Source organism: Aythya marila (assembly GCF_965140915.1).
Source record: "Aythya marila genome assembly, chromosome: 14".
NCBI classification, from domain to species: Eukaryota; Metazoa; Chordata; class Aves; order Anseriformes; family Anatidae; genus Aythya; species Aythya marila.
The window spans coordinates 6,776,722-6,920,129 of NC_139055.1; the positions used below are offsets into that span (position 1 = coordinate 6,776,722).

Here is a 143,408-nt window from a genome sequence, read left to right on the forward strand (position 1 = left end):
AGAAAGACAACCCCAGTTGGACTGGCACCAAAAATACGCGAGGAGAACAACCTACTTAATCAACAGTTGAGCCAGGTGGCTGAATATATGTGAGAGAAATGATTTCCAAATTGTGTGCCAAGCTCATGTTCTCTGCAGTGGGGCCCCATTTTATGCTGGGAAAGAGTTAGGACTCTGAACCGCAGTGTCATGGGATGCTTTGGGCAGAGAATCGACTGCTGTTGGCTGGAGGTGCTGAGAGACAGTGCTGATCTTGCTGTAGCTCTGAAAATAGATCTGCACCTGTTATTAGCGTCAGCATTGCCATCAAAATCCCATCCAAGGGTGTAAATAACTTACAAATAAGAGAGATTTTGAAAATAGACTCCACTCTTCTTCCCTATCAAGGAAACAACCCAGACAAGCAGTTCAAATCTTTCTGACTACTTAAAAGTCAAGACAGAGCCTTACAAGCGCTAGAAAGAAGGAAGCCTAAAACAAACCCCCGCACAATTAAGAACTGTGCAATGAAAGTGTGCAACAAAATACCCCAGATTTGATTTAAAATGTGATCAAAAGTCAAAGTATTGACTTGAACATACCTGAAGAAATACCAGGCCAACTAAATGAACTTGCATGTGCCGGCTTCTCTGCTCCTCTATTTCCTCGCTCTACCTTGCACGTTGGTTCCAGGCTTGCCAAAGCAAAGTGTCTCTTACTGTCTTCCTATTGTACCTGCTGCCGAGGACCACTGTTGCAGTTGCATGGGGCTTTTATTCTGTGAATGACCACGTAAGATGGTAATAGAAAATACCATAACTAAAAATTTCAACACTAACTAATCATTTTTAAGATATGTATTCCGGGGTATGACTTGAATGCTTGAAACTCGGTAGCTGGATTGCAAAGTGGTTCTGCAACACCTCCAAATTCATCTTCACACAGTTTCAAAACCTCATACCACGTTTTTCCAAAATCTTTTCCTATTAGTTTAAAATGGGGACAAAAAAATGTCTACTACAGGAGGCAGAGGATCTTTACCCTCAGAGAAAGTTGGAGGATATACATTTGGAAGAGGTTCTTTTTGGAGGTGCTCACAAACTAGTTATAAGCAATAGATTCAGTGATGCAGGTTAGAGAGCTGTGTAATGAACAGGTATGCACATAAGCAATAAAAATTGATTATACAGGGAATATAAACCCAAAGAGAGCAATAGCAACTTCAGTTGTCAATGTCTTTCCTAGTTTTACTTAGCCATAGGCTTGAGGTCACTGCACCACATGCTTTAAATCTTTTTTCATATTGTATGTACAAGAACCACTTCAGTTCACACTAATCTCCACCTTGTACCCAAATTTTCCTGCTTGACAAGCCAGTTTGCTTTCTCCAAGCTCATCCAAAGTAGAGCATGCACCAGCCTGCAAGTGACCTGGACAAGCAGAGGGTCTCAGCTGAGAAGAGTTCTCATGCTGTCACCCCAGGTAACAACACACATTTCCTAATGGTAGGGGTTTATTTTTGGGAATCTGGCTGAATTTGTGCTGACCTCTCCTCAAACTGGAAAATTAAGGCCGCTGATTTGGCACAGGTGACAGTGATGGAGATTACCTCAGAATAAGCTAAAATAAGGCTGAGGGCCGTGTCCCCAGTTACCTTCAACTGATGGCCTTGCTGGTCATATGAATGCTGACGCTCTTCTCATACCACACCGCAGTGCTGGCTGAGCAAAAAGGACACACGTCCAGTCCACTAAGTTCTTCCACACACAAAAAAATTGATTTTCCTTAAAAAGGAATATCATCTGGAAGACTGCTCTATCACTGCAGTAACTGAGAAGGAGCATGGCCCAGCATATTTGGATTGTGTCACATGGGACAAGTTTAAAAACTCAGCAATGGGCTCTGGAATTGCCAAAATGTCACAGAGGTAGTGGAAGAAGTAAAAGTCTCGCCAGCTCTTGCATGAATGTGTGTTGGCTCTAGCATTCATGCTGGACGTCTTTATGTGGCAACTTGAATTTCCTTATTTCATTGCTCTTGTTTCAGTTATCCGGTCATGGAGTGAAAAAGCAAAACAAAACAAAAGCACCCAATGCACATGATTAATCACTCACTCTGCATAACTCACAGTAAATAGCCAAAGGCTAGTCACGGCAAATAATTCACCAGCACTCTGCAAGCTGAAATACATTTGTATGGAGCGTTCAGCCAGTTCTGACTAGCAGCCTCTTAGAAATGGGCGCTTGCAGGAAACTCACCAACAGAAAATATATATATATATTATTTATTACTGGCATCTTTGTCTGTTCTCTTATTTGCCTAATACAGCAGAAGGTGGCGAGGGTGAAGCAGAATGTACAAATAAATCATGATATGCTCACCAGAAAACCAGTTGGGTACAAGGGACACATTCAACCTGCAAAGATGCTCAAGTTTATTGACTTGTGGGGTTCAGACCTCTGAGCAACTACAAGTGGGGCACAATTTTCAAAAGCTTTCCTTAAAGCCAGCCCTTGTACACTGCTCAGATTTTGAAAAGCATGTGAGAGCAAACACAGAACCGTTTTGAAATTCCAGCTATCCAACTTGGTCCCTAAATGAGGGCTGAACTGTTGGAAATCACCATTCAAAGCTAAAATCCTGGCTTCGGCCTTGCTATTGTCTCATAGTGGTCATCAGACGCAGGAGAAAAATGAAACCTTGAGGGTGAAAGATCTTATCCAAGATCATCAGTAGAAAGGTCCTGTTTTCTAAATGGGCTTCCCTCCCAGTATACCCCAAGTGGCACATGGCCTGAAACACAGATGGATCAGCACCAGCACATATACAGCTGTAAATAGATCATACATAATGGTGTTTCATTTTGTATTCCCAGCTTGCCAACAGATATTAGGCCATGTGTCTGGTCGTGAGAGAGAGAACTTAAGCCCTGCAATAATAGCTACAAAATTTTCCTTTGTATACACGGCTGTGGAAGAAGGGCCCCTAAGCAAGATCAAGGACCTGTTGTGGCTGAATGAAATGATTCATGTAAAGTCGTGAACAAGCAGATGAGTATCTGAGCTGAACCAGAACCAACATCTCCAAGAGAGGGGAGGCTACCCACAGCCCATACTCACTCTTGCTGCTCAGAAACTCTGCCCCTGCTCCAGCTCTTCCTCATGATTGGCAAGCTTACCTCACCCTCCAATTGCCATCTGAATTTCTGTTATGACAGAGTTTACAGCTAACAAAGCCAGGCTTTCTCCTGTGAAAAGTTACCAGTGAACACACAGAACCCCAAAACACTATTGCTGACACAAGTCAGATTTCAGGTTAACAGCAGAGAATAAACAAAAAGACGCAGAAAAGATAAAAGGATAAGGACACTCTGCTCCAAGTCTGCTCTGCTGCCTCAAGCACTCTTCAAGAAAATGAGCTGTTTTAAGGTTTATTACCAAATACAACCTCTGTATTTTCTTTGCCTCTTGCATCCATGCAAAGAAACTACGCACCCCAAAAGAACCACAACAAACAAGCAAACCAAACAGTTCAGGCAAGTTTTTGTTGTACTTGCTCGATGGTGTTTGCCATGGTGACAAAACGTCACTGAGCAGCCCAGTGCACTTCATTCACATGTTTACGTCCTGAGGTTGTGTTGAATGGGACCCCATCACATCTAAAGCACAACACCTCTAGTGCAAAATGCTTGGAGGCTTTCTATTTTTCCCAGGAATTACACGAAGTATGAATAAGCAGGAGAAGCAGTATAGAAGAGGCAAGCCCAGTACAAGAAAGAAGTTCGTATTTAAGGACTCAAAACTGCAAATAGCCATATTTTGGGACTGCATCCATCCTAGCAAATACACTGAGAGCAACATTCAAATGGGCATCTAGTCTATTTTTTTGCCCAGTAATGGGACCCAGAGATTTTCTGCTACAGAAATAATTCCCCTGCTCCCTCTGTCCTGGAACACCTGTCTGCTCACCAACATCTTCCAAAGTAAGCTCATGCAAAAACATGGAAAAACTGATCAAGCACATTATGAGGAGGGAATGTGAGCAAGCACATGCTCACACATAACATAACATTAGCTCAGGTACCTGGTAACCCCGTGCCTATGACAGTCCATTGCAGCAAACCAGACCCTGCAAATATGGCTTTGAAGGAAAGGTGAATTCATTCTCCAGTGCCGCTATTTGCCTTGCTGGTCATGCAGGGCTAATTTTGGTATTCTTTCATTGCTGCTCTTGCCCTGAATATATGATTTTTTTCTCAACTCTGTTCCAATTTTCTTTCCTAACCCTGTCAAGACAACCAGCGCAGGCATTTATGGCCTTTCCGTTCTCTGAAATGTGATCTTTAGCAAAGCAAAGTTTGACCTCTCTTGCCTTTCAGGCCAGTGTAGCTCTCTCTTAAGACATCACTAGCAGTGGGCACACAGTAGCTTTTTCACAGAGCAGTAAGGATGCTGCTGAATGAAAAGAAAACATTTTTGCAAGGCGAACAATGCAGCCCTCACCCCCCAAACCTGAGCCTTTACCACATTTCCAGATGGATTGCTAGGTGTGACCCAAAATGAGAGCTGGGAGGAAGTGAGGACCAGCGCATCCCCAGCAAGCAAGGGACTCAAACTGCAGCTCAGGGTCTCTCACACAGCCTTCTTTTTTTTTTCTCCTCCCCCAAAAGAAATAAATACACGGGTACCTCAGTACCAGCATTTGCCCTGGCACTCTGCTTAACCACATGCTTGCCTAGAAAATCCCACAGGAACACAACTACTTCCATACTGATCCTTTTCCAAGCCCTGCTCATAATTGAACTCTCTAGCATAAGATCATCATCTCCTAAGGTCCTTTCCCAGTCTTTCCTACTCCAGAAACAATCCCCACAGCTTTGGTAAATATGAAATAGCACAGCTAAACTAGCTACTTGGCAGCTGCATGCTGCTGTCCCTTGCTCCTTGAGCTGGTTCGTATTTCCACCAAGTCTTTCCCATACTTGGGAAGATGCTGAGCAGCACACTGCCCTGTCTTCTCCAGTTCTCTCCCAGACCCAGACAATTTGTTCTTCCTCAGCTTTACTAGAAAATTTAAAAGATTTTGTTGTGTGTTGAGGATGGGATCAGGAAGCACATCTGTGTGTCAGCATCTCCTTCCTCACAGTGCCTGCCTAGACTCTCCTGACCACTTCTAATTTGTGCTTGGGCATTTCATTGGTGAATTTGTGAAGTTTTGTTGGGTTTTGACACCAGCAGTATGAAGAAACAAACCTAAATGAATACAACATGGGGGTATACAGAGAGTGCATCAGCTTTGTTGTAAATGCAGAACTGAAATAGCCAATAACTCCAATAACTCTAAGATGGCCATGTCCAAAGGAAAGCCTTGCTGTACACAAGGCTTGCACAGAGGTAAAAGCAGTACACTGATCTGGCCATGGACTTCCAACAAGATGTAAACTGCCTTTTCTCCTCCAGGCTACAGCTCCTTAGCAATGGACAGGTACAGTACCTCCTCTCTTGCATCCTTTTTTGGCCTCACCTGTTTAGAAAAATGTGGTCTTTCAGGTGAGCATATACAACATTTGTTCCATTTTTCTAGATACCACAAATCAATTCTTCCTCGGGTAAAAGATTTGAGTCCACAGCTTTGCTCAGACAGATCAGAAAACTCAAGCTAAAAGGCTGGAATGAACTCACCAACTGAAGCTGTGTAAACCAGCATGTCAAGACAGCAGGAAGTCTTGGGAGGGTGGTAAAATTATTTTTTCCCCAAGCAAAACATTTTTATTAATTTGATAACCACCAGCATTTCATTTTGACATCAACTAGGATTCCAATCTAGATAATGGGAAATGGCAGCTTTCTGTTAAAAGCCGAGGGATCTTTTTTTATTATTATTTTTTACATATAACAACGTTCAAATAGTTTGGAAGTATTTGCTCCATCTCTGATGGAGAGTTTCACCTATAAGCAGCATACACTGGTATGTGTTTTTAAAAATATTTCCATATGCTAAAGGAATGCAAATGGTTGCCAAAGAAAGTGGCTGTTACAGCAGCAGGCTAGAGCTGTTTTTAAAGGAAAAACTGCTGCAGAAACGAGGTATCCACAGAGGTGCACTAAAGCAACACTAACTGCAGTGACCTTGAGATGACCTAGACCTCCTCATATTACAAAAATGAAAAGGGAGTTAGAAAATCTGAGGCCAATTAGACGCTTTTTTTTCCTGGAGACATGATGAAATTTCCTGAAACAAAAACTTTAGCAAATTCTATAAAATACTTCTAGCTTTGGTGGAAAAATAAATTATTGCCTTTTTATCTCCTCATTCCTGAGGCACAGAACTGGCCCACTTCTGTTTGTGCAGATGGATTGGAGGGAAAACACCCAGAGAAGGGCCAAGTGGTGAGATTCTTGGCACGAGCAACTAAGTGTGAAGTTATTCTCAGGGCTGCCTATTTGTTATTGCAGCAGGAATCATTAAGATTATATGGAAAGATATTGTCTGGGAAAAAGTGTGAAGTAAGGATTATGTGTCCTGAAACGCAATTAGCGAGCAAAGCATTGTCTGTCCTGGACAGGACCTCTCTGGAGCAGCAACAGGGAGTCAGCAGCACGCAGGTGGCTCCCAGGACACGCAGATTTACTCCTCAAGCACATCCACGGAGCAGGCCTAGAAGCAGGAGCCATTGCTGCTCTGAAGAAGGTTGTCTCTTCACTGCCCTCCAGTGCTTCATATTCGTTTGTACCCATCTCAGTGGATGCTCACTGATACAATGCTGTTTCCAGGGAGTTCAAGGCCCGGTGTTTTGTGGGAAGAAACTACTATTAGATGTTCTCAGGGAAAGGCACAACTCTGCCTGGCCTGCGCAGGCTGCTGCCTGCAGTGCCTGGACACCAAGGCAATGGCCACATGGCTGGGAAGAGACCTCCCTTCGAGCAGAGGCATGCTTTGGGCTCACAGCTGAAGTCAGTTCAACTGCTCAGAGGGCATCTCCTCCCCAGGGAGGCGGATTGGCAGGGCCAGGAGTGCTGGTTCAACTCCACGCAGCCCAGAGCACAAGCTCTGATGCAGAGTTCAAGGACAACACTGTCAGATCTGTCACCACGCCCCAGCACCAGCATCCCTGCTAACACCACCAAGGCTGGAGCAGCTTTCTCCACCCTTCCCTTTCTAAGCACAACAGCTCATTCGCTGAGGAAAAAGTAGCCCTCAACAGCACAGTGTGGGTCTTGCACCTTGCTGACCAGAGGGGCCACAAAAAGGGACAGGAACACTCCTTGCATGGTTTTCATGCCAAGAAGCACCAGTTTGGGAATTAGTGAGTACAAATGGGCCTTGGCAGATCTCATCTAGACCACACAGCAAGGCCATGCCCATCTACACCTGCACCACACTGCACAACTGAGGGTCCACATGCAAAAACAGTCATTTTGTGTCCCACCCAAATGGGAAGTAGAGGTTTGGGGTAACAGCACCCTGGCCACTTCCCGACATCTCTCTTCCTCAGTCAGTGCAATCTCGTTCAAGAGGGAAATGTTTGTGTTTCAGTCCAAATGCTGGTGGTTTGGACTTTTCCTTTCACAGCTTGAGTCTCGTGGCATTTGCTGTAAACTGTGACAGGGGGTTGCATGCTAGCCAGGAGCATGTGTGGAAATAAACGGATGCCTACGAGCACTGGGACAGGACCAGCAGAATGTCTTTGCGTATCACTTGCCAAACCAGTTTGGGGGATTTTGAGTCAATGGTGCGTAGGGCTAATACTCCAAATGTCTTTTCTCAATCAACTCCCCCATGCCACCTCTAAGGAGCCACTGAACCACAAGCATACTGCAGAGGGAACGGTGCAGACATGCAAAACTAATTAGAGACATCATGTTTGGACCTGCAAGATCATTGGGTTCATCTGCTGGTGAGAAGCTTCATCGTGCTGATACCAGAAACCCCACAAACAGGAACATGCATTCCTCTGACGCGAGAGGACTTCCTTGCCAGAAGGGCTGCTTCAGGGTCAGAGCAGCAACTATTGGTAGGAAAAATGATGCAGGTATAGAGGGTGGTCAAACTCCAAACCTTTCCAGATGCAGCTGCAACTAAATACTATTCCCACAGTGATGGAGGTGCTCAGATGAAGCAGTATTAGCTAATTATTAAAGACGACAAAAAGCAGCCCTTTTTAATGCCTAATCAGGTCCATCCAAATACGTTCTGCAGAGATGCATAAAATCCATCGAAAGTTCTGTGGGATCTCTCTTTGGCTCAATTGTAATTTTGACTTGTTAAATTACTATTTAGAATATTATTATTTTTTTTTTAAATGGAAACGTTCTACGGACTAAATAGCAGTAGGACTTCCATAGCAGTGCTCTTTCCTGGTTTGTATGCCATTAACAACTAACTTGCATCCAGTTTCAGTAACAAAGAGCATAGCACAAACAGTTGTAAAGGATCCAGGGAAAAGCTGGAGCTTGGAAAAATCAATGAATGCTCCAAGGCCACCCCACTGCAAAGCAGTGGCTGTAGGAACACGAGGTCCAATGCTACCCAGGGCCGCAATAAAACCTGCCACTGACACAAAGCACAGCAGTTCCCTCAGCAGCCCGGGCCTGGATCACAAGAAAACCCCATCAGGCTGCAACAGAGTAACCAAAATGCACCTTTAGCCTTCCCAAGGGATGAGTCAGTGGGGTTTTAAACTTCACTGATGATTGAAGCCTGTTTCAACAGCGCTCGGACCCACACAGCTTGCGTCTGGCACGTGGAGGGCTGAGCTCCTGCAGGCTAGGCCTAGCCCAGCCCTTTTAGAGGAAGCACTGTTGGAGGTGGGGAGAAGAGGATCTTCACCAGACTTATTTTTTGCGTTACACCTGGAGTAGTGACCGCAACACCCCCCTGCTCCTGGTGCTGGGCATCCCGCGGCTCTTGGGGCAGTGCAGGGGAGACCCGCGGCCTGCACGGCCGTGCCCTACCCACCCCACCACCAGTGACGCCGTGTGGCTTCACTCAGGCTGGAAGCTTTCGGCTGTCAGAAATCCATAGTCCAGACCGCTACAGACCTTAAAAATAAGGACGAGCGCCTTGATCTTGATCCAATGGGATGTTGTGGTTGGTGCTGTAAAAATACAGATGCTGAGGGCATGAATCTGGACTCACTCTCCTGGAGAAGTGCTGAGAACTCAATCCCGTAACGTGCTTTCCGCATCAAACAGAGCTCCCATGGGAAACGCAGCCTCTCTCAGGACTAGGCTGGAAGGTGCACGAAGGCACTGGCTCCACTGATTCCAGGATTTCCTTCCAGATAAAGGATTTAAATTCCGAAATCTCTTTTCAGCTTTTTTTTTTTTTTTTTTAAATACACGATGATTTCACCAACTGTATTAGAGAAACATTTCCCAGAAGTGCCTGCATAACCTTAGCAACTGATTAATTACAAAGATATTAAAAAACAATTAGAGGGAAAAAAAAAAAAAAAGATTATTTTGAATTCTTATTATTTTGTGGCCTTTTTCCCCCTATTACTCTTCACCTGCAGGAAACAAGTGAGCATGGCTGGTGGTACAGGAAAGCCCAGGCAGTGACCACTGGAGCATCTTCCAGTGGATGCAGGTAAAATGAGACCCAGACCAACATCATGTGGCACACACGAAGCCTTACCTGAAGAAGGCAAAAAAACATCCCAGAAAATCACAGGGGCAGCTTGATAGGGAGTAACTGCTGCAAGGGTTCACTCTGCTAAGAGCTAGAGACAGAGAACAAGCCGTGTGGCTGCTTGCCACAACACTCCCCAAAGAAATTGCGTAACAACACTAACAGCCATGTGGGACTTCTAAAACAGTCTGTTCTGTCATTTAAAAAAGCACAAGTGTTCACAGCAGCTTCTTTCCCACTTCTTTTGAGCATCAGCTTGCTTATTTGAAAGACAAACAAGTACACATGCCCGTGAAACCCTAAGGAAACTCAATTAGTCTAGCCCCCTTTTTTTTTTTCCTTCTTTTTTAAGTCATGAACACATCCTTCAAAAACATTCCCGTTTGCAAGTTTTAATACACTGGCACAAAGGACTGTTCAGATTCCCAAACTGCAGCAGCCACATCTTCTTACCACTGCAAGCCCAGGGAAGGCAGCTGTCAGTCACGGCTGGGACCTGCAAATCTCCTGCTACTGTTCAAAATAGAACTGCTCAGAGCCCACCAAAACCTTCAGGCTGAGTAGTCCCCACTGGAGACCTCGGTCTTGGACTGACCACCATATTACAACCATAACTGAAAAAAATCCAGGGCACTTGGTTGAGAGCATTATTATAGCAGCACCTCAAGTGCCACAGCTAAATGCTTGCTTTCCAGAGACGCCCTAGAGAAGTTTATCAAATTAAAACAAAGAATCTAAGGCAAAAGAGCACAAATAACTGAACAGAAAGAAGGTAAATCTCATGTCAGGAGGAGAGAGAACCCTGAAAAACAAGTGACGTAGAATGTCAGAGTGGTAAACAAACCAATGCAGCCCTGCAAAGACAAAGACAATACTTCACGGGCTTGAACTTCTTCTAGTCTCTCTCCTCCAAAGCACTTGTGTTACTGCCCCCAGCACAGGTTAAAGCACCAGGAGCCACGTCTGTTCCTGCTGACAGCTCCCACAGGGATGCTACCCACCACACCGTGTGCTCGGGGCAGCCCCAGCAGCCGGCCTGGCTGCCCAGGGCTTTGTCCACAGTAGATCAGCAGCACACAGCACAGGGCTGGGACATGCTGCGGCCAGGCACAACGCTCCTCCTCCTTGTTCAGCAAATTTGGTTCTAAGCAAGACTTCAGCATTATCCCCAGCTCAGGGATAATCCCGTATCCCCAGCACTGAATTCCCACCCTGCTGCACCCCCAGCTGTGCAAAGCAGAGGTATGGGATAACCGTGCTGCTGCTCAGCCTCTCCTGCTGGGATGTGCCACTGGCTCCATCTGATGCTCTGCATCAGGTCGGAGGATTTGCTGGAGGGATGCATCAGCTCCCGAGCAGCCTTTGCTACCAGCACGGCTCTGTGGGCACCCTGTGATCTCCTCCAACCAAAACTGCAAGCACCACCTCTACACCCATTGCCCTCCCAACCCATCTGGCAAAGCTAAACCCCCAGGTCTCCAGCCCGGCTGCTCCCCAATGTGGAAGTCTGTCTCAGTGGAAGACATACAGGAAAAAAAAGTGAACTTCTTTTCTGAGTATGTGTTTGGAAATTAAAAAATAAAACCTTCAAAGGATTGCTTCAAAGGAAAAAAGGAGGAAAAGAAAATAGAAGATTTTAGACTGTGGAAAAAAAGTAGTCAAGAGATACAAACGCATCTCACTTTATTTGCATTGGGCCGTGCCAAGGAAAAGATGAAAATGCAATTCTTTAAATTGTTCAGACGAGGAAAGCTGTTTCTACTTCAGACTGAGACCTGTCTGCAAAATTAAAAAAAAAAAAAAAAAAAAAAAAAAAAAAAAAAAAAAAGGGCCACCCAGTCAGGGCTGATTTACCACACTGGCTAGCAGGAGGCTTGGGTGCAGCTTTTGGCACTTGGCAGCAGGGCGGCCTCGTGTGCACTCCCAGAGGAAGGGGAGCCGCTCACTTCAGTCATCCCTGCACCGACACGTTTTGCACGAGCGTGCTGGAGCTGAGCAGCGTCCGCCTGTGCGGCAGATCCATAAACACATGGTGGGAACATTTCGCAGCTTGTTCTCCGCGTCCAGAGGTGAAACATCTCCCAGGAGCAGGAGCTCGCTCCCATCCATCTTCTTCCTCCTGCTGGCACACGCACTCACTGCTATTTGTGGAGCCTTTCCAGCAAGTACCTAGAATAAACCTCCAAAAATATACATCCCTCGCGCTTCTCCAGAAGGGAAGATTGCTGTTTCCTATCCTCCTGGAGGCTTTTGCCTTATGGAAGTAGCTGTTGGCATTGCAGCTGCTTCCTGTGGACAGGGTAAAGGCAGAGCCACCAGCACCCACCTCTTCTGCCCAGGTGAGGTGGTGGGTGCCACGCACGGGGATCCACCACTCCGTACTGTGGCCACTATAGCGGCAGAGCCACGCTGCTGTCCCCAGCAGGCCATGGAAGAGTTTGGCCAGGTAATTTTGCTGTTTGAAGGGGTGAGAGGGATGTGGTAAGGAGGTAGCACTTGGCTGGTAGCAAAGGCATGGCGTAGGCACAGGCAGCGACAAAAGGGACAGGCGCTTGGAAAAGAGGCAGGAAACATCCCACTTGCTGTGCAGACAGGAAAAAGGGCAGGGTAAGGGGCTCCTGGATGCAATTAACAGCCCCGTGCAGCTGTTGGAAGCACCCACATTTGGGAACCAGCTAAAATCATCACCAGACACAGATCTGGATTGCAGGTCCCAGTCCACTGTAGCCTCCCAAGCCCTCAGTGCACATCATTTCACACAGACACAGAATTTCTAGGTTGGAAGAGACCTCAAGATCATCGAGTCCAACCTCTGACCTAACGCTAGCAGTCCCCACTAAACCATATCCCTAAGCTCTACATCTAAACGTCTTTTAAAGACTTCCAGGGATGGTGACTCCACCACTTCCCTGGGCAGCCTGTTCCAGTGTCTAACAACCCTTTCAGTGAAGAAGTTCTTCCTAACATCTAACCTAAAACTCCCCTGGCGCAACTTAAACCCATTCCCCCTCGTCCTGTCACCAGGCACGTGGGAGAACAGGCCAACCCCCACCTCGCTACAGCCTCCTTGAGGTACCTAAAAAGAGCGATAAGGTCACCCCTGAGCCTCCTCTTCCCCAGGCTGAACAAGCCCAGCTCCCTCAGCCGCTCCTCGTAGGACTTGTTCTCCAGGCCCCTCACCAGCTTCGTCGCCCTTCTCTGGACTTGCTCGAGCACCTCGATGTCCTTCTTGTAGCGAGGGGCCCAAAACTGGACACAGTACTCGAGGTGCGGCCTCACCAGAGCTGAGTACAGGGGGACGATCACCTCCCTAGCCCTGCTGGCCACACTGTTTCTGATACAAGCCAGGATGCCGTTGGCCTTCTTGGCCACCTGAGCACACTGCTGGCTCATATTCAGCCGACTATCCACCATCACTCCCAGGTCCTTCTCTGCCTGGCAGCTCTCCAACCATTCCTCTCCCAGCCTGTAGCTCTGCTTGGGGTTATTGCGCCCCAGGTGCAGGACCCGGCACTTGGCCTTGTTGAACTTCATGCAGTTGACCTCAGCCCATCGGTGCAGCCTATCCAGATCCTCCTGCAGAGCTTTCCTACCCTCAAGCAGATTGACACACGCACCTAATTTGTGCCAGTGCTCAGCTCCAGCCTTCCCCTTGCCACCCCAAAGCTGCTTCAGGTCCACCTTAGCGGTCACATCCACGTCCTGCCTGTTGTGAAGGGGTTGGGGTGAAACAAAGCCTCACCCCCAGCAGCTCCGGGCTGTGGGCCTCTCCCTCCCCAGCACCACCCCTTGCCATAGCACCTCAGCAATGGTTTCCGTCTGATGCCCAGAACAATTCTGAAAGCTTCCCTCAAATAACACACAAGGAACAGATCTAAGATTCCCCTCTAGGAGCTGGGCCACGTTGAACCGCAGTTTTTGGAGGTCAAACACCGCCAGCCCTCGCTGCGCTCCCTGCTGGGATTTCAGCACCGCAGCCTCCTGCTCTTCGCAAGGTTTGGCATTACTCATTTTAATCTCTCATCTGCCGCTTGCTGTTCTCTGCGAAGAAGAATGGCACGTCCAACCCTTCTCACGGGGGTGTAAGCTCATTTCCGAGCTTGCAGCCAGAAGAGCCTCCTGCACGAACCCAGCAGCTCCCCAGGAGGGAGTTTCCCAGCCCCTTCCCTCAGACAAACTTACCTGTGTCCCTCCCGGGCCCCGAGCTGCCGGTGGACATTTGCACAGGAGACCAAGAGGTGCTGTGAAACCTGAAAAGCCTTCAGGTCAGCCTCCAGCTTGGAACCTGCCTCACCCGAGCAGCAAGGAGGACGCGAGCACCCAACGCTCAGCTCCTGCTCTCCCTTCCCTAAACCCAGAGCCAGTCGGGGTGACCCCCTGCATCCCCCTGACACCTCTCCTGGGCTCTGCCTGCGCACCCGAGCGACTGCCTGGACACATGCAAACCCCTGGGCTCTGAAAGCTGCAGCTCCTCAACCCAGAGGGCTTAAAGCAGTGAAACTCTGAATGTGAGAACTCAAAAATAGGAACAAGTGAGAAAAGTTCCCCTCTGCACACTAAAGGAAATCTGCTCTAAGCTGACCAGGATCATTTTGCTCTTACTTCCAGTCCAGGGAGCAAGCAGTCTCATCCCTGCTGTCATCCCTGCTCCCCAAAACTGCAGAGGGATAAGATCTGGTAATTCTTTTGACCTAGGAAGGTTTTGTAATGCTTCCCGCACACGTCTGCATGCTTAGCTGTACAACTTTGGGAAGAAATGCCAAAAAAAAAAAAACATTCCAGGTGCTTCCTTAATTCAGTCCATGAGATGATAGATCCTTCCAAAAGGGTTATTTGTAAGAGGGCAAGCACTTCCAGGGTCACCTTGCTGCTGATAATTGGCACTGAGACGATGTGAAATATCTTGAGAAGGGAGAAGAGACACCCCCCAGAGATGGTGGGCCACGCTGAACACCACCTGGTCCCATCGCTCAGCCAGGCTGTGAGCAGGGCTCCAGGCAGCTTGTGGGACAGCAAGGTGCAGAGCTTGGCAGTTAACCTGAAGGCAATCCTTAGCTTTAACAGGATTTTTAAGAAAACCTTTGGTTAGCAGAACTTCCTTACGACAGCTGAGGACAAGGTCATACCTGTGGTAAGCAGGCAGCGTAAGGAGCTGTTCATCCATGCACATCCCATAGGATCCTTTCCGGAGGCACGTGCTGTTTACCCTCCAGCTTACACGCCAGGAACTGGAGGGGCTTCAGGACAGGCTTGTTACAGCCACCCCCAGCCCCTTTTCCTTCCCTGAGCCTGGCCAAAAGCTCCCAGCTCCAGGCTAGCAGAGGTTTGGTGCCTGCCCAGTATTTGCTGTGGGACGGTGCAGGGCAGCCTCCACCCCTGAGCCAGCAAAGAGCAAGCACCTGAAACTCGTTAGCTGTAATTGCTGCCATCCCGCATAGGGGATGACCCACGGCAGGAGAGCTGGCACAATCAGGCTGTGCAGAAATATGACCACAGTCATGCAGGACAGGAAAGCAAGGTGTTCCTTTGCATCCAAGTGCTCTCCGCACACGCTGTTCCCTTCCAGTTATTCTATCTGTGCAAGTTTTCCCCCTGGGTAACCACCACCCTCCTTCCCCAAGTCCAGGCAGCGCTGCTCACGCTCCCCACTTGGATCTTCTGCATCTCACAGCTGCTCAGAAAAAAAAAAAAGAAAAGAAAAAAAAAAAAAAGCTTCTGGAAATGGTGAGAAGCAGAGGTAAATGAAGAGCAGACATCTGTGAAGGAAAAAAAAAAAAAAAAAAAAAAAAAACACACTGCAGCAGAGAGTCAGCAAAGTCAAGCAGAAAACTCAGGCCTGGAGTGCTCAGCTCTGTACCTGCCAAGGAGAAGGCTCTGGGCTGGCCAGTTTATAGTATCAGGCCCAAACATCTCCTGCTCAGCCCCAAAACACATCTCGCTGCTCGCTCTCCCACCACGTTCTTGAAGCAGGCTTTCCACTGATTAATTTGACTGAAGTGCATTTGTACCCAATGGAGCACATCAACGTGGCTCTGACCTTGAAAGCCAGCCCAGGCTGAGCTGGATCTCTACAGGAGCCTTTTCTGCAGGCAGTGAGTTTGTTGTGGAGCTGCTATCTCACAGTGACAACGAAGGAAAAGCCCAGGGCGACCTTCCTGCAGGCACCGACGTGCAACAGCAGCCACAAGCGGCCACCTCATGGCAGTGGGGGGTTACCAGAACAGGGGATCCGCTGACAACTCTTGCCATAAAGCCACAACAGCACAGCCTGTTGAAGCCTTTCTTCAGATGGCACTTTTAAAAGACTCACACAAGTTATTTGTCGTTACCTGTCAGGCACTTGCCTCTCCAATCCTCTTCACAAAAGCTCACGGTTTGCTGAATCAAGCAAACCCACTGCTGCTCAGAAGAAACTAAGCACAAATTAGGACACAGCTGGCTCACTTACAGGGTAAGTACACAGCTGCCCCCACAAACACAGGGCACTGAAGGACGTTACACACACACCCCCATTGACTCACTTCTGAGCACAAACCTCTCCATCACCTGGTTGCAGCCAGCAGCAGCCCGGGGTCCCTCATCCCCTGGGAGCATCGGGTCACAAACCATCTGCTGGTGTAACGCGATCAGACAACGAGCAGGGTAAAACCCAATTCTCCTGCATATTTAACAGCCATGGCTCCCTCAGACCTTGAAATCTGAGAGCACTCAACAGCCTCTTCTTAACCGTGCCCAGATGGCCCCCGGTTCGCCCCACTCACCTGGTGCTCGCGGGCTGGTTGGCAGCAGCACAGCTGCATCATGCCCAGCTTTGGGCAAGAGGGAAAAGTCAAAAGGGGGCCCCAAAAACTCTGGGAGGATGTGTGAGCACCCAGCAGAGGAGCCTCAACTTCTCTACAAAGCTCTCCAGTGGGAATTAATGGAGACTGTTAAGAATATTAAGAATACAACTTGAAGGAAAAATAAAAATCTGAAGCCCACCCAGGTGAGATGGATTTTAAGTTTGATCTCAAAGTTTCTACTCCAGATTTTCACATGGCTCTTATGGATAACGATATTCAGAAAGACATTCACAAGGGCTTTAAATAGTTCAATGAGGCTTCACTTTTTACAATGCCCTTCTAGCAGAAAAATACATGAAGATTTCTCTTGCTTTCCTCTCAAGGAAGTGCAGCTAATCTGAACAAAAGTGAAGTTTCTTTGAAATTATCCAGTGTCAGATTAGGCCAAGGAGAATAAAAGTAATCTACAGAGAGGAATTTTGAGTACTGAATTTGCTAATGCTTAGCTAGAACTTGCTTCATATTCTTAGCAGTGTTTATAATACCTTTAAAAACATTTCAGGTGAGCACATCCAACCTACACCTTAACAAAAACACTTCCCACAGCAGATCACTGGTGAGCCCCATGGGAGGCACACGAAGTCAACCCAGTTGCCAAAGATGCCCAAAGGAAGATCCCAGCCAGAGCCCTCATGCTAACGGGACGAGGCAGCACCACAAGATCTGCACAAATCATTCTGGTCGGCCTGCTCGGAACTGAACTGTCAGCACTCATTAACCAAGCAGCAGCAGCAGTGATGATTTCTCAAATTCTTTAAAAGCAAAGCTTGCTCACAAATAAAACTGACAGAACATCAGGGGACAGAAGTAATACCAAAAATGTGTCACCTTTTTGTTACTGATGTGATGCCACAGAACACATCCAACGATTTTTGTATTGTGGTTGTCTAACAGAAGACCTTTGAAGGACTTATGCACCCTAGTCACTGCACATTAGCAAAAGAAAACCCAAGAAAAGCAGTTTTTCTTAAGACACAGCTAGCATCAGAAGACCCTTTATGTGCACAGGGCTCAGGGCACAAATTGCTTTAGAAGCCCAGGAAATGGGTAATACTTTAAAAAGTCTATCTGCATCCTTGATAAAATAATAATTCTTGCAAACATCTCTGCTGATGCATGGACCAAAAGTGCTGCAGAGCACAGCAGAGAAGTTTCTCCGAGATGGGTGAACTAGCTCAGTGCAGTTTTTCACCGCGTCCATGTTAACTAATGCATGATACCAACATTGAGTTAGATGACGTTACTGATCCATTTATTTGACAAATTAAGTTCAAACTTTTTTTTATTAAGCACATTCCACGGTACAAAGCTTTAGATCATGAACGATATCTGTACAATTTAACAGTTTCAATAAGCTGTTCATACACCAACTTTCCAAACAGATAATTGGCAAACATAATTACAAGTTAGAATTAGACTATCCCAGTGCTTTGAAACATTAATATAGCAGTAATGTACAGTTGCTCATTTATGTTAGCAAAACAAAGTCCAGAGTGCAGCCAGGATCACTACCATTAATCCCAGGAGTCAAGTTCCTTGGGTGCCAATCACAAAAGTCCACTGCTATGTTACACAAAGCACAAAGAAGTTTAGACCGCATGTTCAAATACCATTATCTCCCAAGGAAAAACAGGAATTTAAGTCTTACACATGCATTTAAAAAAGGACTCCATTTTTCAGAAACAAATACCTTTTTCTTCAGGGCTGCGACAGATTTTCTTTTTAAACAGTTTAATATTAAAGCTATTAGATGAGAAGGGTAAAGTAAGACACTTTCACAAACTACTGTCAAGCTTACCAAAAAGTGATCTTATGGACGCTTAGGAGCGCGTTTTTAACCTTCTGTACTTCATCACATTCGGTCATCTTGATGAAATAAATATCGTTGTAGTAACACGTAAATGGGAGTTAAGTTTAACTTAAACACTGATCCCAACACCTCTCTCAATGTGAAGGGTGAAGAGGAAAAAACCTTGAGTTGCACTTCTGTAACGTTTCAGTAATGTCTTGATGGATGCTTTCTCTGAACTTGTCTGACACAGAAATGCTACACCTAACCATAGCTGTTCTGCTGGTAAGCTCAGGATCGATCCCTCGGCAATCTGACATCCCTCAGCCTTTCTGATTGTAAAAGGGAAAAATTCAAACCCAAGAAAGTGCTGCCAGAGGACAAAAATACACGACATACAATGATCAAAGGAATGACAATACATTTCTGTGCCAACACACATCTTCCCCAGGAAAACAGGTGTATTTCACACTGAGTTTGACTGAAGCATTAAAGAAAAGCCACCAACAGGCGTAGTCACACATGGCTAATGGAGATAAAATACTCAAATTCGCATTTGTCCATGTCTTACTCTGACATAAGAAAAATGCAGTAGCGTTTATACGACCACATAAATTAAGGGGAGACTATGACAATGTGAGAAACTACCGAGGTTTCCAAATTAAAGCATGCTAACAAAGAGAAACCATGACCAGGACATTGCAATATGGTTACAGCTGATAGCCACAGGTAAGAGAACTAGCATGGTAATCAGAACATTGACCTGAAGGGACCTCCACTCCACCGTAAGGAAGTGTCACAAATCAAACATAAATAAATTTAACTTTGGCCCATGGCACCTTCTCCATTGAGCAGACCAACTAATGCTAAAGAAGGACATCAGCAGGCCGTCGTGAGACCCTACTGGTGTTAAAAGAAAGACATCCGTAAATACTGCGGCACAAAATTAAGATACAGAACATAAATTAAACATTTTTTAATTTTTAAAAAGTTTAGAAATTACATTTTAAAATATGTAGTTCCCATTAAAAAAAAAAATCCTAATGAATACTGAAAACCTCCTTTTGCAGAGAAAATTTCTAGGTAACTCATATTAACCCCTACAGTGCCAGTAGTTAGAACATCCTGCTGCCAAGTGCTACCACATTTTGTATTAGTGTGTAGTGTCAGGAAATCCTGACTCCTAGCACCTGGAGGTTACATGGTTATGTACATTATATCTACATGCTTATACAGTATTTGAAATGAGGCAAGCACACATGGAAAGGTTTTACTATACCAAACATTAGGAAGCATAGGACGGCTGTAGTACAGAGCACAGTTAAAAGGAAACGACAGTGCTATACAACTAGTTTAGATAACCTAGCCTGAATTACAGGTAATTTTTAATTTAAAAGAAATTATTGGTGCAGAAACAAGTAAACTGTAATCCAAAAATATTACTGAGCAATTCAGAAATATTTCTAAGAGTCCAACGTACACTCCTATCAAACAAAACAGGCTCTGAATCTGTCATGAGATTAAAGTCTAAAGGACAATGGTGACTTTGAAAGCAAAGCTCTGTACATTCTGGGTATGTGTTTGGCACCCAAATTTCATTGGAGAATGTTTTTTTCTTTAAAGTCAGACAAAAGTGCAAAGCAATATAAATTAGGCCAAGTCCTTTCTTGACTTCTGATTTATTTCTGAAAAACAAGCCATCTGAGTTCAGGTTCTACGGACAATTTACACGTGAAGCTTTGGATTTCTCATTGCAGGGAAGGATAGGCTTCTGAAATTCATCTACTCCAAGTCAGTGAATTTGTAGTAAATTCAAAGACGACCACTGAGCAGGAAAGATTAAGAAATTTAGATATAGATTTGTGCTGCTTTGCATCTACACAGCATCTAGAACCAATTCTGACTTTAGATGTCGATCAACATCTTCAGGCATGTAGTAGCCAAAATCCAGTAGTTCAAGACTGTGAAACCCTGAAAAAGACAAAAGACAAGCTGAACTGGCAGAACCCAAGTGTCCAAAAGCAACATTTGGAGACATCTGGAGAAGGTTAGGCACATACCACCACTCGTACACTAGGCTGAAACTACAGGAACAAAACACCTGCAGGGAGCACACCACTTACCGTGACACGTTCAGGGGGCCTTTACATAGCTCATTGTGCTACAAATACTTCCCTCAACGACAGACACCTCCTGGGACACTGCCCTCCTAACTGAATTTAGAGCACATTCTGCAAAGAGCAGGATTCTCAACAGCCCACATCCTTGAGTGGGAGGTCCCTTCAGGTTGGCACTGTTCCTACAGGTGAAACAGCGGCCTCCAGCAGCTGGACTGCCTTCTCCTCCATGCTGCAGGGGAGCACGGTTTGCACCGATACAAAGTTCAGCTCTTCCTGTGTACAGGATTTTAAAACAACAAAGTCAAGTAGTTTTACGTTTTGCTTACGTTGTCGAGTCATGTGATTCTTACAAGCCTGGAGACCGAATTCGTAGCTAATTAAATCCGAACTTAATTCTACTTGCTACTTTCCCAAAATCACTTTTGTGGACTACGGCAAGTAACCCTGCTCTGGTACAGAAATTCCCATGAAAAGTTAAAACATCTTTAGGCACTTCCCCCTTGACTTCCCTTCCCCCTAGCCTACAGCCTAGTGCTTAATATAAGAATATTAGACTATCATATGGTAACAATTTTTATCATGTTACAATAAACAACAGGAATTCAACAGAAAGCAATAAAACTCTTGCAGCCAACTGCCAGGACTGTCAAAAATGATCCGCTTTGAAGAGGCATAACATTGCAAGCCTTGTTAAAAAAAAAAAAAAAAAAAAAAAAGCAAGGGCACAGGGCTGTTTCAAAATTCAGAAGACTATAATGTCTGAAAGAGTATAAAACTGTTTCATTAAATGTCATAATGAAATATTAGCTGTTTGACCATAATTGTATGTAGATTTATGTTTTGTGGATTCTGAATTCAGACAAACCTGTCATAAAGTGACATCAGAGCATCTCTCCTGTATAGGAAACAATTATTAAGGGACCATCGTTACCAACACCGACAGTTCCCAGGATATGGAGGCCTGCATGTTTCCAGTTCTGCATCATGGGACAAGTCAGACATAAGCCGTTCAAAACTGTCAAGTGTGCAGAATTTGAAGGGAAGAGCACACTGCCAAGGGTTCTTCATATTTCATCAACAAATCTCCATGACAGTGGATCTTATGGGCCACATATGGCAAGAAAGAAAGAACACCAGCATATTGCTGTTCAAACAAATTGAAATGCATTTTATTCAGCTCCTCATTTCTTTTGAGCTTAAGACACACCATGTATAGCTTTTCCATGAATCAAAGCTAATAAGAGAAACCTGCCAAATGCACTGTGCTTCCTGTACAAAAGAATTCGCCAATCTCCACCTTACAAGCAAACAGAAGAAGGCACTAGAGAATGGACTGGAAGACGGATCAAGTTTGTGCCCAAAACTATTGTCACCTTCTCACACGGACTATTCTGTATGCATGAGAATGCGTGCAAAAATATTCTGAAAGAAAAGGCTTTCCACAGAGAGGGAAAACCAACTTCAACAAGCCCTGGAGTTCGCACACAGAAGTTCATCTAGGTAGTGACCCAGGTGGCACAGAAGGCAATGGCAGCATCCCTGTCTTAGACTAGGACAAAGTCCCTCTGGACATGACCATCAGTGACAGCATCAAGCTTTCCACAAGTGTGCCACCCTGGACTGAACGCAGTTCTGAAGTGGAAGTGACAGATAAGCAGCGCTGGAGGACCTGCCTGTTTGGGTGGTTTCAGGATTTATCTCCCAGGAAAATGCATCTTTTAGCCACTTCCCCACCTGACACAAAAGGTAAGTTTAGCACAGTACCTTATGCAGATTTCTGTTGGCCTTCCACTGCACGCAGAATAAAGAAATTTTTATTCTTTTTATAAAGAATAGTGAGTTTTTATTAGATTACCCTTGCAGCAGTGCTCTTGATGTCAAAATTTCTTTGGAGCTCTTAAATGAACTGTTCGGTATGTTTTATTCAATACTGTAATAACTTCTGATACTAAAAACTATGCTCAGATTTTGAGTGTTTCACTTAGAAAGGGAGCATAAGGACATACGCATGAAACAGTGTAGGGAATACAACTGATTCCCTAACACTCGAACAGGGCAGAATTCAAGTTTGTATGAGCAACAAGAGCTGATTTAACTGTTCTTCACTCAAGATCTAAGAGAGCTGGATATACACATTTCCTTTGGTTTTAAGGAAAATGAAGCAGTCAACACTTTCCTGAGGAATCCTTACAGGTGAAAGGAAAGTAACTTTTAAGAACCTGCATCCCGAAGAAGACTGAAGTCTTCACAAGGCAAGGTACTTCCTAGCCCAAAGATCCTACAGAAGGAATCGAAAAATCTGAGGAACTCATTGCCACAGCAGGAATAAACACAGATAGATAATGAAAATCCACGCTAACACGAAGACAGGGAAAGCTTTTCCCACAATGTTTAAGCCAACTACTAATTACGTACTTCAAATAAAATAAATCCTTCCTGTTGAGGCAACATTACTCCTAATTCCTGTCTCTGCGGTGTATCCACTTCCTTGGAAGCATCCAGGATCAGCACAGGCAAAGACGGGGCACTGGAGAAAGGGGCAACTGCTCTGCTTTAGTAAGGCAATTTGTGTGCTTCCAAGCCCCAGCATTCACAGCTATTTATAGCACAAAGTGCAGTTGTTGGCAGCAATGTAGATGACATAAGGAAAAGAATCCACTGTTCTAACAAACAGATCTACAGCAGAGCTTTTACCCACCGTGCTTGGAGAACTAAAGCATGCTGAATTGCAGAAAAACGGAAACAAAATAGGTTAAGTCCACGGGCATCGTTTTTGACAGCTTTGAGTTGCCACGTTGCCTAGCGCGTCCTTTTTAGTTCCGAAAGCTTTCCCTGTCACGTGTGCATATCACAGAACTGCTTGTATCTGATGAGCACTTGTCCAAAGATCATACACATTTTCAGTTTGCTAGAGACACGTTACAGTGCTTGTTACAAAGATTTCAGCAGGGAAGAGGATGCTTCGAAAACACTAAATGACCCTGATTTCACTGGGTACTCGGAATGCCTGTGCAGTATACCAAGTTTCCCCTCTATCTCCAAGAACACTGTGAATGCATAATAGCTTTCCATGTTTTACCTTAAGCGCACAGCTATCAACAGGAGAGATTATAGAAGGCATGGAGCTAAGATACCATGACGTGACAAGTTCTATAAGCTGAAGCAAGACCACAGGCTAGATAACACAAGTGGCATAAGGGCATAATAAAGGCATAATTTATTTTCTTAAGGAAAACAGCAGCTTGTTGTTTTGAGTAGGCCAACATGCAGATGGTGTGATAATTTTATGAATATGTTACATGTGAAAAGACAAAGACTTACCTTCTGAGGGTAGTAAAGTGCAGACTGTTATCTGGAGATGTAAGTGTATGTTCTAGATGGAGAGCGAGTCTCATTCTGGGCACTGGGTGGCACATTTAAGAAATCCCAAATCAGAATCGTATCGTCATGAGAACTACTAATGATCTGAAATTCATCAAACTGGAGTCTAAAGACACGTCCTGAATGTTCCTGTGAGTAACATGAAATCAGTTAGCAGGCCAAGAAGAGGATAACATTTCATTACACTTGTACTCGCACATGTATCTGGACACAGAATGGGGTATTAAAATTCTTGTGCACTGGTTAAGAAGCCCTTCATTTATAATTGCACTTGAGTTTAGGAAAAGCAGATTTCATACTTAAGCTTTTTTTCAGCAAAACACACAGCTTTCAAATCAAATGCTTGTAAAAACCCTGCATCTCCCCTAGAGGGGCCAGCTGTAGATGCTGAGGTCATTAAAGACAAAAGCAGCCTATCAATCAAGAAGCAGCAATTTACAAGGTTGGCTGGCACTGACACTCTACCAGGGCTCCTTCTCTTACATCAGACCTTGCATTCAACACTGCTGCTAACCCAATTTCTGCATAGCCCTACCACACCACATCACAGCTTCATCTAGGACACGTCGCTGAAAGGATCATTATGGCTCACTTACGAGTAAAGGCAGACTGTGTCCAACTGGTGCCGTATAAAAATGAGGTGGAGGGGTACATGCTCCATCAGCTCTTTCAAAAAAGCTCAAAATGACACTAACAGGCACAGAAAAGGTTCTCCTCTTTGACCTGTGTACCCATTTTTAAATCAATTTAAAAGGATTACATGACCTTTAATAGAGAACTAAGCGGAGCTGTCAAATTCATCTCCAAACTATAATCTGAGCTACAGTATGCTCACTGAAGGGAAAGAACCAACTTGTTACTGAAAAACTAAACATACTGCATTCACAGGGAATACAAGAATGGTTAAATCTCCTCTCCATGCAAAGACTACTGAAATGAGGAAAAACTAGAAGCATTTCTAGCAATGTAAGCTCTTCTGCAGGTGTTGGAAAGGCCAAGCACAAGCTAAATATCCCAGTTACCATCACATACAGACAACTTTGGGTCGCTACTAGCTTGGACAAATGTCAAACTGACTCCTGAAGTAAAATTTCATGCACATTTCAGTGAAAAGAACAATTAAGTCACTACCCCAATATCTATATTTAAGTCTATCATAAATCAAAACCTTTATTAAAAGGAAAAATACAGCTTAAGCAACAGCCTTAACTCTGGTAGTCCCCTGATACGATTACAGTTCCTGTGGCAAGCCTTTCAACTCATCCCCCTTTCTCTTAACACATCTCTTCCTTCCAAGCTGTTTGGGAAAGGCTCACAGAATTCCTCCCCCCACCCTCTCCCTTAATAAGGGGAAATTCAAAGCCACCATTACAATGACATTAGGGAACCATACCAATAACTAGAATGATCCGACACACTGTCAGGATGATTTATTTTTGGAGTATTTGAGAAAGTAAAACTAGAAAACCTTAACTTTTTCATTTAAGCTTTGATCCAAGTAATTCAGAATATCGTGATAAATACATTTTTCTTTATTCTTAGCATAAGAAACAGACTAGGCTTTACAGAGTACATCCTGAGTTTCTCACCTATCCCACTACAAGGGAATAACACACCTCTCACTCTCAAATAAGAGATTTCAGATAACTCCAAATTAATTAATTTTACATACCACTAATGTACGCAAGCATAATGTACTTGCTGGGGCACGAGGGTCAAGAGCAGCTTGCAAGTCCCAAACTTTAATTTTGCTATAAAGTAAAATAAGAAGGTTATAATCATGTTTTCAAGTATAAACATAGAAAAAACATCTAAAAGCAATGATAAGAACTCCAGATTTTCCCTTCAGCTAATTTATCAACATCAAGCAAAATGTTCTCATTTATTAAATACTACTGCTGAATCTCAAAAAACACAAATAAGGTTTGTACTTTTTAGCAGCAAATACAACGATGCCTTTGTGATGGACCAAGTGGGTTGTTTACATTAAAGACAAATTAACTATTTTTATATACACAACCCATTTCAGAACTGCAGAGCAAGTCAAAAGCCCACAGCACTACTGATGAATTGCAAAGATCCAACAGGAATTAGGCTGAGACTGCCAACCCCAGTGGCACAACAAACACAAATAAAAGGCTAGAGACAAACAGTTCAAGAATTGTTTTTAACAGATGTACTGTTCACTTGAAGTACAAATTGGACAGAGAAAGAACTGGAGAATTTGGACACAGATGTAAGTTGGCCTGAATCTAATCAGCAGTGAAAACACTTCTGTCTTGCAAGAAGTGCTCATGGTGGGGACTCCTATCTTCAACTTACCAGAAAGAGCAACTGAAGAGTTCTGAGAGCCCTACAAGGTATGTTTACTCCTTCAATAAAGATTTTGTCTTAAAATAAACTAACAGAAAGAAGAAAAAAAAGAACACCTAAAGTACTCTGAGTGCATGGACCGGGCAAGGAGCAATTCCTGAGAGAAGAGACAAAAGAATGCATACTTTTTTAGACTAGTGGTCACTTCGGCCAAATAAAAGTTTGTTTTCTGTGAAAAGTCAAACTTGAGTGATAAAACAATTTTGGTGTGCACAGAAGAGTGCCAGAAAAGCAGTTTGTCTACTTAAAACTGCAGCCTGCTGTGCTGAAATGCTTGAGGTGAAGCCACTCAGTTAAATATTGATCCATCACTCAAGTCAGAAGAGAACCCTTATTTTGCACACAAGACCCGGAGGCTTTCAGAAGATGCTTTGTTAAAGCAAAACCTTTTGAAATTGCTTTCAAAAACGTACCCATCATAGGCTCCACTAACAATTCTCTTGTTGTCGAACCTGATGCATCGAACCAGTTCTTCGTGGCCTTCTAACACTCTTAAACAGGCACCACATTCAATGTCCCATAGCCTTAAGAAAACAGAAGAAAAAGTGAGTGCTTCGGGTTCAGTATCGCTCCTTAGGACTTACATGCAGCAATTTAAGCATGCTATCAAATGGTTTTCTGGGGAAAATATCATAATTTGCTAAAAAAAGAAAAAAAAAAAAAGGTAGCTGGTAGAACTAGATGTCCCTTTCATGCAATTCAGAGAGAAATTTGTGTTGCAGCTGGAGTGTATCAAAAATAACCTACTCATTCAAAATTACATGCAATTAATTTTTATATTGACATGATTTAGTGGGTGATATTGGCAGGGGAGGGGACAACATGACAGTTGGACCAGATGATCTTGGAGGTCTTCTCCAACCTTAATGGTTCTATTATTCTAAGTGTTGCATACTTGCTAAATAATTTTAGGAAATCATAATACTTTTTTTCTATTCTGCATAAACCACTGGTTACTAGAGGTTCCGAAAGTAACTAAGAGAACCAGTGACCAATATCTTGCTCATCTCTCCAATCAGGAAACAAGATGACGAACTACAGGAATAGACAGTTTTGCTTACCTTTGTCTGAACCTCACAGTCTCACTTTTTCATGAGGATGTGATACGTTTACTCTCTCACTGAATTAAGTATCAGTTACACATCATCTGCCCTAACGGCCAGCCCTACCAAAGATGCTTTTGCACAGGTAGGGCAGCAGCAAAGGTGGTGGTGGTGAGGAATCCTCTTATCACGTACAAACATGCTCTGTTACACATGGAGAACAGCTTGTTGGCACCTACCTAATGGTATTGTCAGAAGATCCACTGACAACTAGTCGATCCCTGTACTGCAGGCATGCAATGCCACGCTTGTGCCCATTTAGAGTACGAACAAACTCACACGTACTTGTGCTCCAGACCTGTGAAATGTGAGACAAACATTCCTCTGAGAATTATGCTCAAAGAAAGGCTTTTTGCTTTCAACAGAAGCCGTTACGAACTCAGAAGTTTGAGGCTGACCTTTGCTGGACAGCAGAATGAAAACTTGCTTATGGGGTGTTAAAGGAAGACTGGCACTATGGGGCCTAGCAATGACAAGAGCCAGCAGCACTGCTGTCCTACTGCACATCGAGTCAATGAGAAAGATTGGGGGGTGTTAGGGGAAACAGAGGGAGGGTGATAAACAAAACATTCTGAAATGGTAGATATTGCTCCAACAATTTTGAGAACTTGACACTTGAATCACTTGGTAAGTTAGCAATCATTTCTACAAGTGGAAGTTACCCCATCCATACACAAAAATAACCCCTATTTTTTACCTAAGAAATTTCTAGCAATCTACTTCTAAGAGAAGACCAAAGCTGTAGCCTGTAAAAGTTTGGTGGCTGCTGCTTCTTTAAGATTAAATTATTTGACCAACTTTGCCCGTTGCTGGTGAAATGTAATTGAAGTTCTAATCTAAAGTATCCATGTAAATAAAGTGGCTCATTTTCCAACAGAGTGCAGCAGGATCTCTGGCAGATATTTGGGCATGAAACTGCCAAGAGCTTTTTGGCACAATCTAGGGTAGCTCTGGTTCTAGAGAGGGAATGGGGAAACGCCTTGATTATATTAATACACTTCGGGTAACTCAAATCTTCTGGTATGTAAGAGTCTTCAAATACAGCACTTTAATTCTTCAAACATGGCAAAATTTGGTTTAGCTGCTGGGAAGGTGTGGTGTGGAAAGGCAACTGCTGATAAATTTCACGTCTGGAACAGGACTGCCAATTGAAATAAAAAATACTGTTTGGAAAAAGGCACAAAATGTGCCACATTTAACAAACAAACCGATCTAAAGACTGGAGTTCAAACAGTGAGCAGGCTTTACTTTCTTGCAATTGTACAACAGAAGCCACAAAAATGTTACGAGCCTAGTTATGTGCATACAGACATTAGCAGCTAGTACAAGGAAGCAGCTAGCTGAACGGTAAAGAAAAAGGCACAGAACTTTATGAAAACCTCAGCTATTCGGGTTTAGATTGCAACACTCAAGCTTTTCTGGCTTGGTAGACATTCAGACCTAGATGAGAGCTCTGCCAACTTACTTTAATGGTCCTGTCACCTGACGCTGACACAATGTACTTGTCGTCAAAGTCTACCACGTTAACAGCAGCACGATGGCCAACTAAGACACGGCGCAGGGTGATGTCAGTAGGCGATGCCATATCCCAGACAGCAATGGATCTGTCCTTCGAGCACGTCACCATTAAGCCGTTACTGAACCTCAAATGAAGCACTGCTTCATTGTGATGAATCAGCGTGTTCAGAACTTCACCTGTATTTACATCCCAAACTCTGTAAAACAAAAGAATTTTATGCCAAATGGAGGAAGGTGACTACGTGCAGTATGTAGTGCAAACACAAAGCTCTGCAACCATCTCTAACATGGAGCTCTCCGGCTACTTAACTCCTCTTTGGAAGGGCAGGAAGACAGGAACTGGGGAAGTATCTGAGTTCACTTCTTAAGAGTCACAAGCGATAATTAACAGCAGTGAGCAGTTAAGCCAGGAAAAGCCTAAGCTGGGACCACCGGTAAGAGGAAGGGCTGCATAACAATAAGGACAACTCTACACCTCCTTCTAGTATGATTAGAACATATATGATCTATAAATTATTAAAAAAAAAAAAAAAAAAAAAAAAAAAACACAGAAGAAATACTACCCAATGTGTTTTTTTCAGTTTTATGCCATTCATCCAGTTAGCACTTACCAGTAGCAACTGGAAGGTAGCACCCTCCAGGGCTACCTACTAGCTTACATCAAGCAAAAATCACTACTGATTTTACAGTAACTGAAGGCTGCTACCATCAGTTCTTAAGTTTTATAGATTGCCACTGGTAACACTGATACAAGACACCAAGAAAGACACAATGTTCTTCCAATGAACTGTACCTGAGCATATGTGTATTGGACATCATCTGACCAGTGAATTCATTGCAAGAATTTAAACCCATCAAAATCACTGTCAGATGAGCACTCCATATACACCAAGTTTCCTTCCATGAAGTCATAACTAAGCTATGTCAGGTGACATGAGAAACCCTAAAGGAGGAATCACCACATAGTTGGCCCATCAGCCATTCCACTTCACATTGAGTCCTACAGGTCACAGTCTTTCAAAATGCATAACACTAAAAAGCACGAGACAAATTTGGAAAAAAAAAGTGCTGAATGTGATGCTTTGCAAAGTGCAAATTACTTATTTTGGGGATAATTGTATCATATTTATATTAGGGATTCTGACATTTGGAGATTATTTCAAGTGTTTCCAGTCCTAATACTCAATTTTTTTTTTTTTTTTTTTTTCAAAAACTTAACACTCACCTGACTGTAGAATCTGAAGATCCAGTTACAATGACTCTTTCATCATACTGCAGACAAAGAACTGAGCCAGTATGTCCTGTTAATACTTTCAAACATTCCAAGCTTGTCTTGTCCCAAATCTGTGGAAGATAAGAAGTATAAATGACTTATCAAGATCCAGAACATGGATTCAGGAAATTTAAGCACTGCTGCTGCTGAAAAGGGAGGAAGAAAACCAGAGAGTGCCTGTCCAAATAGAGGGTCTGTCCTGTCCTCCCTTTTAACTTGAAGTCTCTTTGACGCAAGTTTTTGACAGAACAGTGAGATAAACAATGATAATGAAAAGATAAAAGCCTGGTTTGCAAAAAGAAATGCCATGGCACTCAGGGAATATTAGCATGAAAGCAGCCTATTTGCATGAAAGCTACGTATTAGCAAGGAAGAAAGACACGGCTAAGGACAGTAGGCAGTACACCGCCTTCATTTGTGTACATGAACTCTGATATCACATCCTGAACAAGCGTTTCTCTGCTTGTTCAGAGTCAGTACATGCATTTCTTTGTAGCCACCAGTGTTGATTTCCTGGGTGGCAGTCTGCAAAGTTCCTAGAGCAAAACGCAGGTGAAAACTTTGCAGGGCTACAGAGGACATCCCATCTCATAAACCCTGCACAGATAAACGCTACCCCAAGAAGAGACGAGAGACATCAAGGAAACGCCAACAGCTGTCCCTCCAAAGCAGATTTACCCAGTGTTTACCTTAATGGAGTTATCTCGTAGGCCACTGATTATCTTTTCATCATCGTACTGTAAACAGTAGACACCTTTGCTGTTTTCGGAGCGGCACTGAATCCTTTGCAGATTATGTCGCCCACATCGCCAGTTCGATTCTATAGTCTGACAAGAGGGGAGATGAGCAGGAGTTAGGCACGAGGCTGCGTGCTTGAGCACGATCACTCCAAAACGCCCAGCACTGCTTCCCACTGTTACAAAGCCCACCCTTAAATTTAAAGCCTAAAGACTTAAATGTTTCCTTCCCTCCACCCACAAAAATACACAAAACAATGAATTACAACTTTATTTTCTCATGACAAGAGCTACTTGGAATTCAGTTTCCCCCTGTATTGACACCACCATCTGACAGCAGCAAAGACCAAACTGGGAACGTGTATGACACCATGCTCAGCATCACCAGAGCAACACAGAGGCCCACACGGACATTGTCTGCAGAGTTCTTGTAGTGTCCCATCCCTTCCCCTACCCAGCCATTTCACCTGGTAGCTGTTTTTATGCATCCTAGGGATTTTGAGACACGAAAGCTGCTACTAAGCACCTTAAAGCCTGAAAAAAAATAAAACTAACCGGGGCTATAAAAATTAAACCATCTGAAGAATAACAAAAACAAAACACCTTTAGTTTTTTTTAAATCCCCCCCAACTTAAAATTTAAGTGTAATTCTCAACATTTTTATTCTGAAATACATTTTTAAGGTAAGAGACCTGACACCTTCAGAGGAGACAAACTATTTCATAGCAGAACCAGAATATTTCCACCTTTTCTTCTGCTGTACTACTTGTGTGAAGACCAATGTTGGTTTCAAACAAATGTGAGATTTTAAGAAACATGGGATTTTGGTTAGAAAGCCTGAAACGAGCACTGTAAGAGAATCAATGCACAGAACTCTGGGACAACACCCGCAGTACCCAGCGCGGCTGGGATGCCTCCCACCTTCCAGTACAGGCACCCGAACACACCACGGATTTGACTGTTTCCCTGGCGCCACCCCAGTACTGCACAGAAACCCGGGGTGAAGCTGCTCAACTGTCAGTTTGTTTGGAAAAGCACGTTTACAATCAAATCCTAACTATAAAAGCAATGCCAGGCACCTCTGCTGTTCCATGCAGTTCTCTCTCTCCTCTCCAGGATTGGAAAACAACTAAAAAGATAATTAAAGGCAAAAGTACAGTGCAAGTGTGACCTCCCAGTTCTAGGAAAACATGCCTGTTTGAGGGGAAAACAGCCTATCACTGTTTTCCATGTGTTTGCTCCTTCAATTATCTCCCTTTGTGCAACTTGGAGACAATTATACACAATCATAACACAAACCTGATGTGCCAAGGGAATTTGTCTACATTATAAGAACTAAGAGACTTCTGGAAGAGCACGCTGACAAGTTATTCATCCCTTCTCATTCTTTTCCAATTTGGTGGGGAAACTAATTAAGATAGAAAGTCATCTTTCCGTTTGGGATCAGCTTTTAGTGGCCAGCTGGTCATCAGACTGAACTGGGCTTAAGCTCTTCAGACCTGGCACTGCACTGGCTCAGCCCCGGACTTCTGCTCTGAAGGCAGCAGACTGCCGGTTGTGCTGCTCGCTCGGCGTGGGATGAAGGGTCCAAGGAGGAAGGCCTCAAGTTTTATCTGCAGATTTGTCATCTGTGCTCGGAGGGCAGAGCTGCAGCTCATTAACTCCTTTGCTGTTACAGAGCTGACAGCCTACCCTTGGAAACAGCAGCGAATTTAAGACAGCAACAGCACAAACCAATATAATTAGAGACCTGAAGGCGAGGTATTTACAAATGCAATGCTAACACCGAAGACACCGGAGACAGAGCATCACAGATGCAAGTCAGCCAATTTAAACAGCTTCAGAAACCATCTGTGTTCCGACACTCAGTTCTGAGAAGTCGTCTGAGGGAGAGTTTCCCCAAAGCCCCATTCTTGGAAGGGCTGCAATTCGCACTTTTACATACCAGGCGCTGGATTACTCCAGCTGCCGAGCGCCCAAACACCATCCGAGCACCTTCACGCCTCAGGGTCCTGTGACAGCAATTACCCATAGCTACAGAATACATTAAGAACGCCACAAATCAGTATTCTTTTTTTTTTTTTATTTAGAGGTTTTTAAAGAGAACAGCAGTCAGTAGAAGTATGCTGACCAAACATTTCAGGACACTAGCTGGCTTAGCTCTTAGGAGCGCACTATAGGAAGCTCCATAATCAGCTTACCCTAAGAAAATGCTGGCCTCGAATAAAAGAAACTGAGGTATTATTTACATGTATGTGAAGGCACTGTAAAGCAATAAGTCATATGCAGGTGCACATTTTAATTCTGCGAGTAGATGTCATTTCATTTGGACATTATATAGTGTGGCTACTGTGGGAAAATACTTGATGTTTTTTGAGAACTTGTAAAATCCCCTTACACTGCGTAAATTTTCAATGTGCTGGGAAAGTAGCCACAATACACAGAGAATATACAGCAGCATTTAAATTGGCAATAGAGTGAAAACAGATGTGTACGTATAGAGAAATAACATTATTTTAGATGACTAAATACGGCTGAGTGGGTGGGCAACCTGGAGGACCCTCTAAAAAGGAACATGTTTAATACAATACTGGCAACCACATAAAAGCTGCTCGCTATAGGAAATTTCTGGTTGTTACTGAATAGCACAGTTAGTAAAAGTTTTCATCTGCAACCTCCTTCCAGGAGATATCTTAATACGCTCTGCACACAGCGAGTAGGTACGCGTGCGTGGACAAGGGAGAGGAGGAACGCGCTGCTTTTATGGGCTGCTATAAGCGGCGCGGAGTCGATGGAAGAGGCAGTTTATTTGCGCACTTCGGGTACCAAACCGAGCACTAACAGAAGCTGCATTTCCTACAGATCCTCAAAGCCTCCAAGTTCACAGCCTCTAACCGTGGGTTTCCCAGCTAGGAGGAGGATGGGGCAGAGCACAGCCCCGCAGCTCACAGGCACAGAAGCTGCTCTCGCTTCAGACGCTCAGCGGAGTAGCCAACAGGCGCTGTACACCCACACCAAAATGTGGACATACAAGGGATAAAGAACAAACGTGAAGCCAAAGCATCTGCCCCAGCAGGGGAGCCATTTGGCAGCTGCAAAAATGGGTAGCTGGATAAAAAAAGGCATTTAGAGAAAACCACGCAGAGTAGCCCAAAACGCGGAGGCATCGCCAACTCCGGGCTATGCCAAGGTAAATTCGCTGGTACGAGGATGCACACACAGTAAGAGATGCAATCCATCTGAACTAACAGTTGGAATATTTCCTGTACCCTGGGTGTTAAGAATAATCTAAGAGCAGGTTTTTTTCCCCATTTTACAGCGTACACTGTGTTCAGTTCCTTGGGTTTTTATCCTTGTGAATGTTACTGCAGAGTGGGCTCATCTTTATCCCAAAACACAAGGAGGCTGTTCCCTCAGAACACAGCTTTCAAAATACAAGGGACAGAAAGAGGAACCCACACATTTGTACTATAAACAGATTCTCCTCAGGCATGAGGCATTTACAAGTGCAGTTAGTCCCAAAACTCTTGTTCTTCACAGCATTTAAGGGATGATCTCGTGTCACCAGGGCGAAGAGGCCTTACTATTTCATTCCTTATGAAGTTAAGAGGGTTTGGCAGGCAAAGAAAAGGAAGGATTGGCTGTGGCACCAGGCTCCTTGCATCTTTGAGGTGTTTCCCCTTCTGGATCCTCTGAAGATGCTCCAACCATTAGGAAAGAAAAAGCACAAAATTTCTGAAGAAGAGTACTGATTCCCCAAGATCCCAGGGAGAATCTAGACTTCACTGTTGGGTTTCCAAGCTGCTGTGAGACAGGGAAGGCCAAAGAACTTCTCTGCCTCTGTAACAGCCATAAGAAGAGGGACTACGTGATGCAGACTCCCAAGAAGGCTTAAGCTGGTCTTCCAGAGCAGTCTGCAGGGCAGTGGCTGTCCTGTCCTTACCACAGCAGCCTAAGCACGAGGTTTCTGACCGCAGCGGGATGACTGCCTCACAGTAACAAAGTGTGTCAATAGCAAAGCCTCCTTCCGCAACAGTTTGTGGAGGGATAAAAACCCTGCAAGTAAACACCATCACCATCTTCCTTGTGTGTGTAATCGCTTCCAAAAACCCCTGGTAAGAAGCAGAGTGCCAGTGGTGGGCACGGAGCTGCAGAGACAGATAAAAAAAAAACCTGAAGCAGCCCAGGAGCTGGATCAGCACCAATGACATCCCCCTGCCAAAGCAACAAGGCAGCCAAAGTGCTCGCCCTGTACCCATCCCCTTCAGAGCTCCTCCTGAGAGCTGCACAGAGCCGAGGCGATGAACCAGGTGATGCGGTCAGAGAGCTCCATGGAGCTGCCACCTCAGCAGAGGAGCTGAAGAGCCTGGCTGCAGGCACGGCACAGTTAATTACACAGGCACGAAGACATCAATGCCCACTGGCACCTGAGCCAGTAAACCTTTCTTTGGAAGCAAGCAGCAGGACATAAAACTAACATCTTGAACATGAACTGGCACGGCTGTTAGAAGAGACAAGGCCAAGAGCTGCAAACCCTTCCCTGCTGCATCCTGTGACTTGCTGTCCTACTTCACCATTATGTTTATTGTTGCCCTATTTGTTCTCTTACCCTTTTCAGTAAGAAAGCTGAAATAACGTGACTCACGATGCACTACGGGACTGAGAAGAACAGCACCAGAAGTGACTAATTTGCATTTTATTCTCGTAATGCTTTGAAGTGTCGAAGCCAGCAGCCATAAAACTGGGAGCGGCACGACACTCGGTCTCTCCGATGAGAACCGTTCAGTGCCTAAGTTGAAAATTTATATACTACTGATGCCGAAAATGCAGACACTACTGCTCACTCAAAGAATTTCCTCTATGACCAACAACTCTTCATATTTTAGAGATTATCCCCAATCAAAGCTAAATGTAAGTCTAAAAGAATGCAGAGAATTGCATGGAAGGAACTGTTGCCGTGCTACATGGGAAGATGCAATAAACAGTGACAGAGTAAACAAAGCAAGAAAGCAAACCTGAACAAAGACTCTTTAGGAAACAACGGTAGCCAGGTTTGGGTATTTACCTGAGAAGCCAAGAACAAGCCATCTTCATGAAGAGTCGCAGAAGCAAGACTAACAATTAGAGAAGCGGGGCTTGATTAACACATACCATACTCGAGTATTTGTATTATTGTTAATTAAAGTTTGGGGTACATGTGTTTAGTACAAGCAAAACCCATTTTCACCAAAAAAAAAAAAAAGAAAGAAAAAAAAAAGAAAAACTTCCAGTAACTGAAAAGTGGGTTTCTGGCTTGATTTATAGAAATCACAGGATACTCAGGCTATATTGTTACACTGCGAAGAACAGTCTGAAATTAAAGCAAGGCCAAAAAGCTAGGAGTGTACTACCGAGAGCCAGTCCAAGTCCAATATTACACAGGCTTTCAAATCAGTTTGGGGTAAAACATCACTTTTAGTATGAACTCCAAGACCAGAAGAAGAGCCATAAACAGTGTCGTCCAAAAATCTAAATAACTCTAGAGAAAAAAGGAATGGGAAGCTTTTCCTAGCAAGTCTTACAATTAAAGCATGATTTTCTGGCAGAATTAAAGATCCAAAAATTAAGTTCCCATCATTTACAGCTGCTCAGATAAGATCCAAATGTGAACAATACAAATTGATGAAGTGCTGCCTCTCTCTGCGTGCGACTGATCCAATGTGTATAAAGCTGCCTGTAGGTCCACCAAGTAAAACTACTCCTGAGCCTACTGCAGCTTTGCAGAACCCTTTTTAAAGCCCCATTCAAAAATGAACAGATGAAATTTATGATCCTGAGTGAGAGAAATCTGAACAGTGGATTATGCTAATTTCTTACAGAGGAAGACCCGCAGAAACTGCATAAAGGCCACTCACACAGAAGGGCCACAGGAAATCATCCTGGGAAAAAGCTGACAGCATAATTTAGAGTGTGCTCTGAGAGGCAAAATGGTGCTACACACCAGACAGCTGAGACAGATCAGGTGAAAAAAAAAAAAAAGGCAGACAAACTGAAGTTTCAGACCTAAAGAAGAGTTCAGCGTTGGGACTGTCTTAATGCCCAGGATGGCACCAGTACTGATTTGTTGGGAGCAGCAGGAGGGGCTGTAGAGGCAGCGAACAAGAGGCTGAAGATGTGCAGTTGTGTCCCCTCCCAGCGCTCTGCCCCACGCATCCATTACCGGAGGCTGTCGAGAGATGGGATGCAGAGTGAGAGCACCTCTGATCTGATCAGTACGGATGTTTTGTTCCCCAGGGAGGGAATAAACACCTGACCCTTGTGTTCGGAAACATCTTAAGATGTGACTCTGGAAGTAGCTGTGGAGCAGACTTCAGGGGCTGGCTGAAAAACATCTAGGTGTACATGTATATTACTGACCAGATTCCCCCCACACACTCATGTAAGATTTCTCCAGCACCGTAATTACTGTAATCCTTAACAAACCTCTTTCCTCAGGAGTACACCGGAGCACTGACAGAGACCTCTCGGCATTGGCATCGAGGTGACAGCTTCGTTCCCTTTCCAATTTTTCCCCAAGACTTTAAAGTTTCAGTTCTAGTTCTCAAACCTCAACTTTCTCAAAATGCGGAAGAACACACGCTGTTTATTTCACTGCCTGAAACCAAGCTTCCCTGAAGCCTTCAGCAAAACCCCATTTTAACTTTCTCTTTATTAGGTGGACCTAAGCCCCCATGGAAGCAAGGCGAGGCACTTGCCATGTGCTTGAAGATAAGGGCAACGTTTATGAAATAGTCTCTGCTCATCCCAAGAAACAGATACTTGTGCTCATTCTGCAGGGAAAACTGAGTAGTTGGCCATACTTCACAAATAATATGGAAAAAATCCAGGGACTTGGGGTTCTGGAAGCGGCAGTATTGAGCTTCCCATGCTGGCACGCTGCCGATTAACACAATCCACTTCAAGCTGCTGACCTTCGCCGCCACGCTTTGGGACTGCCCCCAGCCGCAGGACACCCCGCAGCAAAAAATTCTCTCTATAAACAAGTCTCACAAACAGATTTTTTTTTTTTTTTTTTTTTTTTATAAGCCCCAAATCAGGCTTTCCATTAAGAAAAAAGAAGACTCCCAAAGGAGGTTGGCAATTCAACATCTAACTTGGAGACATTTAAAATTACTGGACCACCTCTCGTGAAATGAAACCTAATTAAATATTTGGCTTCGCAGTGGAGGTGGAGAGTAGCTACTTCTTTCCAAGAACTCGTTTTCAGATCTCTAAGTGTCCTCTTATTTTCAAATCCAATGATTTCAGAAGTGACATTATGTTCCTAAATGTGCTTGGCACAAAATAAACAGATACTGGCACTAACAAACGTTCAGAGAGGCTGGGGAACCTCCCTGTGCCAAATCAGAGCCTGGGCTACCTTGCAGTTCACACCGCTTTGTGGTTGCATGGACTTTTGACCCAAAACACAAATAGAGCCTCCAGGGAAAGAAATAAATAGCAAATTTGATCATTCCTCAATTTTCCTTCCAATTGTTAATTCGGTTTTTGGATTACTTTGCAAATTCTGTCAATCAGTGAAAGAATAGAGGACGTTCCCCTTGGAGCTCATCTCTACCCACACAACCCCATTCAGCACCAGCTGCTGGAAAGGAGGAACTCAGCGCAAGAAGCAGTCCAGCAGCACTTGGTTAATCTTTGTCCTCCATGGGACACATCCTGAATGACAAGATTTTCAGGTACATCAAATAGGCTTTACTGTATTGAGAAAATAAAATCACCTCTTTCAGATACAAGATGAGTTTCTTATAGAAACACTACCATAATCATATAAAATGCTAATATGGTAGCCTTGGTAGAGGGATAGAGTGTCTGCATCCTTGGCTCATCACTAGCTCCCTAAACTCTGACCCTCGGACAGAAACAGGAAGATCCTACTCCAGATCCAGGCAAATATTTGAAGAAAAAACATTTTGCTATTCAGAGATAGAAAATTCTTCATCACTGCTAAGATGAAAGTTTCATTTAAGAGCTTCTGCACACTGCTTTGAAAGATGAAGGAAGGGGGAAAGGGATGAAACTGAGGGAAACTGTAATTTCAGGCTTAAAAAAGCAGAGGAGAAGTTAGGAAGTGCTCCAAATCCTACAGTTCAGTTTTGTTGCTATTGTTACCCACCATCTACTTTCTTAAACAATGTTAAAAGCTTCTTTTTGACAGTCCTTTAGGGAAGCAATTTGTGGAAAGTGCTTTAAAGGGTGATTTATAAGAAAAATTCTAATATTCTTTTGGAAGCAGATGAATTATCGGACCCTTGGCTATAAGCAAAAACACCAACCCCACTCCGGGTTGGAAGCCTGCGTAACAGCAGTATTTCACAAAGCCTGAAAGCAGCATTTAAGCAGGGAAAACGTTGACATGGCACAACACCCTCGTCCTCCTGCCTTCCCCCTCCAGCTGAGCCATTCTGAAGAACCAGGAGTGGGAAATAGGCTGCCTGCATGAACTGAACAGTGATGATCCTGGAAGAAGCCATTGGTTTTCAAGGAGAGGCTTCACCCCTCTACAAGACCGGACAAAGCTGCATTTGTTTCAGAGGCAAGAGCAGACAGCTCCGGGCTCCTTTCAGCCTCACTTTTCTACAGAAGTATCCACAGGTCACCTACAGCCTTGAGGCTAGTTGACAAAGCCTGGAATTCTACCCAAAAGGACTGGCAAGCAGCAAAGACCAAAGGTTGTTCTTGGATTTACAGGCACAAGCACGGGATGGGAGGTTCAGAACAACAGGAGGCTTCCCTCGAACAGCTCTCGTTTTGCTTCTCTCTACTTGCCTCACTCAGCTGGAGATGCAAGAGTTGCCCACGTGTCCCGCTGCCCCTTAACCACGTTATGGGTAAAAGCATCAGCTAGAACCTGCAGAAGCCATTTGGAAAGCAGCTGGATGGGACGGTGGCTTGGAACGGGCACAAATGATGGCAGGAGCCTGGAGTTTCCTCTTCATACACGGCAGAAAGGAAAGGACAGCTGTTCCCACGCTCATTACTCACATTTCTATTTTTAAGTACTCGTGGCTTGCCATCCTTTACGTACACCGCGCTACAGCTCCAACTCCCTTTCAAAGCCCAGCATGAGAGAACCCCTTACTCAGCATGTCCTACGTTTGTCGCATCATCCACGTGAGCGTTATATAATGGAAAATAAAAACGTAGGAGTTGAAACTCAAAGCTAGGGTTCAGAGAGTAGTGTAAGCTTGCGTTTCCTGACTTCCAAACACTGATGCGTTCTCTGCCTGTTTTGAATACATCAACACTCTTCAGGCAGTGCAGTGAAAAGTCCTCTTAATTTGAGGGTCTATTTTAACAAAATTCATTTTTTTCAAGAAACACATTCACTAGTACAGTAGATATTTAGTGGTATAACCTTTCTCCACTCCCAGATTTTGACATATTTTACTCTTAATATCAGTACTAGTAATGGCAATGAGTGATGCATGAGGATTTGTGTGGGGTTTTTTTGTGTTTTTTTTTTTTTTTTCCTCCCCTATTTATTTCTTACTGGCAAGAACTGTCCATTTCAGGAGTATCGTTTCTGTACACCTTATGTGGGTCTGCAGCCACTAAAGAATCAAAGTATTAAAAAGACAACCGAAGGTCACAAGTCCTTGTAACATAATATCTCTAAGGAACACTCCATCTCTAATAACAGGAAAATTTCCTATACATATGTTCCACTTGTATCTAAACAAATGAGTTTCAGAACAATAATCTTAAAAATCTGGGATAGAATAATGTTGAACTCCTCCAATGATTTGTGATCTCAAAGCTCATCTTTTCACGCTGTGTTTCTTTACCGAACAATGCCAAAATTTTGCAGAACCCAAGAGAATATCATGTTAAGAGTTACCCTTAATCCCCTGGTCTTATCATCATCACCACAATATAACTGCCATTCCTTATACAAAAAAGACATCTCCCCTCAAATAATAAAATGGGTATCACTCAGCTTGCAAGCAAATGTCAAGTTTGGTCTTACTATGCCTAGGTTACTTAATACTTAAATACTTCTGTATCACTAGATGTTTATAAATTGTATAGCAATATTCAAAAATTGGATTGCATTTTGCAGCAGCTACACATTACAGATAGGTCAAGATTCACCTCGAGTACTGTGTTCAGTTTTGGGCCCCTCGCTACAAGAAGGACATGGAGGTGCTTGAGCAGGTGCAGAGAAGGGCGACGAAGCTGGTGAGGGGCCTGGGGAACAAGTCCTACGAGGAGCGGCTGAGGGAGCTGGGCTTGTTCAGCCTGGAGAAGAGGAGGCTCAGGGGCGACCTTATCGCTCTCTACAGGTACCTCAAGGGAGGCTGTAGCGAGGTGGGGGTTGGTCTGTTCTCCCACGTGCCTGGTGACAGGACGAGGGGGAATGGGCTAAAGTTGTGCCGGGGGAGTTTTAGGCTGGATGTTAGGAAGAACTTCTTTACTGAAAGGGTTGTGAGGCACTGGAACAGGCTGCCCAGGGAAGTGGTGGAGTCACCATCCCTGGAAGTCTTCAAAAGACGTTTGGATGTAGAGCTTAGGGATATGGTTTAGTGGGGACTGCTAGCGTTAGGTCAGAGGTTGGACTCGATGATCTTGAGGTCTCTTCCAACCTAGAAATTCTGTGATTCTGTGATTAATTTTGCTTATGGAGTCCCAAGTAACACAAATTCTTATTTGCCATAGCAGAAGCACGGAATTGTTCAGGAAGGGGCCTTAAATATCACCCGGTTCCAACCCCCCACCATGGGCATGGATGCCACCCCCTAGATCAGGTTGCCCAGAGCCTCACCCAACCTGGCCTTGAGCACCTCCAGGGATGGGACATCCAGCCTGAGCCAGAGCCTCACTGCCCTCTGAGTGAGAAATTTCCTCCTAACATCTCATCTAAATCTCCCCTCTGAATTTAAAACTGTTTCCCCTTGTCCTGTCGCGAGCAAAAAGTTGCTCCCCCAAAGCAGAATGATTCCATTAGTTCACATCTGCCTTAACCATCAAAACATGTGTTTCCCCACTAATGAGTCTCAGATCAAAATTTTGTGTCTGTCACATGGTTGAAATACATTACAGTCTGTGGTACAACCTAAGAGTTCTGCAGTGTGTACACAGCACCCTGAGCAAGATTTCAATTTTCTGCTGGTAGGCAGGATACCAAGATGATCCTGATCTATCAGGACGTTTTAGAAGAGCGAGCCCAACTTTGTTATCCTTCAGTGAGATAAACAACTTTGTTTTTAAATCAAAAGATCAGTCACTTCTACAATCTCCCTACCACTGGTACCCCTACTGAGTTTATTATTGTAGGGCTCATTTTTCTCATCATATCACTAGAGCCAGGAAAAAAGACTCCCATAAACTGCAGAAAAATGTATTTGTCTCAGTGACAGCTTTAGAAATAACAAGTTACCAGACCAGCTACACTTTAAGTAACTGGTGTTTACAGTGTTAACAGCGATCACTTATTGAGAACAACCACTATATTAAAACATTCAGAAATACATGGAATTGTCTTGGAGTAGTAAAGTTTCCTAAAACTGCCATTTTATTAAAATCCACAGCCCCAAGGGAATTCCAAACTATTTAGATCCCAAAAGGTCAGTGTTAACACTGAAAGCTTTGAAGTGACACATTAATGTCTGTACTGCAGTGATGAGATGATGAGGGAATTTTTCACGTTTTCTGAAGAGCCAGAGCTCACACAGCGGTAGTGATGCCAATGCACATGATTTGCTTCATTGCTCTAACATGCAACATCTTTGAGACATTAACTGTATGAAACATTATTTCTGCTGCAGATATTACGTATCAGAAAACATACCTCTATATCCTGTATTATCTTTGGGTATAAGGACCTGTAAAATGAATTTGGGGGGCCATCTGTTGGTCTGTTTTTAAACAGGTACTGATCCCTAGAAAGAACCAGAAACATTTTTCGATTTACCACAAAGAAGCCAAGCTGTAAAGGAATTCAAAATCCACATGTAACAAAAACTTATGACACATTCTCACAGAATATTTGTAATCATTTTTAGTATTGAAATTACAGCCCCTGTGACTTTACAGTCTGACAGCTGTATGTGGAAAGAAACAGGTGTTTTCCTTAGGGTTTCCCAAATTAGGGTTCTCTGCTTTGTAAGGCTTTTAAGCCAGCAGGGTGTCCTCCTCTTGCATAGCTCCTTACTCCATGCCTTGCATTTTCTTAGGCACACCACTAGAGAGCACAGAAAAACAGGTTTCTAAAGCAAAACACCTCCTATCTTCAGAAACTTGTAAAGGGTAAGGACTGCATATAAACTCGTGAACTAACTCGTAAAGGATAAGGACTGCAGAGATCCTCAATTACTATACACTTACTTTTTGGCGGAGCTCATGATTAGGTAAATTCATCAAGGAGAGCACTGTAAAAGGTGAATTCAGTTATTGTCCAGGTACTTACCAACCCCTTCGTTCTGACAGTCCCTTCCATAGCGGATCTGTGCGTACCATTCTTTCAATCAATTTTTTCCATAGCATTCCCTCAGAGATGACTCTCTGCCATTCCTTACATACCAGCTCTGCTGCACAGAGTGATCTGGCATCAAGATAGGAAAGGATGTTTTCTGCTATGTGATCTAAGCCTTGCTCTACAAAGAAATAAAGGCAATCAAAACGTCAATCACTTCACAGTAAACTACTACACAAGTTTTGCAGTACATTCAGAGAAAGCTAACACAGCTTTATTTCAGGCACTGGAGCAACACGGTTATTAAATTACCATACACAGAAGCACCAGTTATGAATCAACCCCAACAGGTACACCAAAATACCCAACTCTTCAGTCCTTTCCTGGTACGGTCTGATTGGTCCCACCTTCGCTGACCAGGAATGAGCACACACCACAGTTCAGCACAGCACAGCAGCAGCAAGCATTCGCCTGCCTGGAGCACAGAACTGTGGATGTTTTGAGCGTGTAACGTGTTGGGCTTCGTGGTCCAAGCGGCAGATACTCCTCAAGATCCTTTAACTCTGTACTGCTACATGGTAAACTGTTGACTCTTTCTACTCCCTTACACATAACACCAGATAATTCAGCTCAGCAGAAGATGGGACTGTACAGGACCAAATGCAGACATCTCCAGGAGAAGCATTAGCAGACTGAAAAAAAACAATGTTTTCTTGCACTTTTAAATACAACAGGGTCCTTGTTTTGAACTCTTTCTATGATGTACATGTGACAAATGCACTCCTCACTTTTGTTCAGATCTTGGTATGCCACAGACACCATGCCCTGTACCCTGGTTAAGGAGAAGTCAATGACAACGAATTAGACAGTAATTCCTTCACTGTACATGGTTATACTGATTCTTGGCTTACTGTCACTGGACTCCATGCTTAGAGAAATTATCACTGAATGACTTACACCATTAGCTGACTTATGCTCCTCTATAGCTATAGAAAAATCCAAGAATAATTGTTTGTGACACAACTTGGAGTAAGTCCCACGGTAACATTCAATGCAGCATTTATTTTTCGTCCAGTCACTGTGATTGCTTCCAGTGTAAGAATCCACTAAGAAACCTCAGGATCATCACCAGGAGTCAAGGAACTCTGAAATAATGGCAGGTGATGGCTCCGCTTCTGTATAGTCCAAAATAAACTCAGTGTACCTTCAAAGATTTCCAGTGTGTATAAAATAGCCAGATATTATCTTAGCTTTAAATCTTCACCTGCTGCTCTCCCAGCCTCGGGGCACGCCACCTTTTTGGGCAAAGGAGCGAGGTACAAGCTTGCTTGCTTCAGATTTCACCACGCAGGCTTCACTGGGTCAAAGGAGGAGTTTGGCCACGTGCACAACTGCACTCCTAACTGAAACACGGCTGCTCCAATGTGCACCCTCTGGCCATACGGAGGTGGCACAGAACCACCACCTACCTGCGGGTTTCTCCTGCCCTAATGGCACAGGCAGCACAATGCAGGGCCGTTGGGCAGGTAGCAATGGTTGCCCCAGCAGCCCCCAGCAAGCTGGGCAAACACTGGCATGAAGGCTGAAGATCCCAACCACCAGAAGCAGCTTCTTAGCCCCAAGGACCCTTTTACACCATGGTGGGGACAGACTGCCATACAAAATGTGCTCTGCTCCCCAGCAGTAGTACAGCTGCACCAGAACTGGGTCCTGCCCATCCATCCAGATGCACGTAAGGCAACAGGCTGAAGTGTCCCATGTCATAAATGTTACCTGGTACTTGCTAAAAAGCTGTAGGGACTTATGCTGGTGGAAGGAAAAGCACCTCCATAAAGATGATGAATCCATGCGCTGCCACCTCAGATCTGTCAAGGCCCAGAACAAGTGGCACGCTGCATGCAGCTGCTTGTGGTCTTTGCTAGACCTTACCCACCCCATTGAGTGTGTTAGATTTAAAAAGTCTAATTGTAGTTGAATGAAACGCATACATGGAAATCACTTAGATAAAGTATTTGCACCAATTATAAACTAGCAAACTTCTCTTGTCCATATTCCAGCTATGGTGTCACTGGCCCCCAAGAAACCACCAGCAGGTCCGTAACATCGCCCAGAAACCTGCAGCTTTGCTTTCCCCAGAACTCCAACCAGAAATCTATCAGAATAACTTCATTTTCACATACAACTTTTGCCAGTTGGCCAACCTTAAAAAAAAAAAAAAAGTATTTGATGCAGGAGATGACCTTTTTAATTTTCCACTCTACCTCATGATACCCTACTTTAGGCTTCAAATAGTCACAAAAAAAAAAAAAATCAAAGAAACTACTGTTGGCTTTTGTAAAGAATTAACACAGCCTGTTCATACAGTCCTCCACTACTCTGGATGTAAGCACAGCCTTTGTAAACCTGAGCAGCAACAGAAAGAGACCAGCACATGTGGCTTTAGAGCACTTGGTCGGGTCTTCTAGGTAACTCAGCTACAAAAAGGCTCTAAGAATGACACAGGCTCCTTCAAAGTAAACTGGGTTTGTACAAGTTTTTCAATGACAGTCCTAATAACAGATTCAGCTAGCTCACATATAGCAAGGTCCAAGCAACCAGCACGTTTCAAACCCAGCCACTGGTGAAGCAGCAAACCCACCCCTACCAGTCAGACAGCTCGCAGCAGCTGGGAGCTGCGCCACCTCCTCCTGCAGGTTGAGGAAACCACCAGAGCACTCACATACATTGTACGTGTGCTCTTCGGTCTGCCCCAGCCCAGGCTTGCCAGTAAATGTCAACATGAGGACTCGAAACACCCTTTTCTTGGAATATATTTCAGTTACTGTGATGGGACAACACTGTGAAGGTTTTTCAGGGCAATAAAATCACTTCATCTCGAGGCCGTTTTCCAGAGTTAAAAATGTGGATCACTGGCTGTCGTGCAGATGAGCCACTTCACTGTGCAAAGTGGCTGGATAAAAATACATGTAAAGCAAGCAGGTCTGCTTAGTAAGCAGCTCCCCAAGGCTGAAGGTCACGGGTGTGAGTGATGAGCAGGGCACACGCGTGCTTTAACAGAAGCCTATCCAGCGGTTACTTTGCACATAAACGCAGAATTGTCACATTCAGGAGCACAGGATCAGCCTGTGCAGAGGCAACAACTGCCTGGTATAGCTCTAATCCCACAACAGTTATCTACTTACTCTCCCCGCACCCAGCGCAGGACACCCTGAAAAGGAAGAGGCCAATTTGCTACATGAAGCATCGTAGGTCCCAAAGCTAACAGTGCAGAGGACACAGCAATGAAGCACCGTAACAGCAAAATCCATCAGTAGAGCAGGACGCTGAGGTTTGTGTGCAAATTAAGAGTTTAGGGCTCCCATTTCACCGCACTTTTACTTTCAGTAGCCCTTATAAAACACCCATGTGTACAGCTCCCTCCTCAGGCTACCAGCGGGTGCTTCCACTGTCCCCGCAGCAGGGTGCAGGGCTAAAGGCGTCGGTGATTTGCTCACACAAGGATCTGCCGGCAGTCATCAGCTACTGAGAGACCGAGAAATGCTAAGAAATTATAGAACTTAGCCAGTTCAGTTTGTCCAGTTTCAGACTACCATGTTTCAAGCTTAGTAAGTAAATTTAAAGGTGAGCGATTGCTAGGTTCAGAAGATGTTACAAGTACAGAAGTTGGCTACAGCTACATCAGCAGATCCAGTTATTTTAACACCGACATCAACACTTTCTGTAAAGCACAGGAGAAAGATGAGAGTGCTGGCTTTCAGCTCCCAGCTGCCCCAGATACAGGGATGCTGGCCTCTCTTCCACGCCAAAAACATTTCTAAGCAGCTGCAGCACGGCAGAGCAGAGCCACGCAAGGCTAGCCTTTTCAGATGACCTTAATTCCTCTTTGTTAGAAGGATAAAAAAAAAAAAAAAGTCACTCCAGCTATGTCTGGAGTCCCAACAAGCCATTAGCACATGACACACTGATGACAGGCAAACGGTCCATCATCTGTACCTTTAAGGCATGAAATTCTTTACTCGGGCACCTGAAAGATTGCAGGTGGATGAACCAAAACCATGCAAGGTTCACCAAATAAACTAGCCGGACAGCCAAGGGAAGGGCTGTCCCTAGCACATGCACTTTGCTCAAACCAGGGCTATTTATCTCTGGGCATCACAAAGGTGGGAGAGCAGGATCCGTGCCGAACATACTGGATGCTTTTCCAATCCTGAAGTAATCCAAAGTGTAATTTCACCTGACTGGCATAACTTAATAAAAAAAACTACATGTGCATATGAACATTCTTTGGGAAATTTAATGGTTATTTGCTAAAAACATTTAAGCAAACCATACCTCCGGACTTCTTCCAACCACATACTTAAGAAGAAAGTTATGGGACAAAGCATCCAGCTAGCAATCTCTGAAGTGAAAAGATCACAAACACGCCAGATGCAAAGACACAATTCCCAAGGGAGTCAATGACAGATCAATGTGAGATGTTCAGGGGATGCCCACACGCAGTAACAGTACCATAAAGGTTTATCAGTTACTGCCATCTCCTGGCAGCAAGCTAAACAATTACCCCTCCAAACCAGGAAGAGCTCCAAGGAGCTGTAAAGGTACCTACCAGTCACCAACCCAGTAACAAAGCTGCACTGCAAAGCATCCTCTGAGCTCCACAGATGCATGCTTCCCCTGGCTCCTACTCTAACACACCTTGGTCACCTTTCAGAAAACACCGACCAGGTCTAGATCTGCTCCGGAGTGGAAGTGAGATGCCCATCGGTTAGCAAGGCAGTTTCACTTGTTTCTCAACAGCAGGCAAGTGTTCTAGAATCAAGCATAAATACTGCAGGAGTTGCACCTGCAGCATACAGCACGTTCCCGTGTTAGAAATCCACATTTCCCATTTGCAATCCCTTTGTGTGAGAATTCATGTCATTTAGGCAGTTTCAGAAGAGTTTGATTTAGATTGTTATTCCGAAATGACAAGAGGATCTGGATCACAGACATGATAGCAGACAGCAAACACCATGGCTTGCTTTCCACCCTAACACCTTTTAGTGCGAGGCAAATACAAGCTTGCAGCCCATGGCTTTGTGATTCCCTGTTTAGAAATAAATGTGATGCTCGAGTAATATGGTGTGTGTATTCATCAGCTTATTGAGTCCAGTTGCTTTCAGTTTTCTTCTCCTCGTGAAACGTCGTTTTCTCAAAAAGATGGTTCTCCAGATTAAAGGCAGTTGTGCAGAGCTGATTAAGAAAAGTGACAGATGACAAAGCAGAAGTCTTGTACAGTCGTTCAGTCTTCAAACAGCTGCATTTGGAAGGGCAGTAATGGTCCTTCAAAAAACAGTTGCAAAAACTTAGATCCAAACCCACCCAAGCTGCAAGTCCAGACACGCAATCAAACAAAGCAGACAGGAGCATCCTCATTGAGTACTGAAAAACCATTTTTACTCTGCTACTTTCAGTTGCAGAGCTCTCTAGCAGTCAGTAAAATCAGGCATTATGACGGCACGCTGGAGAAGCTGCCCGGCAGGGTGAATGACCAACAGCTTCTCCAAAACCCGAGTCTTTCTTGGAGGGACCATACGCTGTCCTTTATTTGCTGTCCACAGACATCACGAAGCACAGGAGAAGAGCTGGTGAACCTGTGAGGAGGTGCCAGAGCCGCTAATCCCACCTGCGGGCAGAGACACAGCAGGTGCCAGCAGACAGCCGGGCCCAGGCCCCTCTTCCAACATCAGGGAGCGCTGCGGCAGCGGGCACTCGGCTGTCCTGGGCAGCTTTACACAGTGCACAACCCAGAAGAATGAGGCCAAGACCTTCTCAAAATTCAATTTAATAAAGATTGTTTCACTGCAACACACCAAGCATTTAGAGACAGGGCTGGAACGTGGTTTCTGAGGAGAGTAAGTTGCCAAATAAACCTAAAATACGTGACAAGTCTTCTTTCCTGAGACGACTCTTGTTTTTACAGGTTAGGAACGCTGTTGAGAAGATTCAGGCCTGGCTGCCCCTCAGCAAATGGATGCTTCATGGAACAGCGAGGCCTCGAGTCTGGAGAGCCTAAAAGCGAGTGACACGTGCTTGGCCTGTTTGGGCTCGCTTTACAAACCCAAAACTTTGCAGTGTTGTGTGTGGTGCAAGCCTAGTACTGGGTACTCATTTTCCATTGAGCTAAACTAAGGTTTATTAAAAGCTAGCAGCTACCACAGCTTCTAACAGTGATAATGTATCTACAGACCCGTACCGACCCGTGGCTGTGCACTCTGAACACACACACACACACACGCACGCACGCACACCCTGCATTATGAAGCCCATATTTCATCGAGTTTTAAGGATCAACAGCAAATTACTGGGTAGAAACCCTCCATTAACAGATTCATAATTCTTACAATTGTGTATGACACTGCTAAGAGTTAAAATAGGTTTTGAAATGTCAGAAACAGGCATTTTCTGCTGTTAAAATACAGCAGTATTCTCCTCTATGGATATGCAGAGCCTTGAAAGCTGCACACTGAGCACAAACATCAGTGCTGCACCACCAAGCCCACCCTTACAAGTTTTAGTACTTGGAAAGATGTACAGATGTACACTGCTCACATCAAAACCACATCAACTGAAATACTTATCCCGAGGAGCAGCAGGAACTGGTTCAATGCGCTGCTGCTTCGATGGGCCTACTGTGATTACTTCAGACAAGATTCAGTTTAAGACACATTACAGTCTGAAGTGGCTACAATAACTATTTTACATTAAAACTAAATATTCACCAACTTTTAAAAACCATTTCTGAAACAGGTACTAAAACCTGTAAATTTTCATTAGCAAAATGCACCCAGCATTTATTGGTACCCTTATCAAACAAAGGAAAACATTCCTCCCAACTCTTCTGCCTCTTCCAGAGCTTTTGCAGTTTTATAGAAAATGGTGAAAAATTACAGCTGTTGCTGATTATAGGTACCAGATGAAGGTTTGGTTGAATTTCAATAATAAATTAAAACAATTAAAAGCCACGGGGATTTCAAAGCTCAATGTGTAAATATCACTTTGTATGAAAATGAAACCCAAATGTGGGATGTCAACTCTATAAAACTGACTAACATCAGATCCTAAGCAGTCACTTAGATCATACAACTGCACAGATTTTTATTATTTTAGAGACATTTCAGAAGAGTCCTGGCAGGGTTTGCCTTGCCTGATACAACGTGCGGTTCTCCTACAGCTGTAACACACACAACGTGTGAGAGGGGCTCGTTCCTAATCGTGGGTGACAAGGTTGTGCTCGAGGGTCAACCTGTTTAAGGAAAGGGCACAATTTGGATGAGCCCATGCAAGGAATATTAAGATTAACATGTTAAATATAATTAAAAGACTCGAGAGCACAGTGGTTATTCTTGCAATTACACTGCCCGTTACACCCCGCTGTGGGGAGTGGTGGTGGCCGACCCAGAGGATCAACAAATGCAGGCTTCTGAGTGACCTGGAGCCCATAAAGGCAGATCAACAGTATCTGCAGGGGCTGATGCTTGTGATTAGCAGTAAAGGAAGGAGCCCAACCACAGCCCAGCTTGTAAGGAGCGAGCCTGCAGACTAAACATTGTGCCACAGCTTGCAGCAAAGCGTACCCAAATTATCACTTTTTCCACTGAAGCAAAGGGAAGCCAGATACCACAGACATTTTCCATTTATCTTGTGTTCTCACAGGTGTAAAAGTCAGCGGGGACAGCAGCATGCAAGAACTATTTCAGTTTAAAACAGGAATTTGATTTCTTTAAGACAAGTGGAGCTACCTTTTAAAACGTAGTACCTCATTTATGTTTGATGTGATGCTAGCCTAACATGGGACTGGCTTCATTTCAACCACACCAGATTAAGTTCTTGCGTAATTTTATCCAGAGACACCACGTGTTCAAACCCAGTTTTCCTTGTGCCTGATGTTAAGCAAAGAATTATCCGTCTCCCTACTTCTGCTTTCACCAAAACTCACACGCCCTGCTGCACCTCGAGAAGTAATGAATGGAGACCAGCAATGCAGAGCTTGCATTTAGATACTAAGGACAAAAGTGCGTAGTTATTCTCTGCAAACACATTTCAGGCATGAAAATCTGGTGCCTGCACACACAGCAGCTCCCTGATCAGCAATTGGAGCACAGAAGTTATGAAACCTTTGCTCCTATCAGGCATTTGGGGCAAGTGGATTTTCTACCACGCGTAACTCTGAGAAACAGCAGCCATCGAGTGTCACGAGGAAATCTTGGGGGCTTTGTGATCTCCTGGGTGCAATTCAGTAAGTTTAAAAAGTTATTTTTGCAGAGTGTCATAGGTAGTGCTAAGCATAAGCAAAATGAAACATGGAACATTTGATGGGGGAAAGCTTTGAAAAAATAAAGTTGTCTCCGTTGGATAACAAAAAACCCAACCATCTCCCTCCAAAACTGCTGAAGAGCTGTCCCTGGAAAAAGGAGAGGTTCAAAGATCAAAAATATTCATTTGTTTGTAAGAAAGAAGGAATCTGTAGTCAAGAACTGAGTTTAGAATCACAACAAAGTCACTTTAAGCCCAATAGGAGATTTACAGTTGAAAAAATTAAGTCACTTGTTTCTCCAGAGGTACCCAGACATGGCTGAAAGGTGATAAAGCATACAAATTAAGCAGGAAAACAGGTTAAGAAGTTTTTGTGGGCTTTTGTTTTGTTTTGTTTGGTTTTTTTTTGCCAGTTATTCATGGTTAGGTCATCTTCAATAAAGAGAGAATTACTGCTGGACACCAGGTCTACCCTTGAGTACACGTGTCCCAGCTGTGGAGGACACCATAAAAGCCACTTGGGGCACACACATGTACAGTAGAATCCAACACACCTTACACAAATCTGTACAGTTTTATTATATACATGTTGTTGTATTTTTTTCACTTTCCTAAAGCAGAACCTCTTCAGCGTTACGCGAAGCACAACCTGCAAAATTGACTCATAATTACTGCTCAGCTGCAGCAGGTGTCCAGCTGAGTTCAGACAGCTTTTTGCAACGAGCTGCTGTGTGCACTGAATATGCTGCTGAATATTATGGAAAATATTTGTTGTCTTAATCCAGAAATGGATGCAACTAAATTTCAGCTGGCTAAAGGGCAATTAATGAAGTTCTATAATCAACCTTTTCAGAAAAAGGCGTCTGTTCAAGCAGGAAAGGTGGCTTCTGTAATCCACGTCGTAACCAAGCAACTTAAAATTTTTATGTTTTGATACTCGGGTAGGAGACATTTGAACCTGTTACAAAATTTCCGTATCATTTCTTTCCATGTACAGACCAGTATTTAATACATAAGGCAACCAACTACCAAAATAGCTTGTTGCTTAAAACAAAAGTGACTGGGTGGTTGTAACATCACCCAAAGAAGGGCACAGCAGGCCATCCCCACAGCCAGGAAAACCTTCCAGTAACTAGGGAGGAGTAGCAGCTTTAAAACATTACCCTTAAAAAAAAGTTGATTATAAGAAATGAGAAAAGTTCCCAGTATTTACATCTTCAAAATAATTAAAATTGTAAACAAATATGTATTTGTTATATATATAAATGCAATAAAAATAACTGTCACCTTATGAATCTCCCAAACATTTCTTAGGAATACAAATCTAATACAAAAGAACTGAGCAACTCCACGATACCTACTCTGAGGTGTAAAATAAAGGCAAACAAAACAACATTACAGTTGAAGCTCATACTTGCACATGGTGGCCATGATGGTACGTTTCACTTTATTTTAAGTTACATCTCAGATATTCCCCTAAAGAAATCAACATTCAATATGAAGAGAGAAGCAAGCTGGAAGAAGCATCCATGCTACCTATATCTACATCTCTCCCTTCAAAATGAGGAACATGGTTTTATGCGTGTGGCTGGATAAGCTAAATCTTCTATGAAATAACTTCTGTGAGATAGAGATGTGGGGGATAAGGCTGCTTCCTTCCTTTCATAGCCTCTATTCATGCAGTAAAGCTTTTTTTTTTTTTTTTAAAATAAAACAGTGACATGGAATCTCACGTGTGCTCTGTGTCCTAACCTCTATTCCTCGTTCCCCTACTTCACCCCTCCAACTCCTACTTCACCCCTCCAACTCCTACTTCACCCCTCCAACTACTACTTCACCCCTCCAACTACTGTGAATTTCATTTCAATCATACTTGACAGATAAGCCAAAATCCCATCGCCACCTACAAAAGCTGAACTCCTCAATTTTCTGTTTTATATAGCAGTACTACAGAGGACAGAAGCCCACAGCATCCAAGCTAAGACAACCGCAATATTAAAAACCAACACTGCAGCGTTCTGTCACCAGACACCAGAAAAGACCACACACAAGACTACCAAAGCACACCAGTGGCTAGAAAAAAGCTTCAAAGTTCGCATGGGACCAGCCTCTGAAAGGACCTTGCCTGTCCCTGTGCTCAAATTACCAGCTTCCAGTCCTTTTCCATTTCTATCACCACCTCATCCACTCTGCTCACTGCTGTGGCCCGGCATTCCTGGGATAACACCCACAGACCACTGACTGCAGGAGTGAATCTGCGCTATTCTACTGCATGTGGCAAACAGAACATTTTGTCCACTTATTTGATGCTTACTTCCCACTCTGAGAACAACGTCAACACGTTTACATTCCAAAGAGTGATTTTGAATTATTTTCCCTATCAGAAGAAATCCAAGGATGCAGCAATCAATTCCTTTTAGAAGATAATGGAAAATACACACCTTTCCAGGAGACTAAAAACATAAGATGCTACATGTCTAGTTATTACTGCTCCATATTTCTTGAAGAAATGAACATTTTAGGCATAAGAACATATTTTACAGTCAAGTTATTGATGAAGGTTTACACTGATCTGTGGCAGAAGAGGTTCTGAGCAACTGAAGAAAGGAAAGGACTACACATTAAAAGTCCACAATCGTTTTTGCTTGAGTTGTTAACAAGATCAGACATACTACATTCATTTATCTAAGCAGGCAGCTTTTCATTCAAGATTTGGGAAACTCAGGACGAAACTACAACGATATAAAGACTTCTCAAATGAAAACCACTTCTGTAGTATTTCGCACACCTAGGGGGGTCACATGAAAGCAAGCTAGACCAGAGCTTCCATGCACACTCTACAACAGTTCAGATCCAATTTAAACACAAATGGTTCTTCAGGATATGCTACTCAAACTCCTTTTACACGGAACAACACTGGCATCCAGTGGCCAATTCAATTAATCACAGAAGTGAATGACTTCAGCTGCCCTCCTGCACTTCTTTTGACTAGGAGTCATCACATCCTTTAGAGGAGACAATCTAAGTCTGGAGAACATTCAGAAAAGTTTGCAAACGCCCCAAGTATTAGAAAAGTGTACATATAAATGCACTTCTTGTGAAACGGATGTTAATTACCTGGTAACGCAGTGATGAAGTCCCGTTGTAACATGGGCTTCAAGTAAGAGTTAATATGTCCATGCTGATAGTGACACATTCGTGAAATAAGGTGTTCCACAAATTCAACTTGATCTGATTCAGACCACTGGTCAAAATATTTAATACACAAGTCTTTTTCCTTTTCGTAATTTCCTTCTGATGGTCTTTTTCTCGAGACAATCACAGATGAAGTTCCATTACTTATCTGTTTTTAGAAGAGAAATACAAATACGTAAATATGAGTAAGAATAGGAACAGCTTTATAAGAACTCTCTCCAGGAAGAAAATGGGAGAGAGGACACAAAGAGATACTCAACAAAACTGAGCTTTAAAACATCATTAAAGATACGAGCTATGCCTTATACATCTCATCTTTCAGACATAAAGCCGAACAAAAGGCCCTTGCCCATAATTAGAAGTTATTCACTATGCTGAAAGACTTGAATTCTCTTACCTCTTACCATTTTAACAGCAAGGAACGTAATTCGTTTTAGAACAACCTTTCCCAGACTAAACCAGTGGTTTCTACTGCACATGGCAGTTGGCTTCAGCTGCACATTGCAGTTTGCCTTCAGAGATGATTTACACAGGCAGTTACAGCACCACGCATGCAGATACACACGAAGGCTGGCTATCACTTCCCTAATACGAAAAAAATCAGGACCCCCATACTGGTGTTGCACTGTTTGCCCACAAACAAAGCCCAAGAATTACATGATGTCAAGCAGCAATGCTTGTTTTATTTTTGAAAAACAGCTCATGTCAATGTTTGGGACAACCACATAAAATATAATTAAAATCCTTGGAGCTTGAGCTACAAATAAGGATGTTACAGAAGAACACCCCAGGATTTGCTACTTTATCAGCAAAAAGAATCAAACATTCAAGCCAAGCTCTTCTAATCCCTTCACGAGACCAAAAGGGCTCCTGGTGAAGGATCACCAGCTCTCCTAAATATTGCAAAGCAAATTGGTTTTTTCCTCCTTGCTATGTGAAGGTGTTGAACTCTTCCTTTTCAATGACGGTCACCTGCTCAGAAAGGCTGAGCCACGTTCACAAGTCTCCTTTGAAGCAGGATCACGTGTTTGATTTTCAAGGTCAGCACAAACCACAAAATCTAAGAAGATCTAGTCATTTCTCAAGTATTATTCATTGGTGTCATCCTTCGCTTGAATACTGAGCTAATTTTAGGATGATAGAGTCAACTACATATAAGGATGATTATGCATCTGCAGCCAAGCATTTGGAAATTTCTCAAAAGCAGGAACATGGAAAAACATGCCAACTCTCCTCCTATGCACGAGCCAGACGTACCTGCCATAGGGTATTTTTCTTTGGAGACTCATCTTCATTCTGATCCTCCATTACTGACGTGTTCTAGAAAAAAATGGAATTACTACTTTAATTTTCTGTTTTCCATACTACAGCAATTCCTCGCTGTACAAGCACTATAAAAAAGCAAAGCAATTGGACAGGTAAAATTCATTTTCCCAGTGAATGGAATTATCAAAGATTCCTGGCCACAAAACCTGCGCATTGTAAAAAAAAAAAATTCCCCATTTAACTGACACATTTATCAAATTCATTTACTGTCAAGATAATTCCCCAACCCCTCTCGAATTTCCTCTGACAGGTTTTCATGCAGCCTTTCAACACTTTTCTCAGTGGGAAATAAATTCACTTGCATCCTACTCAGGCCAAAGTAATTAAACATGTCAAAGCAATCGACTAGCATTTTCTGCCAAAGCAAAAAATTGCATACATCTAGCTGAAAATAATAACAAAAAAAAAATCGCTATATGCTGCTTACATGCAACAGAGCATGAATTCTCTCCAGACCTAGCTCAGTGCACGGGGAAGATGGCTCACAGAGCGTTATCTGCAGCCTGGGGTCAGTTTGTGCCCTGGGAGCCCAGCAGCCACCACCCTCCTTCACCCCACTCCCCGACATCCCCACCGCCCCTCCTCACCCTCCTCATCTTCCCTTCTGCTCCAGAGGAATGGAGGCGACCATTTCCAGAAACACTCATACACAAGTGTTTCTTTTAGGTATCTCTTCAGTTTTGCAAGATCTTGTCTTTTACCACCTGCTCCCTCACACAGCACCCCAGTAGCCCCCACCTGGGCGATTGCTCTCGTCCAGCTCCCACCAGTCACCGCTCCCAGACAGCGGCTAACTGGCAGGTGGCTATCATGAAAACCCCAGTGTCATAAAGCAGTGCCTGTATTTTTTTTCAGTCCTCCTTCCCCCGCTATCAGCTGTCCCAGCAGAAAGAGGAACACCACACGCAAGTAAAACACGCAATGAAATAAATCTCACATCTCCTTCTCTGATAGTGAGAAGAGTCTCTCTCCATCACCGATAATGGGTGGGCTCCTTAACAACTACATTCCCAATTCACAACACTGTGTCACATCAAAAATATGTTTGTCACCTCATCTCCTCCTCTTTCTCTTATTAGGAACACACCAAAAATCAGCAAACTTGAGAAGAATTAACAGCATTATTCCTTGGACAAGCCTCGCTCCGCCACTTGACTGTGGTTTCTAAGGTTTGCCTTGAGCCCTTCTCTGCCTTGCAGTGAGGTACGAGAAGCACGCGTCACGCAGACGAGACCTCATTAGGAGAACTACGTCCCCTGGGTGATGGGAAAGCTGTGGCCCACCTGGCTCCGACACACAGCAGGGCCAAATACACGGCTGGTGGGAAACCCAATGCTGGTTGTTGATACTCTCATTGAGAGTAACAACCCTTAACACTTCCCATTAACACACGTGGCCTGGGGCTGTGCATCCAGCAGAAATCCCACAGGACACCAACCGATCCTTCCTTTGGTAGGTCATGGTGAGGCACTGCTCTTGTGTTCTGCTGCTTCTCCATGGGGAAACATCTCAGAGCTCACTTAGCTTTTTGTGGGATGGAGCCTAAGAAGAGCGTCCTCGACACGATGCCTTTCCTTCTGGGAGCACGCAACAAAGCTAGTGAGAATAAAACATGGCCAGGTGGATGCTGTCCTGTTGCCTGGAAGAAGCAATCAGACAACTCTAATCTGCCTTGTCCATCCCCAGCACTCGTCAGAAGAAGAATTTCAAAATCCCTACCAGCTGGTGGCACGGGTCCTCGCTTGGCAAGGCCTCCAGCTCTGAGGCAAGAGGGAGGCAGGCATGGGCAAGCCCAGCTCCCATTACACTGCTCCCTGCTCCCTACCCCTTGACACAGCCACCATGCCGCCGCCTCCTCAGCCTCCCTGAGCAGCTGTAAGGTGGCTTTGATGCTGACTGCACCCCATTCCCCTCCCTGCTGCCCCACAGCATCGAGAGCAGTGCAAACAGCGAGCTCCCAGCCCAGGGCTGCCCTGAGCTCGCGGGCTCGGACAAACGGGCAGGTCCCCACGGCCATAAGAGCCTCTCCCAGTGGAAGCTCAGCTTCTAAATACTGTCAATTAAGCCTGCTTCTAAGTTCATTTTTCTTCCCCAGAAATTCTTGTTAAGTTACTCATAGCTCTTGCAAAAGTAGAATGATATTTCAAGCCAGCTGTCATTCCTTAATTAGTCAGCCTGGAATAAGCACTCTCCATCCATCCCCTACCAGGAAAGGCGGCAGCAGCAATGTGCTATCAGCGGGTCTCAGCACAGAAATGTTGCTCCTGCCCCATGGTTGTACTCAGCTGAATGAAGGTACACCAAGAGCAGCCCGTCTCCATTTTCACCAACAGCAAAGCCAGCAATGGGAGGCAGGTTCAGGAATTACTCCGCAAGCTGCCGCATTTTAACAGCCCGTTTCCTGAAGACGTGCTGCCTGTGGGTTTCCTCCAGCTCTGCAAGAATTTCGGCCTTCCTTGAGCCTTCCTGCTCCACAAACACCTCACGTCCTTGGGATTTCCACCTTTCTGTGAGATGCAGGTGGACACGGCCAGCAGGTTCACAAGTTACGTGGGGAGAAAGAGGGATGGAGGAGCAGCAGGTACACCAAGCTCGTTTCCTCAGGAGGACTGATTCCGCCAAGCTTCCGAAGTCAGAACGATCACATATTACAAAACTTCCTAAATCAGTGTCAACTGAGATCCTGAGATACCTGTCAGCAGCTCAAACCCTGTTGCCTTTCCAGGTTGCCAGCTCCGCAGACGTACGGCTGCACGGTGCTAGGTGCACAAGCGCCGAAGTTGTGCTGTAGGCAAACAGCACCCAGCCTGCAAGGAGCTCTCACCCATGAAATACAGGAAAAAAGCCGCACCTTGTGTGTTCTCCAGAAATTTAACCGGCCTGCACTGCCTGCCCAGATTTCTGCCAGATTTGGGTTAGCTACAGGCAGCTGGAGCTTGGGTTCGCTCCTGGAGATGGGAGTGCCTTCAGACACCTAATTGACTCCGGAGAGCAGCAGCACGGCGCAGCTTTGTTCTTTAACCCAGTTTTAGTTCTGGTATCGACAGAGCAATTACTGAAGTGATGGCAGTAATCCTGGGAACTGGGACAAGACACAATTAGCCGGAGTAGTACCCAGCAAGGCAGATAACACTGCTAAGACTCTTCAGCAAGAAAACCTTGCCTACCAAAGGATGGACTCGCAGCTTTGGACAAACAAGACAGGAGCTGGGCTACACTGAAAAAGGAAAAGCTGCCTTCAAGTGTTATGTTTTCAGCCACGAGGAAATGGAAAGTGATAGAGAGACTGCAAGAAGTTTCATTCCCCACCCCCAGGTTACACCAGTTTTTATAATCTGAGCTCAAGTCTAAACTAAGTCTTTAAAGATCTCATTGTTTACCAAGTTACCCCTCACTAGAAAAGATAATCAGGAACCAGCAGTTAAAAATCACAAGATGACCAAAGCTGATCAAAACAGCTCCAGCTAACCAGGCTCTGATTTCCTTTAGCAAATCGTGCCTACAGCTGACTTTACAGAAGCTGAAGAAACGTAAGAGGTACATACTTGGGTATCTGGAAGCACAGGAGGTCCAGCTGGCGGCTGCAGGCTCAGGCTGCCTGCTGAAACCAGCTCTGCCAGCAGCAGGGCTGCGCTGCCGAAGGTACTAATTACACAGCTCCCAGAGGAGGAGAGGAATCCACCGTCCGCTCTGGCAACTGGACCACGCCGGGGAGGGGATTAGGCAGAAAAGCAGGGAACCAGCTTTACCATCTGAACGCAACGAGTATGTGCCTCTCGTGGCTTCTTGCTTTTAATATAGCCAGAGATCCCCAAATGGTCTAAAGTGCTTTAAAGGCACACAAGTCCCTCCTTGGGAAGTCATGGTCACTATTTCCTAATCCAGGGACCTGTTAAACAGCGGTTGTTAACAACGTCTTGGTCCTTGATCAGGGATAGGAACATTTTTTCTTCTTTTAACTACTGAGAGGCTCTCGGTAAAACATCCTGTAGCACAGACACAAACAGAGCCGGGGAACCGCTAATCTAAACCACACAAAATGTGAACCAGTATCAAGGACAAAATCTCTTTCTTATCACATCCCTGCAAATCTGCAGATACTCTTCTGCAGAGAAATGCACAAATGCTGCGGTGGCTCCAAACTGCAGGTCAGAAATAGGTGGCCATGGAAAAAAAGAGTTTATACAAACAACTGCAAGGACTCGTAACCTCAAAAAATTCCCTGCATACAGAGCCATGGGCTATACAGGGAGAAAGGATGAAAAAAGATTCCTGTATTCATGAAGTTAGCATAAAATATTAGGGGCAGTTACTCAAATTGGGGCTACAAAGATGCTAGGTTCAAAGAGGAGAGGGCACCAGCACCAAGGTACCCCAGCTACAGGTTTAACCTCGATGAGTGCTTCCGCACCACGTTTCTCTGCTAAGTCTGTAACAGGACAGAAATATAAATTTATTACTTTTAATTTAGTGAGATAATCAAGCCATACCTTTATGAAAATAGCCCCTTAAGAAAAAAAAGTAGAAAACGCAGCTCTTGTCCAAATAACTTCCCAAATCACGTTTCTGATGGTAGAGAAAACTCTCAATCCGCTGGCCACCATCACCATAAAGCACTTCAAAGACAAAGCTCTAAGGTTCGTGGAGTTCAACTTGAAGGGTTTTGACTGAATTGAAAGTTAATTCTGCTGATTATGGTCATATCTATATTCGGCATCTGCATTAACAATTGCTTGTTTCAGCTTAAATTAAAGTGTTTACATAAGCATCGGGTATCTGCAGAAATCGAGCTCAGCACCCTCCAGCTCTTACCTAGCTAGCTGCTCTCCCAGTTGCCAGGTTTATTTTAGCATCGTTATTGCTAGAAGTCCAACCAAAAATATACTGGAAATACTAAGAGAGTCTACCAAGACCTAACAGCTGAAGGCAAAATTAGCAGAAAACCCTCGGACTGCAAATAAAGCGCCGGTTTTACTTAGCCTCTGACTAACCACCAGAACGCGTGCAGGAAGATTCGGTACCAGAGATACTTCAAACACAAACTGGATAACCATCTAAAAACAAACACTAGCTTGACCACGGCTTGCAGGACGACATTTTTAACAGATACCTGATGCTTTTACATAGCCACCTTCACACCTCCCGGGGGCCTCAGTTTTTGGAAGTGCTGCCCTGGTCTGGAAGAGCCCCCAGTAACCACCAGCTCCTGTCTCTGCCCAGAAAATCTCAAGTCATTATTCATTTAAATGCTCTAGAACAGTTATTTTGCAGGCTTGAAAGGAGAGAAGCAGGTCTTAAATACTACATGTCAAGCAGGTTATCCCGTTTGATCATGAATGCTCTTTTGACTGGCAATTGGCACCGCTGCTTAACTCTGGTTCTAAAGCAGCAGCCTTTTTGCCTTCCCTCTGCAAAGTTAATCTGTTCATCGTCAGAAAATGTAGAACTCTTAACATTTAGCACCTCCAGCCTAACATGAAGTTAACCTCAGAAGTCAACGTGGGCCGTGTTCACCGAGGACTAAGCTACATCATTTGTTTTTAAAACTAAATTCCATTGAGACAAGCAGAAGTTCAGGATAACTATTCGGATCCAACCCCACAAAACACTACACAAGGGCTCTGGGGCGATCCCCAAACTCCTGGGGATGCCGTGTCCTTCCCATGGGCAGGCAGCAGGGTCTGGAGCTGTCCCACAGAGCCGCTCATCTGGCAACTCGCACCCCAACCCACAAGGCACAACCGCTGAAGAACTGCAAAGGCAAAGCACTGCGCTGCCTCCTAAGACTTCAGGAAGAGTATAATACAGGTCGTCATAAAGATTAATATAAAAACGTGGTTTACTGATTGAATTAGCAGGCAGTTTAGGTTGTAACAAGAAGAAAGCTGCTCCTCTTGTTCAAATTACCAGCTGTTTTCCAGCGTGTGCGCATTTTCACTCAGGGAATGGATCCTACAAGAAAAAGCAAAATTACTGCATTCCCGAGAGACGCGCAGGGTTTGCAGCAGCAGGTGGAAGTTCTACAATTAGACAGGGAGGACGCTTTTGATCTGGCAGACAATTAAGTTGTCCATCCCCAGCTTTTTTATTTAAATATGAAATAGGTTTGTACTTCTTAGGGAGGGCTTACCTCAGCAGGGACCGCAGGGCCGTGTCTGAACCGCTCCTTGCACAACTGCTCCCAACGCACCCTGCGCTCCTCGACTGCTGGGTGTCAGGACTCAGTGACCAAAACCTGCCCGTACCCATCCCGCCCCAACGTGCTGGACTTACAGGGACAAGGAGCAGGGACCTGGGGGATTCAGTGATGGGATCAGGCAGCCCTCACCACGCTGAGTGCCCAGCCACAAGGCCGCAAAGCTCGTGCGGGGCACGAGCCCTTCTCTGTGGGCAAAGGTGCTGAGCCCTCAGCAAGTGTAAATGTCCATCGAGCAGTTTCACACAGAATCAGTGTACTAAAAGAATAGAAAATGGTAATGGAAATGGAAATCCTCACCTGCTGGATTAAGCTATGCAGCTCTAGACCATGAATACTCCAAAAGAAATTCCTCTGCGCATACTCATTTGAACGGTGAAACGTTCACTTCAGAGCTATTAGAAATAGGGCTGTGACTAACTAGCTGTACAAAGGTACACATGCTAGGGGCAAGACACGGATTTCTTTTCTCCTTTTGCCTCCTCTTTTTTCATTTTGAAGTCATCTCAGCTAGAACACAATGACTGGTTTTGCCCTAACAACATTGCTCACGGCTCATCCAATTCCTTCTTCCCCCCAGACCACCACCAAGCTCTAGAACTGGAGCCCGCTGCACTTCGAATCCTACTGCAGCACCAAGCCAGTTTTCCTTCCACACGGTTAGGACTCCAGGGAAACTTTGCCTCGTGTCATCTCTAAAGGAACTTGCTCGAACTCCCGAAGAAATGCAACACATTTTCTGCAGCACGGGCACTAGTCCCACACTACGCGTTTATTCAGACCACTCGCATCTACACAACTGACCCAAAACAACTGTGGTTTGTTAGGCATTTAGGAGGATTAGATAAGCCAAACTTACTCTTTTTGTATAATCAAGCAGTAAGTAGCATTTACTATCTGAGAAACCATCTCGATACTTGTGGAAGAGCCCCCTAGCTTTTATGCCCTAAGTAAAGCTGTTATTTCCTATTAAAAACAACAAAACCATCACAAATGGAAACTCGACAAGAGAACGCTGGCTTCAGCCCATCCTGCCTTTTCTCCCTTCCAGAGCAGAAGCGAAGAACCCCCCAAGATCCACTCATCTGTACCCATGGCCCAAGCTGTAGAAGGGGAACACAGCATTTAGGAGCCTGCTTGAACAAGCCCACCAGAGCCTGGGAAGGGCTGTGCTGGGCACTCTGTCCCCGCAGCACACCGCTTCCCCAGGAGCACCACAAGCTAAGTACGGAGCTCAGGGCCAGCCCCCAGCCCCTACAAACCAGGTCTGAGAGTGCATCAGCACCATGTGCACATCCCTGGGCAGGGGAGACCAAGCCCCAGCCGCCCTGCTCCACAACGCACCCATGGGTGAACACAGCAGAGCACACAGCCCACCATGCCCTAACACAACTGCCCCTATTCAAAATTTTTTCAGATTAATGGTAGGATGAGGAGCATCTCGGAGCACATTTCAGATGAAGCTGGCAATGGGGGCATCATTAGCTGGTTTCAGATTCATCGAAAATAAACTAGCCTCTGTTAAGATTAAATATATTTGTAACTTGGCTGCCCAGTGCAAAGTTAAAATACTTCTGGGGTTATTCCTAGATTCCCAGAGGGAATTTAGGCTCAGATTTCTGCTGCTGGTTCCATGTGAAAGCAGCTCTGTCCAAATTTAGTTACCTCACCGCGCCAGGCAGCAGACGAAGATGACTCCCGGCACGAAGGTGCCTGAGCTGCAGGACCAAGAACTGGACGTTAAGGGGCATCGGGAAGAACCTAGCTGGTTACAAAGATGCAGATCAATAAAGATCAAAAAAAAATAATTCTTAAAGACCCGATCCATTCTTCTCCCATGCCCAGCACCACCGAATACAGGCACCGGTTGGTGCTCATAGCCTTTTCTGTCCCTAAGATCCGGAGAAGCTCTCTGCGAGCTGTCAGCCCTCAATGAAAACGAGCTGGAAGGAGGCAGACAAGCCGTGGACGCTCGCTGCCAGCTCACAGAAAGCGGTGAGTGACACACGGAGCTGAAGAGTAATTTAAAAACAGGCAACTCCAAACCACTGCAAGTCCCCAGCATCAAATTCACTCTCATTGGAAGAACTTCAACCACATTTTGAAGTGGTTTCAATCTTATTTTTTTTGTATAAGTTTACTGAAATACACTGAGGAGCCTGAAACAATACCATGACAGAACACACGGCCTCAGCACCCTCAGTTGTCTTTTGCAAATCGAAGGGTGGGAGGAAACAAATTCGCACACAGAGTAACTACAGAAAAAGAAGCCACCAGAATTAAATATGCAATAAGAAGTCCATTTGTTTCCTCCAAAGATGTATGGCAGTGAATTTCAGATTTGGCAACTAATGAAGCAATACTCAATCCATGAAATCCTAATCACTAAGCGTTTGAAACACCATTTTTTTGCTTATTCCCCATTTCAGTGTGTTTTTGTAATTACACGTAATACAAGCAACCGAAAGCCTTGAGAAAACCTTCTATTAAGAACAGGCCGCAGACTAACTCCGGCTAAAGAAAGAAGCCTTCAAGTAATAAAGGAGATTAAAAAAAGAATACTCAAATTATTTTTTTTGCAAGTATCCACTCAGCCTTGCCTGGGGTTAGCCAGACACCCTACATTCAAGTGATGATTTTATCTAGGTATTAAAAGGAATGTGCAATTGCCTAATTTAGGTTTCACATGATTTACATAATGGATGCGTAATGCTCCTGACCTCTGAAGGCCAGCACCACTTCTCCCTGCAACTGCAAGGCACAGTTCATTAAGAGAAAAGGCCGATCACTGAGCCAGAAAAGGGTTTGAGAGCGGGGAGGAGAGTTGCCTAACGTCTCAGGTTCCCCTTTTGGGAGGATTATTTTTAATCCATCACATCAGTGATTCACTTCACGTTACAGCACACCCTGCAAGGTGAGCTGTTGCAACGGGCAGCAGCCCCAAGCGGCAGCGCCGCCGCCGAAACCAGCACGTTGTGCAACGAAGCCTGGGAGGCAACGCTGTGACCGCTGGGCCAGCACACATCTCCTTACTTGCTGAAGACATTCGGGTTCCATGTCACCTCTGTAGGAAAACTGCTTGGTGCCTCTTTTACTTCTGAGCAAAAAGAGAGCACCATCCAACGTGCCAGCTATGGATTTCACCTCCTGGTTTGGAACCCAAAAGGGCTTTTGCTTCCAGCTCGCTGCACTGAAGGATAACGTTGGGGTTAACATGGCTTATGGAGAATTTAATAGATACTTCAGGTTAACATAAAGTGTCTCTACAGGCATTTACGAGCACCAGGCATCCTGCATTTTTGCTATTTAGACACTGAATTTGAAGGCATTTGGCCCAGTCCTCACTGTTTCTCCCCAAACACACACTTGTATACGTGCTCAAGACTTTCAGACCACATTTGCTCTATCAAACTGAGCCTAAGTGTCCAGAACTGTACCTGGATTACTGTAAGATTATACTGAATATTTTTTGGTGTTATGTCTTGAATAAATCCTCTAGCTCAAATATCTTCAAAAGCTTAACAGACAGTACTGTGATTTTCCAAAGCGAGTCCCTGCGTGCATTCAAGTTCTGCAGTCACCCGCACTACTCTAAAGATACCTTCACTAAACCCTTGTTCAAGTGATTTTTCAAACTGGACATTTAACTACGAGCTACAGAATATCATATAAGGAGAGGATTTTAAAGCCCACTGTTATTTGTTAGTTGTTTTTTAAATACTTAGATCTTTTAACTTATATTTACCTCCTCATTGAATGCTGGCCCTAGCACATTTGGTGCCGTGACAGCCACCAAATACCAGTTACAACAAGCAGGTTTCTTGACAAGAATTTTTCAATTGCAAGTCTCTAGTAGAACAGCTCAAGTGTCCACAGACACAAAGGATGTTTGCATCCATACACGTGAAGTCTATTAAAAAAAAAAAAAAAAAAAAAGGAGTGGAAGAGATGCCAAAAAAAAAAGGCTTATTCAATAAGTGTAGTTCAGACCATTCCTGGTGAAATTATTAAGCCAGGTTTTGGCTTAATAATTGTATCAAAGTATGGGTCGACTTGAAGAACGTTAAAAGCATCTAAGAACTCAAAAGGAAAGTGTTCAGTTTCAACAGGTAAAAATCCCTAATTGCCAGCCCAATGCCATCGAACAGAGTTTGGTACTTACAAAGTTAGTGAAAAAGTGGGATTAAAACCACCCGTATTTCTCTAGGGCAAGAGAGTCGACAAAAACTTTTAAAGTTTTTGTTAAAACCACCCTGTCCAAAGCAGCAAGAGATCATTCTGGGCCACAAAGTTGTGCCTTCTCAGAGTGGAGGCTTGCAACCAAGACTACTCTGCCACAGAAATATTATGCAAAGCAGTACAAGGTTTTGGTTTTAGTTCCTTCTTTCTCTGCTACACCACATCTTCCGTACCTGCCAGCTGGGTATTTGTGAGATTTGCTCTGTCCTGTTATGGGTTATGTAGACAGCCATCAAATCCTTGACTTTGACAGCTCCTTTGATTTATTTAGATGCTATTGCCAATTTAAAGAATCATAAAACCCACACCACGCATGCAAAAACTCTCCTGTGCCAAGCCTTGAAGACCTCCAGACCAGATTGTGAGACAAAAATGAAGGAGACCCAGAGAATCCTGATGTCCTGCCTGCTAACACAGAAAGAACGAATGAATGTCCTTACAATGACCAGTCTCACCAAGACCAGTACTACGTCGACCTGTAAAATCATTGCTAACGCTGTGTCAAGCGTGCGGCTCAGTTCTCCACGAGCAAGGGATCTGATCCTCCTGCCCGTGACGCCTCCGACAAGAAGTCTGCCAGTGTTGCGTGAAGTTCCTGCATTAATTCAATTGCCACCTTAGCAAGAAATATTTGCATGTTTTGCCCCGTTTCCTTGAAAATTCTTTGAAGTGCGACAGAGCAAATATCTCCCAGGAAGAGGACTGCATCAAAGGTACCTGGAACTGTCTGCCTCGAGTTTCCTCTTCCCCCTCTCAAGAAAGATTTCGCTCTCTCCCAGCGTAAGCACGTCATTATTAGAAGGCGGGTTGAAGAGCAAGGCAGTTTACTTAGCAAATTTCTTTGCACCATAACAGGGGCAGACAGCAAACACCCACGTCCTTTCCAAAGGAGGCTGAGAAAGCCTGCACACGGAGGTGGGTTAACTCCAGCCCTGCGCTCCACGATGCGGTCCTTCTGCAGATGCAACGTAAGAGGTATCAGGAATAACAGCTCTGGCCCACTCCTTGTGAAGTGTATCAGGCTTACTGTGACTGTGTTAGCTTTTCTGAGGAGCATAAATTTATGCTAGAAATGATGCTTATCTGTCGCAGAGATAAGCTGTGGCTCGGGATTTGCTGAAGCAAGGTCTAGCATCTTGTCTTGATGCATGAATCCATGGCTGAGAAACGTGCTTGCCTCTTTAGGGACACATCCTTCCCAGGCTGAGAAGATCGGGATCTCCAAACAGTACAACAGAGAAATACCAGCAAAAGGTAGGTTAGGAAGTAAGTAAGAGCTGGATCTCTAAGCTCACATGATTTTCCCTACATTTACATTTCCCTACATTTACAGGTCTCTTGTGCAGCTTGGTCTCTTGACTGCAGCTTACTGAGCGCAAAAGGGAACTGAAGAATTCCCACTTGCTTCTGATCTCCATCAGTTTTCTATCATAAAAATTATGGATTAAGATGACCAATTTTGGAACACTGACAGCTCCTGTAAAGAAACCAAAGATGAGAAAAGTGCCCACCAATTAAAGAGCCATAGGTAAAGTAACTCCAAAAGCTGTTTAGAAAGCAACATGGGCTCCTGAAGGACTCGCTCTGCTGTCCAAGCAAGCCTGAGGCTCACAGATCCTTAGCACGCTCTAAAAAGGGCTGAAAAGAATAAAAATGCCCTCTTCTGTATTCGGAAGAAAGCAAACAAGGCAGGGGAGATGCGGGACCCCAGCTGACAGATCCCCGGTCTGTACGCCAGCCCTGTGACACCAGGAGACGCTGTGCCTCCCTCAGGGAGGCCGCACAGGACGAGCTCTGGTTCGTAGCTCCACACCAGGTCACCGGCTAATGCTTACGGTGATCTGGCAAGTAACCACTCTTCTGCTTGAAAATACACACCAAGAGGTGACCCAATAAAGAGAAGGTCTCTCTGAGCCCCCGTGGAAACGTAGGCTTCCTCAGCAAGTAGTCATAAAACCAGAGCACTCAGATGCACAAGGAATGACTGAGAAGTGCTTATCCCAACGCTTTCCTTCAGAGAGTAAACCTCTCCTCACACCCCCCATCTCTGCCTTTTACACAGACTTATCCCGTTGGGAAGACCACGCCTGGAGCCCCAGGCCCAATTTTGGGGACCCCGTACCAGAGCAGCCGGGCCGGGCACCGCAGTGGGCACAAGGCAACGCAGCTCTCTGCAAAACCCCTGCAGGGGCAGCGCATGCAGCTAACAGCAATCCGAGCCCAGCCCTCAGGGCCTGTAACAGATACCAAGAACTGGAAAAAAAAAAAAAAAAAAAAAAAAAAACATTGTAAAACATCGTGAGAAACTGCTGAAGACAACCCAGATTGATACCAGTATTTAGAGGTAGAGTAACGGGGAGAAAAACGCATGGTTTTACACCAGACCTACAGCCTTCACAACTCAGGGCACCTCACTGCACAGAAAGGCACAGAGCTGCCGTCTGCAGCCACTTCTACACGCACAGCACGTGGTTTTACAGCTTTCTGTCTCAGAGAGGTCTGTTCTGCACAGAGGGACAGGCACGAGTATTCCAGATAGAGGAGGGAACTCTCTGTTCCTTAAAAAACAACAAAAAAAAATCTCTTGTTTAATGGACCTGTTGGCCTGCTTCCAAAAGGGAATGGTAACAGTCCCACTGTTTTGAGGCAAAATACCAGAAAACCTGTCAAAGAAGTATTTGTAATTGATTTCGAACCTAACAGACGAAGGAAAGCAGTTGTCTGGCTGTTCCAGCTCCCTGTAACAGCTGCGTGGAATAACAACATTTTCAGAAGGATGCAGGCTCCGCACTGCCCGGCTGCTCAGCACTTCCCAATTTGGGATTTCATTTGGAAAAAGTTTGAGTAGAACACATCTACTGCACTCAGCGGGATTTTGGGAACTAGGTACTATGAAAAAACCAGCACAGCTCTAAAAAAGATGCTGAAGTTCTCACAACAATAAATGAGAACTTAGTTTTCAAATACAATTTCTTGCAGTTACACTCTCCATTTTTGTACTGCTGCCTTATCTGAAGAGAAACGTCAACCAACAGAAATTCAGAATTAGTAAAGAATAACAAGCAGAAGCTTCAGCAAGCTAATGCTGAATTGCATCTGATCAATAAATTAAACCCCCTTTGTGCCCGAGCTCAGCTGTGATGGCACAGAGATGCCTTACTGCTAAAAAATAATTTCCTTTGCAGGGAATGCTATTGTGAAATAAATGTTAAAACCTAGTGCTCCACAGCTCCACTTGCAAATTCTAAACAGTGATAAATTATGAATTGGCCACTTCAAAAGCCTTTTAAGACCACAATTTTGTGAAGCCAGCTTCCAGTTATGGTGAGTAAATCAATACACTCCCGTCTTCATCTATAAGCAGGGACAACGCTGGCAAGAACTCAGCCAATGTCACCTTCCTACTGCTCGCCCACCGTCAGGACACACGCTGGGAGGAGGAAAATGCAAAGGGGAACATCGCAGCTGGGCACGGCGCTGTGCACAGGGCCAGGAGGAGCAGGCACAGCTCAGAAGGCTCTCACAGGCCCTGGTGAGTGCTGGAAGCCCATCACTCCTGTAGCACACTCCTGTGCGCTCTCTTAATGCTTCCACCTACGTACACCTCGCGGGAACATTCCTGGAGGTCTTTAAAAGACGTTTAGATGTAGAGCTTAGTGATATGGTTTAGTGGAGGACTTGGTAGTGGTAGGTCAAAGGTTGGACTAGGGGATCTTGGAGGTTTCTTCCAGCCTAGGTAATTCTGTGGTTCTGTAACATAAAGGGAAGAGCAGGACAGTGCATCCTGAAGGCTGAACGATTTACTAACAATAAATGAAAAGGTGTAGAAAAAACACACTGGGGGCTGTGAGTAAATAAGAGAAGCAGGAGGAGTCTGAGCTCAGCTACAGAAGAGATATACTACGGTCACTTCAAAAAGCAAGAAAAGAGGCGTCACCAGATAGAAGGAGAAAGCAGTTTGTTGAGCAGCATTTGGTTACTAGATAAATTTTGTTCCATCCATCTACTAATTTATTCCCCAAGCCCGATTTCATCACATCCTACATTATGCAACAATTCAAAGAGAGCCATTTGAGCACTTATCTCCTCTCGCCTTATGATCAGCCTTCAGTTCAGGCTGGGGATGTTTACTTACAGAGCTGGGAGCACCGGGCGCCTCTCTGCGTGACAGCGCTGCCGGGGCTGCCTCCCGCATTAGCGTGGCAAAGCGTTCTCAAGGCCGCTCAAAGCTTCACGAGGATGAAGCTACGGGAGGCCATGGATGCCCAGGGTTGCATTACACAACTGCTACCAGAACCAGTTCCTCTAAACAGGAGTTACCAACACCTAAATGAGGGAGCGGGATGCTTTAATCGCCCGCTCAATTCCATATCAAAGAAAGGATGAGAACAGCAGCTGTGTGAATCCGACTGTGTTCATAATGCTAAGCTCCTGCTACAAAAACAATATTAAAGATAATTAAGTAGTTAAAAACAAGCCCTCGGAATCTACAGTAATTTCAACCATTATTAACTGGCGTTTAATAGATGCTTTTTAATACAACAATAACAAGTGACAGTAAGTGTCAAGGACTATTTCCAAACAATATTCATTATGCTGAAAGTAAGGATGAGAGCAAACTTCAATACCACAATAGGTATTTTTTTTATTTAATGATGTCTCTCTCTCCATTCACTAACAGCAAGCAGAGGGGGAAAACGTGTCCAGAAAACTAGAAACAAAGCAGGTATTTCACTGCATGAGAGAGGCAGAGAATACAAAATACGACTGTATCCTGGGGGCTCTATCTTTGGGGCCCCCAGCACAAGGATGTGGGGCAGTCTGAGTGGGTCCAGAGGAGACCACAAAGGTGATCAGAGGCTGGAGCAGCTCTGCTGTGAAGGAAGGAGGAGAGAGCTGGGGCTGTTCAGCCTGAAGAAGGCTTCAGGGAGACCTCAGTGTGGCTTTTCGAAACTTAAAGCGGGCTTCTAAAAAAGATGGAGATCGACCTTTTGCTCCGTCAGGTATTGACAGGACACAGAGGAATGGTTTTAAACTAAGAGAGGGGAGATTTAGATGAGAGGTTAGGAGGCAATTATTCACTCAGAGGTGGTGAGGCACAGCCACAGGCTGCCCGGGGATGGATGCCCCATCCCTGGAGGTGCTCAAGGCCAGGTTGGACAAGGCCCTGAGCAACCTGATCTGGGGGGTGGCATCCCTGCCCACGGCAGGGGGTTGGCACTTTGAGGTCCCTCGCAGCCCAAGCCATTCTATTCTGTGAAGCTAATTGTAAGGAATTGTAACGCTGCCACCCAACCCACTGGCACCAGGGGATTTCTGCTCAAATGTCACAGCAGAATTTCAGAAGAGCCCAGTTGGGTTTCATTACTGCTAACAGCACTGTGAAAAGGCCGGGGTAAACCTCAGCTCTGCTGCCTTCTGCCACACCAAGCATGCTCGGAGGCTCCATGGGCAAGGGCTGAGACTGGGCACAGCACCCCAGAGACGTTCTACAGGGGCTCCAGCATTTGGGCGAGGGCTCCTTCCTGCTCTGGTCAGCACTAACTGCTCTCCACACACAACACATACAGACAGCTGATACAACACCCAAATAACTTCCTCCTCTCGCTGAAAAGCTTCCCTATTTCCCTCCTTCAGCTTGCTCAGCAGCATCACTCGATCTGAATGATCCTGCTCCACGCGCCCTACCTGCTTCCAGACGGGGGCTCACAGCTTAAGAAACAACAAAGGGCAAGTCACGGTGCCCAAATAAAAAATGGGGAAAGACAGCTGGTGCCACTTTCACTTCCAAGTTCCCCTTGGGACATCACTGAGTCACGCGCCTGAAAGGAGAACTTTTTTCTTAAAATATCTCTCACAGATGCTTCTAAGAGATTCAAGAACTCTTGCTCCTGGTTGCAGTTCTACACGCAAAACAAAAATCAAACTTCTCCACACGCACCCAAGACCTTTATTTCGGAACACAATTCAAACCCAAACCCTGCCTTCCCTCTCCGTCTCTCGGCACAGGGCCCAGCCAGCAGGAAGGCACGAGGGGAACGGGCCGGGCACACAACACGGCCACTCTCCACGCACCCAGCCAGCCTCAGAGCAATCCCACCAGCCTCAACAACGCCCTTACACTTGCTGGGATGCAATTTAGTACCAGAATTTGTCAGCGCACGGAGCAGGAGGCCTGCACAAACTGTCTGTGTCTGATGACTGGCAGCACAGCCCACAGGTCCGCAACAACTCCCGCACACAACACGCGTTTGCCAAGTGACACGTCCTGACCTGACGGCTTCGTTAGCCGCGGTTTCTAATGATGCCACGGCTCCAACACAGCTAGGAGGAAGCGACAAACTGGGAAGGGCTGGAAAGGCTTCAGGGCCCCCCAGCACCACCTCAGCTCCAAGCACCCGCTGCACAGCTCTGAGATGCTCTTTGGCCATGGGCAAGTCAGGTACCACAAGAAAAGAGAAATTCCCGTTGCTGAAAGTTTTATTTTACTTTTCCAACAGGAGGGTGAGTGTTGAGGAGAAGGGAAAGAGAACAGAAAGGTCTCACACTAGAGCTAGCTTGCAAATATTCCCAAACCTCCGTGACTCACACAGTCGTGCCTGGTGATACCCACGATTTGCCCGTGATGCAGCACTGATTTCTGTAAGGTTCTATTACCTGCCCAAACATTTAACTTGGACATTTTTTTTCCCTGCAAAATAGTATTTCCAATTTGAAAACAAAGCAGTCAAACAGAAAACGGTTGTATTTTAACAGAAAATCTGAAACTTCCATTTGAAATGTAAATTTGCCAGAACATTTTGCATGCAAGAGGAGAGGTTTTTAAACACACAGTTAATCTCTAAGGCAAGACATTTGTGTTATCCAGTGTCTGAACTTAAATGTGCTGGCTGCAAACAGAACTCAATTTGCTTACAAGAAATTGCTTTGTGAATGAAAACTTAACCATTCGTTTTCTACACATGAGAGACTGAACCACTGAGTAATGCTATTGTGTTCTAAAAGATACTAATATTTAATAATAATTATGTTCTGCTAAAAACTTTACATTCAGCAACACTCCAGGAAGTGCCACGGAGTAACCATACCACTGGTATCCAAATCTCCTTTTCATTACTTATCTTTTTCAATCCCTCCCCCACCTGTAAAGAAACACAAGCAAATCCCCCATCTATACACTATGCAGGCCTAGCTGTAACATTTTACTAGAAGCAGAGCAGAGCTTGATTTAGTGACCCCCACCCCTTGCTCTTCCCTTCTGAGCAGTTACGGGGCTGAGTTAGTTACTCTGTTAACCAACAGGCTCCCCCCGACTCCGCGCTAACTACTCCGCGGTCAGGCATGCGCAATGACTAACCGTAAGGCTGTAACCAGCATCATACTTGGTGGAAAGTAAAAAGCTTACCCTTTCTAAATCAAATCACACAAATATCACAGGCTATGCAGTTCATTGCAATTTAAGAGAAATGGCAAAGCTCATTGCATTACTTTTTTTTTAAATTAAACAAGAAAGCAAAACATAGCAGGCAACATGCACAACTATGCTACTTATATCACAACTTGAGTAAACAGGCAATCAAACACAAAAGCTCTCCCCCTCCCGCAGAGATCCTACTGTACAGAAAGCCCGCTTAAGGTGCACTCCTACAATGCAGTTAAGTAGAAGGTTTCAGCAAAGGATGCACAAAAAACATTTAGCAGACTTAACAGTTTGATTAAACAGAGTCCTGAGAGTTTAACAATGTTCAACAGCATACGCATAACATTTACAACAAGAAAGAAGAAAGGCACCTGGAGACATCTGACACTGGGCATGCTCTGCAGGCATCTCAGTGCGCACATGCTCTCTACCAGGTTGGAGCAGCCTAGCCACAAAGACCTTGGCACAGAACACTGCAGGGTGACAAAAAGGAAGGAAGAGAAGAAGCAGTTAGATGCCACAACAAATCACTCAAGGCAGGCAACTCATTAGTACGTTAACGTGGGTACTTATCTACGGCATTTCTACATTCAGCACGAGGTTAGTGGCCAAGGGTAAAATAACGACTGAAGATCCTTTGCAGAAAGCGAGCCGTCCCTCTGCCCTACCAAGGATAACGAGCTCATTTCCCTCGTCGCTCTGCCCTACCAAGGATAACGAGCTCATTTCCCTCGTTTGCAGCCTGCAGGCTTCAGTGCAGGGTGGCAGTGACAACCCCATAGCAGGATGGGAGGTGCGGCAGCACGGGGCCAGAAGCCCAACGATGTGGGTTAAGGGCAGGGGCAAGTCCCCAGAGCATGGTCCTGGGGATTTGGGGGAATTAAGGCTCAGCACCCCACCCCGTCTCATCTTTCCCAAACAATTTGTGCTCATTTGTTCTGACGGCAGAGCCTACATTAACTCCTGAGGTCACGGTCCATGTATCGGGGCACTGACCCAACCTAAGCGTGTGCTTTAGAAGAGGAAGGCCACCTGGCTACCTTTGGGCTGCAAGACCAAGTTCTGCTTCCTTAAGACATAGCGTCCTGCTGCTTTAGTGGGTTATGGGGGTGTTACCAGTTACACGTATCCTGTAAGCCAAATTATGCCCTACCACCGTTAATCACTCATACAACCACCCGAGCCCGAAGGAACCAGGCTTCACGACCCGACTCCACACTGCTGACACTACAAGCGAGGAAAAGTTTGGAAGTGTTTCACTGCTTAAGCTGGAGAAGTTCACTGCAGACAGACCCTGCAGCCCTTTTACAGCTCAGTGATGTTATTCCACAGTTCCTTTTAAGGGTACAATAGTAACTGCACAACCACCAGAGAAAGCTAGAGAAAAGGATTCAATTACCATCACAAAGCCAGCTCCAAAATTTGGCTCTCAGCATTTTTCATGTGGGCTTCCAATTTAGTTGTGAGAAAGCCCAAATCATCACAAGCCAATCCCACAGGTCACAGCTGAAGCAGAATACCCCAGGTGAAGACCTGGGGAGACCCTTGTTGTGCCAGCAGGGAGGGGCAGGAGGGAACCCAGAGCAACTGAGGAATTGATTTCAATTTATTTCAACCTTTATTTCAATTTTTGTTTCATATCTAATGACTAAAACACAAGGAAGTGTAAGACTTCAGTCCCTGTGCTTAAGAGAAATTAAAGCAAAAACAAGACAAGAATGATTCCAGCAGGTAAAAATAAAATTATTAATGCTATATTGCAAGGTCTTTTCCTTCAATATCAAAATAGGCGAGTTTGAGATTATTAAAAGATTCTTTAAAGCTTAAAGAAACAGGAGTTCTCTGTTAGCTACCAATCAACCCAGTAGGTCAGAATCTTAATCTCAATTTCAAGAAGATGGTCAAAAAAAGATTGTGTTTAAAGACAGGGGATGTACTGTTCAAATCTATTATGATATTGAAGATGTCGGACCTTATTCAGACCTTACAGTTCTACCTGAAAAGCGTACACAGGCACAGAAAGCTTCCTTTCTGCCCCGTGTCATCATTGGATCCTATTTGGCACAGTTTCTCGATGGTGTTTCAGCAACGCTGAGCCATCAACGCTCAGTGCATTTATTAAAGCCTAAAGAAATTTTTGAGTTTTCAAATACAGAGGCCCAGTAAAAACGTTAATTCTGCTCACGTCACTTAGAAGTCACTGATCACGACTCAAAGCAGTGTTCTCCCCTAACACCTCCACGTCCAATGCACAGAACCGTGTGTGATCAACCTACACATGCAGACTTGCCAGGTCCCATCAGCCCTCCAGTGGACTTCAGGAGCCCACAAATCACAAGCTAAAAATCGCTGGTTTAGGCCATCAGCCTGTGCTGGCCTTTAGCAATTACTTTCGCTAAGCAAGCTGAATATTAAGAACTTAAGAGAAATGTGGGTAACTCGAGAATCACTTTTTAATTTAGTTCATAACACATTAGACAAGGAGGCCACTTCCATGCCAAGCGTAAGCCACACAAAAACCTCTCCACGGCATTACGAAACCCTGAATAAAAGGATTTCTAAAAACCACTGGACACTTAACTGCAGCAATGCTATTGCACAATCCTACAAATTAAATATTGCATTCTACTTCACACTAAACCAGGAATGTGCAAATATTTGTGTGCCTCACTGACATGTTATTTCTTGACCCTGTCTGCGTACGAGCTGCTGGTTATAAATAAAACCACAGCAGCGTATTAAGGCTTCTAATTTGTGAATAACAAGGACCTGAACTTATACCCTCACTTTCCACTTGCCTTTCATCAGGATCCCAGGGAGCTGCAGCTCAATTCAATAAAAACTGGGAAAGGGAACAGGAGAAGTACATAAAACTCACTGCAGAGAGTACTGGTCCTAGAGATGGTGGTGCCGGTCCCCAGTGCACTGCAGACAAAAATAGCTAGGTCATCCAGGACAAAAAACAAAAATGGCAAAAATAAAAAAAAGACCAAACTTTAGGAAGTCAGCTCCTGCTCCACAGATCTCTGTGGCTGAGGCCAGAAGTATGGAATATCTTACTGAAAGGGCTTTTTGTTTGTTTTTAAAAAAAAGTTGCGATACTGAATGAATTTCATGTCAGTGCATAAAGCACGTGGGTGTTTTCCCTGGCTGGTGGGCCTCACATTCAGTGCACATTTACACCAGCACCAGTCGCGCTGGCAGACAAAACCATGGAGGTTAAGATAAAGCCAAACCTCAAGTTTTAAAGCTAATTCTAACTGCAGAGTTTTAGGTGACATATCAAGGCTGCTGTGCTCCTCTGAAGGCAATACTCAGAGGGGAGCAACAAATGGATGCAAGAGGGGCTCTCCAGAGTCACAGCAAGGAGCAAATTATGCTGAAACAATAAATACAGAGAGAAACCATTGTTCTGCCCTTCTGGATACCTTATGTTTATGTTCAAAAAAATTAATACCTTAATGCTTTGGTAGGCCAGCCTCAGGAACGACCTTTCAAGATTTAGGTTTCAATCTTAAGTCACAAATTGAAAAAAAAAAGTATGCAAAGATTTGAATTTGCATTCCACGCAAAATTTTAAATCTTTAACAGTTAAAAAAAGGAATATGCTTTTAAGTCTTTCAGGTTAGATGCTAAGAACTTGTTATATGAATAGTAAAGCATGCAGCAATGTTCTGATAAATCAAATTTGGAGGTAATAACTTCTTAGGATAAAGGTTAAAGAATTGAGCAGCCCCTGAACAATGTAAAGTTTCTGTTCACTTGGGACTTCGCACAGGTGCAGAGCAGCGTTGAGTTAAAGCCCTGTAAAATGTCCAGAAACCTTTGGTTTCAGTGCATTTAAAATTAGAACTCACATCCAAACAGAAATATTCACAATTTTATACCAAGTTGGCTCAAGAAATGCATATGGACTAGAGCCTGTGCTCCTGGTGGAGCTAACACACTTTATGACCAGTGATGGAAACGCTGCGGTGTTACAGTTCAGAAAGCATCAGCACCACGAGGCCTTCTCAGTAGAACTTTCATAAAGTATCATAGCTCTGACCTCAAGCATTTCCACCAAAACTACATCCATTTCCTTTATATAAAATAATTTAAGGATTCAAAATGGATTGTGGGACATTTACAGATTTTGAGATTCTGTTCTTAAGGTTAAAATATCCTTGCTTTTGAAAAGGTTTCTAGACAGTTGAAAAGAGAATGGGGAAGGGAGGTACTTTTGAATTTTGAAGAGAAATACAGAAAAACAAATGAATTGTCTAATAAACTTCATTTTTCAAGAAGCATTGCTAACCATATGCATTCACTCCCCCTGCCACTGCTTTCTTTCTTACACAGTTTATTACATGATCAAAATTGAGCACAAGTACCTAACAAATCATTCAAGTTCCCAAATTCTGAAGTGCTTTTCCCAACTTTCTTGTGAAAACAAAGCAGCTCCTCAGGAAGTTTAGCTCGTGTTCTGCATTTCTTGGAAGTCCTTTCCAACCTTAACAGTTCTACTCTATGATTTCCATAGAGCTATGAATAGATTCAGCCTGGCAGAGTCAGGTACAACCAAAAACCTTCAGCCTTCGCTCTGAACTCCTCACGCTTTTAGTTGTCAGAAACTCATGGGCAACTCTACGTTTGTAATGGGCGTGTGGTTTACTTTGATGTAGGCCCGGACCAACAGAACTGATGCTTTTTTATTTCCATTAGCCCTCTCGATTGATAAATACACGGGGTAACCGCTGATACTTGAAATGTTCTGTGCCTGCAAGTGACGCAGCCACTGCTAGCTCAGACGGAGTGCTGCGCAGAGGGGCAGGCCCACAAGCACTGCTCGACTTGCAGACAGCCAGGACGTTTTATGCAAGTTTTAGGCTCCCAAGTTAAATTTAGTATCAAGCCCAGATTTCTCAAAAATCTGCATTAAGCTCAATAAAAAAATATATAAAGCAGTAACGCTGTTCAAAGGCCTTCAGCATTATTTTACACTCAGCAAGGAACAGTTGCCAACTACGCAGCAAGCCCCGGCCCCTTGTGCTAGCTGGGACACCCTCTAGCTCTTACCTGCTGTCGGTACCTTACGCAATTCATTCAAACCATCTGTGAGCAGAACAGTGCTGCAACAACTAGGTATCGGAACAAGTGCTCTGAGTATTGCAAGACATAGAGAATGAAGAGTGTCAAAGTATACTTGTCATTGTGAATATCTGATCGGAAACGAAGTGTGGGGGCATGCACGTAACACGAATAAGCATGTTCCACAAGCGACAGCCTGGCTTGGCACGGTACCACATTCACTGCGCTGCACATTTTGGCACGCTTGGTACCTTTGCTGAGGTACTCTGAAACGAAACAACTGGGATGAGACCAATAGCAGTACTTCGTACTCTTTTTCATTTCAAAACCAAGATGTCCCTTGAGAGATGGGTGTGCTCACATGCTCCATACAAGCTGGAAGTGGTGGCATCGCATCACTACCTTTTCCACAGACAAAATGCAATCTCACGTCCAGACTTGAGTGTCTGATTTGGAAGGCTGTCCGAGTACCATTCTTACAATGCATTTCCAAAATGCAAGGAGTTTCTCTCACATGTTCTGCTTTAAGAACAGCTGCATTCTCAGGTCAAGAAAGTTGTCCTTGTACAAAAGATTGAGCTTGCTCTTGGGTTTCTTTCTGTGCTTTGGAGAACTAGGGAAGTTAAAAAGGAGTTTCTTGAAAATAAGTATCGGAGCAGTAAGCTCATCTTCTCTTGTAAAATACTTTTGATTTTTCCTTTATTGTTAGTAGATCATTCAAAAAATAGGAAACCAATAGCTGAGTCACTCTTGCATTAGAAAAATCTATTCAGAAAAACGATTGCCATTCACATTGCTCAGTGGTACAACCTCCCAATTGTCATTCAAGTTCTGCACGTAAGCTTCTTGCATTTGGAGGAAAACACTAAGTGAGAAATTAGGAAATATAAAGCAAGGCAAATGAGGAGAAATTTATCTGATAAATTATTTTCCATTACCACGCAGTTCTTCTAATAGGGCAATGAATTCACAGAAGCGTGATCAATAATGCAGTCCCGCTCTGCTCCTGAAGATCAAAGTATGCGTTTGCTACAACAAAATGAACGCTACAAAAGGAACACGGATTCAGTGGAGAAGAGATTAAGTGCTTTCTTTGCATATAACAACAACCTTACTCCGTTATAATTTATTCATCAGAATAAGACTCGTGAGATGCAGCATCTTGTTTTCAGGAGGACACAGAAGACTACAGAGAAAACCCTCATACATTTACGTTGTAGTCACTCTTCATTGTTAACTGAAAGCAGTCTAAATTTTCCAAAACACACAGTTTTTAGGTTAAGCTTTGCTTCCTTCATACAGTGACACTCCAATTCCAACAATTGCAAAACTTCTGACTTACAGTATTCCTTGCTGCACTAGCACGTCCTACATTATATAAAAAAGCCATTTTGAAAGAAAACTGGCTTTCTTACTCTCTTATGCAGGAGGAACAGAGGTGCTACAGACATCTACAGACAGCACTACACCTGCTAATAGTAAATCATAACTGGAAAAAGACCTAGCACTGCCAACTGAAATAGTAGAAACTTTAAAGTAAGTTGAATACTCACGAAACTGTAGATGAAGCTTGCCTAAAACTGTACGAGCTGGCTCAGACTCTTCCTGAATTCAGTTTTCAAGGACAGGGACTAACACAATCTAACAAAAACATTAACCTGATCTAAAAACACAGCCTGGACAAGGCAGCGTGCAGTTTAACTTGCCTAGTTTAAATAAGTATGAATTCCAGGCTTAGTACATAGTAAAATGGTAGATTTGCATTCGGTGTCTGTATTTTAAATGTTGCAGAGGGGCATTTAAACAGCCTTTGAAAGCCAGGTTACATTTTACTTTTAAAAAAACAAGATCCAGAACCCAGACAAGAACTGAGCCTCCAACCTGCACAAACTTCCACACAGGTTCAGCTGAGCCTTTGGCAGAACTGTTCCGGGTTTCCAACAGCTAAGCACTTCATACAACATTAAATATCCTAACGCTGGGGATCTTAATCAGCAGGAGCACGCAATTACACTTCCCCTTTCACCCACCCCCAGTGTATTTAAATTATTTCCTTGTTTCAGTTTTCATCATTAAAGATGTCGAGATCACTTCTGTCTCCCCGTTCCCTCAGTTCAGAGGAGGGCACGCCCCGAGGGGAAATGCTCCATGGGAAGATTTTATTTCACCGGGTGAAACTGGTCAGCACACGGGACAAACTCAGTTTGATATTAGAACAGACTGCAGGAAATGTGGCAGACTAAGGTTAACAAGCGTTGATTTTCCCTCAGACTTTTTTTTTTTTTTTTTTTTTTTTTTTTTTTTTTTTTTTTTTAAGAATTGTACTAGAAAAGCGTGCCCAAGTCTTGTCCACCCTAACCAAATAAAATTCAAGTACTCAGAAAACCAGGCCAGGAAACAACAGTATCCTGTGCACAAATAATTTGTTATAGATGTATTCATCAATTAAATGCAAGGCTAATTTCTGCACAAAATACCACACCAGCAAAACAAACGCGCAGCTAACGCAGTCCGTGATATCAACAGCACCTACAAGAGTTTCTTCTACAGTATGTTAAATACCGAGGCCTTCACGTTTGTTTTAATGGCTGTCTACAAGAGAGCACTCAAGCAGCTTAGCGTTATGGCTATTAACATCAGAAGGAATCGAGGCGTACCTGCTTCCTACTAACTTTAGCAGTAAGTGGCCGGGTTCATGGAAGCGCTACCTTGGAGTACAGCAGGGCGTTAGGAGGGGTGAATCACACTCACACCAGGTGTTCAAGGTACTTCACTTTTTGCTCTCTCAGCCAGGGATCTGGGAGCCAAACGCCTCCCAGACTCATCCTTACGATATCATCTGGTAGCCTTTTAGTCACGTCAAAGTCTCGGTAAGGGGACTCCAAATACGAGCACGCTCCCCTGCTCTGAAACAAACCTGCTGCAGCTCTGAGGCACCTCCCTGAAACCCTGCCTTAGGGCTGGCTCAGCGCTGCTCTCAAACACCACCACCAGGACTTGCAGTTGAGACCTCGTTAAGGATTTACCAGGCTGACTCCATGCGCTGCCCACAACACCATCTCAGGCGGCACGTCCACGGGGTAAAGCTACTGGGATTCGTAACACAAACAGCTGGAGCGAGTTCCCTAAAGCTCTCATGAGAAAACAGGGCCAGAAATCAGAGCAGATAGCTACTACTCTCTGAACTCCACTGAGAAGTTCAACAAAGCCATTGATAAGGCTGCTTTCTCCCTTCAGAAGCGAGATTTGTCAGCTGTTTGCTCAGTGTCCCTTTATCTGCAGATACTGCTACCTAGCTCTGCAGGTCCTAGGGCCGTCCTGCAGGGCAGACCTGCACTTCCCTACTGATGTGTGTGTTCACTGGCTGGGCCTTCTCTTACTCTAAACTCGCCTCAGCAGCTACCTGGGTGAGCTCTAGTATGTAAGGGACATGAAGCAGTTAAAGCAGGATACTGAATTTGCGGACAAACTCATCTAAGCAGAAGCAGCAAGAGATAGTACAGGGTGACTTCTTACCTGAAACTTTGTTTCTGGGCTTCAGATCCACCAATCCAGAATGAAAGGGGATTCGAATGGGTTTTCCTTCTCAGACTTGTCTGTTAAAAGAGAGCAGCCAATCATCTTCAGCTTGGTGCACCTACTGCTTTCGTGAACGAAATCCCCATCACGTACTGCTAGCGCTGTTAGACGAGCAGCCTACACACCCTGCCGGTCCGCAACAACTGCGTTAGTGGGGTCATCGGATTGGTGGATCTAAGACAGAGAAACGGGCTCACGGACCAGAAATCGCTCTGTCCCGCACCCTGCGTCAACCCATCCTAAAACAAGGGTGTTGGGCAGCAGCTCGCTTGGCCAAGATTAAGGAAGACGAGAAGAAACTACAGGGCAAACAGCGGAGCAAACGCTAAAGCTTCGTCCTCCGCTCCAAGGACCGCTAGAGTGGCAGCACACAGCTTTGCGAAGCACCTCCACTTCTCCTCACTGCCATCCACGTGCTCTAGAGCACATCACTGCCCTGATTCTCTCCCTTTTTCCAGACCCAGAGTGATCTGACTTCCCTTACGTACCAGCTGCACAAAGATGGAGCCTTCAAGACACGACCTGCAGGCGAGCACTGACTTCAGGAGCTCCTCAGCATCGCTGCGGCTCTGCAGCAGGTCCTGCACCCAGGAGCAAGGTGAGGCACGCTCCCCCTGAGCGAGGTAAGGGAAAGCTGCCCCTCACTAAGCGAGATGGCGAAGGGGCTTCAGCCAGCACTTCAGCAGCGTGCTCAGAGTCAAGAACGACGGATGTGAAGTGGCTTTGGCTGCAACACCTACGAGAAGGAAGCCAGCAGAAGCGCACACTGTGCCCGTGCCAGAACTAAGAGCAAAAGCCTATCCAAAAGTGAGGAGGCTGCGAGCCTCCCAGCCACATCTCCTAACGGCTTGGGCCAGACCTACAGAAGAACCTCCCCTATCAGGGACAGCACTCCCTAGAACACTGCTGCAGTATCCAGAGAAGGACAGGTCAACACCGCCTCTCCCACCTTCCCTCTCCTCTCCAGTCCCTCCAGAGAACTGAACCAAGCATTCCTCGGCCTCCACAACAGTGCCCTGTGCCTCGAGACAGGAGCTGCAAGGAGAAGGATGGAGAAGAGTTATGGGCACGGCTGTCCAGAGCTCCCTGAAGAAAGGAGCATCTTCACCGAGGGTGACTGGTAAGGTAACAGCTACAGGGCAACATTTCAAGGGCAGAGCAGGGCTGTAAGTCTGACACCGTGCCCAATCTATGAATTTTAAGGCTGCCAAGTAAAGCGCTAAGATGTCAAGGCATATGACTCAGAATTTAAGAGCATAATATAGCTCAGTAACAAGACAGCTATCAAAATTATATAAATGTGCTGATTTGCTAAGTCAACGGAGCCAGCAGGATGGTAGAAGGAGAGGCAGGGAGTGTGACAGCACTGGTCTGATTTTTCTCTTGGAAGCAGCGGAGCGATGGAGACAGCCCCGCTATCACGTTTCCCTGGCTAGTCCTTCGCTGCCCAGATAGAATTGCTTCAAAGATTCTCTCTCAAACACAAGCTGTAATTGTAACTTCAGTTTTGCAAACAGATTCCAAACATAGATTTCCACAAAGCTGCGTGTATTTTTGTCCGAGACCCTGCAATTGGCATGACTTGACAGAAGATTTGAACAGAGCGGCATTGTGCAAGCCGCTCTGACGTAGCCACACGTCCCAGAAGGGCACACGATGCGAGTCGTCACCATTTGGGGGCCAAAATTCCCTACGCAACGACTCGCAGCAACCGGAAACTTACAGCGCGGCCACGCAGCTCCTAAGGCTGAACATACAGCTGCCTGTCTGCCCCAACTCTTCTCAGTGCTGCACGGCTAAAAGTTGACCCCAAAAGGTTTCTACTGGTTCACACTGAAGGCACGTCGGTCCCTGTTCCTGGCAGGGGGCAGGTACCTACCTACATCTTAGAGATTTCTGTCTGCATGTGTAGGAAAGCGGGCCTGGGAAGCAGAATTGTTCTTCAGTTCCCTACAGAAATTTCAGTTTTGCAGGGTACAAGCAGAGGGATGCAACTCCTGGGGGATGTGGATAAACCGAGCAATGAAGAAACACCACGCCTCCAAACGCTCCCGTTGTTAATTTCGCCTGTATGAGAAGCAAAGTAAGTTTCCAAAAAGTCAGCACTTTTTTTGTTATTAAAGCACAAAAGGCACTGCATTATTTTTGCATTATCTGGTCTCAGTCACGCACCGCTCATAGTGGGAAATGTGTGAAAGTAATAGAGGAAAATGGAGTAGGCTGTCAGATGTCACACCACGGAGCTCAGAAATACGCCGAGAAACTGGGGAAGGAAGGGATTTTCCAGAAAAAGTGGATTTTCTGTGAACACCGAAGCATTATCAATACCATGGAAATCAAACTGCGAAATCAGATTACATAACGAACAGCGGCATTAGTGCGAAGAAATCATCCCGAGAAGACAGCTGGAATGTAAGTATTGTTATTAATCAGCATTAGTTTAACCAACCCGGCACAGATTCTCCTTTCCCTTCAATTTATTTTCTGCCTTGCAACGACAACAAGAACGCGACTTGTCACCGAGCAGCCCTCTCGCAGCCACGGTCTCTTATTTTCTCCCACACATCGTTTGTCTCCCCTTGGCACGTTTGCCACAAGCCCCATTTCCTTCCGCGCCGCTGCACGAGCACCCCGAGCAGCGCAGGAAGCTGAAACTGAAAACGCAAAAGCCAAACGGTGACCTCTAAACTCCACGGCAATAAAACGTAACACATCAAAAACACACAACGTGCTGATTGAACAAGTGGCGGAGGCGGTTCAGAAAACACAGACGAAACCAAAACGTCCGGCCAGCCTTCGGCGGACACCGCCAGGCCTCCCTACGGCACAGCCTGCAAGAAGCCGGCCCGGTTTGGTGTGCCGGGGTGCTGGGGCAATGCTCACCGCTCACCCACATTTTTAGCAACATGAACGCCTCGAAGGGACGCAGTCGGCGCGGTCTGGGAGGCACAAACGGCGCGGGTGCGTTTTTATGGCTTTTTGCAGGAGCACCCCAAGAGCCCGTCCGTCAGAGGGGCACTGCAGCACACCACGAGGTGCCACCCCCTCCCCGGTGGCAGCCAGGCACCGCGTTTCTGAGCCTAATTCAGGGCCCGCAGGCAGCACGGCACCTTCCCAGTACCCAAGGAGCCCAGAGGCTCTGCAGTTACCCGCACTTTTTGGGCAACGAGGTCACTTCACCTGCCGCTCCGCGTTTGCTCGCTGCTGTTACAAAGGCTGGCAGATTTAGTAACGCTGGATAATTTAACTGAATCGAGGGAAAAATCTCCTTCTCAAATGAGATTTAGCGAGCCCTCGGTGAAACACAAGCATTTGGTTTCCCAAAAAAACTGCAGATTTCCCTTACTGAGGGCTAGAAGAGATTTCAGATCAGAGCTTTCCCTACAAGGGGAACACGTGCAGTTCTCCTTCATCTGGGCAAACCGACGGCTGCCGCCGTACAAATCCCTGCTTCAGATGAGTTTATTTTTAATTTGCAACCTCTGTTCCGCATCCCTGTGTTCGCCGCATCCCCTCTTCCCTTCGCCAGCCCGCTGCCCCCCTCAGCCCATTGTTTTATCTAACCCTTCCCCAAAGATACAGCTTTCCACACTTCTTTGTCTACTTCCCTCATTTCATCATCACTCTGCTGGCTCTGAATTCAGTTGCCTAGCTCTAATTCATTTTCTTAAGCTCTTCCTTCCCATTTTCTGCACCGCTGCCAAAGTCACAGCAATCTACTCGCTTTATATATTCCTCCTTCCTCTTACAGGCACTCTGAAGCGCGGCTGTCACTCTGATGGCCTCTGCAGCAGCACAGCCCTTAAATCCGCTGCCCCGAAGGCTCCTCCGTGCCCTCCACGCAGCCTCCTCACCAGCCACCGCCTCCCGAGACACCCGCTCGAGCCATTTCCCTTTCCCCCCCCCAGTATGAAACAGTTCGACGCGCTTTTCACTGCACGCTTTAAGGCCTGGCATGCAGCTCGCAATGCTGCTCGTTTAGCTAATGAAGATTAAAAAAAGCCAGCTGCAAGGCACGCTCTGCTAGCCCAGCGGAGAAAGCACAGCCAGCAGCTCGTGCGACATTTGTGAACCTGCGCAGGAGCTGCCCGTCTGCCCCCAGCCTGACGAAGATCTGAGCGGTGACATTTGAGCCACAACAGTACCGCCTTTGTTCCGGATGCAAATCCCATCACTGCCCAGTCCATCTGGATCTCTATCACCACTGAAGTCAGCTCTTTGAAGGATTCCTCTGAGAGGAATCAGAAAAACTTAACCAAGTGCAACTGTCTGCTTGGCTTGTGCCAACTGAGACAGGGGGGCACGTTCCTACCAAGACACGTGCAGCAGGCGTCTTTCAGCCTCCAAGCAGAACGCTGCCATTTGTTTTGCCCTGAACAACTGCACAGAGTTTTGGGCACAGCCTCGGCCAGCTGCAGTAACCCTCGGAGCTGCAGGCACCAGTGGCATGGCCCGGGCCAAGCGGCTGCTGGCACAGCGCTCCTGGGCGCAGCGCTTCGCTCTGGGACGTCACCTGCGGAACGTGAGGGCCGGCAGCTCCCGTGCAAGCTCCGCCAGGAGAAACCAAAAGGCTTTTGGCGAGATACTCGATTGTAGTTCTTCATTTATTATTTACTGAGGCACTTCAACGCCGCTGGACACTTAGGAGACACTCTAGCCAACAAAGGCAAAACCCTTTCCGCATGCGTAGCGTTAAGGCACGGCTGGCAGACGCTGCTCACGAGCCTGGCAGGGCGCTTCCCAGGCAGGGCCTTCCCACAGCGCCGGGCTGAATTCAATCTGCCAACGCTGCAGCAGAGGGATCTGTGCTCGGGGAGCATCAAGGACACGGCAGGCAGGCAGCTGCTAACGGGCTCGGTGAGCGGGCGGATTCACACCCGCTGCCTCCCCGAGGTGCCGGTGGGCACAGGAGGCTGGGAGCTGGGCTGTCACGCTCGGGATGCGCACGGTTCCACCCCTGTCTGTGTAACTTTTTAACCTGTATGAAAAAATGTATTTTTCATACCTCTGAACTCTTCTACAACCACATCAAGGCGAACTAAGAGGCTCATTATCCCCTGCTTTGAAAGCCTGCTGGTAAAACAAAGGCACGGTTAGGTGAAGCTCTCTGAGAACACGGGGACACGAGGCTCTTATCGAGCGCTCGAGACAAACGCGTATGAATTGAACAGCACAGATTTCCTAAACTGCTCTGAACTTATAGGTAAAAAAAGGTGTTCCACAAACCGGCATTGGTACCTCACCTTCAGCAAGGACAAAGGTTGATGCTTCAGAAGAGCAAAAAGGTCAGCGTTACCTAATTCCACAGAGAAAAATCACAACCAGCGGAAGAAAGAGCCCTTCCAGCAGCGTGGCTAGCCCCCATCTGGTCTGGATTACCTCCTCCCTCCTCCTTTCCTAACGGTTTGCCCACTCGCACAGAGCAGTAAGCCCAGACGGCGCAGTGCTCAGGTGCCTCAGCAGAGCACCTGCCCGCCTGACCCCGGCCCTCCCGCAGTCACAAGTCAGCCCTGGTGGCCCCAAGCCTCCTGAACTCGTGGGCACAGGCAGCGGGAACCTCCCTGGGGAGGCCAATACCATCTACAAATGAAATGCCCTAACTAAATCACGGGCTCACCACCACTGGGAAGGCTGGACAGCGTGATTTACAGAGCCAGAACCACATATCGCCAGCCTTAAGCTGCCCTAGGAGGAGAGCGACTGCGGCACGCCAGCAAGAACCTCGCACGGCAAATGGAAGTTGTCACTCTAAAACCTTAAAATATTTCTCTTAGATTCCAGCTTTAAAAATAGACCGGCATTATTTCCATGAGTGATTTTTCTTTAAATAAATGCAAATGATCCATCCAGCGCAGGAATGGTTGAGGGCTGGAACACCCTGTTCTGAAACTTTTGGGCCATTCACATGTTGACTCGCTCCCTCCTGTTTCTCAGCCACTCAGAGCTGCACTGTACTCATCCCTCCGAGCCTCTGCACCACACATTTGCACCTCTGCGACTCGCGGCTCATCCCTGGCCTCGGAGGGCAGTGACCAAGCACCAAAACACAACCTCCTGTGGCAGAGAGGCACGAAAAGCCTTGCCTGTAGTGAGCAAGACCCGCATCTTCTTCCTGGCGATGCCATCCTCTAACAGGAGTGCATCCCGTTAGGTCTTACCCGTTAGGATCATCCCTGCCTTTGGGATATTCCCTGCTGCCCTTCACAGCTGACAGAGGAGCCTGCACCAAACACTCAGATCCCTGTGAGCTCTGTCGCTATCGCCTCTCCTCCTGCCCTGCTGCCCTACAGACACGGTGCAGAGCATCTCATCTGCTGCAGCACGCGGGCACCCAGCCTTCAGGCCACGTCTCTGGTTCCAAACAGCTTCCAGGGACTCGAGGGAAGCTGGTGCACTTAAACACAAGTGGTTCTAGGCAAGCCCTCACTAAGGCTGAAATGAAATTCAACCATCACCTACATTTTGCAAATATTGTCTGCTGTGGGGAACTACAGAATTAACTGCTCATCCTACTAAAATCTGACAATTAATGCGTTTTGAAAAAGAGAAAAATATGTTTCTTCAAGTTTCTTCTACATAATAAAGATCTTAATACCCAGTGAGCATTTGCCTTTACAGCAGCGCATCTCCTAGATGCAGCTGTAAATGGGGGATGCCACCACCAGCAGCGTTCAGAAGTTGTGTTTGCTTCTGCCAGCTTGGCCAAACCCAGACAAGGCTGGTAAAAAGGCTCACAACAGAGACGAGCAGGAAAGCTGAAGGAGGTGAACAAACCTCCCGGCCCTGAACGCCACCTGAGCACCTCCTGCTGCCAATGGGGCAGGCAGGAGAAAAACTGCTGGAAAACTCAGTGCTCACGGTGGAAATTCAGAGGGGAAATTCAGCCTCGTCCTGCGGCAGCCACCTGCCCCGCTGTGGGGGGACCGCTGCGGGTGCCACCAGGGCTTCGGTGGTGCAGCTTTCACTGCTGGCTGCGGGCTCGGGATTCGTGCCCCCGCAGCACAGGTGACACCGGAGAAAGTCCCCACATCGCAGGCCAGGCGCCTGAGCAGGACGGGGGGCGTCCCCACCGAGCCCAGCGCACCGGGGAGCGCCTCAGCTCCGGCTCCTGCCCCTCGGCCCCCGCTGCGGCACCGCCCGGGGCTGCGGGCGTGAGGGCGAGCGGCGCCCGGCGGCACAACGGGGCCGGCCCCGAGAGCCCCGGCCCAGCCCCGAGAGCCCCGGCCCGGCCCCGTTCCCCCCCGCGGCCCCGTCCCGGTGCCGGCCGCTTTCGCTTCCCGCCGCGCTCCGCCCGCAGCGCCCCCCCCCCACGCCGCTTCTTGTGGCCTTCTCCCCCTGCCCGTGCCCTTTTTTATTATTATTTTATTTTTTCGGTTAGTTCTGGCTTTCATTTTTTTTTAATCTCTTTTTTTTTTTTTTTTTTTGCCCCTCTCCCATCCCCGCGCACACCCCGGAGCCCCCCCCCAACCCCCTCCTCCTCCTCCCGGGGAGCCCCCTCAGGGCCCAGCCGGGGGCAGCGCGGGAGGGACCCGGGGGGGGATGAGGGGAGGTGAAGGGGGGGTGGGGGGGGGGTTGCGGCGGGCCCGGTGCCGGCCGCGCGGCGGGGGGCACTCACCATCAGCTCGATGGTCTTGTCCTCGATCACCGAGTCGGGCTCCATGGCGGCGGGCGGGCAGCGCGGCCCGGCCCAGCCCCGCTCCGCTCCGCGCCCCCGGCCCCGCCCGCCCCGGCCCCGGCCCCGGCCCCGCGCCCGCCGCCAGGCCCCGGCCAGGCCCCGCCGCCGCCGCCGCCGCCGCCCCCCCCGCCGCGCGCACGCACGCACACGCAGGCGCAGACGCGCACACGCACGCAACGTCACCGCGTCACCGCCACCGGCCGCTCCGCCCCCTCTGGTCGCCGCCCACGGGCTCGGCTCCCCGCGGACCACAAGTCCCGGCGGCCCCCGCGGCGCCGCGCTCTCATTGGCTGCGGGCGGCGGGCTCGCGGCGCGGGGCGGGGGGGGGTGCCTCAGGGGCTGTGAGGGGCAGCGGGAGGCGGGCGGGACCCGGCACCGACCCCAATCCCAATCCCAGTCCCAATCCCAGTTCCAGTTCCAGTCCCAATCCCAATCCCAGTCTCAACCTCAAGGAAAGGGGGCCACGGTGCCACTCTGGAGGGGCTTGAGGTTGCAGCACAGCGCTCCCTTGGTTTAAATACAGCTTTTTTATTATTATTTTTATTTAAACGACCCTTTTCCCTCCACACACTGAGTACACTAGTGTGGTATTTCGTAGAAGTAACAAAATATTAAACAGCACAGGTTTATTTCCAGCATTAATAAAACAGCCCCCATGAAAAACACTACAGACAAACCCCTCTAATAGGGCACTTCAGCATGCAGAGCGCGGTGCTAACGTCACAGCACCACTTAATTAATAATACTTTATTTAAAACTTTAAATAGATACCATTAAATAAATAAAGTTTCATGTCAGGTATCCAGTCCTGCCCAGCCACCTGCCCCAGACCCATCTCACCACCATGTCCCGTTTTTGCTGGGCTTGCCACTAGCCCGCTGCCTGCAACGCGCTGAGCAGCCCTGCTGTGGGGATGCCTACATAGCATTACTTGCCTCGCTGACTGGCAGCGGGCACAGCGTCTGCAAATTTAGCAGATGGCCCTTGCCAGAGGAACCTTTCAGTCTAGGTTAGATGAAGATAAAAACGCAAACAAAGCTTGGGAAGAAGACACAGCACTTGCAGGGGAAGCTCAGATAACGCAGCAGTGTTTCCATCTAGCCAATGCAGCCCTTAGCGCTGAGCAGCTTTTTCAGCAGCCAGACCTTTAGGGTTTGTGTCCCGAGCTTCAGCTGGGGCTCGCTGACACCATGCAGTCCCCCCAGGGCAGCCCCACTGACCCGCAGCATGTGCAGGATCCGCAGGAACAAAACTCTTTGGGCTACCAAGGTCACACAGGCTGCGAGCTGATGACACAGCAGGGACTGAATGCATTCGTCGGCACTGAAAATTGGAAAGAAAATTGTCATAAACAGCAATGTGCTATAACAGCACAACACTTGCAGTTCCATGCTTGTGATGGAAATGAACTCAGTAGCTTTCATCCAAAGCCCTTTTTTTTTTTGTTGTTACCTGTTTAAATCTCAGCCAAACGGTTAAAAAAGGGAGTAGGAACAAGTGGAATGACACAAAGTCCTTTGTTATGGATAACACAGCTGCTTTATGGTATATCAGCAGAAATGTACTTTATTCATAACAAAAGTTAGACTGAATACTTGTCACGTAGCCCAAGCCCCTTTCATAGAATTTGAACACCTAAACCGAGTCCAGCAGGCCTCCCTCCCCACCAGCCTGCTGCCATTCACTGTCCTAGGGACACAAGTGAGACTTTGATGTGCCCCCAGAGCTGCCACATTTACAGACAGAGCCAACACCAAACACACAGCCACGGTTGCACGCTGTCCCCCACATCCCTCTCACAAGCAGCAAGGCCCAGCCTCGCGCACCGCTGCTTGCACCAGCTCGGGCTGTGCATGTACACACCGACCCTGAAAACCATCCCTGGGCTCCTCCTGTCCGACCTGCACACCAACAGCTGGGCTGAATTCTTTCCACCTTTGCATCATGCCCTATAACTAAGGACTCCCAAGTCAAATCACACCCTAGTGTTCATGCTGCGTGACAAAACCCACCTCAGTTTTGCTGGCTCTAATAACACCTTTGCTCTGGAGATCAAACAAGCCAGCAGATATTTGTCTGTGACAAAGCAAAAAATCAGCATGTCTAATTCTAAATATACGCAGGGAAGAGTTTCGCTGACTGGGACAACACCATGTCATAGGGCTGCTGCTGCACGCTGGGGATAGTTTGCTGGAAGTAGAAAGTACTGCCCAAGACATATGAAACGAAACAGGCAAAAAATCCTCCGTTTATTTGAAGAGAAGGTAAATCCCAGCCTGACAATCTGAATGTCAACGTGGTTAACGTGTGATTAATGCACCTCACAACAACAGGCACTACAGAAGTACGCAGGGGACTCTGGAGCTGCGGCACAAGCTGTCGTGTGGGGCTCGAGCAAAGCACCGTGACTGGCTCCTAATCACTGACAAAAAGTAACTGCCGTGACACGGAAGAAGAGCATTGAAAATAATTAAGCAAAGCATTATAAAAATTAGATTTCTGGCTTTAGTGCTGAACACCTGGAAAGGCAAGGCCAGCTGACATACAGGCTCCTATCTGTAAATTAAAATTGTTTCCGAGCCACTTGTGACTCCTGAGGGGAGCTCGTCAAAACGGAGGGACTCATCAAAGGCAAAGTCTAATTAGGCGGATGAAGAACAAGGGTTTTACTAATTTAATCTGAGATACAAAAATATTCTGCCGAAACACTTGATTTTGGTAAAGTCAAGCACCTTGTTCCAGTTGCTTCGGTGCTTTGAGGAACACATCTCCGGGCATGAATTCTGGTTAACCTGATGCCATACCAACAACCCCTGGGTGCAGGGACACGTCTCTGCTTGCTGACAGACCCGTGCCACACGTCTGCACGTCAGCGAAGCAGATCTCTGCCTCCGTGACCGTATGGAGGCCACGCAGGGGCAGTCCCAGCCGAGCAGAACGTGCCCTGCCAGCCTTCCCATGCGGATGAGGGGAAGTGGGAAAGCCCCAGAGCCCAGGAACTGGAGGCTGCTCCGTGCAGCACGGCAGGACGAGGAGCTTTGGCTAGGGCAGGGAGCCCACAGAGCCTGGTATGGGGTTTGGCAGGTCCTGGTCAGCCGTGGCGTCAGCTAAGGTGAGAGGAAGGTGGTTTGGAGGGGAAGAAAGGGAAACCTCAGCAAGTTAAACAAGAGGCTCAGAGCGGCAGAGCTACGTGATGGGATTTTCCATGGATCCCCCAGGAGTGAGGTGCTCGAGCCTTCTGCAGCTCAGCGGGTCTTGGTTTCCTGACACCAGGCGCCTCCTGCCACCCCCAGCCAACACACTCTGCTCACCGAAACCTCGACCTTGTGATCCCACGACGGGCTGTTTGGCTGCTGGACAGAGAGCAGTGGCTCCTCAGCAGTGCACAGTTCAGACACAACTCAACTGCTCCTGCTGGAAGAATAATCACTTAACTCAGAGCTGGTATGAGCATGACATAAACAAACATCCTCGTTAGGGCAGGGACAAATGCACTTGAAGTAGGAAAATGTTTATTCTTCCTCCAAATAAACATTTTCTATCCAAAATGGGATGACACCAGATTTGATGATTTATTTTAGTTTTTTCTAAACATCTGGAACGAAACGAGCGGATTCATAACAACTCCTCCATCAGCCCGATCACTGAAGCAGTAAATGTGGTCAGCGCAGAGCTCCAGGATGCAGGATGCCTGCAGCAGGACCCCCCGGGATGAGAGCAGCAGAGGCTGCATGGTGCAGGGCTGCTTGTCACAAGGCCGAGGGCACGAGGCTGTGGTCACGGGTGGCAGCGCTGCCTTGTGGCATGGGGACTCCCCAGGCACCCGCCTGCTCGGGACGCACGCTCAGCACCCCGCCTTCTCTTTCCTGTGGCTTTGTTCATTCAATAAAGATGTGGAGATTACGAACTGGGAAAGGAAAAGGAGAAGCAGGTGTGGGAAGTGAGACAGCGTCCAGCTGCGGTGCCCGGATTTTGTGACTCACGCCCGAGGTTCGCCTCCTCCAGCTCCTCTCGAGCAGCCCGGGGGTTGTGCTGGCGCCACACGACAGCTCCCAGCCCTGCCTGTACAGCAGGATGTGGCTGTGTCGCCCACAGCTGAGGGAGCCACGAGATCCCGTCCCAAAGCCTGGTTCAGTGCCTGAACTCACGCAAACCAGAGGGCCGCCCCTATTTTAACCCCTGCCCTGAGTCGGGCGGGGAAGGGGGCTGTGACCCCAGCTTTTCCCAGCCCAGCTGCTCCCGACCCTGCAGCGCTCACGGATGCCCTGGGGTGACGGAAATGCTGCCCGCAGCTCGGGTGGTCCACTACAGGACAAAAGCAAGCGCTCTTCTCACCACTTCCTGACTTGGATGCCTGCAATCTATTTGTTTTTCTATCCTCTGCAGATACGCTGTCGAGTAATTCCAGCCATGTCTTTATTTTCTGGTGATGCCTTAGGCATGTTCTGAATGTTTCAGACATGAAAACGTCCTTCCACCTTGTTCTGCACAGAGAGAACAAACCCCTGAAGAGCGCCACTCGGACACGAGGCAGCTGCTGCTCTGCCATTTCCCGATGTCTCGCCTGTGCTTCCAGGTGGGGCAAAAGGGTTTCTCCTCTCCCTGCCTGGCACAGCACCCTCTGGTTTGGGTCACTTCGTGATTAGAAAACAGAACCAGACCTTGCTTGCTGAAGAGCAGCCCGATGGCACCGATAGCGAGCAGGCTGCAGTGCAGCCCTGCAGCAGGGCAAGGACGGCATCGCCGTCACCAGCAGCTGACCACAGCTCTGTGCACGCCAGCCTAAGGACTTGCCTGGGCCTCGGCTTGCTCGAGCTTGGTTTGAACTCCGACATCTTGCCCAGTGCTCAGCCAAATTCCCCTCACTGCTAGCAGAGCTCTGCAGCCACCAGGCGAGGAAAGGCACCCAGCTCCAGCCTGGGGTTGTGCCATTACACAGCTGCTGCCCTCAAGAGTAAGGACATGCAAGGGGAAAGGGCTTGGGGCTAGGTGACCTGTGAGGTCCCCTCCAAGCCGAGCCGTTCTGTGAAGGTGCAGCACCGGTGAGCGCTCAGCATCCAGCTCGATTTACAAACCATCAGCAAGAAAGAAGCATCGGGAAGCGTCGCTGAAGTCTCAGTGTAAGAGCCGGGCAGCAGCTCCCACTGCAAAGCGCGAAGCGTTCGCTCTCCGTCCTGCGCAGGAGGGGACGTGTGGGAGCTGGTGCCCTGCCAGCCACACGACAACCCCGGTAATTGACTGGGAAAAGACACGGACGTGCTTCACGCTGCAGCAGCATTCCTCAGCCCCAGCAGTCCAGTTCTGTCCCACAGCCAACCGGGGCTGCCTTTGGGAAACCCACCGAGCAGAAGGAACGCAAAGCAGTAAAGACCCCACGTCCCTCTGCATCCAGAAGCCAAAAGAGTAGCAGCTTTTTGCACAGAGGCTGAGGAGCAGCAGTCCTTTCTGAGTCCTGGGTGTAACTTTACCGACAGCTCCCTGATTTCCTTTCCAGCCTGTGCTGGAAGTCTTTGCACCCTCCAGTGGGCTCAGGAGAGCTGCACAGACCTTCCTCACCCCTGGGGAGCACCGAGGACACAGGAGGAAAGCGTTTAAGATTCATTCAGCCTCAGGTGCACACAAAATCCATCCCGGCATAATCAAATGGGAAGCTTAAGAGGAGATGAGACATGGTCGTGGCGAAACAGGGAGGGGAAAAGCATTGAGGAAAAGTCACAGCACGTTACTATGACCAAGCAGCAGTGACGACAAAGCCCAGGTGCAAAACCCGGCACAGGAGGGTGGTGCGTGCTGCTGGCGGCCCGCTGCAACCTGCGGTGCAGGTCTGAAACCTCCTCCTGTCCCGTCCCACCCCATGCAGGTATGCTCCTGGCTCCCAAATGACACCTGGGCAATGGCAGACTGAGTGCAGCTTACGGCAAGCCTTGCAACGCCTCTTGACACCCTCATTTCACACGGAAAGTCCCCGCGTGTTATCAGGTCTGCAGAGCGCTGGAAGCATCCTCTCAGCTGGCCGCCTGCCCCGGTCCTGGCGCAGTGAGTCAACGCGAGCTTCCTCAGCCCGGGGTGGAAGTGGAGATCTTTCCTAATGACAGCAGCCACGCTCAGCTGCCTGCCTGTCCCCATGGCAGGGTGCTGCAGCCACCTCCAGACACTGCCGGGTGAGCTGAGCACTCGGCAAGCCTCGCGGATGTCAGATAAGAAAAGCATGTAAATAAAAAGTCTGTAAACAGAGAGCATCTCTAAGCAAACTTCTCCCTTCTTGTTTTCTCCAGGTCAGACATTACACAAAGAAGAAAATGAGATCGGTGACATCAGTGCCAATGGGGATACGGGCACGGGGCAAGCACAAGGACATCGTGGGGACAGCCCTGGAGGGGTGCTGGGCCACGCAGCTGAGCCTTGGTGCTGCGAGCCCGGTGAGCCAAACCCCCGGGGTGTGTTTCTCCTGAAGGATGGCATCCCTGCCTTGACTCTTTGCCACTTTGTTCCTCTCTATTTTCCATTCTCCTCACTAGAAGGATTTTTTTTTCCACCCATTTAGCACGTGGATGAGTTGCCTGCTTCCATCCCCTCCACAAAGAACACAAGCACCTCTCTCCTTCAGGTGAACTCAGCCACGCGGGCACCACACAGGTACACACAAGGGCATCCAGGAGCTTTTCTATTGAATTACAGCAACCTGGGCTGAAAGCAGCCCCCCAGCAGCCAGCTAGAGATGCAGAGGGATTTGGGGAGCCTGTGTGAAGCTCCTCTGCCTCCCTGGGGGCTGTGCCCTTCAGGGCACGGGGCTCACACACACAGAATCACACAGAATTTCTAGGTTGGGAGAGACCTCAAGATCATCAAGTCCAACCTCTGACCTAACGCTAGCAGTCCCCACTAAACCATATCCCTAAGCTCTACATCCAAACGTCTTTTAAAGACTTCCAGGGATGGTGACTCCACCACTTCCCTGGGCAGCCTGTTCCAGTGCCTCACAACCCTTTCAGTAAAGAAGTTCTTCCTAACATCCAGCCTAAAACTCCCCTGGCACAACTTTAGCCCATTCGCCCTCGTCCTGTCACCAGGCACGTGGGAGAACAGACCAACCCCCACCTCGCTACAGCCTCCCTTGAGGTACCCATAGAGAGCGATAAGGTCGCCCCTGAGCCTCCTCTTCTCCAGGCTGAACAAGCCCAGCTCCCTCAGCCGCTCCTCGTAGGACTTGTTCTCCAGGCCCCTCACCAGCTTCGTCGCCCTTCTCTGGACTTGCTCGAGCACCTCGATGTCCTTCTTGTAGCGAGGGGCCCAAAACTGAACACAGTACTCGAGGTGCGGCCTCACCAGAGCTGAGTACAGGGGGACGATCACCTCCCTAGCCCTGCTGGCCACACTGCTTCTGATACAAGCCAGGATGCCGTTGGCCTTCTCGGCTGAGCTCCAAGACCTGGGGATTTTCCCAGTGCCTGTGCAGGGCAATGGAAACCGCCAGCCCCATGCAGCAGTTGAGGTTTTGCAGGATGGGACATCTCCCCTCCCATGGCGTCACCCAGCAGCGTCCCCAGCCCACACGTTTGCTTTCACATCCTTCCAGTGACTGAAGCTCACCAGCCCCAGCAGCTGCCGGCCCAGGAGGAGGAGGAGGAGGAGGAGGAGGACAGGGGCTGGCACTGGCAGTGCATCAAGTGCCCGTCTGCTCCCCGGCGTTGTGTCAGGGTGGCCCAGAGCTGGCTGCGAGCCTGCGGAGCTGCAGGGTCCCCGTGCACCCAAGGGTCCCTGCAGGTGTCCGCAGCACCAGGAGCTGCAGTACTTGGTGCTGACTTACCTCCACGGAGCTGCTGGAGCCCAGGCGGTGTCAGAGCAGCGCTCGGTGACTGGAGGCTACCGGGAGTCTGGGGGAAAGAGAGCAGCAAGGCAGCCCCCTGCGGCTCTCTGGGCACATGGCAGGGATCACCGGGACAAGGAAACGTGGCTGCAAGGATCCCGTTGCAGGAGGATGTTTTTTTTTCTGTGCCAGTGTGGAAATTTGGTGGTCCAACAGGTGAAGCAGCTTCTTAGAGAAACCTCCTGCCCTGGCATTAAAAAGAAGCTGTGTTATTAACAGGCTGTATTTTGCAGCCGTAGCAGCGACCAGGGCAGAAAGGAACAACCCAACACGCCCCAAAGAGGCTGATGTTCAGCTGCCCAGACTTACACACAGCATCCTTCAGCTCTGCTCTGCTCTCCAGGTCCCAGCTCTCGGAGAGCCACCAGAGCTGGGGCGCTGACCTCGGCTGCTCCGCGGGGCTGACCTGCAGGCACCGCTGCAGGGCAGAGAGGGGGAGAAGGGAAGGGGCATGGGAAGAGGAGCCAGGAGGGAGCTCAGCACAGCACCAGGCATGGTTACAGCCCACGTGGAGCAGGACAGGCGCTGCTGCTGCCCTTCCCCTTCCGAGCAAGGCCGGGCAGAGCCGAGGTTTCCCCCGCAGAGGGCTCGTCCCCGCCACCCTGCCAGCTTTCTGCCCGCTCAACCTCCGGTGCGTGAGGTCACCCCAGCGTCCCGCTGGTTAGCGGGAGGCCAGGATCTGCCCTTTGATTTATTTATGCACTGACAAAGGCTCAAAAGTGTTGGAAGTGCAATTTTTCACCGCCGACTAAAAATAGCCGAGTGAAATTCCAGAGCTGCCTTTCAGCGCTGCCGGCTGCGCTCGGCTTACCAGGACAATGGCATTTGTAGGCTGCTAGCACCAACGGCGCAGGCTGGGCTCCAGCTCCCTAAATAACAAGCTATAAAGGGCAAAATCTGTCTTTGATTACAGCTGTGCAAAAAGCAGCGATAGAAAAGATCATTACCCAAATACCTGAACGTGCGGTGCCAGCCTAAAACCGAGCCCGGGGATGCTGTAGGAGCGGCAGGGACTTACTGTACGTGAAGTGAAAAATGCAGCCAGCGTTACTGAGGGCGGAAGGCGCGTGTGGTTAAGCATTCAGAAGGGCTGAGGCCCTCGGGCATGACAAAAATGCCTTAGGGCAGCAAGCAGGGGCTGACCTGCAGAGGGACCGGGTGGCACAAGCCCAGCGCTCCCAGCTCATTTGGAGGAGCAGCCACACGAGGAGGGCTCTGCTCCTGGGGCACCGGCAGCCTCCGGGTGCGCTTTCAACCACGCTGAGATGCAGGGAGCAGCTCCAGGTGGTGTAGGGGAACACCTGATTTACCCTGCTCTTCATTCCAAGCCTATCAAGAGCACGTTCCTTAAAGGAGAATAATTAACGGCCTGCAGTACACCAGGTAAATTGGAAGCCTGGCTTTTAAGCACAAACTTGAATTCTCATTTCGGCATGCAAGCACACAGGCTCAGCCCCAGGGATGGCCCATGGCAGTGCTGCCTGTCCCACACACCAAACGTGGCAGCAATCCCAGCTGCTGAAGGTGACAAACTCCCCCGGGCGAGAGCGCTGCGAGGCGATGCTCTTGCTCGCACGCCAGGCAGAACCCTGGTGCCAGGCGGCCGACCTGACACCACGGCACTCAGCAGTATTTGAGGTGAAAAAAGAGAACTGCAAGTCAACGCTTCTGAATGAGATAATCGCAGTGCTGGCGCTGACCTTCCAGCAGCGACAGAAGCAGGCTTGCGACAGGAACGGCTTGCTGAAGGGTCAGAAAGACCAGGGCCCCTGCGTCAGCAGTTACAGGGAAAGAAAGAATTCCTCACTGCTCTCCAGTGGCCTCATCCTCCTGCTGTGACGTGCCCTGGGAGGCATTAAAGGTGCCTCTGCAGCTGGAAGGTGCCAGACACGCACCGAGGGGACCCCAGCACACCGCTCACGGGGCTGCTCCACAAACCAGACACGGCTCTGTTCTCCCACTGAAACGTGAAGGGGAAGAGATGTGAGAACCGGCCGAGCAGATCAGTGCAGGAGGAAATCAGAGCTTCCAAGCACATCTGGCACAGAGCATTTGTGACACTGAACTAGACAGCGCTCGGGCATCCCTCTGTAGCAGCCAAGCTCTGCTGCTCCTCTGAATGAAAGCCTGAAAAGCAGAAGCTGGGACTTCTGGTCCTGCCAGCAGAGGGTTAAGCACAGCGTACACCCGCAGCAGGTGGGCATTTCCTGCACCACAGGCTCCTCCCGTGATGTGCACTGACTGCTGGGATGTTTCACTCCCTGCTGATCTCAGCTGGATGCTTTGATCTGCACCAGCACCAGGATCAGCGTTCTGCACGGCGGCTGCAGGGAGTGTGCACACAGCGTTTTGTGCAGCGTTTGTAGTTCTGCCCCAGCAGAAACGCCGCGTCTCTGCAGCATCCCGCAGCAGGAGGACCATGGGCCACGCTCTGCTGCCTGCCACGGGGCAGATCAGTGAGGCCAGGAGCTCAAAGCCTGAAGCCCACCTCCAGCTGCAGCCTGGTTGCCACAGGGCCCGTTGCTGCCTGTAATGCTCAGCTTCAGGCAGAGGGTCACTGCTAGGGGAGACCCATCCAACAGTGATTTAAAGCATCTGTTAAAGCTCCTGATATTGATGACATCTTTTACAGATTGTTCTCTAACAAGGCATCCATACATCTATTTTGGATCAGGAAAAGCCAGAGCAGGCAGGCCCACACAGCAAGTACAGCTCTGATCTGGACTTGTTCAGCACAACGAGGTAGGGTCCTACAAAAAGGCCTTTCAAAAAAAATAACGCCCAACTGTCCTGGGATGGGAGCATTAAGGGCAATTTTCTGTATCTGCAAGATATTTTGCAGCTCATTTGTTCAGAAGACCACCTCTGGTAACACTGCTCAACCTGATCTGTTTGCCTCCCCCCTCCTCCCCCAAGGTGGATTTCCACTCAGCACGATGAGGAACCAAGATGTGCTCACACTCAGCTATGAAGCAGCCACCTTAAATCCAAGTACCGACCTGAAGCCTTGCTGGCACTGAACTGAACAAAGCAGGCGTTTCCTGGACTAAAGAAAATAAACCAGGAGTCCGTACTATATTCTTAAATATGGTTTAATACTCTTCTCCATTTCTGTACATCACAACACCAAGATATCACTGCTTGGGATCTCTCTGCAGAGGCTATATAGTATGCAAAGGCTAGGATTTTTCACCCCCTTTTAACGTGTTTGTATGTGTAAGTGTAATACATATCAGTATATATTGATATACACATCAATATATAATGCAATATATATCACTGAAGAGAACACATTGATTAAAGAAATACAAAAATTTGGCATCATTTCCAAACTTAAATAGTAAAAATAAAAACTACAAAAAGGAGCTGCATACCCTAATGTATCATGTGAAACAACAAGCAGTATATTCAAAAATGTAAATTTACATCCAATTTTTCTGGTCTTGTCATGTCACATTAGACCCATTTACAATGGCAAAATCCAGAACATACCGCTTTGAAGACCGCAAACATGCTCAAACCTGGGTTTGTGCACATCTGCGGCAGACCCAGTCACACCTTCCGTGAGAGATTCCAGCTTTGATGTGAAAACGACAGCAAAGCCATCTGCCAGGTTATAAACCAGGGTTACAATTTGTATTGCTCACAATGACAGTAATTTTGGACCTCAAAGAACAGCGTGGCAGAAGGTTAAGACAAGCTCCACCTCCATTCAAGTGAAACAGGATTATTGGAAAAAAATGGACAGGTATGCAACGAGCAACAGTGGCTGCTTTTGACTGATGCACCCGGAGTGATGAGCCAGCACAGACCAGTACTCCCGGGCACTAAGATGTCAAAGCACCCATCGGAGAACCCAATAACCCTGAAAAGAAGCAAGACTTGTGTGTTACCTCATGCCAGTGCTAAGTTCATCCTCTGCCTGCAAGACCATCTGAAAAACCCTTAGCCCTTTCTAGTAGGTTGAAACGCATTCTATATAGCGGGCATGACAAAAAACTTTGAGTCTTGATGCAACCAGAAGTTTTGACCCATTAAGGGTGCCTTAGAGTTCAGCATCAGATTTACAGGACAATTGTGAGCCACAACAACAGACTTCCTTAGTGCTGGGAGATGGACATCCCCGTGGGTTGTGCTAACGTTCAACACATTAGTATCAAGGGATCCAAATGCACCAGTACTAAGGTTTCAGTCAAGGGCTCCACTTACTAATTATTCCTATAAAAAATACCCGCTTCCACTGAAGAACTGTGGGTTCAATCAAATTCACATAATCAAGGAAACCTTACGCAGTCCTAAAGCAAAAAAAAAAAAAAAAAAAAGACTGAGGAACAAAACAAAATGTACCTTACTTCACTTAAATTGTATGTTTATTTTTGTCAACACTGAAAAAAAACTGAAGGCTGCACTGCTCAAATCCAATTAAACCCAAGACTTCAGCAGCATTTTCATCGCAATCAATGAAGTGCATTTCCTAGTTTGTAAGAGCAGTGCTTCTGCAAATAGATTAAAGCACGTTTGGCTGGTAAGCCTCCCCAAACCATCTGAATTTGCAAGCCACACCTTATAAGCTAGCACTCTAGGTAAGTGCTTTCTCATTCTTTTGAAGAGAATGAATGGCTCCAATTTTGTTACATTTCTTCTTCTGCAGTCTAAGCTGAGAGTGCCATGTAAATGGGTCACATTGCTGCAAAATGCAGCAATTGATTTCTCCAATCAAAGTAAAAAGAAACAAACCAGTAGGATCTTACTTCTATTAATTTTTGAAGGAAGAGGTTTACAGCAGTTAATGCATCATGAAGGTTAAAAAAATCATTTTCATAAAATACAAGAGCAACCAATTTCACCATTGAGTAAAAGTAAAAACTGGGATTCTTTTTAAATTAGTCCAAAGTGGCATATAGGAACTTAGTAGTTTGCTGCTGTACTGACACTATGACAAATCAAAGTGTAGGGTTTTGCTTTTTTAAATCCAATGTTTGTGGATCGAGTTCTGGAAATGTTCCAATTCTAAGGCAGGGATCTGTTGTGTTTTCCACCATGAGTTTGCTCCTTGGGTTGGATGCTGGAGGGGCGAGGCACGTTTTGCCGGACCCAGGTCGACTACCTAGTAGTCATCAAGGTCAAAAAATTCATCGTCTCCTCCTTGGTATTCCATTCCCTGGAAGTCCACTCGGTACCGCAAGATACCTGGCAAAAACAACACACTTCAGCTTCTTCAAAATGCAAAGAGCTAGAGAGGCATTAAGCAGTTTACTGAGCCCTGTCTGCACGTCGAGAGATTCTCAGCTGAGTTTTCAGAAGCTAACTCTGCATTTGTGCTCCCAGACGGGCTCCAGCTGATGGCTGGAAACAAGCACACACCTATAGTGAACATGCCACATCTGTGTCTCAGCCTGATATAATTTATTGTCTGAATGAAGAAATTCCTACCTGCCCAGCCTAGGCCAGCTTTCTTCCAGCAAAGCTGAGCCTATTCTAGGACGGTATCTCCAAGAAATGCCAGTAGCAGGTAATTTGTTCTAATACAACTGCTCAGACTGAAGCCTATCAGTTAAATTCAGCAGGCAGTTGGTATTGAAGCAACTTTTACAGTAAGCTATACTCACTGGCTGTCTTCCTGGACTCTTCCTACCCCACGCACCAAGCCAGGTCTCTGGGATGCCTTTATCCCTGGAAATGTTTACTTAGGTAAATTCTACTCAAAGTGCAGGGACGGGAGCATGGTAGCAAACACAAAGCCACCATGCAAAGAGCCTGGATCTGGCAGGACGAGAAGGACCTCTGAAATTATAAACCCTGAAAGCTCACAAACACGTTGCTCCATACGCAGCCTGACTATTCAAACTTGTTTCGTCCCAAGTAGCACTCTTTGTCCCCTGGAAATTCCTCTTTACATTTGTCTCTACTTTACATCCATCAGCCTACACACAGCAAGTGGCAGCATTTAGCATATCAGTAATGCATTGTGCTCAAATTGCTAGTCTGGGGAGGAAACATTCTCTGGCAGGTGTTTTTGCTCTACCCTGCTACTGATTTTGCCAGGCTGAAGCCCATTAACTACCTGCACCTCTGCTGAATTAAAGGCTAAACTGGTTGTTGAGTTTAACAGAGGGACCAAATGCTTACAGAACATCTCTGCCTCTCCACAAAGTTGGGCCAATAATACTGTTTTGAAAAGAAGCTTAAGACTGGAGAGCAAAATATAGAGAAGTTCTGAGAGACAAGTAACATATCCCAGTGCTTCAAAAATCCAGCTGCTGTTTGTCATGCACCATTTCTACATAGCAGGGCGTGATCTTCCACAAAACAACATCTGTAGTTAGAGTGAAGCAGTTCACACCTGAAATTCAGCAGCTGGAAATACAGACAGTCCACCCTCTGTGCACTGTGAAGGACAAAAGGATGCAAGGAACACAGTCTGAAAGTAACAGCTGCCTAACACGCAGCATCATCGTGCTGAATGTGGAATTAATTCACCTGAACACCCGTGCTGAACATGATAGTTTCTTACACTAGCATAATGACTAGTAGGAATAGGACTCATCTGCTTTGTCTTGGCACTGGATTATCGCATTAACCATTACAAAAGAAGACAAACCACAACACTTTTCTTCTGCAGTTTACCTCCGATTCCTCCAAATCCTTTCACAAATTGAGATCCTTCCTGTGATTTATCTGTAACAATTTCCAATGTTGCTCCAAATTTCTTGTAGTTGTTTGCGAACCACTCCAGAAGGGGCATGCTTTCTATCAGTTCATGTTCTTGGCCAGTCTTTGTAGATGTTTGAGAGGGGGGAAAAAAGCCACAATGTTAAGCTCATCGCACATTAACTACAGAGAACACTCCTACTACAAGCTGTCCTTGGCTTAAACATCAACAGTATCTTTTCTGTCTTCAGACACCTGCATTAATGCTCCACAGGCTCCAGCAGCCCAACACACTTGCCAGGGTCCAGGCGGTAGACACCGCTGACACAACTGGCAAGTGTGCTGGCACAAGCACAGGACTCCTGGTGCTAAGAAATTAAGTTCTGACAGCCTTGTTTTGGCCTCCATACTACAGAAGCCAATGTGGAAGTCAGAGAGAAAATGTCTGATTTATTCTTCCATTCAACTGTTGCCTCAGGCTGCACTCTTACATTTTCACTGTTTGGCTGATTTACTTTTTACCCTGCAAACAGTCCATAGGTATTCTTCTAACCAGGCACTGTTTACTCTGGGAAATACTGATCTTTGCAAATCCGGAGGCAAAAAGCAGAGTTTTGTAAGTAGAAGGTCAAGTGATTATTGGCATAGAAACACTACATCACTGCAGATAACATTGTAAACCTTCTGTGCACAGAAGGAATTGGCAATTACCCCAAAAGGAGGAAAAGCAGCTGGGAATGGCTGCCCTGGCAGACCTAAGGCAAGACAGAGATGACCATCCCTTTTGCAAGGGACAGATTTAACTCTTTTCATGGATGGATAAAGGTGGTCAAATACACTGTCCTGCCTGTCACCTCAGCTCATTTCCACCACCTCTGAATTGGCAGCATGAAAGATTGGAACAAAACAAGGCCAGAATCCAGGGGTTAGATTGAAGGAGAACAGGAGGAGCCACAGACTACCCTCTCAAAGTCTCCTCTGGGTGCCAGAAAGGTCATCGGGCTCATGTGCTTGTGACAAACTAAGCTCAGACATTCACAGTACTGCACTAGTACACTGAGAATAAATGTACCAGCCCCAAAGCTGAAATACCTCTTTGTCTGTGAAGTGGGACTTATCCTTCTCCTGCTCAGGTGTCAAATACAGGATCTTCTCTTCTGAGAAGAGAGGGAAAAAAAATATTAGGTTGGATGAAGCTATCGGAAGCAGGTTAAAAATAGCAGGAGCCCGAAGACGGAGCCATTACAACACAGAAGGCTTGGTCACTGACACTGCCTTCCATCCTAGTGCATGCTCTGTGGAAAACTCAACAGGGCACACCAGCAGTGTGCAGTGTCAAAAACACAGAACCACCATACCACAGAAAGAAAAAGCAAAAGTCCTGCCACAGGCTTACTGATTATACACAGCTCATATAAATTTTGTTTCAGGCCATAGGGCTCAAGTCACTTCCTCCTCTACAGCACACTGGTATCACATTTATACTTACACAAGCAAAAGGCAAACTTGATGCCAGTGTTGTGACATTAGCACCCCTCACTGCAATTCTTCTCTACAGTGGAAGCTTGCTGGCTTCGGACTTATTCCCCAGAGCAGCTCGGAAGCTGCAAGCTATGAACCCGCCTACACAACATCCCCTTGATCAGTTCCTTAAAGATCACCTTGAGGAGTTCCTCCAACACAGCCTATCCAAGGAAGGTGGCTTAGGTGTTAAACCCCTCACAGACCTTTCGGTCCCACAGAAGTGCTACCTACCCTCCGTGCCTTGGCAGTGCAGAACGTATCTCATTATATCCAGGTTTTCATAGACTATCAGTATCTCTACTGCTCCCATTTCCAAAGCTTTTAGTGTATCTTCAACGCCGAAACAGTACTTCCCCGTGTCCTGACTGATTTCATCGAAGTATCGTCCTGTAGCCAGGATACAAAGAAACAGATTGTCATGCACAAAGATCAAGCCACAAAGTTTTAACATGCCTGATATAAAAGCAAGAAGAGACCAGAAAAGAAGCACATGGTACTGCCGAAGGAAGGCAAGGTATCCGATAGCATGTCGAAGCATGTACTTAGAAGATTCATCACCAGTAAGTCAGCTCTACCAAGCCCTGCCCTGTCAGGAAGCTCGCTCCATTTAGCTTCCTTTAGTTATGAAACACTCCATGGGACTAACCCACCAGCAGACACTACCTAACTTTGTTCTCTCCAGAGTAAGGTAGCTACTGCTACTCTTGCCCTCCTGTACTTTCAGACCAAAAGCATGCATCTGCTGACAGTCAACCATGGGATTCAGCCATGGGATTGTTTCGACTGGCATCTTAAAACCAAAATAAGCCTTAATTCTTATCATGCTGAGATAAAAAAAAAAAAAAAAAAGATTTTCCCCCCTCCCACCCCATTGTCACCAGAAGGCCTGAAACTAAGGGTACCTCTGAAGGAAGGATAAACAGGAGATCAGAGGAGCTCAGAAGGGAAAAAAAGCAACAGAGCAAACACTTAAAGTATCATTCAGTCCTGCAGCATTTCAGAAGGTGTTTGGAAAACTGTGCTCTGCCCAACACAGACAGCATTGCAGGGCTGAGCTAGCACACGCAGGCATTATCAGGAGGTCTAAATCAAGACCAGATTATTCAATGAAGCATACTTGGCTCAGGAGAAGGCTAAACATGTAGTCAGATACCTATTAGTTTCTTCTCTTGAATGAATTTCACATTGGAGAGGACCTCAGTTGACAATTCAATTGCTTGATTGAATCCATTTTCTCCTCCGTAGGAAATGTCAACTAGTTTGAGCACTTTGGATTGCAACCGCTAAACAAGAAAGAGACAAAAAGAAAAAGTCTGTGACAGCTCTATTATAACAAAACGACTTCATAATGCCTCTAGAATAAGTACCTGGCAAGAGTCAGGGCATTAGTCTATTTTGTTCACTTTTAAGCAGTGGTTGTTGAGTCAGAGGGACCTCTGAATACTTAATACTGAAGCACAGTTTTCAGGCAGCAGTGCTATAGAGATCAGATTTAGTCGAGCTTAATTCCCATAAGGCTTCTACTTTAGATTTGGGAACACAAAGAACATGAACATCAGTTCCAAACCAGGGAGAACAGATTTCTTTTAGCACTGTTACTAAGAAAAGGAGATCTTACCTCCTTTATTAAGAAATAAAGGCATCTGTAGGGTGTCTTTAGGAAAGAAAGACTTCTTTAGGATACAAAAGATTTTTCATTTTGGTCAAATCACTTAAGACACCAAGGTTACATGTCTCCAGAGATGCAGCTAGTATCACTGTGTTACTACCAACAGCTTAAACATTTGAGCTTTGCTCAGAAAAGGCCACTCACCTGGTCAAACATGTCAGATTGACTTAATTCAGTTTTGAAGTCTGCTGATCCAGCTAAAACGAGACCAGCCACGTTCACCTTGTCACCAGAAATGAACAGTTGCACAGCCGTCTCTGCTACCTTCCTTACATAGTTGTGTCGTTTTTCCATTCTCAAACGAGCAAAACGCAAGGCAGACTGACCTCCTCTACCTTTACAAAACAAGAAAGGGGAGGTAGTAATTTGGAAGTTGTTTAATTTGGGGAAGGTTGTTAGCACATGGTCCCCAGTGGGCCCAGAATAAGTGAACTGAAGGGCAGGTGCAGCCTTCAGAATTAGTTTGCTTCCAGCTGAGCTCGGGGTATTCAGCTGGAACAGCAAGTGAAAGGAGTGTTCATTCACACGAGGATTTTTCTCCACATATCCCAAAGCAGGATTTTTTTTTCTATTTGGACTCACAACTCTACAGAAATTTTGAACATCTGCACACTTTATATCCTGTATCTCCATTAAATGCTATTTCCTTTATCACACTGCCTCCTATACCTTTCTTGCTGATGCAATGCTTCCTGGTGCTCTCTGCTGCAGAAACTTACTGAAGATGTTTATTTCACTTTGTCCCAGCCTAGTCTACAGAGAAGGATGGGAAGCCAGGAGGTAGCTGACACACAATTCACTCAATTCATTAGTGGCTCACGAGTCCCACTATATTGCGGTGTCCTGTAGAGTTCTGCTTGCTCCATTACACTTCTTTACTTCTTGCAAGGAACACGTTTTGTTTTTCCCAGTTGGATGCAACACCCTGAGAGGCAGGTGTTATTACTACTTCTGCTAGTAATCTTTAGTGAAGACTGCCTCAAAGCCAAGTAAAGGGCCAGATGCACCAAGAAATAAACACAAGAAACCAACCATGTTACCGTGATTTATTCATTTTGATAGAAGGCTCTGACTAGAGGCTTTGCTGTCAGACTTCAAGGGCGCACAGAATGGCATCCAGCTACACACACACAGGCTAAGTTCCCTGCTCCTGCCCTCACATCCCACCCCACAGTATTTAGCTGCAAATAGTTAGAGATACCAAATAGTTCAGAGATATACAAGTGCATTACCATGCTTCTTTGGAAGATCCACAGTGAATTTGTGCAAGACTTCTCTTGTGTTTCCTTGAAGAGTTCCAAAGAGGGCACCGCTACCATCTATTACAATAAAGCCAAACTTGCTGTCATCAGAGAGCAGCGCTGTAAGAGCCTGGAACAGAAAACAACAGTTGTCAGCAGTAAGCACCGGTTTATCCAGGACCCTGGTTCAAAAGTCTACCAGGCACATTATACCTCAAAAAAGTTCAGTTCCATGGTGATTTTTACAAATAAACTAGACAAAGAATTGCAGATCGAGGAGTCACAGAATCATGCAATGGTTTGGGTTGAAAGGAACCTTAAAGATCACCCAATTCCAACCTCCTTGCCATGGGGACCTGGGCACCTCCCACTAGCCCAGGATGCCCAAAGCCCCGTCCAACCTGGCCTTGAGCACCTCCAGGGACAGGGCATCCACAGCTGCTCTGGGCAGCCTGTGCCAGGGCCTCACCATGCTTATATTAATGAATTTCTTCCTAATATCTAATCTAAATCTACCTTTTTTTTTCAGTTTTAAGCCATTACTCCTTGTCCTATCACTGCACTCCCTAACAGAGTCCCTCCCCATGTTTTCTGTTGACCTCCTTAATGTGTCAGAAGTTGTTATAAGGTCACCCCGGAGCCTTCTGCAGGCTGAAGAGCCCCAGCTCTCTCTGCCTCTCACAGGAGAGGTGCTCCAGCCCTCTGATCACCTTCACGGTCTCCTCTGGACCCATTCTAGTATGTCAGTGTCCTTCCTGTGCTGGGGGCCCCAGAGCTGAAGGCAGGGCTGCCTTTCCCTGCTGGCCACACTGCTTTTGGTGCAGCCCCAAAAGCCAACTGCATTCCAGGCTGCACGTGCATGTTGCCAGCTCCTGTTGAGCTTCTCCTCCACCAACATCCCCTGGTCCTTCTCCTCAGGGCTGCTCTCAGCCCATTCTCTGCCCCACCTCTATTTGTGCTTTGCCAGGACTACCTCTGATAGCTACAAACAGTGCTGCCAGGACCTGAAAGGAAACCAGTGTTCAAGTGTGGGAACTATTTTCACAGCATTACCAGCTCATCACATGTCACATGCAGGTGTAACAGCAAAATCCTAAAGAGTGGCTCTGAAAGCTTTAGGTGAAAGGGATCCCACACCTCCACAAGGCTGCATCACCTCTCCAGTTAGAGAAACTGGAAGAGCAATTCTCCTGGCATTCCAGCCAGGAAAGCTGAACCCACAGAGTTAACTGCTTGGGCTATGTGTCAATGAGCTTTACACAGAGCACCAATACAGCCTGCCTTCCAACCCACCAACCAGCACAAGAACCCTTCTGCTAGGGTCAGAGACCCCAGGAATTCCCAAAGGCAGGACGATGAAATGCCTCCAGAAGATGTTTCAAAGATTCAGCCTTACAAAGCAGAATTAAGTAACAGCAGCAGTTAACTGTCACGTGAATAACCAGATATAGAGAAGGCAGCCACAGCATTTGTTGGAAAAATTAAGTTGTCCAGCAAGTTTCTTCTCTTTAAACAAAGGAGCAAAATTCATCCTGTAATCAGTTTGACTGACAACTGAAGGACTGCCTGGTATCAAGGCTTCCAAGTTCCTTCTGTCCAATTCCCTGCTCAGCCCCAGTTCTGGTGGTGTGGGACACCTGTGGGTACTTCACCTTTCCACTCCTTTTTGGAAGGAGCCTGTCAGCTACTGTTCCTTCTTAAAGGCAGCACAGGCTGGTAGGCACATCCAGCACACAAACACTGCTCACTTCTACGTGCCCAAAAACCAGCATAGCAGGATTTCTTTTCCTGATGTTATATCCAGGCTAGCACAAATACGTTAGCAGGACAGAACTTATCAAGTTCCAGATGGTTTCAAGTCACTACTTTAATATGGTAAGAGTGATGGTGATGACTTACTCCACTGGACTCTTAACTGCCTGCACGCATGCCAGCTTGATTACTGGGCTGAATGGCAAGAATGAAAAACAGTCATCTTTATCCAAAATCCACACAACCAAGTCTATGGGTTTCAAGCTTAAAAGGAACAGAGACACTAAGTTTTAATGGAATCTTCTGGCCAAAGTAAATATTCTGTATTAATTCCTCAGCAGTGGGATGAATGAGAGGAGGAAGTGGCATATTACATTGCAATCTATTTAACTGGGACAGAGCCAAGCAAATCGTGTGACTGGAATGAATGCTGCAGCCAAGGTATCAAAATAAGTCATTGTAAATCCTACTCTTCAGAAATACATCAGGGTTCATATCCCTCTTGGGAAGTTACTTCAGTTTCACACAGGCAATAAAATATCTAGAGGAAATCTTATCAGATACTCTTGCCAGACAGCAAATGACTACAGCTCTGATGTTCTCGATTCCCTCTTACTCTTCATAAAGTATCCAATGGTCAGTAATCCCCCAATTTCCCCTTCATTACTTCTGTCAGCAATTCCACCCTTTGACCTATCAAGCACGAAGAAGGGACTGGTGCTTTTATTTCTCTTCCTTCAGCCTGGGCTGAGCTCCCTTTCTCCACCTCAGCCTAACACTGAAGATCATGTCCTTTTTCTGCTCCTTGACAGGTTCTCACAAGGCATCTGCTGGGTACTCAGCCAGACGCCAGTCTCTCAAGTTCCAGCTGGGTGTTGGGAACCCCTAGGTTAAGAGCAGAGCTCGTCAACCACATCAGAACTCCAGTGCTAACATCACTCATTGCTTTTACACCTAGAGTTGATTCTGCAGAGCAGACAATACCACATAAAACAAGCACACATTCCAGAGGCACAGGAGAGCAAAGAGCCCCTGCAGAAAGGTGCTGGCAGTAATCACGTCATCAGCAGTGTCAGTTTCCACAAGTTCCTCTCAAGTTACTGGCTCTGCCTTGCAGAGCAAGGCTGCACACCAGCAGAGTATTTACAGCTGCCTCCCAGGGACAGCCCATTGGGCAGCAGCTACTTTTTTTGTACTGAATCAATGCCCCGAAGCAGGAGCTGCAGCCAAGACTGAATTAATCCCTTTGCTGATAGGGCAGAAGGCAGCCTACCTCCACCCACCCACTGCCAACAACAACTGCAGGGACAAATGGCTCCCTTGACTTTCCACCTCTGACTCTCTCCTGAATTCCCCTGCTTACCTCCTGGTTTCAGCGACCTATGGACACATGGGCTCAGCAGAACCTTCACGAGTTGTACCTGGTTTTGTTACTTCTGCTAGGTCAAAGACACGTTGGGATTTCACCCTCGGTGGGGAGAGAAGAAGCACAGGGATGTACCTCACACCTGTGCGACAAACAACCCTCTCCTGCCTGTGCTCCTGTCCTTTGAAACTCAGCTAGGGATCAGACCTCCAAAAACCCACCCAACCAAGCAGACCACATCACCAAAGGCCTTGTCAAGCCCGTGTCAGCTGGGTTTGATGACAAAGCATTACGCCTCCGTCCACACACTGCATCATGGACAGGAAATACAATCAGTCTCCTGGAGACACTGAGACTTTTGCCAATGCAAAGCCAAAGCAGACGCACACACAAACTGACTTCATGAAGTTAAGCCCACTGCGATCCACATCAACATATGCCTCAAACCAGCCATTTCACTAAGGCAAGTAGATGCCGGATGAATATAACCCCATCTCACCCCAGATAGATCAAGTGCATGCCAGTGCTCCATCGAGGGGCTCAGGTAACACATCCGATACCAAGACTGGCAGCACTAATATTATCTTGGCTTTACTTTAAGGCCTGGCTTGGAATAAGATCTATGGGCCTCTAGCGTTAAGAAGAAAAAAACATTGCCTCCAATTACAGGGAAAAGCTCGTGTCCATGGGTAACAAACTGAGCAGCTGCTTGCTGGGCCATAAAGTCAGCTGTACCAGGAGCTGGACAATACGTCAATTCCTTTCACCAAATATCACACATTTTTGAATATTAGCCAGTCACAAGCCAGCCATTCAGGCTGAATTAGAGCCTGCTGTTACGGAGTCTGCGGGCTCAGGCACACCAAGGATTGTTTGAGTGAGTCCAGCAAAGTGCTTTCATTTCCATTACTGCAAGACCGGCAGACAACAGGAAACTTCTTACCTCTGTGTGGAATTTGTTGTCACACAAATACAACGATGTATTGATTGGTTTGAAAGGTTCAAAGTCGATGTTGACCTTCTTCTCTTTTCCTTCTTCTGTCACAATTGTTCCACAGTAAACAACCAGACCATTTGGAGGTACTATAAAGGATACAATGCAATTTTAGATCACTATGAAAGACTGCAAGCCATAACCATCAAAAACTAATCATCTAGCCAGGAGACTTAAGACAGAATTGAATTTGAAGTTCCCAAGTTTTTTACCTTAATTTTCCCCCCTTCATTTCTTCCCAGATCTCCACAGCAGAAAACAAACTCATTTACTGCACCTACACTGAACAGCTCAGGGCAGTGGCAGAAAAGTAACCTTGGATAGCACTGAAGGAAGGACTCCGAGCAGCACTCCAGAAACGTTTACTTGTTTGTTCAACCCAGGAGCTTCCAAACTCCTAGAGCCCTGAGAACAGCTGAACATCCCTGTGAAGCTTTCCTAGTTCTCATACAGCAATGTATACACTGCCCATCTCAGTGAAGGCCACTTGTCAGCATAAAGGTAAGAGTGACAAACCCCTTTCCAGTGGTTATTTTAGATGGGCTGGCTCTACTTCCTCCCAGAGCTATGGAGGCTTCATCGCAGCACGCCTACATTTCTGCTGGATGAAAACCCACCGGTTTAACAGAAGGGAATTACAGCAGACCAGCTCTTAAGGCTGGACAGGTTTCAAGGAGTCAGCACTGCTAAGGACCAAGTTATCCCACTTACCAAAGAGCAGGCCCATCCTCCTACTCTAGTCCCGGGGGCCACCCCTACAGTAACCACCCAGAGGCAACATACCTGGAACACCAGACAAAGCAGCACAGGCCAACAGATTTGATTAGCAGAACAGAGCACAACACAGGAACGTAAGAGTGCTTCCAAGTAAGGGAAGTCTGCCAGCACCCACACAAGCTAGAAGTTACCTTTGTTATAGAGTTTGAGTCTTTGTTGTACAGATGTGATGGCTCCCAGTACTGAAAGGCGATTCACTCGAGACTTGATGTTGGAGGCAGTGCCAAACTCATCCGCTAACATTTTTGCCACTCGCGAGATCTGGTCTTTGGGGGGAATGATCAACGATATCATGCTGGTACCATTGCTGGGAAGGGAAGAAGAGGGGTTGTGAGCAGCCACCAGTCAAAGCAACATTCAGCATTCACACCACGTTCCAGACCCGTCTCCTCCCTCCTGCCCCACATTCCACCCCACCTCCAGGGATGCTTTGACCCACTGCTATTGGTGTCATTCCCCTTCTGCTGGACAATAATGGGAGAAATACATAAAATAAAGAGTCTCTTCAGAGGATTTGCAGCTCACTACCAAGCAAGCCCTCCAAATGCTGCTTGTTTAACTTGGGATTCTACTTGGGGAGGAAGGAACATAGTTACAGGCTAGGGGCTGCCAGCTGAAAGGCATGTAAGCAGCCCCCAGTTGAGGTTGTTTAAAACAATGCAGCCACATACTTTAAGGACGTTTCAAAGCCCATTGCATTTGTTCTCAGACAGCTGGAGCACCAGCCAGCCCCAGAGTTGTTTTAACACATTGCTCTCCTCAGACTAATACCAAAAACTGAACTGGAAGGGTCATTTTGTTGCAATCTTCTACTTTTCTGCTTTCCTGCTAGCCCTGCTTCACATGAAACTCACTGACTCTGGCAACTGCTTTAAATAAAGCGCTGAAGTACGTGACTGCTAGTTCAGAAGCACCAAGCCCAGGCACAGAGGCAGGAGATAAGACCCCACAAATCACAGAGCTGCCTTAAGCTAAACGAAAGGAGTTTGGTATTAGTTTTTCCTAGGGCTTTGGGAGGAATCCTGCAGAGGTCTTAATCCCCGAGAGCGCCTCGTGGGCCAACTGCATCCAAAGCCCAAATGGAAGCGAGGGAAGTTCTGTCGGCCTTCCAGCAAGTGACTCCCATTTGCTGGGGAAGTATCCCGGATGCCTGAAGTGCTGCTGCATCATCTCAGCGTAGCCCAGACCTCATACTGCACATTTAGTCATGGCATACAAATCGAATGCCTCATCACGCCCTCCAGTCCTCTCAAGGGCAAAAGCTGCAGTCAGGGTTCTGAGTCAGATCACCGACAACACGCTCGTCAGCCACGAAAGATTTCTGCTCTTACACAAACCTCTCGGCAGCACCTGCCTGCTGCCTCGTCAGGCTGCCACGCGCCAGCAGCCTCCTGAAGCGTTTGGGCTAGGGAGGCAGCAGGGAAGTGCTTTAAAAAGCATCACTTCATTAACCTCTTTACAGAAGTTACACAGCCTTCTTCCAAAGATCTTCAATTCAGGCCAAGTTGAAACAGATGCTGGGTCAAATATGTCCCTGACCTTCCAGACAACTAATTGGTTTTAATATCCAAGATCCCCACACACGCTAATCGAGACAGTCGTAAAGAGACACTTGCACGCATTATTCCCCGAAGGAGCTCTGAGCCATGCTGACAGCTACGGCAGACTTGCAGGTCACACCAGCCAAGAATACTCCGTGTACCACTCAATTAAAGCAGCGAGCTGCCTCGGTGAATGGCACAGGCCTTAGGGGACGTGTAATGGCCTCCCGGTCCCAGCAGGCTCCTTTGAGCAAGAGGCCGACCAGAATGAAAGCGACTCTTCCCGACTCCTCTGAAAGCAGCACTCGAGGCAAGCTCACACAGCTCGGTTCTTCCTCTGAAAGGAGAGATTCCCCAGCTTCCAGAGATCAGAAAGCTCCGCGGCTCCTGCCCAGCTGCAGGAGCTAAGGAGTAATCCTAGTGATGTGACATGCAGGAGATGGGACCCTCGTGCCCCTTGTGGCTCTCCTGATAGCATCAGGTCTCCTGCAACACTTCCTCTGTTGGAGTTACCACACTGGGAGAGAGCAGACAGGGAGGTACAGGAGTACTTGGGGGTATAGCAGGGGGGAACAGCAGCCAGGACCCACTCTCCAGTAACAAAGCACTCGTCAAGGTGCCTAAGTGCCAGCCGCCCCCAAATCCTGGCCCCCGGCCTCGTGCTATGTCCTGCTACCCCAGAAACCCCGCAGTGACAGGGGCACAGCGCTAGGTGCGGTGCTGTTACCTGGTGTCACACACAGCACCTCATCAGAAGGCAGCCATGGATGTCAGCCAGACTGCTGCAAGTCACACCGGGAACTCCACAAAACCCCAAATCCTCCCCCAGGGGCAGCCCCAGCCCACACACTGCTGCTGCTGCCAACCCCCCCACGCGAGCAGCTCGTGGGGCAGCCACTAACTGAAGGAAGAGCACCCCCTGCTCCCTGCCCTGCTCCCTCGGCCTCACAAAGGCACGGCGGGGATCTGCGCACCAAGCGAGAGCGTGGCCAGGGAGGCTGAGACCAGGAAGAGGCCAGCTGAAGTGGGTGTGCACGCAGGGGGCCGCAGAACTGCCTCACGCAGCAGGGACCACAGCAACCTACCCCAAACGAGCAGCTTTCCCCTTCCGAAGAGAGCTTGTACCTGAGCGTGACCTTACTGCAGGGTGGTCAGCTCTGAAAACTGCGGCTCTGCCTGCTGTAAGCCCCGCAGTGAGACAACACATAGCAGGGAATCGCTGAGAGAGCTACAGCTCAAAAATGCTTGGGGAAAAAAAAACAAAAGTACTCTGCACAGCAAAACGGTGAGGAGGTTTCCTATCAGGCTTTGCACAATGCCTCAACAAGAACAGAAGGATTTCTGCACATCCTCCTGCACAGCTGCTGGATGAGCTGAGCGTTTCAGAGCACATTTCCTCTGGGAATGCCATACAGGAGATCACGGTGCTGGCTGCAGCCTCCAGAAAGGGGCCCTGGCAAGGTGCAGCCCTAAAGGCAAGCGGCTCGGCCCCACATGAAGCACATGGGACGTTTGCCACCTGAAGGGCTGCTGCCAGCCCCGAACCCGCAGCCAGCACGCCACCAGGCAGAGCTTCATCATAGAATGGTTACAGGGAGCAATTAATTATCCGTCTGGATTAAGGGAAGCGCTCACACTGGCAGCTCAGGATCCAACGTGCAATGAGCTTGGTTCTTCCCTCATCACCCCCGGTGCTCCTGCAGGCAGGGGGGGCCCGAAGCACTCCTGGTTATGGTCGGCGCAGCACGACCCCAGGCTCAGGAGTGCCAAGGCTTTTCAGAGGCACAGGATTTCCAGCACTGCCAAGAGGCTCCCCCAGGTTTCAGCGCCCCCAAGACAAATTACACGAGATCAGCTGGAAGCTAATGCTTTCAGGTTGAACTAAGCCAGGAAGTTTTAAGCTGCTAGAGACAGTTGCTGTCCCTATTCTGGGCTCAGGAGCGCCAGCACAGCAGCCAAATAGCTCCTCCATAACGTAGATATGTGCATCGAGGCGTTTGCTGTGTAACAACCCGGCATCCTCGTCCACAGGACAGCACACGATGTGCCACGCTCACGGGACTGGAGGGCAGAACAATGAGGCACCAAGGGCACCTGCTGCGGGCTGCAGACACAGGGAGGGGGTGCACGGAGCGCCAGCCCCTGGGGAGGTAGAAGCACTTCCCTGCTGGGTGCTATGGTTACTGATCACACCGTGCCAGCCCTGCCAGTAATTGGCAATTAGCTCAGATTTAGCGTGGCCTGGAAGCTACCAACATCAGGTGTCTTGTCTGATGGTCTGTGCTGGAGATCGAAGCTCTGCCTTTGCTCCTAAACCATCCTAGGGGGACCTCCAACTTGGCTCCTACAACCCACCAGAGCTGTTTGGGGGTAGGAGGGAGGCAAAAGCAAGCAGGCTTTGTTCTCTTGAGACAGCAAGTTCTTGCGAAGTGAGGTTTGTGGAGAGGACAGCCTGTTCTGGTACTGAAACCTCTGTGCTAGTACAGTTTGGATTTCAGATAACTGTACGACAAAACAAATGGCGCTCCCAGTCACGGAGAGGCCTAAAAGCAAACGTTAACAGATTATCACAGCGAGGGGCGGTGAGGTGCTGCATCACTTCTAACCTAGTCCCCAGAAAGCGAAGGTTCCTGCAAGCAGGTGCCTGGGCACGCACAAGGCTTGCTCTCACTCTCAGACCCTCCTGCTCTTACCAAGCTCTCCCGGCACCTTCCAGCAGCTGCGGTGCTTCAGGCTAAGAGCAGCACACGCTGGGCTCTGCCCCGGAGGGATCTCACAGGCTTCACCCGGCCGTGCTGCTGTGCCCAGTCCCACGCCACGTCTGGCACCAGGAGCAGTGCTCTCTGCGTTTGCGTGTTGTTTTTCAGCCTGGAGAAGCTTCCACAATAGAAGGGAAGAGCACCGAGCAAGCAGCACATCACACTGGAGACAAGCTGCCGGAGACACCCCCCTGATGGCTTCTGCTGCAGCCAGGCCTCCTGCTCCGGGTGGCCACCTTCAGCTGCAGGGCTCCAGTGTCTGCGCTTCCACCAGGTGACAGACAGCTGAGCGGGTCCTTGCACCTTCGGGGACACTACAAGCCGGCTTAGTGGCTTTCCGAGAGCTTCCCCTGTCCCATACAGCGTCACCGCAGTAGAACGGCCACCTGAAAGGCCACCAGAGCTCCAGAGGCGGCAGGCACCGACCTGCAGAGGAGGGCGACCCCAGGCAGTGAGGAGCAGTCACAGCCCGCCTCCCGGGACACTGGGGAGGCACAGCCCTGACCCCAGAGCCGTGCTGTATAAATAGCAGCTCCCAGTGGGCTTGGCTGGCAGCAGCTGAGCTGTGCTCGTTCCACAGTGAAGCATCTCACACTAACAGCACCCAGGGTGACCCGGAGGTACAGAGGCAAGGCAGGTCACTTGTTCTCCAACTCAGAATAGGAATATTTTACAGGATTTTACAGCTGCTAGCTCCCCGAGCACCTCGCTTTCCCAGGAACAAGGGAGCATGAGGCCCACACACGACTGGCAGGAGCATGAGGCAGCTTTCAGGTAATCTGCTCTTACCCACGTGCTGCAGCCAGGAAGCTTCCTGTAACCGCTGCCCCACTGCTTCAAGCACCGTTACCTTGGGAAGGCAAAAATCCTGGCCTCCTCCCGCAGGGCTGCAGCTTACCAGGTGCACATCACCCCTACCTACACATCTCAGGCTGCCAAAGCTTTGTGAGGGCCTGAGTGGCTCCCTCGCTGCACGCCCATGGCCAGCTGCGAGATGGCTGCCGGGAACATGCCCGTAACCCCAGGCAGAGCCTGCCACAGCCGGGCACAGACCTCAGGAGAGCCCCACTTCTGGGCAGCCAGAGCCCAGCAGGCTCACGGGGCTTCGGCAAGGGCTGCGTCGAGAATGCAGTCCCACACAAGCAGCGTGGAAGGGAAGAGGAGCTGACTGCCTGGGTTTGGTTTCATTTGTTCGTTTTGATCCTGTGTCTGAGCGCAGATGTCAAGTGAAATACTAAAAAAAGTACACAGCCTTTGGTGTGGGCAAGTCCAAAAGCGCTGGTTTGGGTTCTCTTACACACCACAGGCCCAGGCACTCCCTGTTCATAAAAGCCTCGCATGTGGCAGCGCTGACCTTGCCACGAGGAAGTTCCGTGCACAGGCTGGTACAGCTCATCAGGTATGGCTGCACTACGTGAACAGCTCACAGACGTGCCCTTTAGAGACTTTATGTCTTTTAACAAGACAAAGTCCTCTCCAAATAGGAAGTGGCACCAGCTCACTTGAGATGCCCAATCTCGACAGCCGGCTGCAGAGGCAGAAGCACTGACACCTCCTAGAAATCCTGCCAGCCCACGAGCAGAGGATCTCAGCAGTGTAGCAGCGCTCCGGAGGCAACATCACCTGGAAGCTCACCCAGAGCCTGCACTGCCTGCGTTTCACAGGCATTTGACCGGCACAAATGACACGTCTCTGTCTAGCTGCTGCTCGAGAAGCAACAGCTTTGTGATGTCTCCATCAGACAGGTGAAAACCCGCCCCGTTCGTTTCGTGGTCTCAAAGCACGGCACAGAGGGGACAGGCGCTGCACGGGTATGTGACAGAGCCCCCAACACCACGCAGTAGATATCGGGACCTACCATTAGCCCCTATAAGTTTAAAGGAGAGCTGAAAGCCATGCCGTTGGCAGCATGTTTTACCGCACCATTTCAGCAAACACCTCACAGCTCCCACCTCAGAGACACTCCGTGTTTCACCACAGCATGCGCCGCAATTCAGGATAACTTACTACAGCTCCCAAGTGCCCCTCCCTGCTTCCAGCTCATCCAGAGAGGGATACAAAGATCTGGAGGAGATCGGATCCCAAGCACAAGTGTGGGGAGGAGGATGTCCCTGGACCTGGCACCACCTCAGAAGCACAGAACGGGTACAGGACAGGGGGTAAGTGTGGTTACGAGAGAAGGACTGTGGGGCCAGGAGGCCAAGTTGTTCCTTCTTCGAGAGTGATGCCCCGGGAGCACTGCAGATGGTTAATTCCCGTGTCTCTGCCCTGCACAAATGGGCATTGCTGAGCTGCATAGCATGAGGCCATGCATTTACCTCCACCACGGCCCGCTCAGCGCCAAGCTCTCGTGCTGCAGCTCTGTCCCAGAGCCCTAGGCAGGAACCTTCCGTCCCGTCAGCCAGAGGACACAGCAGTACAGGTGGGGGCACACAAGGCACTGCAACCACACACAGCTTCAGCGGGGATGTTACGAACGTCCTGAGAAGACGCGCTGTGCCCTCACCCTACCCCACCGACCTGACGCAGAAATGAGAAGCCCCCAGAAGCCGTGCCAGCCGTGAAGCCCAGCACCCAGCCCAGGGAGGTGAGGCTGCTTCCCGCAGCGCAGCCCTCGCTCCGGCAGCCGGGGAGAGCTCCCCGCGGGGTGGCCGTGCTCCCCCTGCAGCTCCTGGCCTGCCGCCAGTGTCTGCCTCCTGAGCTCGGCAGGCGCTGCTCCCCAGGGACAGAAAGGAGGCGAAGGAAGCTGAGGGTCACGGAGCTCCCCTTCTGCAGGCAGCAGGGAACGTGGCCAGGTGTCACTTGTCCCGAGGCGATGCAGGCAGCAGGTAACCAAGCCCTCACCCGTGGGTCCAGCTCGTGCGGCTGCTCAGGCTCCCGGCTTCCTCCCTTCCTCAGCCGGAGCAGCTCCTGCACCAGCCCAGGCCGCAGCTCTGCGGGACAGGAGCCCCCGACTTCACCCCGTGCTGCTGGAGTGGGACCGCGTGACATCGCCACGCTTCTGACAGCCGTGACTCACGGCGGGCTTGGTTCTGGTCCCCTGCTCTCCCCCCTCCCTCTGCAATTATTAATGCTCCAAGTTTAAAGACTTGTTGCATTATGCTAATGGGCCAGTTGGGTACAGGCTGTACACCCGGGGACTGAAGCAACAAATCCAGATTTGCTCGTTAAGATGTTAATGCCTCACAGCCACATGGGAACAAGGAGCCAACAGCAGGGGGGGGAATCTAGTTGCCACAAAGCCAAAAAAAGGCTGTCCTGTCCTCTTTGGAGGTGCTCATCCCCATTTCCTACCACATCATTTGTCTTCAGCAGGCAGGGTCTCATTCATTAGCTCGACGTGAGGGATGACCCGTGCATGACTCACGCCGCTCAGCACTGACTGACGCCGTTGTGAGGGAGGGCACCCGGCCACCGAGCCACCCAGGGCTACAAAACCCCGACCTGAGCTTGTCTGGCACGTAGCAGCTCTCCGGTCAGGCCATTCCCTGCCACCTGCACGTACTCACACAGCGCTGCCTGATGGCTGCCGTAATTCAGGAGCAGAGGGAGCAGCAGGTGAGGATGCCCAGAAGTGAACAACTCGGTGCAGGTGAGCAGAGGGAGCCAGCAGCCCTCTGCTTGCCCTCTTCTTCAGAGCCTCGCCCTGAGGGCGGCTGGGCAGAGAAGCACCAGTGCTCGGAAGCACTTCAGCTCAGGTACCAGCTTGTGTCACCACCTCTTCCCTAAACACCCCGTGTTTTGGTGACAGACCATAAAGCCACAGCAGAAAGCTCACTGCCAGTTCAGATACACCCCACAGCCACACCAGTGACACTCCTCTTCTAGTCCTTTCCACACGAATCCTTCGCACACAAGGGGGAAATCCATTTTTACCTCGGGACTGGCCCAGCCCAGCTGCCAGCAGACATTTAGCCCACTGGGGACACCTGCACGAGGCGGGGGCTCGCTGTGCAGAGCTCCTCAAGGCTATGGGACTGCAGGCCCTAACAGGACGTACCAGCACTGCAGCCTGCTGAGCACAGCACAGGCTGGGAAGCCAAGCAGCACCTTGCCCAGCGCTGCCCCTCACAGCTCACCCAGGTTCAAGGTCTCCCTCCTGCACCTCACCCTAATGGGAAAGCTGCAGCTCTGCAGAACCAGCTTCTGTACCAGGTGTAACACTGCTCCCACACCACACGGATCCCCCTGAGAAGGCAGGGGGGCCTGCTGCCTCCCTCCCTTCCTTCCAAAGGAAGCCAGGAACACCACGAGGCTGCAGAGGATGCCTAACTCACCCCAGTCACCCTCTAAGCAATGCACACAGGCACAGCTGCCCCCAGCAGCTGGCACAGCGTTCACAGCTCTGGTGTCACCTCCCAGGGGACCTCTGGAGAGGCCCAGCACATCACCAGCAGGACGGCCCAGGGCTCACCTTGCTCTCCAGAGCCACCAGGACATCCCAGCAGGTCTCAATCTCACTGACCTGCCCGGGCACCTAAGCGGTGTTGCCCCAGCAGGCTCCCACCGCAGGGTGGGGAAGCAGCAGCTCGAGGCCAGTTCCAGAGCTGGGCCCTTCCACCAGGGCCAGCAAGACTCTGGATGGACGGAGGGAAACCCAGCTGCACCCACAGCCTTCTGCAACACGTGCTGGGTAAGTTGGTCTTGGGTAAGCCACAGGTCAGGCTCTTGCCACTCACGCAGCCCCAGCGTGTGCTGCATTTTGCAGGAGCTCCCATACATCCTCACACCTGTCTCTACTGGTAGCTTCTTGCCTCGCATTTGGTTTCTCCCATGTAGCAGATGGAAGTTTCAGCTCGACAAAATCCAAACCCTAGTGAGAAACAGCCTGACCTCACTTTGCCACGGCTCCGAGACACCAAGATTTCCCCTTCTCTTCCTATTTCTCCACTCTCCTGCCTTACTGCATTTCCTCCCGTTAAACGTAGCACAAGTCACCCCTTCAGGCCCAGTTTTTGAATTTGCTCAGAAGCCTGTGTGTGTCCTGCTCCTTCACCTTCCAAAATACCTGATTTGGAGAGAGGTTTTGATGCTCAATCCCTTCCCCCTCTATTTGGCTCTGCCTCCAAAGACACCTGTCTGGTTTGCTTCCTCTCCAGACAAGTCTCAGGAGGCGTCTCAAAGGCAGTGAGCTCCTGAAGGTTTTGCCATAATAACTGGGCTCCCACCCTGCACTGGCACCCACTGTGCTCTTTCTCAGGGTCAGAAACTCGCTGTGTGCCCAGCAGAGGGGTTTCTGAACCGTTTTGGAGCAGAGTGCCCTCATCACCAAGGCTCAGAGAAGCTCTCCGAACACTGTTCAGGGTGCCATCTCGGGCCTAAGCCTGCAAAGAGGCCGCTAGCTGTTGCTGGTACTTGATTTTGCCAAGCATTTACAGCTGAGATTAGCAGAAAGGCTGCCCGCAGCCCCGCTAACTAGTCAGAGCTGCAAAGGAACAAAGAGGGATTGTCATTTTCATAGCGACACTGGAAAACTGCACGCAGCAGTAACAGGAAGGCCCTGAGACAGAAGGCAAGAGGGAAAAGAGTGGCTAACGCCACTTCTGCTCGAGCTGCTGCAACATCCAAAGGCAGCAGCACAGCCACAGCCACCCGGGAGCACAGTCCTTGACAGAAACCACCCGCATGCTGCTCAGAAAGTGGAGCCCTTCTGCAAGGGAGCTGCTGAGATGCCTGATGAGCACCTGAGCAGTTGGAGCTGTGGGGGATGAACGACAGGGGCAGGCTCCTCGCAAGGAGCTCCTCATCACCAGCCTTTTCCCCTGCTCCACTTCTGTGCTGGCAGCAATTAACCTTTGCGGCCAGGACTCAGGCCCCATTTGCTCTCCCTCACACGTTCTGCAGACGCCAGCTGCTCCCCTGCCCTTATCGCCACATCGCAGAGACCAACTCATTAACTCCACAGCACCAGAGAGCTCGCAGCTCGGCTTGGGAAGAGCTGGGAGGAGACAAGAGATCTCTCTGCTTTGGGAACGAGACAGACAGCAGAGTTTGGAGGTTAAGGGTTTGGTTTGGTTTGGGTTTTGTTTGTTTTTTAATTGTTTTGCCAGGTTCTTTCAGGCCAGCTACCAATAAGAAGTGCAGCTCTCCTAAGCAGAGCGTGACGAGTGACAGCGGGCACTCTGGCTAGGATGTTACCTCACAATATAAGAAGCAGCCTCAGCCTCATGGGCCTCCAGCTGCTCAGCTTCTGGTGGAGCTGCAGCTCCAACCTTCTCCCCTAGACCTCTGGCCAATGCTGCCACTTGCCTCAACTGTCTCAGACATGACAAAAGCATTCCCTTGCTCTTGTGCTCCCTTCAAATTTTGATAATACCCCACAGGTCTTACTGAGGTTTTCCCGAAATGCCAGGGTAACAGCAAAAGCACCCCAAGTGCCACGGATGAATTCAACGCCGAGCTCCGGCCTCCTCCAATTTCCCTTTGATCCACTGCAGGAACAGCCAGCGCCTGAAACTGGGGCACTGCTGCTGGGTCACTATTAGGAGCACATGAGTAAGGGAAGGTGGAGACACCAGGGAGCCCCGGCCCTCCACGCCACCCTATTTACAGGCTTTGCCCCCTAACCCACCCCAGAACAGGTCTTCCTACTCGGCAGGAAGGGGAAGCGACTCTCCCGGCGGCAGGAAAAGCCTGTTTCACGGGCTGGTGCCAGGGAGCCCAGCGCTGCTGAGAGCCGCAGCACCTCTTTGCCTCGCCGGGCCCAAATAACTTCGGCTGGGCCTCCTGGAAGCACACCAGGCGTTCACAGAGAGCCAGCGTAACCCTGCTTAGGGTGAGGACTGCTGGCGTCAGCAGCTGTCGCCAGGTGGGGTTTAGCACCAGCACACACACTGAGCAAAGCAGCAGCAGTGTCACAGCACCTAGGAGATATCGGGCCCCAGAACCCCCTACACGCATCTCACTGCACTTGGAGCGTCCCCACCGTGAGGCTGAGCTGGGGCAGGGCACACAGCTGGGGAGGAGGGGGGACGTCAGGGCTGTGGCCCCAGGAGGCTGCTCAAAGGGCGCGCCCAGTCCCTGCCAGCCCTCCTGCCTCACCCCTTCCAGGAGCTCTCTCTCAGTTTCAGCCCTGACTTCTACAACACTCACCTGCCTGAAGGGATGGACAAAGAGCCACTGCTCCATGCGGACATACCTGTGCTACCATGTTCTGAATTGGGAAGGGCCAAAACGCTAGCTAAACATTTCCCCCCTACACCCCAGCCCCTCTCAGCACTGCTGGCTGTTTCCACAGGCTGCAGCAGACGCCTGGAGCTGCCCGAGCCCTCCCAGCACCGTGGCAGGAGCAGCTCACACCCCCCGTGCTTGCCAGGACCTCCCCAGCAGCACAGGGCACACCGCGTGAAGGCAGAGCTGTGCGGGCAGCTCAGGCAGCCAAAGTCCACTCTGGTGCAGGCGAGGGCAGCCCCGGCTCCACGTTCCCTTATTGTACACCCCAACCTCGCGCAGCCACATCCCGAGCCAGATTAAAAAAAATATACACGTTAGGAGAGGCCTGGCTTGGGTTCGTATCCCATTTCCCTCTAATTAAGGGTGGTTGTTAACAAAATGCCGCCCCGTGCTCGCTCTCCAGAGGGGAGCAGCCGCGGGCACCGAGGGCAGTGCGGCCGAGGGGCCGCGTTTCGGTGCGGCCCCCCCCTGAGCGCGGCCCCGGCAGCGCCCCGAGCGGCCCCGCGCCATGTTGGCCGGGACAGGCGGCTCCGGCAGCGGGCCCGGGGCGGAGAAGGAGGGCGAGGAACCGGGCAGGGAGCGGCACAGGGCACGGGGCCTGCCCCGCCGGGCCCGGCCCGGCCGCTGAGGGGATGGGATGGGATGGGGGGGGAGGAGGGGGGGGATGAGGGAGGTGAGAGGGGCCCCGCGCCCCCACCCCGCACCCCCCAACCCCTCCGTGACGCACCCGCGGGCCGCCTCCAGGCTCTTGATGAGCTTCTTGATCTTCCAGATCTCCACGTTGCGGTCGGCAGCGCTGGGATCGTCCGCCATCTTCTCCCTCCTCCTCCTCCTCCTCCTCCTCTGGCGGCCTGAGGCGGCGGCACGCGCGCGGCGGTTACGGCCCGGCCCTCACGGCCCCCCCCCACCCCGCACCAGCCCCCCCCCCCCCCCCCCCTCCCCTCACACCTCCCTCCCCTCCCCCCCGCTCACCTCAGGCCCGCTCCTCCCTCCCCCCCCCGGCGGCGCGCGGCTGGCGGCGGCGCTGACGTCGGCCCGCGGCTGCTCGCGCTCCCCCTCGCCGCGCCGCATGTGTTGCAATCGGCTCACGTGGGGGGCGCCCTGACATCACTTCCGGGAGAAGGGGGGGGAAAGGAGGGGGGAGGGACGCGGCGCGCGCTCGCGGGGCGGGCGGTGATTGGCTGCCCGGCCGCGCGGGGGGTTGTGGGGGGTGTAGTTCGCGGCGCGCTACCCCCCCCCTCCTCAGTGCCTCCACGGGAGGTATCGCGAGAAGGGGGTGCTTAAAGGGGACGCTTCATTAGCGCCGGGTTAATTAGCGCCGGGTTCATTAGTGCTGGGTTAATTAGCGCCTCGCCGCCCCGCGCACGGGGCTGAGGGGTGGCGGTGAGCGGCGTCTACCGCCCGGCCCCGTGGGGAGCACGGGGTGTCGCGATAGGCGGGGCGTGTCGCAACAGGGAGGGGCGAGAAAGGGGAGGGCAGCCATGGGGGGGGGTCGGGGGCTGTGAGGGCGGTGGCGGGAGTGAGGATGAGGATGGTGAAGATGAAGGTGGTGAAGAACATGAGGGTGGTGGTGAAGATGATGAAGATGGTGAGGAAGATGATGGTGAGGAAGAAGATGAAGGCAGTGGTGATGAGGGTGACGACATGAGGTTGATGGTGGTGGTGAGGGAGATGACGAGGATGAGGATGATGGTGGTGAGGAAGAAGATGGTGAGGAAGGTGAAGAAGATGAGGATGGTGGTGATAAAGGTGATGGTGGTGATAAAGGTGATGGTGGTGAGGAAGATGATGGTGTTGATGAAGATGGTGGTAATGAGGATGATGATGATGGTGGTGGTGATGATGAAGACACTCCCCTGCCCTCACCCCGTGGGCCCCAGGCTGCAGCAGGAGCCCAGCACCACCCCAGTTGTCCCAGTTTGTCCCACCCAGCACCCACCCGCAGCTCAGGCCGGGCGCAGCAGCCCCCCTGTGGGGGCCATTTCCAAACCTTTTCCCCCAAAGCCGTTTGTTCTCAGTGCTCAGCTCCTCGCAGCCTGCCCAGGGGGAATCCGCACTCCCAGGCACTGCCACAAAGGACAGGGCTGGGGCTGTGCCGGGACAGAACAAAGCCACCAATTCACACAAACACCCCCCCAGCCTGCCCTCCTCACCCCAGCAGCGTTTTGCCTCCCATCTCTCCCCATGGCTGCGCCCGGCCTCTTCTTCGACACCTTCTGTCTGGGCAGAAATGCTCCAGGTTCCCTTTTGCTTCACGCAGAGGTTGCTCACAGCTCTTTAATGTGGCAACAGGAAAAAGCTTCCACAGCCCAGGCCAGTTCTAACAGCCCGAGTCAGTTCTCCTCCGTTCATGTTCAAGTGGAAGCTGCCCCTGGGTTTTCTGGCTGAGGAAGTCTCGGTGGCTGAAGCAGCCGCTCTCAGTCCCCCACCAGCTCAGGAGTACAAGGACAAGGAAGGGCTGTGGCTTCGGGCCTCAGAGCCATCCCAAAAGGGAAAGTGCCTAGTGCTAGGAAAAATAACCCCCTTCCTCTACACTATGTATCCCAGCTGTCAGATGAAGGCAGCTGTAGGATTTGCTCTCCTTGCAAAAGATTGCGCCCACAGCATGAGCAGAGAAGGAGCAACAGCTCCGAGGTGATGGTGTGCCAGGGCAGGCTGCAGACAGAATGCAGCTGCTCTTAAGTCCAGCACAAATTCTAGAACCCAGCGCTGCCACAGCTGGCTGCTCCTTTGCACGAGCTGTCCCAAGCAGCCTCCCCTTCTCCAACAAAGGCCACAATACCAAGAACGCCAGGCTGGACACTTTTCTGCTTTTATTTAAAAAAATCCAGAATGGATCCAATAACAGTTTTATTATCCAGGAAATTGTTTTGCCATAAGCAGAGAACAGACACAGGATGGAGCAGAAGGCTCAGACAAGTAAAAGTACGCAGCTTCTGTGTAGCCTCTTTTGTAAGAAATGTTACAGCTAAATTTGGAGACCCCCCCTCCTCCAGAACAAGGGCACTAGCTGCAGATCTGGATGTTCTCCAGCAACATAACCAGCCTCGCCCTTGCTGTTCACAGGCCTCAGGACCTGTTCACAAGTGCTCAGATCCACGAGGAGGATCCAAACAGGTGTTACTCCCCGCCTGCTTCCACCAGAACCTCCCTCTCCACCTCTCGATTCACTAACATGGTTTCCAAGCTCCGGTACCAGATTCAGTACACCATTGTGTCAAGTATCAGAAACAAATGATCAGCAAGTCCTCAAGTGCCTCAGTTGAATACCGCAGGGCCAAACACTTTGAACTTTGTCTTGCATGAATTAACTTTCATCATGTGACAATTTACCTAGCAGACACATCACTAAGTTTATACATTAAAGAATTTTTATATATAGAATACTGCAAAAACACAGTAAGTCTGAATTCTGCCCATTTCTGCTCAGGAAGGTGCCTTCTCTCCCAAGCATCAAGAATATCCACCGCCTCTTTGTGCTCTAGTCAAGGCAAGGCCGAGACTTCTTATTGCTTCTCTTCCTTCTGATCTCCTGGACTTCCAGAACCCTCTCGTTCTGAGGCCATCTGTGAAAGAGAGAGCTTCTTAGTGGCAGCAGCAACAACATGTTTCTCCCCAGACGTGTTTTTTTTTCCCCCCTATCTGTTTAGGTTAATTCTAGACTGAAGAAACCCTTCTCCAGAGAAAAAGGGTGATTGTCCACTGGAGAATGGAAGCAATCCTGGTCTCCACATGACTGCTACTAAGAGGAAGGAGGAATCTTCCCATTATTTACTCGTTCCCAGTGGACATAACGAGCTTACGTTGCAGCACTGAACGCTGTCAGTTTGACATCAAAGCAGCTTTCCCCCAGCTTAGCAGCACCAAGGTCACCTGGGCCGTGTGTGCCATTTCCATCCCGGCACACGTCCCCTGGACAGGGTCAGCACCCGTCTGCCAAAATGGGCTCAGACAGGAGGGCCTCTCACTGGGAGGCTGGGAAAAAAAATCCCCCTGGCCTGACTACTGTGATTTTAGGCAAAAAATTTAGGAAGCCTGTTACAGAATCATCTTCAGGGCACTCCAGACATTACTTCAGATAACCTGCAGACAAAGGGGAACACCCCAGCCAAAGGGAGCTGTGCCAAGAGTCAGCACCATCTCCACCACAGCTCGTGCCTAAATATTTGGTGGCCCAACTCTCCCCTCCCCATCCAAGAGCTATAAAATGTAAGTGACCATGAACCTACCTTCTTGTATGCCATTTCAAAGAGTTTCAGGGAAGCCTGCTGCAGGCTGGTCGCTGCCTGCCTGATGTTTTCTCCCGTTTCGCTGTCTTTACGAGCCAGAAGTTCCCTCATTTTAGCAATTTCTTCCTTCAATTTGTTGCACTGCGAAGAACACACGGACAAACATGATGCAGCTGCACGCGTTCACCGAAAAAATCTCATTCCTGCCATTTCACCCACCTAGTGGCCACAGCAAAACTCCAGGTTTTTGCCAGAAGCTGGGAAGTTGGAGTCTCAAATGGAGCCATATGGCCTGCAGGGACTGGGACTGCGCTCGGCTCCCAGTGGGCACGTGTCCACCTCGCTAAACGCACCGCAGTCGGCATTAAGCGGTCCCCTCGTTTGCAGTCTCGGCAGAGGCGCCAAGGACAGAAAGCACTGCAGAGACCGAGCAGCCCGCCAAGGAGCAGAGCTGCTCTCCCTGGCACACCTCGCCAGCCAGCCAGCCACCCCGGCAGCCAGGGTAAAGGGAAAAGCAAGCTGGTTCTCATCTATATTTAAGGCACTGTCAGGAAGCCAGCGAGTAAGGCTGCTCACAACCCTGTTTAATCCCTTTGTTGCACGTGGGAGGAGCAGGGAGGCAAACAAAAGCAGTACGGTCTCATCCCAGCCCCTGTAGCCATCTGTCAAACCCTCCACACAGTCTGGCATTTCTCTGGCAGGCTGCTGGCAAGGCAGGCCTGGAGAAGGGAGGTGACTGGGGGACAGCTGTGCCGCCAGCGCTTGCTCAGCAGCGTTCGCAGGGAAAACGTGGGCAGAGCGCTCCTCATTTAGACCTGTGGGATGGGGAAGGCAACCGAGGCTGCCTGTGCCAGGCTCCCAGCTCCACCCAGAGCACACAGGGCTTCCTCCAGGCACTGCTACCCCTCTTTCCCTTGGTATTCCCCCAGAAAGCATCACAGGGAACAGTTCTCGCAAAGAACAGAGATGGAGGCTCTGCTCCTGCGGGAGAAAACTCCAGCAGTCATAGTCCCAACCACAGAGGACCTGAGCTGAAAGACAGAGTTTAAAGCAATCAGAGGCTCCTCACCAACAAACCAACTTCTTGTTCCCTCAAATGCCTCACAGAGCCCCTTCTATCCCATTCCCAAGAGTTGTTAAGTTGAAGATTGTGCAATCTGTTTTAAACTTGGCTTTTGAAATTCATAATGTTGAAATTAAACCATCACTTCGAAAGGCACGGAAAGCACTCCTTTGACGCTAACTATCCACTTCACTCCAAAGATAGAAGGAAAATTGGAGCTAAGTGGATCCCATCATTTTCATTGCCTCCCAGTTCTCGGATGCTGTGCTCACACCACCGAGACTGCCAGGGCTGCACAGCAGAGAGACAAGAGAAAGCTGCTAACGCCGGGCAGGCGCTGCTTGGAATCTCTAGCTTTTGAGCAAAATTCTCCTCTCATGCAGGACACAGGCCAGTTCTTATCAAATCCCTGCAAGGCCAGCCCAAGGACACAACTCGTTAGCAGCTTCCCAGGCTCTTAAGTCTTCACTGCCACCCAACTTGCACTTCAAAATCTGCTGTTACTCCAACCATCTCATCATAAGTATGCTCTTACATCCTCCCATACCTAAGTGCAGAACCCAGACGAGTCAATGACTGTGCCACCCTTACACAGCAGGGCAACACGGAGCTGGTGCCAGCGCGCAGAGCCAGCTAGGAGCCCAGCAGGAGTTTGAGCAGACACGGCAAAGAACCGCACGGATCGGGGGGTGTCACCCACCTCATCTGCTGGCAGCTGATCCTTGAACTCCTCCATCTTCGACTCCGTGTCGTGGATGATGCCCTCGGCCATGTTGACGGCTTCCACGCGTTCCTGGGGAAGAGAGCTCATCAGGGCCTCCTGCGCACAGCTGGCAGCACGAGCTGCCTGACATGCTAACATTTCTTTCCCCAAACTCCATTCCAGCTCCCAGCCAGGGTCCTTCTTAATGGCAAGGTGGAAAAAGGAAATGGAAGCCAACCACTTCCAGGGGTATTCTGGCACCGAAGCCCAAACAGGGGTCTACCTGAGACATTCCTTCCTCTGACACCCACTGAAACAGAAGCAACCAACAAAACACTACTACTGGGAGGCTGAAAAAGCGAGCCAGTGCAGAGACTGCTCAGCTCTACGTTCTGCTCCTTGAGGAAGCCACAGAGCTTTTCAAGAATACTCTCGGGCTTCTTCAGCAACGAGGGCACTAGAGACACCTCAAATGTGGGGTTGTTTTACTGGTGTTTCCTTATTAGCAGTATGTGTAACAACTCAACGATGGAAATAACCACTGTGCTGGGTAGGAACTATTAATTAGTGCTGCGAGGATGACCAACAGGTGACTGAGTAGGCTCTCAGGACAGAGTCGTGGTAGTTCTTAGACATAATTCAGTCCCACTGTCAGTGTGAACTATTTCATCAGCAACAGCCTCTGGGACACCCAGCCCTCCTCATCTAAAAGACGAGTCTACCTGAGCAAGGGTGTGATAATACGCTCAGGAGACTCAGGAGGAAAGCAGGTGATCAATTATTTAGTGCCTATGCTGTGTCCGTGCTTTGTGTGGGATGCCAGAGTTGACAGCAGGATGTTAAGTCCAGCAGAGTGCTACCTGTCTGTGCACTTATGGTTACTTCCATGGTGGTAAAACCACGATCAGAAAGGTGTAACGGGGAGCTTTGACAATCAAATTATGCAAATCTTATAAAGAGACAGAAGTGCCAGTTAAGAAAGCAGCCTCCATGCGGTAACTGGGCAGAGATTAATCCCACTTGGACTGTAAACAGGGCAGAACTCACTCCCTCCATGATTTAAGGTACAAAGTCAAAGCGTGGCAACAGGAAATTTCAGCACAAACTCTTCAAGTGCTGTGCCACCTCTTACACTCCCTGGCAATGATGCAGATATTTGAACAGTGGGGCTCCCAGACCAAAGTCTCCAAGTGTTCTGCACCTAACCTGCAGGTTAAGCCAATCTCTTGTGGATCTAGAGCTCTTACAGCATAGAGGGGCTGCTTCATGTGAATTTATTCCATACATTTTCTCCTTTAGTCCTCTTCCGATCCCTTCACTACCTTGAGTACCTGAGGCAGCTTTACACAGCCTAGGGGCACACAAAGCGGATAAATGCAGCGTGCGGCTTCAGCCAGCACTGAACATACACTGGTGTCATATCCCTGAGCCTTCCTCGTGTCTGCTTTAAAAATCAATGCTCCATATTTAGTAGTGTCATTAATTAGGTCTACCCTCATTAAGCCAATTAGTTCCAACCATTAACCCTGCGAGTATCACAGGTTCAGCCGCTCAGCCATGGCCAGCATCAGACCTTCCTGACAAAGTCAGCGAGGCTTTCAAACACCTCCTGACGGCTTCACCTGCGCTGAGGGCAAGTACTGAGCATTCAAGGTGCCAGGCAGTGAGATGTTTAAGGACTACAGAAAGCAACTTCCCACTTAGGAAGGATGAGGATGCTTCACAGCTTTGCTTAGCAGGCTCTATACATTTGGCTTTAAAATAAACTCCTAAGTAGTCTGCATCTTCCCTGTACTGCCTGCAATTAAATGGAAGGCCACCACTGTGAGAACCTGGCTGCAGCAAGCTAGCTTCAGACAACCAGCCAGGATAACGGGCAGCTGAACAGCAACGAGCACTGCTGACAGAAAGCATCAGCTATAGTTGCAAAGCTGTCAGTCGTGAGCAGCAGGCAGGTGAGTTTGCTTACTGCTGCCTCCAAGCCCCAGTAACTCTTCAGGGAGGAATTAGATTCCTGATCACACAGGGCCGCATACCCAGCCCAACCCTCCTTGCAACTGCACGGTCTGAACTGGATACGGGGGAAGCAAGCAGATACCCAGGTAACCACATGGGCCCACGGCTCAGGGCGGTGCGGATAAGAACCTGCAGCTCCTTCAAGGTCAGCACGGTCAGTGGCACACAGTGGCAGCACCCAGCAGGCGGGCTGCAAGCTGCGAGGTGCCGCAGCAGTCACCTTACCTTTCTTCGCCTGTCCTCCTCCGCGTATTTCTCTGCGTTCTTCACCATGTTCTCAATTTCGTCTTTGCTAAGGCCACCAGAAGACTGGATAACAACTGCATTGGAGAATTAACATTAATAAAGGACGTGCCCTCTCTTTGAGGAAAGGAGACTCATTTCCCAAGCCCTCTCCACAGCAGCAGCCTTGCTCAGGGACTCTGCACCTGTGCAGACCCCGTGGGCAGTACAAAGAGAACCAGCCTTTGAAGGGGCTGCGATGCAGTTGGTAAGATAAAAGCCTGACATCTTAGATCCCTCCTTCCCTCCTCCCCAGCTCTGCCAGACACTTCCTGCCTATTTCTTTGGAATCACCTTGTTCTTCAGTTACTCCTTCGGGAAAGCAAACACGCACAAAAAGCCCCCAAACCAAAAGGGGGGAGATTAAAAAAAAATGAAGACCCAGAAAAACACAAAAACCCCACCACCACTGAATCCTTTTTATCAGGGCACAGATTCCTTTCACTACTGGACAGACATTCAGGCTGGTAGCACAGTAACACTATTCCCTACCCACCTTATCATGCTGCCCTTGATAAGCAAGCACAGCATGACTCTGTAGGTGGGCTGCTGAAGGTCCCGTTTTTCCCCATTTGTGTCAAAAAGCCCAAACACATAGTCCAGACATAAACCAAGTTCTGCAGAGAAGCATGAGTTGGTTGGGTAGACTGACGTCCTGGATATTGCAAAGTCAAAACAACAGGTATAGCAGGCCCCAAAGTTTTATATAGTATTTGCCAGTGGTATGAAACCCTAAACAAAGGCACACACACGTCCTTTGGATGCAGCTGTGGGATGAGGAGTTCAGCTTTCTGCTTAGGACCATATTTGCAGACAGACAGGCAACTGAAATTCTAGTTGCCTATTTATTCAGAGCTAGAAGGCTGTCACAGGGAAAAATCTACAGAGAAATCAAAGTAACATGCAGTGTGCTTTTGGAATCGTTTATGCCAAAAGCCAAGCAGTGTGATTAAGAACTCCACATACCTTCGAGTTGCCAGTAGAGTTAACAGTATTTTTCTTAACTGGAGCATGCATCCGATTGCTCTAGTCATTCCCTCCAAGAAATGACTGAAGGGCAGTATAGAGCCTTCCCAGCCACAGGCACAAAAGAGATCTATTTGTACCAGGGGAATCTACAAATGCTTCAAATTAATTTTCTAAGCCCACAACAGGGCTTTAGAAAGAGTCAACCACGCTGTTAATTACCCCAGAACACTGGGCCTAACATTTCATTGCACACAGAGCACAACGTGCTGGCAGCTTGAAGTCCCCGAGCCCCCTGCCATTTAGAGATGTTTGCAGCCTAAACGAAGGAAAGCGAATCAAGTGGTTTCACAAAATACCTGCGGCTTCAATATGCCTGAATTTCAAGATCTTTGCCTCAGAACCAAAACAGGGTGGCAGCACAAGGCCGGTGTACTCAGCCTCGGATTTTACAGGGGTCTCCCCAGTTTGATTTCTCCCTTAAAAGCTGGCATCTCCATGCAAGCAGCCTCAGCTGCTTCTGTGTGGTGGCAGAGAGCACTCCCCGAGGAGCAGCGTGCCCAGGAGCACAGCACAGGGACAAGGTGCAGGATTCCCAATCCCTGATTTCTGTCCCTCCAGGGCACAGCCCCCTGCTCCACACCTGTCCTTCCCACCCCACACAGCACCCCGGAGCACTTACTTTGCTGTTCACGCCCGGTGCCTTTGTCCTTGGCTGACACATGAACGATTCCGTTGGCATCAATGTCAAAAGTGACCTCGATCTGGGGCACCCCGCGTGGCGCCGGAGGAATCCCAACCTGAGGAGGAGAAGAGCTCAGCCATTAGCTCAGGGTGCAAGGCTCCAACACTGGGCACCTCATCTCGGTGATCTGCCAGGTAAATCAACTGGAAACTAAGCCTCAGAGCTGAGCCCTCAAAATGCCCGTTGGCACCACGTGGAGAATTAACAGCATCTGAACAGATTTAACAGCACACAGATTCCTACCTTAGGAACTACTTCTTAGCAACAGCAAGATCCAATGGCTCTGTCAAAGTTTGCTGTCTGACACCTGAACAAACCAATTCTGTGCGTGGAGCCACAGTCAGCCACGTGCTGTGCACACCAAGTGCCGAACTGTCCTCTGATAACCTGGGCAGATCCACGCGTGTTTGCAGAAGAGTGGTGCCAGGCTGGAAAGTGACTGCTCTATAGGGACTGCACCGAGCCTGGAGCCTGCTCTAAGCCTTGTCTTTGTAACAGGGGAGGAAAGGCCAGCATTCAGATTATCTGCGGAGCACGTCTGGTACTACAGAGCTCCTTCAGCTCTTTGTGCCCAGAAGCGAAGGCTCTGCTAGGTGACTGCGCCTAGCCCTAAAGCTACATCATGAGCATCCCCCAGCACTGCTGGGAAACTCTGAGCTCAATTTAAACACTAGCTGGTCCCTTGCCACTGAAAAGCTGTCCCAGCATCAGGCTTTAACTTCAGGGACTGCTTTTTTCTTTAAGTTACAAATAGGGTGAAATATCTTCTGTAAGACAACTCACCCCTAACGCTGCCTTCAGGGTTCAGGAATACCAAGTAGCCAACCTACCAGCGTGAACTGGCCAAGAAGTTTGTTGTCACTCGCCATCTCCCTCTCCCCCTGGCATACTTTGATCTCCACTTGAGTCTGCCCATCTGCAGCTGTAGAAAACACCTGTGGAAAACAAACACAGAGTGAGTGGACTGCTAGCAAATTGCACCACATGAACTGATTCCTGCTCATGCGTTCCTGCTCCTTTAAAAAGCTCTGACTAAACAACAAAGCACCAAGAGTAGCCACAGCCAAGTTCACTGGCATCTCATCTTATACGCATTTGAACACACAAAAGCTGGTGAGGCCATGCCAGCAGCAGGCTCTGGTCGCTGGCAGGCAGCCACGTTACCAGAACGCTTCCTCCTGAAGCAACAAGACTCCTGTCCCTGCCCCACACCACAGAGAACAAGTGTTATCAGTAGGAGCACACACCAGGAGAGCCAGCCAAGGCAAAGCGAGAGAAAGGATCACACCCAAGTTTGCTAGTGGCCCACACTACAAGAAAACATCTGAAAAAAAAGTTTCCAAGGCACACAGATGAAGAAAGGAGGTCTCAGATGGGCGCGGTGCTCAGTTACAGAAGGTCTCCACACGATCCTTCAGGATGATGTGTTGACAGTTACATCATGGCACACGCACGCTGCAATCCTGAGCAGGCTGCAGACACCCCGGGATATCTTGGCACACCGGGACTCGGTTTTATCCTCCTCCTTTGGGCACGCTAACAATTAGCAGAGATACTCATGGGCGGACACTAAACCTTGACTCCTAAGCTGCTTCTTTTTGCCAGCTGAGGAGAGAAGACCATCTACTGGGATGCTTTGGGCAGCCCTGCTCGGTGCTCAGACCTCCACTGGACACAGCCCATTCGTACCTGGCTCTTCTTGGTTGGTATGGTGGTATTCCTGTTGATGAGCTTGGTGAAGACTCCTCCCAGGGTCTCGATGCCCAAGGAGAGGGGAGTCACATCCAGCAGCAGCACGTCGGTAACGTCACCAGCTAACACGCCACCCTGGATAGCCGCGCCGATCGCCACGGCTTCGTCTGGATTGACTGCTTTGCTGGGAGCGCGGCCAAACAATTCCTGCACAGTCTGCTGCACCTGAATGGGGAAAGAGCACAGCTCAGACGGGGAGTGAGCCATCGCTGCATGGTGCTGCAGCCACAAGAACACCCCAGCCCTGGCCAAAGGTTTTGTCTTTATGGTCCTGCTGCCATCTTACCTGGTGGCACAAGAGAAATACTAAACCTCAGGCTCGTGGTTGCCCCCTAATCCACCATTCCATGTTCCCTGTTACATGCACTTACTGCAGTCTAGAAAACCTTTTCTCTGGAGATTTTCTTGCAGTCAAGCTCCCCAGCTGCCCATCAACCTGTGCACCCCACCTGCATTGGTCCTTTCACATAGCCCAGCCTTATTCAGGAGGGATCACCCCATGTTTTATCACGCAGGAGCCAAGGACTGCTCCCCTGGAACTTGTACAAGCCAGCACCGGGCAGAACACAGCTGCCAAGGACAGCACAACTCTGGGTTTCTGACCTTCCCTGTGCTCTGTCTCCAGAGCAGAAGGACAGTTCATCTTGTTTGCATGTAATAAAGAAAAAAAATTAAAGTGTATGAAGGGCAGCGTTTTCAAACTCTTTATTTAATGGGCTGTTTCACCAGAGAGGTAGATTGCTATGTCAGCAGACGGTTTGAGCTGTGTTATTAGCTTTTCACTGCTCTGCCCCTTTGGAATGATGTGCTCATGATTGCAACAGATTTACTGCTGAAGTACCCAGAAGGGAATGCAGTGAGAGCCGCAGCTCAGCAGCCCGTTTCTCTCCCCTGCTGAGAAGGGTGTGAAGCCTGGTTCCTGTTCACAGCATCCCGCCTCTCTGAGCGCGCTCAGCAGGCAAACATCTGCACAGGTGAGCACCGTGCGCCTGGCAAACCGCGCTGTAAGCAAGCGTCCGACTCCGTGTGTGAGCCAAGAGACATTTGCAGGCAGCGTTCCCTGCAGAGGAAGACACTTTGTGCATGAACATATAATTAAGTGCAAGTCTTTTCCTCCAGAGGCATATTTTACAGCACAAAAGAGCCATTACTTCTAACCACCCACTTTATGTTTCCTGCAGCACTGGCCACGTGAGCTCCAAAGAAGGCGAGCTCCCTCCTAGCAAACAACAACACAGGAGGGAACACTCTGTGCTATGCACAACATACGGGCACTGATCTTGGAACCAGAGCTCTCACCCTGGCTATGGGCACGCAGGAAAGCCTTACATAACCTCAGAGCCATGAGCACGGGACATAAACAAGGTGAGGGGAGTATTTATGTGCTGTCTCCCACCCTTAAAGGATAGTTAAGGTTTCAGGAAGGGCTTCCCCACTTCCAAAAGTATTTTTCTCACTTTATTCCTCACTTCACAGACAGTTCACCATTTTTCTTCTGTCCTACTGGACTGATAGGGCCTTTGGGAAGGTTTAGCACACTTATTCCATTTGAGTTTTGGCCAGAGCAGCACCTTTTCCTTATCTCATCCCTTTGGTTCCACTGCCCGGGTGACCTTCTGCAGACACTAACATCACCTGCAGCCCCCAAGGCTCATGTAACACATCAGAAAGGGGACAGAGGGAAAAAAAAAAAAAAAAAAAAAAAAAAAAAAAAAAAAAAGGAACTAAAAACCCCAGGCGGGACCATGCACAATGTATTATCCTAGCAAGGACCTGTCAGTCACAAGCAGTAACAGCAAAACAAGCTGTCCGAGCCTGACAGATCCTGTGGAATGAAATTTTGCTGATGTCTGCAGAAAAGGATAAGCCGTACCCTTGAAGGCAGCAGCGCACATACATGTTCAGCACTGACTTCAGGGGAGCTAACAGTCTGCATTGCTATGAATAAAAACGGCAAATTACCAGAAGAGAGCACCTTATCTGCAAGCCTGTACACGTCAGCAGAGCAAGCTTTTAAGTTATGTGGTGCTTATCACCAGAACACCAGGTCCAGGTGTTAGGTAATGAGCACTGAGGAGAGCCGATTAAGCATGCCTGACAACAGCCAGCACCGCCTCGAGAAAAGACAAACACACCCAGGCAGCAGGTAACTGGATAGTTGTGCTTCTGAGGTTTCTTTAGAGCTAGCTGCAAGTGCCCTGCACAGGCAAGGAAAGCTCGCGGGTGCCAGAGATTACCGAGAGGTTACTGTCATTGAAGTGGACCTTTATCACATGCTGAATTCTACAGGAAAAACACACTGTACATCTCAGCAATACTGCTGGTGTTCGGTCCACAAAAAGCAGGAAACCAGGATGAGTTTTCAAATCCTGGTACCTCCCACTTGTCTTTTTAAACTGCGACTCAGCTACGACCCCCAGCTGAGCTGCAGGAAGAGGAGTCCCTTGGCACTGCTTTCATAGGACTACCAAGCACGCCTGCTCTGCTCCTGGGGGCCTTCAGTGGCCAGAGCCTTGAAGTGCCCAGACCCTGAACTTTTCCGTAACAGATCACCCCCAGCAGCAGCACTGGTAGCTGTGCCAGCCGGGCCCGTAACGGGGACATATCTCATACCTTCGGCATCCTGGTCATGCCACCGACGAGGATGACTTCACCAATGTCACTCTTGCTGACTTCGGCATCCTGCATGGCCTTCTGGCACGGCGCTACCGTCCTCCTGATCAGATCAGCCACGATGCCCTCAAACTGCGAGCGGCTCAGCTTCATGTTCAGGTGCTTTGGTCCAGAGGCATCCATAGTAAGGTATGGCAAGTTGATATCAGTCTGCAGCACAAAAACAGACGGTGTGAAAACTACTAACAGAAAGCAAGGCAGCCCCACACAGGTTTCAGACCAAGCTACAGGTTCTGTTCTGCCTGCTCTAAAACATCGACGTGCCTGTGCACTCAAAGCCCAGTCCCCACCTGGCAGCAGGTATGTTTGTATTTTACATTTCAGACAAGAGGTAAGAAAGATTTTGTTACACATCTCACGGTTACAACTGTTAAGTACCAATTTTAATACTCCGTGTTACTCTGAGGTCCTTCATGGTCATGGAAAAAGCGTTCTCTTGCTCTTCACAGCTCGTGTGATTGTGGTTTATGCACACAATTTGTCAGCGTTATAAAGGAAGTAATGATTAAACCATCATTTTCACTAGTGGTTGTAAGCAGCAGTATTTAATTTCTATCATAGGTAGGAAGTAAGAGCTGAAACCTGTGAAGTTACAACCTTAATTCCCTCCCTCCAGCACAACACAGAAGTTCATTTTCAGCCAGATTTTGCTACCAACTACCTAACACTTCATACAAGGTAAGCTGCCCAAAGGAACCAACTGGTGACCGTTGCTTAAAAGCAAGCAGCTTGTCTGACAACTAGTTAGCTGCTATTTAACCCAAATGTTCAGTGCCATGGGCCACCCTCCCTGTTTCTCATTGTTATTTGTGCACAATCTTAGAAATTCACACCCTGGATTTTAAAATCAAGTCTTACACTGAAATCATCTTCAAGTGCTGAATCATGGTGACATCATCAGGACTACAAAAACTGTTTAAGCTCTAGAGATTTAACTTCCCAGAACAAGAACTACACCCATGCCACAGGCTAGAGGTGTACATTCACTTTGTAAATGGCATGCTCAGAAATACCAGGGAGGACAGGGCCAGCAGCGAGCTGTTTTCCCTTTACCACCAAGGAGTTGGGGAATTCAGTTTTCCCGGTATTTGCCAGCATTTTCCCTGCATTTGCCAGCTCTCAAGCCAGTTCAAACAGAGCCTGCTACGTCTCTGGCAGAACTATGCGCCCATTGTGACTGGCCTAAACTCCTTGCTATGAGCTCCCCACTGGCCAACAAAAAAATAGTGTTTATTCAGAACCTAGAAATTGGCAGAGCCCCCATTTCAATTACTATATAATTGACCTTAATTTCACTTCAGCACGATTACACCCCCAGCTTGCTGCTTCTCCAGCTCCTTATTCACTAGTGAATAAAGGACAAACTTGAATACATTAAGATACAAACATGTGAAAAGGAAAGGGTGTATACGCTGCTCATTGTTTAAGCAACCCTTCTGGTGGAAAATAGGATTCTTTATAGAAATTATTCCTTGCTATTAGACAAATGAGCTGTTTCAGTGGTGCGAGCAGCACCACAAGGTTTTGGAGCTGCTTGCATAGAGCCCTAAGTACCTCCCATCACACAGAAGTACTAACTGCAGCTCAATTCCCTACTGCCCATCATACTTCTGTAACACGGGAGTTGGGAACAAGGTCACATTCTCTGCACAATGAGCAAACGTGGTGTCAGAACACAAGCAAAAGGCAGAATCCATTATCATTCTTCACTTCTGACAACTGGTTTTGCTCCCCAACAGACGCTGAAAGACTGTCCTGAGAAAGAGAACTTGCAGTTAAACCAATGCTGTTTGATTAAACAGAAGCTTGAGCTGCCAGCACAGGAGAAAAGCAGCTACTTCAGAGTTTTGGAAACAAAAATAACCAAAACAGTTCAATATAACATTTTGATACTCTGCTTTGAGCCCAGCCACCTACCTGCACAGATGAAGAAAGCTCACACTTTGCTTTCTCTGATGCTTCTCTCACCCTTTGGAGGGCCATGTTGTCTTTAGTCAGGTCAACGCCCGTCTAAACAACAAAAAAGATGTTAGCAGACTGTTAGCTAGCCATGGAGAGCTTTTCATCATTGCAGTTCACCTTTTTAATCACTCTTGACTGCAAAGATGTTTGTTGGAATAGAGCCTGTTAAACTTCTCTCTAGCTGTTGATCTCTCTAACTTCTGGCAAACATCTTTAGCATTTCAAAACCATCTGTTAGCCCTCTCTGCTCTAGAAGCGATTATTCAGTAAGTTACTGATAAAAGCTGGGAAAAGCTGCTGCATCACAGAATATTAAGGCAAGGAACAGAGCTGGAATTATATTGCAATTTCCCACGGCCAACACTGCACCACGTACATCTGTGCTGACACATTCAGTCGGCCCACAGATTTTCGTTAGAGTAAGCAGACTACAAATAGGTAGTCCTGCTACGCTGGAAGAAAAAAAAGCAGAAGCCTTGCTATTTATTCTGTCTTCCAGGAGAGGAACATTCTGCCTTGAGAAAATAGATCTAAGATACGGAAGTCAGGCTAACTTCAATACTTTTAAATCTCAATTGTGCCATAGAGCTCAAAAGAAGTCCTAATAATTTAAGAAAATTCTTATCCTTCCACAGAAGTTAAGCAGGATTACAAGACAACGTAACACGAGGTTGAATTCTGATGAGGTACCTCACCTCTCTCTTGAACTCTTTAACAATATACTGCAGCAAAGCCTGGTCAAAATCTTCTCCACCTAAGAACGTGTCGCCGTTGGTTGACTTCACCTCAAAGACTCCCTTCTGGATTTCCAAAATGGAGATATCAAAAGTGCCTCCACCCAAGTCATAGACTGCAATGCTACATGAACAGAGACAGAAAAACATTACTTTCTAGGCAAAGATGCGTGGCTCAAAATCATTCTTGTCAAGAGGCACGTGTGCAGACCTCATGGTGACATCCATAAAAGTTCTTTAAAAACAACAATACACAGATCATTGTGCACATTCCTTGAGCGCACTGAATCCAGGTGGAAGCCCTCTGAGTGCAGTTCTTTCCTCTCCTTTGAGGAAAGGCATCTAATGGCAAGGACACTAGAACCATCGTGAAACATGTCCTACAAGATGGAGGCCTTCCACAGCACTGCAATCCCAGTCTCAAATACAAAGTCAGTAACAACCCCCCCTGAATTTTTATGACCACCCTTGAGAGCAGCAGAAGGTTGAATGCAGCCAGGAAAAGATACAAACTGGGGATTGCCAGGCACCAAACCTCGACCTCCCTCTTACGACAGCCCTTAGCACCACTGGTGACCACCTCTCACCCAGCTGGCTGGAGCCACACCTGTCACTGCTACCAGCAGGCAATATCACTGTCAACACTCAGTGCCAATTTCAGCTGTAGCTGCAAGTTATGAAGTTTCTTTAACAAATATACTTGACACGGAGTACAGGTGGCATGACACAGCATTGATTCACTTCTCAGAGTTTACTTTGGCAGGATTCCAAC

General features: G+C 47.7%; 3 protein-coding genes across 4 annotated transcripts in view; all 3 read right to left on the reverse strand.

The window, feature by feature from the left end:
• Nucleotides 1–17,718: 17,718 nt before the first annotated feature.
• FBXW11 (F-box and WD repeat domain containing 11) lies at nucleotides 17,719–90,270 on the reverse strand. Of its 2 annotated transcripts, XM_082771282.1 has the most exons (14): nucleotides 90,138–90,262; nucleotides 82,460–82,539; nucleotides 55,950–56,012; nucleotides 54,615–54,840; nucleotides 43,197–43,383; nucleotides 42,579–42,669; nucleotides 30,701–30,838; nucleotides 29,964–30,082; nucleotides 28,686–28,935; nucleotides 27,400–27,518; nucleotides 26,531–26,641; nucleotides 25,417–25,495; nucleotides 23,685–23,873; nucleotides 17,719–20,214 (listed from the first exon to the last, which is right to left on the reverse strand). In XM_082771282.1, exons 3-13 carry the CDS (start codon nucleotides 55,998–56,000, stop codon nucleotides 23,712–23,714), a joined length of 1,533 nt encoding a protein of 510 aa, XP_082627408.1. In that variant the 5' UTR covers nucleotides 56,001–56,012; nucleotides 82,460–82,539; nucleotides 90,138–90,262; the 3' UTR covers nucleotides 17,719–20,214; nucleotides 23,685–23,711. The 2 variants fall into 2 exon arrangements, with proteins under 2 accessions (XP_082627408.1, XP_082627407.1); XM_082771281.1 differs by lacking the exon at nucleotides 82,460–82,539 and having other exon boundaries at nucleotides 90,138–90,270.
• Nucleotides 90,271–101,138: 10,868 nt separating this feature from the next.
• Nucleotides 101,139–126,362, reverse strand: ETF1 (eukaryotic translation termination factor 1). The gene is made up of 10 exons (XM_082771548.1): nucleotides 126,239–126,362; nucleotides 114,170–114,345; nucleotides 113,211–113,350; nucleotides 109,141–109,279; nucleotides 108,053–108,243; nucleotides 107,393–107,522; nucleotides 106,471–106,626; nucleotides 105,808–105,872; nucleotides 104,692–104,839; nucleotides 101,139–103,254 (listed from the first exon to the last, which is right to left on the reverse strand). Exons 1-10 carry the CDS (start codon nucleotides 126,322–126,324, stop codon nucleotides 103,172–103,174), a joined length of 1,314 nt encoding a protein of 437 aa, XP_082627674.1. The 5' UTR covers nucleotides 126,325–126,362; the 3' UTR covers nucleotides 101,139–103,171.
• Nucleotides 126,363–128,301: 1,939 nt separating this feature from the next.
• HSPA9 (heat shock protein family A (Hsp70) member 9) overlaps nucleotides 128,302–143,408 on the reverse strand; it is a 20,817-nt gene continuing 5,710 nt past the window's right edge. Inside the window, exons 8-17 of the mRNA XM_082771632.1 lie at nucleotides 142,598–142,760; nucleotides 141,858–141,950; nucleotides 139,881–140,090; nucleotides 137,205–137,432; nucleotides 136,346–136,450; nucleotides 135,453–135,570; nucleotides 133,748–133,842; nucleotides 131,504–131,596; nucleotides 129,741–129,881; nucleotides 128,302–129,077 (exon numbers count right to left, since the gene is read on the reverse strand). Coding sequence (XP_082627758.1) covers nucleotides 129,018–129,077; nucleotides 129,741–129,881; nucleotides 131,504–131,596; nucleotides 133,748–133,842; nucleotides 135,453–135,570; nucleotides 136,346–136,450; nucleotides 137,205–137,432; nucleotides 139,881–140,090; nucleotides 141,858–141,950; nucleotides 142,598–142,760 — 1,306 coding nt within the window. The 3' untranslated portion in view covers nucleotides 128,302–129,017. The remainder of the gene's footprint in view (nucleotides 129,078–129,740; nucleotides 129,882–131,503; nucleotides 131,597–133,747; nucleotides 133,843–135,452; nucleotides 135,571–136,345; nucleotides 136,451–137,204; nucleotides 137,433–139,880; nucleotides 140,091–141,857; nucleotides 141,951–142,597; nucleotides 142,761–143,408) is intronic.

What these genes read in the sequence shown, in the direction of transcription:
- FBXW11 (XM_082771281.1), bottom strand. Translation starts at nt 90,182, where the DNA reads ATGGAGCCCGACTCGGTGATCGAGGACAAGACCATCGAGCTGATG. An exon ending in AGAAAAATACCCTATGGCAG is followed by an intron (nt 54,841 to 55,949) that starts GTACGTCTGGCT and finishes TTCTAAAAACAG; the next exon opens with ATAAGTAATGGAACTTCATC. An exon ending in TACGAGATAACTCCATTAAG is followed by an intron (nt 30,083 to 30,700) that starts GTAAACACTGGG and finishes TATCTTCCACAG; the next exon opens with ATTTGGGACAAGACAAGCTT.
- ETF1 (XM_082771548.1), bottom strand. Translation starts at nt 126,324, where the DNA reads ATGGCGGACGATCCCAGCGCTGCCGACCGCAACGTGGAGATCTGGAAG. An exon ending in AATCTGACATGTTTGACCAG is followed by an intron (nt 107,523 to 108,052) that starts GTGAGTGGCCTT and finishes TTTCTTGTTTAG; the next exon opens with CGGTTGCAATCCAAAGTGCT. An exon ending in GCACTGCCAAGGCACGGAGG is followed by an intron (nt 105,873 to 106,470) that starts GTAGGTAGCACT and finishes CTCTCTTCTCAG; the next exon opens with AAGAGAAGATCCTGTATTTG.